Source organism: Marmota flaviventris, chromosome 2, assembly GCF_047511675.1.
Source record: "Marmota flaviventris isolate mMarFla1 chromosome 2, mMarFla1.hap1, whole genome shotgun sequence".
Lineage (NCBI taxonomy): Eukaryota > Metazoa > Chordata > Mammalia > Rodentia > Sciuridae > Marmota > Marmota flaviventris.
The window spans coordinates 193,534,324-193,678,502 of record NC_092499.1 but is presented as its reverse complement, the minus strand read 5'-3'; the positions used below and the strand labels follow the sequence as shown (position 1 = coordinate 193,678,502).

The window sequence follows — 144,179 nt, the reverse complement described above, 5'->3', positions numbered from 1 at the left end:
GCATACCTGTAATCCCAGTGACTTGGGAGGCTGAGGCAGGAGGATTGCAAGTTTGAGGCCAGCCTCAGTAACTCAGTGAGGCACTAAGTAACTTACCAGGATCTGGTCTCAAAGTGAAAAATAAAAAGGGCTGGAAGTGTGGGTCAATGTCAAACACCCCTGAGTTCAATCCCTAGTATCCCAGAAAATTGTCTTTTTATTGCATTGTAAAGAGTTCTTTATAGGTATCTTATGCAAAGTCTTTTGCTTGGCAAGTATTTTTCTCTAGTCCATGGTTTGCCTTTTCATTTTCTTAATAATGCCTTCTTAAAATATTAGAGCTTTCTAGGGGGCTGGGGATGTGGCTCAAGCGGTAGCGTGCTTGCCTGTCATGCATGCGGCCCGGGGTTCGATTCTCAGCACCACATATAAACAAAGATGTTGTGTCTGCTGAGAACTAAAAAATAAATATTAAAATTCTCTCTCTCTCTCTTTAAAAAAAATATTAGGGCTTTCTAGGTATACATAGTAGCTGGGCTCATCCCGACACACTCATGCATGCGTGGAATTTGATTTCAGTTCATGACCCCCTTATTCTTTCCCCTCTCCCATTCTCCCCCCTCCCCTCTCCCTCCTCCCCCTCCCCTCTCCCCTCCTCCCTCCCCTCTCCCCCTCCTCCCTCCCCTCTCCCTCCTCCCCCTCCCCTCTCCCCCTCCTCCCTCCCCTCTCCCCCCTCCTCCCTCCCCTCTCCCTCCTCCTCCCTCCTCTCTCCCTCCTCCTCCCTCCCCTCTCCCTCCTCCTCCCTCCTCTCTCCCTCCTCCTCCCTCCCCTCTCCCATTCTCCTTCCTCTGCTCCACTAGGCTTCCTTTAGCTCATCTATTCATTTGCATTTGATGGTTCTTTCTACCTCTGTGTAAAGGTGAAGCTCCCTGTGGCCTATTTGCAGATGCACAGAACATGATCTTTTAAGAATTCACCCTGCACGGCCGCCCCTTCCCTTCCCTTCACTCTGCCCCTTGATCTCCTCCTTCTACATTGCCCATCTTCCCTGTACGTTATCCAATCCTTCTCTCCACCTTTCCTTTATTTTACTCTAGCCTCTGCATATGAAAGAAAACGTTTGACCTTTGAGTTTCTGAGTTTGGCTTATTTCACTTAGCGCAATAGTCTCCATTTCCATTCATTAACGGGGAAATGCCATAATTTCGTTCTTTTTTATGCCTGAGTGGAACCCCATTGTACATATATACCATAATTTCTTAATCTATTCATCTATTAATGGGCACCTGGGTTGATTGCATAATTTAGCTATTAGAAATTATGCTGCTGTGAACATTGAGGTGACTGTATCGCTGTAGTATTCCAATTTTAAATCTTTGAGGAAAGACCAAGGAGTAGTTTAGCTGGGTCATAAGGTGTCTCCATCTTCATACTGATTTCCAGAGTAGTTGTGCTGGTCTGCAGTCCCACCAACAATGTACAAGTGTTCTTTTCTCTCTGTAACCAGCATTTATTATTATTTGCATTCTTGATCATTGCCACTCTGACTGGAGTGAGATAAAGTCTTAGTGTAGTTTTAATTAACATTTCCCCAATTATGATACAAGTTTGGTTCAAAATACGGAAATCAATAAACATAATAACATCAACAGACTTAAAGACAAGAATCACATGATTAGCTCAATAGATGCAGAAAAAGCATTTGACAAAATACAGCATCTATTTATGTTCAAAACACCAGAAAAACTAGGAATAGTAGGAACATATCTCAACATTGTAAAAGCTATATATGCTAAACCCAAGGTCAACATCATTCTAAATGGAGAAAATTGAAAGCATTCCCTCTAAAAACTGGAACAAGATAGGATGCCCTCTTTCACCACTTCTATTCAACATAGTCCTGGACACTCTAGCCACAGCAATTAGACAGATGAAAAAAATTAAAGTGATATAAATAGGAAAAGAAGCTATCCATTTTTGCCGATGACATGATTCTATTTTAGAAGACCCAAGAAAATTACACCAGAAAACTTCTAGAACTCATAAATGAATTCAGCAAAGTAACAGGATATAAAATTAACACCCATAATTTAATTGTGTTCCTATACATAGTGGTGAATAAACTGAAGAGAAATTAGGAAAACTGTCCAATTCACAATAGCCTCAAAAATAAATAAATAAAATATTTGGAAGTCAATCTATCAAAAGAGGTGAAAAACCTCCACAATGAAAACCACAGAACACTAAAGAAAGAAATTGAAAAAGACTTTAGAAATTGAAAAGATCTCCTGTGTTCTTGGACAGGCAGAATTAATATTGTCAAAATGGCCATACTCCCAAAAGCACTCTACAGATTTAATGCAATTCCTATTAAAAGTCCAGTGATGTCCTTTGTGGAAATAGAAAAAGCAGTCATAGGGGCTGGCACATGTGAGGCACTGGGTTCAATCCTCAGCACCACGTAAAAATAAATAAGCAAAATAAAGGTGTTGTGTCCATTTACAACTAAAAAAAAAAAAAAAGCAGTCATGAAATTCATTTGGAAGAATAAGAGACCCAGAATAGCCAAAGCAATCCTCAGCAAGAAGAGTGAAGCAGGAGGCATCACAATACCCCACCTTAAATTATACTACAGAGCTATAGTAACAAAATGACATGGTATTGGCACCAAAACAGACATGAAGACCAATGGTACAGAATAGAGGACACAAAGACAAACCCACATAAATACAGTTGTCTCAAACGAGACAAAGGCACCAAAAACATACATTAGAGAAAAGATAGACTCTTCAACAAAGGTGCTGGGAAAACTGGAAATCCATATCTAGCAAAATGAGATTAAACCCTACCTCTCATCCTGCACAAAACTACACTCAAAGTGGATAAAGGACCTAGGCATAGATCAGAGACCCTGTGCCTACAAGAAGAAAAAGTAGGACCAACTCTCTGTCGCGTCGGTTTAGGATCTGACTTCCTCAACAGAGTCCTAAAGGGCAAGAAGTAAAATCCAGAATCAATAAATGGGGTGGTGTCAAACTAAAACGCTTCTTCACAACAAAGAAAACAATCAAGAACGAGAACAGAGAGCCTACAGAATGGGAGACAGTCTTTGCCACCAGCACCTCAGAGAGAGCATGAATCTCCAGGCTATACAACCTACTAAAAAAACTGACCACCAACAAAACAAAACAATACAAAACAATTAACAAATGGGCAAAAGAACTGAGCAGATACTTCACACAAGAAGAAATATGGCTGGTCAACATATATACGAAAACATGTTTAACATCTCTAGCCATTAGAGAAATGTAAATTAAAACTCCATGAGATCTCATCTCACTCCAGTTAGAATCGTAACTATCAAGAATGTAAGTAACAATAAATGTTGGTGAGGATGTGAGGGAAAGGTATACTGATAACTGGTGGGAATGCAAACTGGTGCAACTCCTCTGGAAAGCAGGATGGAGATTCCTCAGAAAAATTGGAATGGAACCACCATTTGATTCGTTATCCCACTCTACAGTATATACTCAGAGGACTTAAAATCAGCATACTACAGTGATGCAGCCACATCAATGTTTATAGCACCTTAATTCACAATAGCTAAGCTATGAAACCAACCTAGGTACTCTTCAATGGATGAACAAATCAAGAAAATGTGATACACACACACACATACACAATGGAATATTACGCAGCCATAAAGAAGAATGAAATTACGACATTTGCTGGTAAATGGATGGAATTGAAGACTATGGTGCTAAGTGAAATAAGCTAATCCCCCCAAACCAAAGGCTGAATGTTCTCTCTGATGTGTGGATGCTAACACACAATAAGGGAAGGTGGTAGTTCATTGGGTTAAACAAAGGGGAATGAAGGGAAGGGAGAGGCGATGGGAACTGGAAAGACAATAGAGTGAATGGGACATCACTTCCTATGTTTATATATGAATACACGACCTGTGTAACTCCACATCATGTACGACCACAGGAATGGGTAGTTGTACTCCATGTATGTATAATATGTCAAATTACATTCTACTGTCATGTATAACTAAAAAGAACAAATTAAAAACAAAACATTTCCACAGTTGCTAGAGATGTTGAACACTTTTTCATACATTTGTTGGCCATTGGTGTTTCTTCTTTTGAGAAGTTTCTGTTTAGTTCTTTTCCCCATTTATTGACTGGTTTATTTGTCTTTTTGGTATTAAGTTTTTTTGAGTTCTTTGTATATTCTGGATATTAATTCCCTAGTGGAGGGGTAGGTGGCCAAGATTTTCTCCCATTCTGCAGGCTCTCTTCATGCTCTGAATTATTTCCTTTGCCGTGCAGGAGATTTTTAGTTTGATGACATCCCATTATTGATTCTTGGTTTATTTCTTGTGCTTTGGGGGGTCTTGTTAAAGAAGTGAGTGTAGCACCCTTAATAGTGACATTTGAAGATGATGGGTTCTAATTTTTATGGGGACCAACCTTCCAGTGTTTTATGATTAACAAGAATCTTGTTGTCCTAAGAAATATTTGCCTGATCTAATTTCACAGAGATTTTTCTCCTATGGTTTCTTCTAAGAGTTTTATAAATTTATCTCCCCCATTTAAGCCTGTTAGTGCTATAATACATTTCAGGCTAATGTTGTACTTTAGGGGTTGAGTTTTTTACAGCATCATTTGTTGAAAAGACTCCATTGACCATTTTTTTTTTATTATTAAATTAACTTGGTGCCTTTTTATAAAATCAATGGACTGTATTTGTGTGATTGTATTTCTGGATGTTCCATTGATCTGTGCATCTCTCCTTGTGCCAATGACAGACATTCTTGTCTACTGTAGAATCACACCAAATCTTGAACTCGGGTAGTTAAAAATCTTCTGATTTGGTTCTCCATTCCATGACATTTATGGAATGTATGTATCCAGCTCTGCTCATTTATTCAGTGATTCATTAAGGAAGTATGGAGCATGTCGATGTGCCAGGCTTGGCTCTGGGGGCTGGAAGACACTCTTGGCCCTCCTGAGAGTTTTCCAGAGCTGAAGGGGGAGGGGGGTTGGCTGAAGGGGGAGGGGGTTGGATAATCAGAAATATATATGTATATGTCTGTTTGTCAGATAAGCACTCTGTGTGTGTGGTCAGGTAGTCATCAATGCCATGAAGACAGACCAACAGACAGAAGGGAGGTCAGGCAGGGACATGCCGAGGAGGTGACTGGAGCCTAAGCCCAGGGAAGAGGGCGTGAGCCACGCAGCCCCACAGGGAACGTGTTCCTGCAGCCCAGGAGCTGTTCACTCTGGTTCCTGCCCTGAGGGAGCCCATATTTGTGTGGAAGGAATAAAAAAACCCCACTTAGTTCTCATTTCTGTGGACAAAATAGAGTGGGGAGACAGCCCAGGAGCCCCAAAGGAGGAGACAGGCAGTTACCAAAGCCCAGGCAGCCCTGCCAGGGAGACCACAGGTGGACTGGCTCCAGGGCAGACAGGGCTTGGCCGGCTCAGGGATGAAAGGCCAGTGAGGACAGGAGTCCTCCAGGTGGAGTCCCACAGACGCACTGAGCCCCAGGCCACAGGGCTGGGCTCTGGGGTAAGGGCTGGATTTTATTCAGGGGCAGCGTGCAGCACCGAGGGGCTCAGGAGTGGTCTGTGCTTCTGAGCCGTTGCGTGTTACAGAATCAATTCTCTTATTTAGCTGCTTCCATGTAGCTTAGAGGCCTGGATTTCAGAAACACCTAGAGCCTGGTTGCACCATTTGGAAACTTCCAGTGAGCTCCCAACCTAGGGTGATTCATGACAATGTCAGGAATAGACACACTTCACATTCCGGCTATTGCACTCACCTGGAGGCAGAGAGGACTCTTCACTTTACACCAGAAACAGCGAGCTGCTGAGTCAGGAAGTGCTCGCTGTCTTTCCACATTTCAACCAAGTGGACTTCTGTTTATTGTTTATGCTCTCTGTCCATCCCCAGCTACCAAAAATTTTTTATTTGAAAATAAGACCAAAGTTACCAAAGGAGTCACCAATATGGAAATACTATAGGGAATATCTGCACAGCCTTCCTTACCTGATCTAGTGGCCGTTGGTCGGATCGTGTCTTCTGGAAGCTTTCTGTGTCTTTTATGATGGCGGCAGTTTGGGACAATATAGCTGCTCCCCTTCCCTCCCTCCACCCCGCCGCCCTCCTCACATGGGAGATTTCTTCATTTGGTGTGTGTGTGTGACCTTTCTTTGTGATTAGGTGCAGGCTGTGCATTCTTGGCTGGAAGGCGAGGCATAGACAGTGTTGGATGATTCCCCGTGCAGCACATCTGGAGGCTCCTGATGTCCACCTGTCACTGGTGACAGTACACACCCCCAGGCCTTCACCCAGCGTGGAGATGGAGTATAGGATGGGAGGAAGGGCGTTGCAGGGATAGGAAGACGGGACTGGCAGCAGTGCAAACCCAGAGTGAGGACCAAGCACACGTCACACACACACACACACACACACACACAAAATGCCTCCACAGCGACACACACAAACACCCCCTGCAACACACATACCTGCCCCCCACATGCACACAACACACACAGCACACAGGCTCAGTTCCTCTTTGTAGTTTTCAGTTCTCAACGAGGTCCTGTTTTAGCACAGAGGCAGGTCATTGCAAGAAATATTTTGGAGAGATTTTTCAAATTCTGCGTTTGAACTTTGCATGTGCTTCCTCCCCGCTTCTTGACTTGTTGGGTTTTCCAGGCTTTGCCGCTATGGTTAGGAGGTCTGATTGCCAACGTGCGCCTTGGCATAAAGCAGTGGCATTTGGCCCTAGCAGGCTTTAAATTCTCCTGGGTGTTTGAAACACCCAGTGCTGCGCAGACCCCACCTGGGACCCACTGAACTGGGACTCTGAGGCAGGAGGAGCTGTAAGAGCCCAGGGGTCCCGCTGCGTGAACAGCCGCCCACCAGCGTACTGTGTGACGCCCGTGGACTCCATCTTCGCTCTCTGGCCAAGTCCCGTGGCTGGCTGACATGCACTGAGCACTTGCTGGGGCAGGCCGGTGTCACAGGCATCTGAGGGTTTTGTCTTTGCAGCTTCCATTTTCCCTTTGGGTAAAAGCTTCCTGATTCCTCTTGGGCTGCCACCACCCCCACTTTCAGCTCATGTGGTTTTGGGGGCACGGACCTGCGACCTTGACTTTAGGAGTAGACATGGATCCCAGGCTTGGCAAATTGATCAACTTGTACCCAGGACTTTCACCGAGATGATTGGCAAAATGATGCTCTCTCTTGTTTGGAGCTTCAAACTGAGAGGATATAAATGTAAAATTGCCAGGGGCTACTACAGAGAAGGCACCATCCCAAGGGTGAAACCAAAAAAGAAGACAGCAGGAAAAGAGATGAACCCTGGGGGATATGGATTGAGTCCCTAGATCCATCCATGCCTGAAGCTATCACTCCTGTATCTCTAAATTATAAGCCAATAAATTCCTATTTACTCAAGTCAGTTTGAGTGGAGGTTTTTGTCCATTACAACCAAAAGATTCGCTTCTAAAATATACTTAAAATTAAAAAAAAAATTTACAGTAAGTCTAGGAAGCAGCTCTTACTAGTATATTCATTTTACAGATGTTTTACAGATCTGAGGCTCAGGATGTTAAACTCTCCAGGTGATTATTACGTATCCTTCCATTTGAGATCACTGATATAGGATATAATGGACCGGCTGCTTCTTAAGGATGATATCACTTCACTAGAGAGATTTTTTTCCCCCTCTTTGATATACTTTTAATTTATTTTCTTCTCCTTTAAAAAGTGAGCCAAGAACTAACACAGGCTAGTTAAAGGGGCACTTAGAATTCGGGGTGGGGAGGTCTGCTAGCCCTGCACCTCAGCACATAGAGCTGTCGTCCGTTCTCAGGTGGTTGTGGTCCTTGTAGGAAGAAGTGCCCAACACACTCCTCTGCCCTGGGCCATTCCTCGCCTCTGTTTGGCCAAGGCCTATGTCACCAACAGAAAGAGTTTTAAGCAGGACGAGGCAGCACACTGTACGTTTTTAAACAACGCTGATTCTGCTCCGTGGAGAGCGGACCATGGGCATGAGGGCAGGCAGGGGTGCAGAGGGACCCATCACCCCTATGTGGGCCTTTCAGTAATTAAACCAGCACAGTCCCAGACACCGGGATGAGTCAATCACCCTAAAGCAGAAAGCTGAGAGAGAAGCTCTCCAGCAGGCTTTGACCAGAGAGGTGTGACCAGCACCGACTCAGAACACTGGAGCAGTGATAAGGTGTGACACTCAGTGAAGGTAGTGATAACAGCAGCTACTGCTTTAAGAAGCAGGTAAGACTGCAGCCTGGTGTGACCTTCACGGCAGGTGGGGCTGATGTCATTTTTAGGAGCCTGCATAAAATTTGGTAAGGCCTTTGGGAAGCTGGTGGAGCAGGAGGTAGGAATATTTATAAAGGGAAGCCGTGCCTCCTTTGACCATGGCAGTACCCTCTCTGTTTGGGGCATATGTGAGCAGGACACAGTTGGAGGCCAGGGTTTTACTTGCAAAGTTGCTTTCTACACTCACTGCACCATCTTCCAAGTCCAGCGTAGGCAGGAGACGCGGCCCCTTTGCCTGGTGTTCTCTGCCAGAGCCCTCACCTGCCGCCCTGCTGCCACGTTGGTCTGTCATTGGCAGGTGGGGTCCTTTCAATTTGCAGGGCCATCTGAGAGGTCTGCATGTATTGTAAACATGACGGGGTCCTCTCCCCAGTCCCAAATTAGATTTAAAAGAAGAAAAAAAAACCCAATTCATAACATTTAATTAGACTTTTTGAAATGACTACAACTTGCCATGCTTGCTTATCTTTTCTCCAGGTGTTCTCGTTCTTTCTCGTGAGGAAGGCCAACCCCTTCTGTGCTTAGCCTTAACTGTAACTCGTGGTGGGGTGAGAAATCCTGTGCCGACCAAGCACCCAGTCCAGTGCTCAAACTCCTGGTCCGTCAGCCCAGCACCCCCAGCAGGATGGGATTCCAGGTCACCCTCTCTCAATTTCCAGGGTATCTTATCTAGATACCCATGTTTCTATCTATCTCTCCTCTTTTTAAACTATGTATCTATTTGCCATCTTTCTCTCTCTTTTCTTTCTTTCTACCAAGGTATCTGTTATCTATCTATATCTATGTATCTAATCTACCCATACATGTGTGTATGCTTGTGTCTACCTATTATCTGTCTGGTCAATCTGCCCATCCATGCACCTATCCATCCATGTGTCTATCTATCCACCCACATATGTAGTATGTATGTAGTATGTATCTATCTATACATTGCCTGTCCATCCACTCGTGTCTATCTAGCCATCCACACATCTTTTTTCCCATGCATGCATTTACCTACTATCACCTACCACCCATGTATCTGTCCATCTCTGTCTATCTGTCTGGTTTCCCACGCCTGGCCCTACTACTTTGTCTTTCACCTTTGCCTAAGCTTCCCCAGGCCCCATGTTAGGTTTTCTGTAGGATGACCTTATGACTTTAGTCCCATGGAGGACACAGGACACTGGGTACATGAGGTGTGGTTAACTCAGGCATAGACCAGGGCTGTCTAGATGCTGGGGTATGTGGTGGGGGTGGTTAGGTATGTAGTGGGCCCTGGCAAGAGCACCAAAGAGGTGCCTTGAGTGTGTTTTGCACACGGTCTGGGGAGTGGTGCAGAGAGGCCCTGTAGAGCAAAGTCTTACAACCTCACAGAGAGGAGGTCAAAGGTGAGGGCCAACCCTGTCCTAATGAGTCTGGGGTTCAGTAGTGCAGAACTGCCTCGCGGGGCATCTGAACCAGCATGGTGTTATTCCTTCCTTAAGGAAGGCCCGGTTATTACAGAAAAAGGAAAGCCGGTGCTGTGGTCAGACCCGCTGCCCACTGCCGCACACTACTGCGGGGATTAGCCATAGGCTGGGTTTCTTCTCCAGGGCGCCAGGAGCAGCTCTGGGCACTTTCCACCCAGCAGTCCCTTGGGCATCTTAAGTAGTTAACCTCTATTTAGAAAGGAACTTTTCAATCCGATAAATATGTCCAGTGCACCAAAACACACCCTCAGAACAACCCAGACTCTTAACTTCCCCCGCTACTTAGGAACTACTACTAGCTGCTTGGTACTGAGTTAGCAGCACCCAGGGCGGGAGGGTGCTGCAGGGAGCCGCGCAGGGGAATAGGGCGGGAGGTGAGGGGAAAGGGAGAGAGACAGGGCGCCACCAGTGCTGTGCATCTGGGGAGGGGACAACCCAAGCAAGGTGCCCAACGTCTCGGGCGCCTCCCCCTTGCCAGTCACCACCATTTTGTCGCCAGGCAGAAGTGGAGATGCGAGCCCGTTCGCAGCCCGCGCCAAGAGCCCTTGGTCCCGAGCGTGCTCGGTCCAGCCCGCGAGCGCAGCGGGCTGTCGCGGTGCCCCGGGGCGGAGCGCAGCCCGACCCCTTCCTAAGAGTTCTGCAAAATGGTGTCGTCCTTGTCACCGGCGCCGCCCCGCTGTTGCGCCCCCAGCGCGGCCCTAGGAGCTTCCTGGGGCCTGAGGTTAACTGCACTTCATGGCTCTGGTCCCCAGGTGACCAATATTTTCTGCCACCTACGGTAGCAGCTCACACAAAAAGTGTCCCTGGAAGGAAGAAAGAAAGAAAAAAAAAAAAAAAAAAAAAAAAAACAACAAACCCGAGCGATCGGGTGCACTCCTTGCTGGGAATCTTTGAACGCAGCTGCCCTCTGCTGGGGACACGCGAGGGCCGCGGCTCGCCAGGTCCCAGCCGATCCCGGCATCCTTCCTGGCAGGGGCCCGAGCTGTTTTAGGCCAGGGCTGGGGAGCGTGAAGAAAGAAACCGAAAGTGCTGACAAGTCAGTCTCTTTTGGAGAACAGATAATGGGCTCACCTGGATCTTTTTTTTTCCCCACCTATTATTGAATTGTTGGATTTTATAGGTGGGAATTAGGAAAAAGAGAGGAGGCTGCAGAACACCACCAACTTTTTCATGAAGACAAAGGGCCCTGGGTCTCAGGTTGCTCAATGGTTAGAGACAGTGGGACATACCATGACATTGTGAGAGTGGAAGAGAGCACATGAATGACGACCGCAGGAGTTTCCCCGCCAAATCAGACCATTCAATCCAGCGCTGTACAAAGAGGACTTTCCAGGATAAGAATGTTCTGTGTTGCTCCTGTCTAAGAGGGTAACCACCACCCACAAATAGCTGCTCAGTACTTGAAAAGAGGCTTATGAAATTGAAGAAACAAAATGTTTGCTTCATTTAATTTTTGTTTATCTGAATTTGTATTTAAATAGTTGCACATGTCTAGTGGCTTCATGTTCAGGTGTGGATCAGCAGCACTCAGGCCATAGTGTCTGTAGGAACTGACCAGAAGCCTCAGCCCAATGGTGGAGGCCCCAGACAGAGGCTTGCTGGGAGAGGCCCCAACATCAGCTTGTTGAGCAAATAAAAACTCAACAATCCAAAGTCACTGTGCCCGATTCCACAGTGGTGAGAATTCAGACCCATTCTCAGAGATGAGCAGGAACTTTGAGGAACACAGTTTTACTTGGGGAGTGCCAAGAGCCCAATGACATTTCTTGTGCTCTGTCCAAGGCTGGCCCTGATCTTGAGCAACGGCCCTCACCCGTGGCTCTGCATTGGCAGTAGGAAAGTTCATGTTAACTTACTTCCAGGGCTTTCCTGGTAGCATCCTGAATGGGGGCTGGTTTCACTAGCCACTTCAAAAATTTCTTTAATTGTCTCCTGGTGTTATAGATTTGGCATTTTTGTTTCTAATTATACATTCCTGGGTGATGTCATGAAATCCCCAAACACCCAGAGGGGCTGTACTGAATAGGAAAAGACAATATGCTAACAAGTTATCTGGAGGTGTCAGAAAGAAATGATGAGAAACAGTACACTGGGGGGAAATGTTTTCCAGCCTGCTCTCTGGTTTTAGCAACTGCTCTGGAAGAGATAAGACACACATGGCTCTTATAAGGAGGCACTAGGGTCTCCAGGGGACATGAGGCAGAAGAAAAGAACTGGGCTGAAAACGTGCAGTCGTCGCATATTCACGGAGAAAGAGATTGCAGCGTGGCCAGGGAGCTGCGGCAGGGACCTTTGGGGCAGAGATTCAGTGGGCTCTGGGACAACTTGACTTCAACTAGATGGTATTTGAATAATCTGCTAGAGAGAAAACAGATATGGCACACATTGTCACATTTAGCATTGAAACTCTCGGTTTGACTATGAGTAATGTGCAGCCATGCCCAGAGGTCAGGCTACACTCACTCAAAAACAAGTGGGGAATTGAAGCAATTATTCAGATAATCCATAGACATAGTGCTATGGCTGGTGCTGCATCCTTGATTTAGCCCAGAAACAGTAATGCTATTATAAACTGTTAGTGATTTGTGGAGCTATCTTGAATGTATTAAGGAAAGAAGATTACAGAAAAATCCAGAATGTCAATGGAGATGCATTTAGGTTGAGTCATACAAAGTGGGAAACTGAGGGCCTCCCACTCCCGAAAGGAACATCTTGCTTTCAGCCAAAATGGAAAAATTTAGGTTTGAATGTTGCAGATGGTCACAGACTTGGGGTCTCCAAGCCACTATTTTTGCACCTACAGTTGATAATTTTCACATTGGATTGTATTTGGCCCAACAGACAGAAAATGGTAAAATAGGTCATTAAGAATTGTGAGACACTATGGATAAAAATAATATTATTTACAACTGTCCCTTCATTACTACCTTCCTGCGGTTTTTAATGGGCTAATTAATGGGGAAAAGGTGTTTCTTTTTCCTTCTTCAGTTGTTCAAAGCCATTTACCTGCCTAAAATGGAAAACCCAAATTCAAGCAGCTAAGATTTATTTTTTCTATCCAGTGTGAAATTCAGAGGTAGGTGACTGACAGCATTGTTGTAGTGTGGGTACTAAGGCCAGACTTGTGGCCTTTTCCTGAGTCACACAGCATTTAGATAGCAGGAAGGGAGAGGTACAAATGGGATCACAGGCTGCACTCCTGCACACCTCCACCTTTAAGGAGCTGTTGGAAAGCCCCGCCCAGCGGCTGCTGACATCCCATTGGCCAGAAGTCTGTTAAGGCCATTCCTAGCTGCAAAGGAGGCTGGGAACTGTGGTTTTAAAAACCTCTCACGGAAGTCTGATACTCTGTTAGTAAGAAAGAAGGAAGATTGGATAACAAACATCAAGTAGACCACCATGTCCAAGAACTTTGATACAAAAGGAACAAACAGAAAAACTATACTTTTTACTAAGTTTTATAAAAATAAGCTTAACTCAATAACTCATTTCAGCAACTTTTATTTGTAATTAATTATCAGGGAATGAAACAATTATTATATATAATAATTAAATATGTATATCAAGGACAAGAGTCAAAGGGAGTGTGTGTGTGTGTGTGTGTGTGTGTGTGTATGTGCTAAGGGTATGAGTGGCTTTTTTGGGGGAGGTTTGGTTTAATTTTCTTTATAGAAATTATAGGTATTTAATAGGTTTGTGGTATTAATATCACTGATGATAACATCACTGAAAATTTCAGAGTTATAAATTATAACTTTACAAAAATAAGTCATATATATTAAAAGAATTTGATTTCTGTTAAGATAAACATCTCTGGGCTAATATCATAAGCATCCAGAAATACTTCCTACCCAAACTCAGCCCGTATCTGCAGCATCACAGCATTGCCATTGTGGACATAACCATGGAGTACCACCACCACAGCACCTGCCAGGGACAGCCATACCCTTTGTTATTTAACCAGGTTCCTCAAAACTGTCTTTTCCTTAAATGACACAAAATTTTGTCAGTTGGAACCAAAAGCGTTCTTTCTATCCTTCGTATTTTAATAAGTTCTGAAAAATACCCTTATTTAAAATGTTGTCGGTAGAGCAAAATTTTTCATAATTCCTAATAATATTCTCCAAGGTACGGAACTTGGCAATCATGGTTTCTTGCCTCAGAAGATCAAGATGGTCACGAACGTGGCCCTGTAGTAGCCTCCAGCCCACTTCCAGCCTCAGGTGAGGACGGGATGAGCCTCACCGCATTTCTCTGGGTGGGGGATGGACGAGGTGTGTCTTTACCACAGCAGCTCCTTGGAGTCTGAGCTGAGTGGGATATTCCTGAGCACTAAATAAAGAGCCTCAGCAGTAGATTCTTAAACCTGAAATGCACTGTCTACAGCAAGTTCAACTTCATTAGCAATTTGAGGAGTGATTTATTGAGTCAAAGGAAGACCTCTCTGAATGGAGCATGTCCACCTTGATTAAAGTGGCTCAAGCAGCCGTGGCGTTTGAGTGGTGGTTAGGTTCAGGTCTGAAACAATTTCTTTGTGAGTCAGCTCTTATTAGCGGGGGAAGAAAGGATGGAACAGAAGGAAGGCTGGGAGCAGAGGCTATGCTGGGGCAGAGGGGCCCGATCTCACGGGTCTGAGCTGTGGCCTGGAGCTGGGAGTTGCAACCTCCCTAGGTGACAGGCACGGGTGAGGGAGCAGGGAAGGGGGCAGAATGGCAAGACTGCGAGTCACCTGATTCCCCAGGCCACGGCCACTGCTTGGCTCCTGCCAGATTTTTCAGGTAAAGTCCATTATCTGAACATCCAGAGGGAATCTGATTTGATAAAGTTGGATCAGATTTTATAATGCTGGGTTGAATGCGGATTAAACGTGGCTACATTTGGCAATACTGCTTTGGGGCAACAAGGTGTTCATGAGGTTCTGTGCTGAAGAGGGACATGTACCTCCTCCTCCTGTCCGCCTCCTCTCACGTGAGGCTCCATCTGGCTGCCATGGTGAGGAGGCTTCTAGAAGAAGAGGGCAGCACAGGCAGCTGAGGGCAGCACAGGCAGACTATCAGCTGATGACAGGAAGGCCAGGTAGGATGTCGTGGTGAGTGGATGGGGTTTGGCGAGAACATTGAAGATGGACGGGTGGGCTGATTCTAGGACAGTGTCTCAGGTGGAATCACAGGAGGAGGGTCTGATTGGAAGGACACAAGTGAAGAAAGGAGGATTTGAGGAAAGGGAGTGAGTTGAGTTACAGTCTGGTGTCCTGGCAGCTCAATCTACCCTGCAGGTGTGTTCTGTTGACCACATGGAATTAACACTGCTAATTTTCATCTCTTATGAAACTGTGAGCTGTTACATTCAAATCTAGATTTGCAGTTTCTTTTGAAAAAAAGAAAAAGAAAACCTGAGAGCATTGGGCTTGGATCTCAATAAAGCCATAGCCGCTGGAGCTATGGATGGGGTTGAGCTTGGGCAACCGGGGACAGGTGCGTGGACTCCTGAGTATTTCTTTCACTGTTCTGGCTCCTACAGGTATTTGAGTCTATGACCCCTAAGGGGTCAGGTTGTGCAAGGTGTAGGAATAAATGCAATCACTCAGGCAGAGCAAGAAGTTAGGAATTCCAGGCAACAAGTGCATTTCAGGACAGAGGGAGCAGGGGAAGATGGCAAAGGGGATTTAGAGAAGATAATCTGAGAGAGAAGAAAACCAGGGGGAAGAAGTGGAATTAAAAAAAGAAAAGCTCAGTGCTGCTCAGCAGGTCAGTTGCACAAAGATGGAAATAAGTTGGCTGTGTCATTGTGTGCTGCCACTGAGGAGTGGGTGTCAAAGCGTAGTCACATAAAAGGAAAAGGTACACACTTGGATGGCCTGCAGGTGTAATTGTCTCTCTGCTCCAGAGAGAAATGAAATCCCACAGGAGTGCCCAGAAAGAGGGTGGTAAAGGATGCGCTTTGGTGCATTACTGTTTGTTACAGTGAAGAACTGGAAACAACCTTTTTACCAGCAGACTTATAGGTAAATAAGCCGTGGGTTAATTGTGCTGTGGAGGCCTGAAGAACAGTTAAAAAGATCAGACACACTGGAAAACTTCCAAAGAAAATAAACACTGCATGTACGCCCTGCTCCACTCATCCCAACAGAATGTCCATCTCTCAAACTCTCCGTGTCCTTCTTAAAAGGGGAAAGTTTCCAAGATTGGGAGTAAGAGGCCAGAAGGGACTGTATTCGTCTTTATGTTTAAACTGTTAGTAATTATTTTAACGAGGAGAATGCATTTCTGTATCACTTGTGAAAGTGAACATTAGTCAGAGCATCGAACAATGAATTTGGCATTTTTGCAAGTGCTGTTTCTGCAGAACAGAGGGAGTGCAGAATAGATGACCACACGTTGAGGCGGAACTAGGAGACGAAGAAGCACAAATCTAAGTTAAGGGGACAAGGAACGTAAGACTACAGAAAGGATGGGGTGGGGACCAAGAGAGTCTAGGGGATATCTTTGTTGGTCTGCTTGTAACAGGGATGACCCAAAAGCTCAACTCAAGGTGTTGGCCTCTCCTTGGAGGCTGTTGCTTCTTCAGAAGAGAAATGGACTTTGCTTCAGAGTTGGATCACACTTTACTGTGATTTGCATCCGAACTCTTCTGATGATCTTTGTGCAAGGGTTAAACATTTATATGGATAAAACATTGCCTGATGCAGAATGCATACGATGTCCGCCAGTAGAGGGATGATTAAATGCTACCCGTGGTGGTGTAGACCATTGCTCAGTTATTAAAATCCTGTTTTCCAAGTTTTCTTGTAAACATGGGGAATTTTAACCATTTAGAAAAGAAACCCATGCTACAAAAAAATCGTATGCAGTTGAGTCTAATTGTGCCAAGAAAGAAGTTGATGTGGGAAAAAAGAGGAGAAGCACTGAATGCTCACTGTGGTTCTCCCTGGACGACGGTGATTTTATTTTTTATGCATTTCTGTTGATGCAGCAATTTTCTACCAAAAACATTATTGCTTTTATAATTCCCCAAAGGAACTGTTTTTCAAACTGCAGTTTGAACATCGTTTATGAGGAAAGACAGCCAGGGAAGGGTTCCCGTTTGGCAGGGACTCAGGAGGCAGGCCCTCGGCGCCTGGCTTCCCTTTTGCCCAAATATCAAATGTCAGGCTCCCACATGGTTACAGAGGATCTAGAACGATCCACTTCCCCAAGGCTGGGTGACAAAAGTCAGCTCCTCCCTGTGCCCAATGCCAGTGGCTGTTGTGTGTGTTAAGTTTACAAGAGAAAACAGCCCTCAAGCCAGAAGCAGAACTGTGGCCTGGCTCCTCAGCTGATCCTAAAGGACAGAGAGAAAACGGCTCCTCTCTCTCACACCAAATCCCCCTGTGGCCCCCAAGATGGCGGCAGGCAATGACACCTCATGATTAACTCTGGAATCAGATGTGCCTGTGTGGAATCTTTGCTCTTTTTACCTACCAGCTCTGTGGCTTCTGGAAAATTCTGTAACTTCTTTGAACCTCAGTTTCTCATGTGTAGAAAGGGAATGAAGATACCCCCCTCTTCCCAACCAACACTGGGTTTCTCTGAAGATTGAAGAGGATAAAATGTATGGAGTGGAACATGTAATGATCACTAAACCAGTGTTTCATGCTCAGGATCTCTAATTATATGTCTTCACACTCTATGTTATGTTCAGATCTGCAGATTTTCTGTGAAAGGCCAAGACTTCCAAATGCTAGGTCGTTCTCCATCTGGAGTCAGTGAACGCATCTGTTGACCATGGTTGCCTTCCATGTAGGGGGCTTCCGCCTCCTTCCAGGTAGACGACCAGAGTTCACAAGGATGATAGGATCCTTTCATGATGCACTGAAATAAATCCTGGTAGCAGCCAGTCCCACCACTCCTTGAGCAGTCACACAAACCCAGGTCACTACCTTTTCTTGCTCAGTGATAATGGCCTTCCTATATTTACTCTTCCCACTTGTAGAGAACTTTGGGATCATATCAAGTAGGAGAAAAATAAATTTTTAGAGCTGGGCATTAGGCCCAAGGGTTTGGAGGTAAGGACTAATGATGTCCTGCTCACTAGGTGGCCAGTGACAGAGCTGTTTTTCCCACCCAGGGCTGCCTGGCTCTGGGGATCACTGCTCTGGGAAGTGAGCATAGACATGCAGCTGGCTGACCTGGCCTCTCACAGAGGGAAATACATGGTTCCTCTCTGCTTTCCCAGCTCCACGAGGGAGGGAGAAGCATATCCATCCAACATGTCCTAAGAGTTTGGAGGTTTGCTGCTTTAGAAAAGAACACATAGCTGGAAATATTCAGCTTGTTAAAGCCAATCCTAGAATGAGTTAGGTCTGCTGCGGGTTTTCTTCACTTATCTACTAAGAGTGAATTATTGATGCTTTAGCTATTGTGTACCTCAAAATGCTCAATCTTTTACTGAGCTGTGGTGTAAGAGAACAACTTACACCATGATTGCATGTAACAGTAAAAAGCAAGGTTTCAAAATGAAAATCTGATCACGACGTGATTTCATCATTTTGTGGATTTTGTTTTATTACTTCTTTTGGAAGGAATCCCAGTTTGGTTTAAGCTTTTTTAAGGTTCTCTTAGCAGATAACTTAAAAGGTTTAGCCTAAAATATTTATTTCCATAGTCTACAATTATCTTGGGGAGATTTGTAAAAATTGAAAACAACAATAACAACTACAACAAAAACAACCCACAAGAGGATGCAGAAGTATTCATAGTGGTGTTATCTAATATGGGGTGGTCTACAGTAATTCCTTTTATAACCAAGCAGCCAAAGGGAACGCCTTCTTCAAGGCTTGACATTGACACAAGATACCTGTGGCCATAAACCATAAACATGTAGCTTATGAAAAACACACAAGGGAAATGTACACAATATAATTGTAGATACACAAAGCATAAAACCAACAAATAAAATGGCTTGCCTTCAACTGGGAGTCAGACGGACAGTGAGTACTTTGTTGAGTAAATAAGAGTTGAGAGTCTCCTACACGCTGAGGATGTTTATGACCACCCTGGGAGTCTGGGTGTCAGCTAGCTGGTCCCCTCGCTTTGAGCCCCCATAGGCTGAATCAGTGCATTAGTCAGGGTTGCCGGGCAGAGAGGAGGGCTGAGGGGACTATGGAAAGATAAGATTGTGTCCAAGGGGAAGGATTATGGTGGACCGTGTGCCATTTCCCCCATAAAATTTTGAAACATCTGGTTTAATAATTTTTAAAGAAACTAAAGGAATATCTGAAACAGCAAGGTGATAAAAATTACAAATGTTCATTTGTGCTAACTGCACCTCAGGTGCTGCTCTGAGCAGTTTGTGCCCACATCTGATTTTCTTCTAGGATGACAGTATGGTCAACATCACGGCTCTTTACAGCCAGGAGGTGCATGGAGACAGGACACCTCCTATCAGACAGTATCTTTGAGTCTTTGGGGAGTGGAACTCCGGAAACCACATCCTCAGTTACTCCAAACACATCACCCAAGGGCACCGACAGCATCATGTGCCCAGGTCCCCCTTGGGTGGCCCCTCCCGCAGACTGCAGTGTTCTTTATTTTTCACTTCCGTGAATCCGGACTCACAGTGTGCACTGAATCAGCTGATGAATAAACCCTGTCAATTTCCTTCTCACGAAAGAGACGGGGAGGAGGGTTGGCCACTCATTTGTTCAGAGTGATCTGTGAGCTCCCTGGGAGGTTCCTAGAGTTTTTCTTCCAGACTGATGATGCCAGCTCACAAGACAAGCAAACACTCACACTGGGAAGGCAGTGATAAAAACAGGAAATTAGTTCATCCTGGGAAAATTCCGGAAACCAAGTTTGAATAATCGCTGCATGTTCAGGTGGACATAGGTTCACTCCCAGGCTGACTCACACATGTAAATGCTCCTGGCTACACTCTGACTGCAGTGCACACACACACACACACACACACACACACACACACACACACACCTTGCTGAGCAGTGGCATGAATGAGTCACTCTGGATGTGGGAGCCCTGAGCCCTCCCCCATCAACCCTTGGTTCCTCTTCTGCTCTCCTACTCACATCCAGTCCAACAGCACCTGCCGCCCCTCCCTCTCAGTGTATCCAGAATCTCACCCTCTGCTCACGTTCCAATCATCTTAGAGCTGGAAGACAATTGTCATCTCCAAACCCCTCTCCTGGGTTCCTCCATCAGAAGGTTTGTGCAGATTGTGACATGACACATTTTGGAAGAATCTCTATCCCCTCGCTTTCTAGGTGACTTTATAAGCTACAGTGGGAATGTGAGATCAGCAGGAGCTCTATCTGTCCTCCTCTCTCTGCTATAGCTACAGTCCAGCTCTGGACCACCCCCAGCACACAAAGGGTGCACTCACTGCCTAGTTGTCGAGTGAACACCTGTGAGTTCATTTTCTACTGTTGTGATGACTGCGCAGTCCACACCTTCCACTTGGAACCCTTCTCTGGGCTTCCAGCCTCCCGCCCACGGGCCAGCACAGCAACCTGACATTGCTCATCTAAAGGTTTCTTGAGCTCAGAGAGCATGACCCCTCCCACGTATGTCACTTTTCCAGTCCCTCCTGGTGGGTGCTTCTCCTTCCTGGTGGGGCTAAAGGCACCCACCTCCACCTGGTCAACCAACCACAGATGGGAGCCATGATTTTGGCCCTCTTTCTCTCTCTTTCTTCCCTAACAGCCTATCAGGTGGGGTTAGAAAATTGCCCTCTGAAAATCTTCCTGGAGTCCAGGCAGGCAGAGGGCTCATTTTGGGGGGAGTTCGCTCCTTCTTTGGAAAATAATATTAATGGAAATTTAATTACAGAATGAAAAGCCTGTTGGAAGGGAAGTGACAAATTAATCTCCTCGAAGGAGCAGAAGAAAAACACATCACATAGAACGATGGGACCCTGCCATTTCCCTGTTGAAATGTTCCAGCGCCTTCCTGTCAAAGCCAGGCTCTGTCTAGGTCTTGTCGTGGCTAGGAGGGCTTTGCGGTGCCTGATAGCCCCTCTGGCTTCGTCTCTGGGGCACAAGTCTCTTTCAGATGGGTCCTTTAAGCAATCACAGAGGGCTTCTTTGGTACCTCATCCTTCAGTCTGGTGTGCTTTCCTGCTCACAATTTGCATGATTGACTCCTGACTTCATGAAATGCTGGTCACATGTCACCTTAAAGAAGCCTTCCCTGGTCCCTCTCGTGAGTGCACCTGCCTCTCTCTGTGTTACCTCTGTCCTTCACCGTGCGGTCCTCGTCCTCCTGTCTATCCTTGCTCTAGTCTTTTCTGGTTGCCAGTTTTTCTGCACTGACACAAACTCTTTGAAGGCAGGAACTTTGCTTCGCTTACTTCCTGTTCTAAGAAATTAGTACAGCCGCTTCCAGGCAGCAGAGAGATTCTAAGTTAGTATTGCTTGATTGATTGAATGAATGAATGAGTGGGCGAGTGCATGCAAGGATGGACCGACAGGTGGACAGTGGGGCTTTGGACCAGCAGTGAGAAGCGCTGCATCTCTGCAGGGATGATTCGTGTGTGTTTGTTCTCTTTTTCACAACTTTCTTCTTCCACGTTTTTTTTTTTTTGGTGCATTTTAGTTGTACACATGGCAGGATTCACTGGTACACATTCATACATGCTCACAATATAACAATATAATTTGACCGATATAATTCCCCAGCATGTCCCCCTCCCACCCTTTGGTCCCTTTCCTCTACTGACTCGCTTTGATTTCTGTGAGCTCCCCTCCCATCTTTCTTAGTATGACTTTAATTCTTCCCAGTAGATGCTGAGGAATGGTATGGCTTGGTTCCATGTCTAGTCTTTTGAGGAGCTTCCATACTGATCTCCATAGTGGTTGCACTAATTTACAGTCCCACAAACAGTGTGACAGTGTTCCTTTCTCTCCACATCCTCTCCAGCATCTATGTCATTTTTTATTCTTGATGACTGCCATTTTGACTGGTGCGAGATAAAATATCAGTGTAGTTTCGATTTGCATTTCCTTAATAGTAAATAATGTTGGACATTTTTTTTTCACATATTTGATGACCATTTGTAGTTCTTCTTTTGAGAAGTGTCTAATTCACTTGCCTATTTATTAATTGGGCTATTTGATTTTTTGGTATAAAGTTTTTTTGAGTTCTTTGAATATTCTAGATATTAATACTCTGTCAGAAGAAGAGCTAGCAAAGATTTTCTCTCATTCTGTGGGTTCTCTCTTTGTTTCCTTTGATGTGCAGAAGCTTTTCAACTTGATGCCATCTCATTTATTAACTCCTGCCATTATTTTCTAGGTTTCTTCATATAGAGGGCCACTTGTGCCAGCACCATTTGTTAAAAAGGCTGTCTTTTCTCCAGTGGATGTTTGGCCCCTTTGTCAAAGATCAGGTGACTGCAGATGTGTGGGTTTGTCTCTGTGTCTTCTATTCTGTATCATTTGTGTATGTTTTTAAGCCAGTGCCATGCAGTTTTGTTGCTGTAGCTCTGTAGTATAATTTGAAGTCAGCTATTGTAATGCTTCCAGCATTGCTTTCTTCACTTATAATTTATTTGTATATTCTGGGTCTTTTATTCTTCCAAATGTTTTAGGACTTTTTTTTTGTTCCCTAGTTCTATGAAGAATGTCTTTGGTATGTTGACGGGAATGGCATTGAATCTGTATATTGCTTTTGGTGTTATGGCCATTTTTTGGTGGGGGCGGGGTACCAGGGATTGAACTCAAGGGCACTCAACCAGTGAGCCACATCCCCAGCCTAGTTTTGTATTTTATTAGAGACAGGGTCTCACTGAGTTGCTTAGTGCTTCGTCATTGCTGAGCCTGGCTTTGAACTTGCAATCCTCCTGTCTCAGCCTCCCAAGGTGCTGGAATTACAGGCATGCACCACTGTCCCTGGCTAGTATGGCCATTTTAACAATATTAACTCTGCCAATCCATGAACATGGGAAGCCTTGATATTATCTTTTGTTACTGATTCCTACCTAATTCCACTGTGGTCTGAAAATATGTATGGTTTCATCCTTTGCAGTTTATTGAGACCTGATCCACTACCAGCATGTGACCATTTCTGATAAGTGTGACATGTGTACTTAAGAACATGCACCATGCAGCTGCTGGCTGTTCTGCTTCATAAATGACAGGGGGGTCACCCGTGTGTGTGGTACTGGTCAACGTTTCTTCACCCTTACTGGTTACTGTCTTTGTTTATCAGCTACTGATGGAGGTACAGCCTATCTCTGTATGTGATTTCTTTACTTCTCCTTTTAGATCTGGCCGTTTCTGCTCTTTGCCTGCCGAGGCTGTGTTAGTAGGTACTTGTAGCAGAATTGCTTAATCTTTCTGGTGGGTAACTTTTTGCTGTCATAAAATGTCCCTCTTTGTTTATATTGTTTCTTGCCTTAGAATCTATTTCCCTTGATACTGGAAGAGCTGCACTGGCTTTCCTTTGTTTCCTTTAGTCAGTGTGAGCTTCCGTCTCTTATTTCATCCTTTCTGTGTGTTCATATTTAGAGATACAGTTGTTTTTTTTTTTTTTCTTTTCATTCAGTGTGAAATTTTTTATTGGGCTATTTAGTTCCTTTATATTTAATGTAATTACTAATACATCACTAATATAGGTTATTTTCTGTTTTAATAGTATCATCTGTTGTGAGCCCCCTCTTTCTCCTTTCTGACTTTTTAATTAAGAGAGGTGTTTCTTAGATGTTCTATTTATCCTATCAGCTTGCTATTGCTACATTTTCTTCTTTTATTACCGTATGGGTTATCTTCAACTTCTCAGAGACTAATAAAATAAATTCGACCACAATTCCTCAGACATTACGGGAACTTGGGACATGTTTGTTGGCTTTCTCTGCATGCCTGCCTTTTGTGCTGTTGCTGCCTTGTTCAATTACACAATCTTTTAAACCCCACAAGACATTGTTTTTATCTTAACAGTTGATATTTATTTAGACTTACTGACAATTTATTCTTCTGCTGCTACATTCTTTCCTACATTTTTATTCTCCCACCTGAGATCATTTTATTTCTCCCCAGAGGACTCCTTTTGGAATTTGTGTCTGTGTGTCTGTGTGTGTGTCTGTCTACTGGTAAAGAATTAACTCAGTTATCATTTTCCTTCGAGTATTTATTTCATTTTCAGTTCTGCTGGGCATTTCCTTCTGGATCTAGGGTTATAGGTTGGCAGTTATTTTCTTTCAGCCCCTTAATTCCTTCTTTCTGTTCCTTTCTTTCTTCCTTGTACCTGTTTTATTCTCTGGCTTTCACAAGTTCTGCTGAAAAAAAAAAATCAACTGTTGGTCTCATAGTTGTTTTTCACTGGGGCGGAACATTGCTGCATTGTCCCAGGTACCTTAAAAAAATCGTTTTTTTTTTTTTTTTGGCTACTTTTGGCCATTGTATTCAGTAGTTGAGGTGAATTGAGATAGTCAATGGCTTTGACTTTCCCTGGCTGTCGTTGGAGAGAGCAGGTGGAGAGGGAGGGAATGAGAGGAGATCGGAGGGTGAGAGATAAAGACGGAGGAGTAACTAGACTTATACAGCTGACCCCAGAAGATCAGCAGCAGGTTGGGACCCAAGGAAACAGAGGGACACCCTCCCGACAGAGAAGGCCCAGCACTCCTGCGATAGTGTTATCCAATCCAACATCTGGTATTTCTCTGCTGTGTTCTGCTTCCCTGAAAGCCCTCAGCGAGGAGGCAGCAGTGTTCTCCTCTGGGTCAGCACAGGAGAAGAGTTACAATGGTCATTTCTTGGACAAGGCCCAGTTTTCCAGAGCTGCTATCTTGGGCTGCTTGGCTGCTGAGGGATTAAAGAAAAACTGCCTCCCCCGCCACTCCAGAATTTCCTGTCCCGCCTTGTGTCTTGTGGTCGGCTGAGAACGTTTTCGACTCCCGCCTCCCATTTTCTCACCAGCTCTTCTTCATGGTTAGGGTGGTTAGAAATTTGCAAAGGAAATGATTAAGCAAATCCAGAGATCTTGGCCACGGGGCCTGATTTTTCAAGGCCCTCATTTTTGAGGGCTGAAGAAATCTGTCCGCTGAAGGATTTTGCACATGAGTGTTTTAGCCTCAGCCGGGGTTGGGGCTCTTCCTGTTTTTGTCTTCTCAAAACTGCTAAAGCTACTTGTGAGCAACTGGCCAGCAAGATAGGGAGGGGTAGGGGGTGCAAGAGAGGGCTGTGAGCCCAGCAGGGGGGAGGGGGCGCTCCCCCCAGCGCTGGCAGGACCTCTGTGACAGCAGAAAGATGTTTCTAAGACATCTAGGGGCAGACTATAGCCCTGAAGTGGGGAGAGAAGAAGAAACGAGTTCTAGCAGGAGTGAGAATGGGCTGACAGATGCTCAAAGGGCAGCCGAATCTCAAACTGTTCCTGCAGCGGGAAGGCTTATCAGGCCCTGGTTATGTGGCACAGTGCCACACACCTGATGTGAAAGTGAGGCTTGGAGAAGTCGAGAACTTGCTCAAGGCCACAAGGCTAGTGAGCGCGGAACTGGGATTCCAGCCAAGGCCATTTGGTCCAGAGCTTGTGTTCCTAACCACTCCTCTGTTCTGAAGATGCAGAAGGTGACAGGTCTGTCACCGGGACCGCTGTAACACAATCTTCCTTGATTTAGACCCAGGGTAGGAGCTGGGACCCTAACCATGGCTGCTCCCTGATTTTTTTCCCCTCTGACTGGGCTGGGCATTTGCCTGCATGCTCTCGGGTCTTCTTCCCAACGGCCCTTCAAACTGCAGTTTCCCAGGTTGCATTGCCAAGTGGCTCTGGTTGGGAGAGGCCAGTGGGGTTCCCCCGCTCCCATAGCAGATCCCCGGCTGGCCCAGCTCCCCTGGGCTTCTCAGCATCCTCCCCCCCGCCCCCGCCCCATGCACTTGGCCTTCCACATCCTGGGGTGCTCACGCTCCCTGGATCTAGTACCTTTGCCTCTCCCCTGCCCTCTGTGTCTAAGAGAAGCCCTGGCCTCCGTATTTCTGCCTCTGCTGCCTCCTTGCCTTAGGACTCCTTCGGGCCTCCTCTAGCATGTCTAAGACTCGTGTCGTATTCACTTCCCTCCATCCCCATCCTTGGTAGGGGCTCAGTTTTCCTGAGAGGACCCTAAGTGAGATGCAGACGCTGAGACCAGCACGTGATGCACTTGTTTATTGGGGAGGGGACCCCAGGAAGCACAGAGCAGGGAGGGTGGGGTCAGGAGCACAATGCGACTGTGGGCGGCTGTGTCAGTCCTGCTGAGGACCCTGTGGGAAGGCCCAGAAGAACCTCAAGTGTGTCCCGCTGAGAGATGGGAACCTGATAAATCCTTGGGTCATCTCCCGTTCCTCTTTGGTTAAGGGTTGCCCCACGGGCATAAAATATCAGATGTTTCCAGAAAGCCCTGCAGGTGGACTAAACAAGTGCCCACTGCCGCTGCAAAAAGCCACCAAAAAGGAACGAGAAGGCTGGGGGTGTTGAGCTGGGAAGCCCCTGGGGCTGCTGGGCGCTCAGCGGTGGGCTGAAGAGCCCTCGGGTGGGGCATCCGCGCCTTCTGCTGCCATGGCAACCCGGCTCCTGTTATCAGTAGGTCCAACAAGGAAAGCCAACTACCCTCCGGAGGTTTCTCTCTGCTTCAGCATGGGATGAGCCCTGGGGAAACTGGTGTCTTTCTTGGTCTTCTCTCCTTCCTCCTTTCTCTCTCTGCCAGGCAGCTAAAGACTCGGTGGCTTTTGGGCCCATGAAAGAGAGAACCCGTGTTCTCCCTGGACAGATGTCACCTGCACCCTCAGCAGGAATGCTTCCTGCGCACTTGTCAGCTGCCCGCTCTGGACTCTCCCTAAGAGACTCCCATTTCCTGCCCTCAGCGGCCCGCTCGCTCAGAGAAGTGTCTTTATTATTCCCATTCTAGAGAAGGACAAACTAAGGCTCAGAGAGGCAAAGTTACTTGCTCACGACCTCACTGCCTTGGACCTCGGCTGTGGATCATCTGGGAGGATGGGTGGGCCAAATTCCAAGTCCACACTCAGGACGCTTGGGAATGAACATTTATGTGTCCTTTTAAGAGCTAAAGCCACTTAGATGTTGATCTGAGCATTTGTTACAAACTTAACAGAATCTTAAAAGGAAAATGATTCACTTTATAATCAACATCTGGCAGATAGTTAGGCCACTGGATGAATATTACTTGAATGTCGTTGGGATTGGATCCTACCCACAGTCAAAATACAAACCTGACTTTGCCACTCTCCAGCTCAAGTCTCTTCCTAGGCTCCCTATTACCCTCCGCAGATAGCTTTTCTTCCTTTCTTTTTTCCTTCCTTGTGCTGCTGGGGAGGGAACCCAGGGCCTCCTGCATGCTCAGCATGCCCTGGGCCCCTGAGCGACATCCTGAGCCCCTAGACAGTTTAAACTTCTTACCCTGAACTCCTTCCTACATGTCCAGACGGATCTGGCTGGGCCGCTTCCCGCCTCTCTCCTCCCGCCCTGCTCTGACTTGCTGAGCTACTTGCCATGCTCTCTCTGGACTCTGCTCTAGCCCTTGCTGCTCTTCCGGGGACTCTATCCTTTGTCAGTCTGGCTGTCACCATCTCAGGTGTGCCCTCCAGGTGGTCTTCTGCTGTGCTTTCCTCTGGGTCCCACGATGTCCCGTGGTGTCACACCATAATCCTTTTGCCTGCCTGTCTCTCCCACGGGCACGAAAGTGGGCCTTTAGGACCTTAGGATGGGTTTCCACCTTGGGCAAAGTTGCTTTTTCTCTCTCAGCCTTAGTTTTCTTCATCTGTAAAATGACCAGTAAACAAGATTTGTGGGATGCACGATGCCTGGGACATGGCAAAGTTCAATGCCAGCTTTTATTATCTGTGCATGTTCAGGGCCAATGCTCACTGAAGTGGCAGCTCCTCTGAGACCAGTGGTTTTCAGAGTCTCTCCTACGTTAGAACCACGGGGAGGGCTCCGTAGGACAGAGACCAGGTCCCGCTCCGAGAGCTTTTGATCCTGTGGATCTGGAGTAGGGCTTGTAATCTGTATTCCTAACACTGTCTCAGGTAAGGTGGATCCTGCTGACCTGGAAGCGTACTTAGAGAACCACTGGGCTGGCCACCTGTGGAGGTGGATCTCTGATGAGAATGAGCAGCACTTGGAGCTAAAACATGCTCATACAACAATATAAGGCAACCTGCTTGAAGCAGGAAGTCTCTGTGGAATATTTATTTATCAATTTATCCATGCAGCCAGCACTTATTGAGCATCTACTACTCCAGGCATTGTGCTAGACACAGACCAGAACAGAGCAATCCATGAGATGAGCCAGAAGGCCCCCCATCCCTATACTTTGGAGGGAGGAGCTTCATAATTACCCAAGGCCTATCAATCTGAATTTAAAAGGTGATTGGTTGGGAAATGGCTCACCTTAAAAATGCTGGTATTGAGGACAGCGCGAGTTCACCAAAATGGTTAGTTGACACTGACAATATCGACCCCCCCACTCCCCTTGCCTGGGACAGCAGCCTTCGCTCGGCCACTAGTTTGAGGATGAAGTCAACCCATACAACAAGGCAGAATCTCAGAGAACCAGGGTCAGACTGTGACCTGACACCTGTTGCAGGTAATGTTGTGTCTCCTCATTGTTGCTATCAGCCAGCACAGAGTCTCAGATGGTCAAAGCCAAGGCTGTTACCAATGCCTATATGTGAAATAATCCAGATCTTCATTGTTATTATCGTGATTAGCTAATTTGACTTGGGGCTTTCTGTTAGTTGGCCCTAAAGCACCCTCTAATAGAGGTGCTCTCACTAAATGCTCCTTGCGTGCCCCCCAGTGTGCCTGTCAGCGTGCCCACCTCTGCACCAAGTGGCTGGAACCATCTCCCAGCTCACGACAACGACTCCGCCTGCAGGCCCTGTGGCTGTTCCACTGTCACGTCACTTGCCCACTGGTCAGGTATGGAGGGCGGGAGGCAAGGTGGCTATGTGGGGCCTGATGGACCAGTAAGGGTGACTGAAATGTTTCACAGTCACACAGCCTTGGTCTTGCAGGATGGAGCACATAAGGATGGAGACACACTTGCCTTTGGAGGGTTGGGAATCATAGAAAGCAAATGACTTGCCTGTTTGGCCTTCTCGCCTGGTCGTCCTCATCAAACTTGACTGCTTTCTAGAAGCTGATCTGCAACACACTCCGGATACTGCTTTGGCCCAACTTCCTTGTTAGGCGACCTTGGGAAAAGGCCTAGAGATGGTAGGACCCCAGGTCCTGGAGTGCCCCCGTGTGGCTGGATTTGGGGACAGTCGGCGGGGAAGGAAAGACTTTCCCTGGCAATCATTAGCAGAGGTGCAGCTGGGGGCCATTTTGTCAAGAAGTGCTCATTTGAAAAACAACAACAAAACTCACACAGGCGCCTGCCAGTCACCCCCATGATGAAATGCAACCAAGGAAGCAATTAAATTCAATTAGGGGCATTTGGCTTTAAATTAGATAATGCATTCAGAAAACAGTCTGTAAACTGTAATGTGTTCCCCTTACTCCTGTGAAATTGCCTGGGCTGCTGCTTCTGCCTCTGCCAATTAGAGGCCTGGGGATGGAGAGCAAAGAGGGCAGCAGAGGCTAAAGAGTCACACTCCCCAGAAAAACCAATTTTTGCTAAGGGCTGGACCCTGACTGACGGAGCAGGGCGTTGGGCCTGGGCTGCAGAGCTGCCTTACCCATGTGCAGAATCTGCTGTTCATAATTTCTTTTCTTCCTAACGCAGCCTGTAATTTCCAGGGGGCCAGTGCCTCTTCGTTTTCACTGATAGAACAAACAAAATCTTGACCACGGAGAAGCCTAATTCTACTCACCGTGCAAAATTGCCTTCTTAAAAGGCTTAAAGGGGGCACTTAGAGCATGGTGAAAGCCAAGCCCCCCAGCCGCACGTGGCTGCAAAGCGCCCCTCACCCGCCCCCAGTGTGAGCAAGTTAGACTGGCACATTTCCCTCAGGGCAGTAGGAGAGGTGACGTTGTGTTTTAAGGCTTCAGATGAAGCTGGGACTATCTGACAGAAGAAATGACCCTGTCAAATCCTGGCTGCACAGATCTGTTCTTTTGCTAGCTCTTTGAGAAGGATCCAGAGGGACATGTTCTGGCCTCTTGGAATCTAATTTAATGGGACCCCAGCACATCTGGACTCCTTGCAAACAGTAAGGGCAGGAGAGAGAGAGAGAGAGAGAGAGAGAGAGAGAGAGAGAGAGAGAGAGAGAGAAGGAGAGGGGGAGAGGGAGGGAGCCTGTGTGGGAGAGACAGACAGACTGTGCTTAAATCCCTGACAACATGCTTGAAGAAAAGGGGTACAAACAACCAACTTCCCTGCTCTCTTTTCTCCCCTCCGCTGCAGTTCCTGGCGGGTTGCTTGTTCCCCAAGGTGGTGGATTCAAAGGGGCCTCCTGGGCTGCTGGGAACAGCTGCTTTTTTGAATAATTCTTCTATGGATATCAGTCAAAAGTCACCGTTAGCTGGAACTGGAAAGCAGAGCGAGTGTGTGTGTGTGTGTGTGTGTGCGCGCGCATGTATGTGTTTGTGCATGTGAGAGTGTGCACGTTCCTGTGGGTGTGCGCGCATGGTGGCAGCCATTTCAGGTCACCAGCGCCGTTCCTGGAAAGGCCACATCTTCTTGGCATGGGAGAAGATACACTTCCCTGTGCACCTAAAAATAAACCAGTACAGAAGTCAATGAATCACCCTCATCGAGAGGCACCTTTGCCCTCCCGCGGGCTGTGGCCCTGTTTCCCGGAGGGCAGGCTGCAGTGACAAGCTGTGGCCACTTGGGCTCTGCCTCTGTCCCCTTTGGGGATACAGCTGGGCTGGGCATTGGTGGAATCAGTCCTTCCCTGAATCCTAATCCTTCTGTGTCCTCAGGGTTCCCCCTGAGCTCCCCTGCAGAATTTCTGCCCTTTTGTACCCTAGGAGTGGAGATTAGTGTTGTTGTAAATGCGGCAGGAATGGGGAGGCAACTGAAGACAAGAAGCGAGTGCGGGGAGCCAGAGACCAGGACAGGACACACACAACAGAGTGGAGTGGAAACTCGCTCTTTCCACAACAGCTGGATTTAGGGTCCCCCAGTAAGGCATTTTTTGAGTTCTCCGTGGTTTACATGTTCTTGCCTTAAAAAAAAAATTTTTTTTTCATTAAAAGATTTTTCTTTTCTTTGGCCCTGGAGGAGAGCACACCAGTTATAAAAAACAAAAAACAAAAACATCTGCCATGCTTCATGGAGTCTCATCAAAGAATGCTTTTTTTTTTTTTTCCCCTGTTTTGTTTTGTTTTGTTTCTGGGAGGTATAGAGGGAGGGTCAGTCTGCATCAGTGACCCAGCCTGGCCACTCACTCTTCCCGTCCCCACCTCCTGCTGGGGACATTTCTCATCTAGGCAAAAAGCCTCCTGTGCCCAGCGAGGTGAAACTTGCAAATGATACTGTCACCTTCCTCAATGGACAGCCGCCAGCAGCTCACCAAAGGTCACAGCAGGCGAACCCCCAGGGGCTTGGGGACAAAGGAGCCGTCAGCTGCCTGATTTCCGGGATCCATCCCCTGTTCTCAGATGGCCACAGCAGAGGGACATCTCCCCACAGGCTTCCCCGAGGGGTCCTTCCTGCTTTGTGCAAGCAGCACTGAGACTGGGGTGGCCTGAGAGCTATCAACAGCGTGAAGCGAGGACATCAGTCATCTCCAGGTCTGGTCAGGACCGAAGAAACCAATCCAGCTTGAAGCAGGCGGCCTCTGGTCTCTCCTTGCACCTAGAGTCTCCATAGGCGCTGGCAGGTCCCACAGCAAACCCTCCACTCAAGTTTGGGTGCTGGGAGAGATGTGACTTGGGGACATGTCTCAAGAAGCCAGCTTGCCAAAGGCCGTGGCCCCATGCGGTGGTCCATGTAGGGAGACCGTGTTCAAGGCTCAGTTCTGATCAGTGTGGGGTGGATCTGGAGAGCCAGGGAGTGCCCGTGGGTCTGCGTGCACCGCGTATGCTCCACCCCTACACATTTCTGTTTGTAAACATGAGTGTGCAAGTGTACAGAGGTGGGCATAAATACACTTCTGGACATACATGTGTAACTGCGGTGGACACTGCCCACGCACACAACCTCTGGTTGCTTAGGGTCCCAAGCTCTCAGATGGATGGGAGCAGCTCGCTGACCCTGCCACCTCCCAGGACAGCTGTGGCTCACTTCCAGGGGCCCAGGGCTGGCCTCTTGCCTCAGGCTGGAATGAACCATGTAGTGCAATTCTCAGGCCAACAGAGACCCTCTTTCCCTCTGCCCACTCTCAATATATCACAAGCATTTGAATCCCTGTCTTGAGCTCTGCTCTCAGCATCCTGGCCTAAGACAGCACTGTATTAGCACTGTGCATATGCTAATACCAGGCACACACACGTGTGTGTGCGTGCGTGTGTGCTCTCCATGCGCACCCACACATGAGGAAATCCAGGAGGATCGGAGGGGGAGAGAATTATCTTCCAAAGATTCCAAAAGGATCTTCCAAAGAGGAAGAGCATTGATTTTTTCACTGGGGAAGGTCAAGCCACGTCAAACAGAGTAGGAGCACCTTGCTTTAAAAGTTGAACATCAAAGGATACTTTAGAAATAAAAGAATTTTTTATTAAATCAGAAAAAGAAAGATACAGTATACATGACTGTCAGTCAATCCTATGCTGCTGTGAATTACATTGTAACAGACTCATCACCCTATTTAGTCCTCTCTACAAGGATTAAAAAAAAAAAAAAAACTTCAGGTATTTGAGTAACATTCTGTAAATTTTTATTAACTGGGGTTATGGGGAGGGTTTTATGAGAGCACATCCTGAGAACATTAGGAAATTACAGACAGACTTGAGATAAGCGTCAGACGGAACAGATGAAGCAAGCCCCCCAGCCATCTGAGAGACATTAATAATGTAAGCTTCGCGAGACCAGATCCTTGTTAGGGATGCGGGATGCAGAATAAAAAGGGGGAGACCTTGGCGCCCCCTTGTGTTGCAAGACAAACGTGCAACCTCCTGTATTGTATTTTTGTTCTCTGAAGCTGTGATCCTTTTCCTTGTCCCTGAGCCTAAAGAACAATTGTCCCAAATCGTTTCAAGCCCTCTCCAGTCAATCGTTTCCCTCCTGTCAATAACTCTCAAGGGCCCTATTTGAAAACCTACTCTTATTCATTCCTTTCTCATACCCCACACATTCCATTTCAGGAAATTGGCAACCGCCCAACACAGAGCCCGTGCTCTCCCTCCTTCAAGTGTGAACTTAAACAAACGGATCTTCCCCCCTCCCCTCTTCAAACTTAGAGGAGGAGCATGCATTTGCTACAATGCCTTTTCCCCCGTCGCAGGCAATTTTCTTCTGCAACTTCCTTGTTATCCATCTTTCATAGCTTAACACAAATGCATCCCCCCACCTCCTTCCTCCCTGGCTCAGCAGTCAACTCTCTTGACCTAAGGATTCAATCTGCGGACCCATGCTTACAGTTATTTGCTAGGAAAGACTGGACCAGAGAGATAAATAATACACCTCAATATACAACAGCTCAGGCTTAATTTGTAGGCAAAATTTCATTTGATGGCCATGAGAAGAAAAAAAATATATATACAGAGTGTGTTTAGGGAGGAGATAGAGTGGGGAGAAAACATCCTGGTGGTGGGAGACCCTGGTGGGGACTGTGGTGATGTTTACTTGGATTTGCCAACTGGTCCGATGGATACTGGGTCTGTCTGCACTTGAGCATCTGACATCCGCTTTGGTCCCTGGAAAAAACACAAAGAAGGGGTAGCCCATTGAAGATGGGTAACAGCAACAGCAAAAATCACCTTTTGGTGAGCACTTACTCCATGCTAGGTGCCATGCTAAGTCAATGTATCTTAGTCCTGAGTGTTGGATAGGAGAACGGTCTCCAATCAGATGTCCAGATTCACTGCCCAGCTATATTACCTTCTAGCTTTGCCAGATCTTGGACAAATTACAAATTTATCATTACAAATGATAAAACTATTCCTAGAGGCTTGTTCCCAACACAAAGCGAGTTTATATTTATAATGCAGTTAGAACAGTCCCTGGGGTGTACAATTCAGCTGTCCCTTCGCAATCCCTGTCTTATTTGCTCATAAGCCAACCCGGTTTTATTTTATCAGAAGTGAGCTTCTCATCTGTCTTGTTAGTCTCACACCTGCCTTCTGACAGGGTGCAAGCTCCGTGGATTCTGTCTGCTGTGTCCTCGGTGCTTTGAAAGGACCTGGCACACCGTGGCTGCTCCTGAAGGGTGAAGGCACCTGCCATTGCCACTGTGGTTATTGCTGTTCTATCTGTTCTGTCCAGTAGAACTTATGAAACTAGCCCTTTCTGTCTGTAATTCTATAAGCGTGGACCAACACGTGACCAGGTCACATTAGCACCACCCAAAACAACATATCGCATGGGTTCATTGCCCCCACCCCACCTTGTCCCCTTTACAGTTAAGCCTCCCCAGTCGAGACCGACACCAGACCCTGGCAACCACTGATCTGTTTCCTATTCCAGAGTTGTGCCTCTTCCAGAATGTCATGTCAAGGAACGGTGAAGTATGCAGCCTCTGAACCTGGCTTCTTTCACATGTCGTGATGGGTCTGAGGTTCACACAGGCTGGGCATGGTCAGAGGCACCAGCATTGCTGGTCCAGAGTAGAGCAGTAGGGTTGGTGGAGTATACTGGAGTGCATGAGTGGTCAAGTATGTGGATAATAAGTACAGAATAGTGCAATGTGGCAAAGCATGTATGATATACAGAGGTGGGGGCAGGTAGTGTAATGCTGGGACAGAGCAACATTGGTGGTTGGTATAGGTTATATAGTATATATGGAAGATATTTAGTATGCATGGAATATATACATAGTATAGCCTACTATACTAAACATAATACAGCATAGTATTAGAGCACATTATATGAACTGCAGTATTGCCTTGTATATGTACCATAGGGTAACATACATAGTGCAGGATAATGTTGGTTAGGGTAATAAAATATACATCCTTGGTGCACATGATATAGCCCGTGTGCACAGTGCCATGTGGTATAATGTGGTCTACATGGTATAACAGAGGATCGTATAAGTCATAGTACAGCATATATAATTCTAAGGACACTGTATGCCATCTCATTTCATTTTCATGCTGACCCTATGACGTCAGTACTATTAGCCTCATTAAAGAGGTACCTGACACTCGAGGTGCTGACTTGACCCTGGCTTCACAGCCACTGAGACAGAGAGCTAGGCTCAAACCCAGGAGCCAGCTGCACCCGGTGCACCTCCCTGGTGTCCTGGTGTGCACAGGCTTCTCTGCCAATGCTTCCTCCTTGGGAGTCCCCTGACCTCAGTCCCAATGGGCTAAACACAGCAAACTCAGGTGGCCCAGTGGACTTTGACAAGCAAATGCTCTCTTATTCTAACATTAAATCTGACATTAAAAATCCAGTGCTTTCATATACATGGCTGCTGGTGGCACTCTATTTAAACAGCACTTGCTCTTCAGGTTACGAAGACCCCCCCTCCTTCCCTGGGGCCCACTCCTTCCTGCACGGTCTCTTTTGCCGATTGGGGTCGGACTCTGGAGGTCAGAGTCACGTATGTGTTGCTTTGTGTATCAGGAGTGCGCTTCACAGTTAATAGTGCCCAAACCACTCTCTCTTCTGTCCTTTTACCAGTGTGGTGAGGTGGGCAGCGACCACTAACCCATTTTACAGATGAGGTAAGTGAAGCTCCAAGAAGACCCAGGACTGCACTGTGCCAGATGGTCGGGCCGCCCTGACCTGAAACCTGGGCTCACCCCTCCCCGGCCCCTTCCTGCTCACTCTCCACTCCTTCCAGCCCCCACCCCAAGCTCCTTTCGGTGCAGAGCTGATGGGCGTAAGCCTTAGGCCATGCCCAGTGGGAGACCGTCTTCCCTGGGCAAGTCGCCCGCTGTCCATCTGCTACACCTGCAGATCACAGTGCACACAGTTCCAGAGTTCTGGGGACCTGTGAGTAGGAGAAAGGTGAAGAGGACAGGAAGTTGGGGGGGCTTGGGGGAAGTGGGACCCAATCTCCACCGGCCAGAGTAGCTCACTTTTATCAGGTGTGTGTGTGTGTGAGTGTGCGCGCGCGACCCTTTGCATAAAAAGAAAAGAAAACCCAAGCAGAGGTGCCGTGTGAGCCCCACGGCTTCCTTCCAGGTCCTTCCTGACCTGTCAGCATCAGCCAGGCTGCTCTGGGTGGGAACCCCAGCAGCTGGAGGGGGAAGGAGGAGATGAGGACTGAGAGAGGTGGGTGGCCGCGGAGGGCCTGGCGGACACACGGTCAGAGGCAGGAGCTCATTTCTTGTGGGCGATGGGTGCTGCAAGACACCCTCCTGGTGCCAGTGCTGGCTGCCACCACTACCGTCTCGGGAAGGGGCTGGGCAACCACAGGAATGTGCCAGCTGGAAGTTCCTGGGGGTCCGATCTCTGGAGAGTATCTGAAACCCCTCCCTCCTGCCTCCACCGTGGCTGCAGGTCTCCTGGCAGTGGCCAGAAGCAGGACCTGGGGTCTGGGAGGCAGGAGCTGAGTCCCGCCTCCTTTCTGCCTCTAGATGCCGTGGGATGCCCAGGAGAGGACTCCACTTCTGGCTGACTCATCCAAGATGTGGGAATAAGTACTCCCACCGGGAGGGCTTGCTGCCGTAACTGAGGAGATGATGTCCGTAAAAAGCTGGTCCCAGAGCAGGGACCAGTGACTGCAACTATAATTAGTGTCTTAAACGCATCCACCCCGTCACCTCTATGGGCATCAGGCTAAACCGTCACCAGCCTCCAGGCTCACAAGGACACGTTCTACCAGGGCCTCTATCTCCGTGGTTGCCCTTGACAGCCTCTTCTGGGCCTCGGCTGCGCAGCCTTTACAACGAGGACGGGGTCCCACTCCTCCTGCTCAACACTGTGACTAGCTTCCCAGTTTACCCAGGGCCCTGGCCACGTTCTCTCCCCGCCCAGGGCTCCGGTCTCACCTCCTGTTATCCACTGTGTCCCCAGCCACTCAGGCCTCTGTCTCCTCTTTAAACACCCTGGACTCCCCGAGCTCGACCCCTCCCTGGGGCCTTATGCCATGGCTGCTTCTCCAGGAAGAGCCCTGCTGGTCTGCTGTCTGACGCCTTGGCCCCTCTGCTATCACCTCAGACATTCTCTCTGCAGGGACATTTCTGCATCCAATTCAAAGTAGCAACCCCCCTCCCCACAGCCAGGCAAGCACTCCCACGCACCCTGCTCATTTCCCTCAGTGACCTCACACACTGATTCCTCCTCTTCTTTTTTTGATTGGGGCTTGAACCCAGGGGTGCTCTACCACTGAGCTACATCCCCAACCTTTTTATTTCTTATTTTAGGACAGGGCCTTGCTGAGTTGCTGAGGCTGGCCTTGACCTTGCCATCCTCTTGCTTCAGCCTCCGGAGCCGCTGACATTACAGGTATGTGTCACCACCTGGCTCACACTTACATTCTTGTCCGCTAATTTAGTTTACCAATTTTGTTTGTTAATTTGTAGAACAATGATGGAAGAAGAAAGGAAGGGAGAGAGGGAATATCATCCACATCTAGAGATCTGTGGGCAGGGAGAGAAGGGGGCCAGGGCCCTGGGTAAACCGGGAAGCTAGTCACAGGGAGAAAGAAAGGAAGGAATCTGAATTATCTCAAAAGGTAAATCAGACCATGAAGAATACCTGGCCTCAGTTCTCCATCCAGAAGTGGACACTTTAAAGCATGCAAGTAGAAACCCCTAAGTGCGGCTGAAGTTGAGTACAACATTCCATTAAAGGGTAACAAATTCAAGTAACTTATTTGATTCTTGGGCACAATATTTTAAGATCTATTATATTTTCTTCTTTCTGCTCGTCCCTCTGTTTACTGAGTGTGCGTTGTGTGCGTGGTCCTATTCTGGGTGAGTGGGAACCAGTCATGACCCAAAAAGATGACGCCCTACTGTTGAGATCTGAGGTCCGGTGGTGGAGGGGAGACTTCTATGTTGTGGGGAGATTGAAATAAGCAAATCTAATCTTCTCCCCAGTCCGCCTAAAATTGCAACCAGTACAAGGGAATTCTGTATCTGGCAGCCATTGCTCCCACAGTTGGGGAGACTCAACTTGAGGCTATCTCTTTACTTTAAGTTCTATGTGACAAGCCACAACCTAGCTTACTTCAAGAACAAACCAATAAACCAATACCTACTCAGGAGTGTAATTTATAAATAACAAATACTTGGGTTTCTGGCAATCACAGCTGAGCATGGCCAATTGCAGGCTGCCAGCTAGTCAGACCCCACCCAAGGAAGGCCAGTGCCTCCTCAGGCCATGCTGACCAGGACAAGGCATCCCTGTGGCCAACAGGCCAAAGGCGATGTCCCACTCTGTCCCTAGGTCAGGTCTGTGAGGTCACTGCTCACGCTGCAGGGTGGACCTCTCTGAACCTCTTCTGGTTCTGAATCCTGCCTGATTTGTGGATTGTTCTTTGCTCAAATCAACTCTCTTAAATTTAATTATATAGCTTTTCTATTAACACCCCCACAACGGTACAACGTAAATGGGGTAAGCTGATAATGCATTCATGCCCCATACATTCCTTCAATAAATATGTGCCTAGAGCATCGGCCACCTGCACGACATTGGCCCCTCCAGAGGATGAGCTGGAGGAGGAGGAAGGCTCCAATCTGCAACTTTGCTCATTTGACCCGTTGGTAGTTGGACCATTGGGTTTTGCAGTTCAAAACCCAGCACCATGGACCAAGGAACCCAGAGCGCGGAATTACATTTAGAATGTGGGAAGGGACTGGGCAGATGGCCTGGGGGAGGGAGTGAGCCCACACTGGATGTGGGCTTCAGAGAGCAGGGGGAAGGGAAGGGAGAAGGGATCCCCCTGTGGTGACATCTACTACTGACCTCCTGCTTCGTGCTGGGCACTGGACCCAGTGGTTTAAATAGTCATTCAGTTCCCACAGGAGCATCAAGACCGTGGCTGTAATCATGAGCTCAGTTTTACAGGTGGAGACCTGAGCCTCAGAGGGGGCAGGCAGTTAAACTGAGGTCACACGCAGGACCTAGGAGGAACGGGCTTCAGCTAAGCGGCCAGCACTGACGTCCAGCACAGACTCTCAGCTGGTCCTTCTTCTGTTCACTGTCCTGTGCTATTGGGTCAGAACAGGGCTCCTCCACCTTGGCCCTGTGGACGCTCTGGGCTGGTCACTTCTTTGTTGTGGGGACTGTCCTGTGCCCTGTAGTTCACTTAGCCATACCCCTGTCTCTACTGACATCTCAAGAGGACTTACTCCCAGCTGTGACTGTCAAAAACTTGTTTCTGTACACTGCCAAACGTCCCCCGGAGGACAATATCATTCCTGGTTAAGGACCCTTGGATTAGCTCCCCTCCCCAGAGCCAGGGTAAGGAGAGAGCGCAGATTACATTTTGAATCTTTGGCCAAAGACACCAGGACCCACGGAGAAAGAGAGGAAGCAGGCTGTGGACTCAGAAACACCAGGGCCACCACCCCAGCAGACCATGCTCCACCCAATGCCACAGCACTGTAGTGACCAGTTCCACCAGAACCCTGCACAGAAAAAGGAGACGGTTTGGAAATCACTGAGAAAAGTGGGACTAGGGTTTGCACTTCTCCCTGAGGAGTGGGAGCCCAGAATGGAGACAAACTCTCCAATAGGACCACCCAGGGGCCAGCAATCTGCATGCAGTCCCTTTTTTGACGGATACCCTCTTTTCTTCAAGGGAAGGGCTTTTCTCCTGAGGAGCTGGGGGAGAGCTGGGCTCGCGGCCAGGCCTTCACATTGCCAAGCAGCCTCAAGTGTGAGTTCTTAAAACTGCCTTCAACTGGGGTTCCACATATACACTGGAGGACACAGACGCGGGATAGCAAGACGATGACATTTACCACAGAACCTTAAACTTAGGGCCTGAGATCTGTGTTTCTAACAAGCTCCCCCGAGATGCTGCTGGGAGTCACACGCAGGGCAAGGGAGACAGAGTGCCCACTGACCTCCTCGCCAGAGCTCACTGATGCCCCCTGGTATCTATGGCTGCGCACCTGTGGATATGCTGTGCCTTGGGCTCCCCAGGCCTGCTTTCCAGGCTAAGGTGAGGTCCTGCCTGAGACGGAATCTGCTCTGCAAGGCCTCCCTGTCCTTCCTCTCAAACCCAAGGCCAGACTCAGCCCTATTCAGCCTTCCTTCATGAGCCTCCTTCCCCTCTCCCACCTCCCCCTACACTCAGCACCTGGCGACCCCCTCCATCCAGCACCTGACCATGAACTCAGAAATACCTATGCCCTTGTCTCTTTCCTGCTCCTGAAGCCCAGCCAGCCCCCCCGCCCCCCCCCCCCTTCAGAGGTATGGAAACCACATCCCTTGCCTGAGAGCTCAGAAAGAAGAGGCGAAAAATCCACCTACCAGGCCCTTAAGGAAGCCCCCCAGGGACTGTCGCGGTTTCTCCAGTTTCTTTGGGGACTTGCCCCCGTTCTGCAGCGAGTTCGCGTCCACTGGGACCTGCTCCGTGGACGGGGCGGGTTCTTTGGCCTCCTGCTTGCTGTTCTTCTGCTTGGTGGTCTCGGCTGCGGGCCTCTTGTCCTTGGAGGAGGCCTCTGTGCCCTTCTGGGCCGCCCCCGCGGGCTCGGGCTCTGGTGGCGTGGCCGGCTTCTCCGTGGAGCTGGACGTCTGCGGCAATTTCAAACAAAGCCCATTTTTAGTGACTGCAAGGCAATTGCCAAAGGCAGGTGGGTGAATGTGTGGAAGCAGGGATGTTCAAATGAGGGGTGGCGTCTGCAGGTTCGTAAGTCTTGGGTGAAATGAGAAAAAATTATATGAGGTTACGCATGGCGCGGGACCTTTCTTATCCGTGAATCCTTGAGTTAATTCTATGTTTTTTTCCAGCAAGCGTTCTTTCTCCTTTGTTGGTACCAGAACTTGGACTGTTCTTTGGAAACCAGCCTTTCCCCTTACTTCATGGGGTCTAAGAAAACTAATTCTACCCTTGGGCAAGCACACGTGATGCGGGCCTGGCCAATCAGAACACTGTGTGGTGATTGGGCAGCTGTGATTGGTTCAGGAGAGCCAAATGTGCAAAAGCTGAGCTACTCTCAGAACTTAAGAGGCATGGTCCCTCTCTATAGGATTTGAAGCTGTGAAAAGGTGAGCCTGGGGCTTTCAGAACCAACACCATTTTTAGGGTACACGTGCCTGGAAAGGAAGCCAACACAAGAAAGCAGAGCCGAGACAGGGAGAAAAAGACAAGGTGTTGATGGAATCATGTGAGACCACTTGATCTGGCTGTTCTTGAAGCCCCCTTTGTGCTTAAACCAGCTTAAAATCTACTTATAACCAGATGGACTTTTCCCCTTGGGCATACTCATTCTTTTCTTTGTGATTGGATCTACCTTAATTTTTGATATGAAACTGTCCTTTCACTTCATGAAATGGTGGCAAAAGAAGATGATTGGCTTATTTTGAGTTTCGATGTACATTCTTCTATGCCATGACAAGAAGCTTACGATTGCGGTTGGTTCCTACCATCTAGAGAGCTGAAGCTATGGAGTCTAGAAAATGGTGGCTAAATTCCAGATTTACAGATCAAAAAAAGGGAAAAAATGTTAGGAAATAGAGATACTTTTTCTTGTAATTTTCTTAAACGCAAATGCCTACAAGGGCAAGACAGATAATGTGAATGCACAAAAAAAAAAAAAAAAAAAAAAAAGAAAGAAAGAAAAGAAAAAAGAAAAAGAAAAAGAAAAAAAGAAGCCAGGGGTAAGAATAGCCAGTTGGAGATCTTCTTTCCCCAGCGGTGCAAGCAACACAGGTCAAAGAAGTATTTCTCGAGTGTGAGAAAAACACCAGTTCAAGGAATGCTGGTTTGGTACTGGGGAGATAAGCTGAATTGGGGTCAGAGGGACTGCTCTGAACTGAAAGTCACATGCCCTGGCCAAACAGATCCCAGCTGGGAGGCACCAGGTGGGCGTGCAGACTGCTGCTGTCAGATCGGCTGTATTTTCATTGGAACCTCAAAGCTAAATCTTCTAAAAATGAAAAAAATATGTCAACTTTAAAATACTGACTTCAAAAGTTTTCAAGCCGTGGTCACAACAAACAAGAGGAGCCAGTGAATACATGGTCACAACCTGATCCATTAAGGTATGTGCTGTCCCCAGGAAAGAAGTTCTCTGACAGAGTTGTAACTATGATTGAGAAGGCCACAAGCAAAGAGCGATCATTTTGAACCCAGTGAACCCAACGCACCACTTAGATGAGCCTCTTCAGCCCTGAAGGTGGCCTCAGGTGGCCGCTCTCCAGGGGGCAGAAGGCCTTGGAGAAAAAGCATGAGGGCCAGCACCAGAGAAGCCGAGCTGCGGCTACACACCCTCCACGCCCTGCCCCAGCCCAGCAGCCAAGTTGCAGCAGGTGCTAAGACGTCGATGTCCAAGTACCTTGGACAGCCCGGAGCAGGCCTGGCCTCAGAATGACACAGAAAAGCCCACCTTGGTGCTCCACAGAGAGGTCAGAAGCCTGTGACCCATTTCTGTTGGGTGGAAGAGGTCAAGATCTAGTAAGGGCTAAAGGCTCAGGGTCCAGAGTCACAGGGCTCTGGTTTGGATCTAGTTCCATCACATCCTTGCTATGACCTGGAACAAACGGTTCTGTCTCTTGGTGTCCTTGTCTGTATGAATATGAAAAGACACCTCATGGGGTGGCCAGGATCAGACTAGTCAGGATGGAAGGCCTGCTTGGCACAGCGTCTGGCCCAGGTGAAATGCCGGACACAGGGTGGCCAGTCACCTTTGTCCTAGAACAAGGAGGTTCCAGGATAGGGAACTGACAGCTTTACGACCAGGAGAGTCCCAGGCCAATGGGGACAGGTAGGTTACCCTGACTTAGTATCCCCGGTAGCGACTCCTTAAAAAGAATGTGTGGCTCTTGACTGCATGGTACAGAGGGGACACCAGTAAATAACTGTTGAGCATGACAAGACAGTGGTCCCCGTGCCTCTCCCCACTTGTCGCCTGTCCCTTGCCCCTCTAGTCCCTCTGCTCAGTCACAAGACCTGCTTTCCCCTTGGAACAGGGCTTCACATTTCCTCTAACTTATGTCCAGTGTGCCGCCATGGTTTCCCGCTGAGGCTCAGCTCTGATGGCATCTCCTGGGAGACATAGCCCCTGATCCCCTCTGGAGCACAGCGTTGCTTTCTTTATGCTTACAGGGACTCAGGACTTCTCTGTTCACTCAATAACATTTATATCTGGGGATTGAACACCCGGGGATTTATTCAGGTGCTGGGACAGAGTTGGTCTCCAGTGAAATATGTTGAATGAATGACCAGCAACTTACCCTCCAAATGCTTCCCAAGTCTTTACCTGTCCGAGTCACTGTGGGGCAGGAGGCGGGAAGCGCAAGGAACCAAGAAAGAGCTTTGGAGAGTTGAGGTCCATCCTCCACACGACCGCCCCTTCCTGGCCAGGCTTAGAGCTCCTTTGCAATGACCTAGGTACTAACTTCTGAAGACGGTCATTGACCGTCTCCTTATCTATGGAGTCAGTTGAGAATCAAAACCGTGCAAGGATTGCTCTGTCACTAAACTGAAACCTTTACTTGGGTTTGACTCCATCTCCAAATGTACAAGCATCTTCTCATCTGAGCTCTCGGGAGCAACCTCTCCTGGAACCCAGCAGCTCTGGCAGGAAGAACAAGGCTGTCTCATGCGATTCCAACCCCAGAGGACCAACTAGCAGGAGGGCCTGGGCTTCCATCCCTAGAAGCATCCACTAAGGGTTTTACAACCTTAAAGAGGAGAATTGCAAAGGAGCAGGGAATATCTACTCTTGTCCCCCTAAATTAAATAAGTATTTGTGACCTCCCAGGGAGTAAGCATCTTTCTTGCCTGGATTCAAGGTCCTGGAAAACCAAGTTCTCTGAGGGACTCTCAGGACCCTCACAGGCAAGTCCGAGTAGATTTCCACAGACTGCATTCCATGTCTGCATTTTTGTTTTGCCTTGTTTGGGGATGGGGGTAGAGGCCACACCCTGGGGCACACCAAGCACAAGTTCACCACTGAGCTACACTCCCAACCCCCGTTACAGTTTTAGAACCACCAGAAAAATTGGCATAGCGGTTTCACGGAAGATTCCAGACCAAATACACAATCACATTTAAGTTTTTTTCCCCCCTGCTTTTTGAATTAGGTAAGTTTATCATGTTTGCAATGTGGTAAGCTTGGAAGTTTGGGTTCTAAGACTGTACTTTGGGGGTGGGCGTAGACGTACATGAATAAAGGAAAAAAAAAACCACTTTGAAGTATATGAAGAAGAAAACCCCGATTATTATAGAAATACTAAAAGCGCAATCATGCTGTGAGCACTGCGGGGTGGTAACTCCCAAACAGCAGCCCAGCAGTGAGAGAAGGAAACAGCAACTGCTGAAGACTGAATGTGCGCCCAGGTTCCTGGGCCAAAGCCCCAACTCCAGTGTGACTGTATTTGGATGAAGGAAGTAATTCAGGTTAAAAGAGGTCACAGGGTGGGCTCTGATTCCCAAGGATGAGTTAGGGTCAGAGTAAGAGGGCTCTCCCTCCCGGCCCTGCCCTCTGTCTTTCTGCAGTGTGAGGGCCAGGCTCCAGGGCAGCCACCTGCAAGCCAGGAAGGGAGCACTCAGCAGGGACTGATCCCTGCCCGCACTTTGCCTTGGCCTTTCCAGTTTCCAGTGCTGTCACCTGAGCCCCCAGCCTACAGCATTTTGTTAGGGCAGCTGGGGGTGCCTCATACAGCAGCTAACATTCATGGAAGCTGTTGTGCCAGGAAGGATCTCGGTGCTCCGGGTGCATTGACTCATCTGAGTGTGACACCCTAGGGGGTCTTCTTTTCCTAGCTCCCTCATCAATGAGGAAAGCGAGATGCTGGGAGATTTGGTAATTGGCCAGAAGTCACACTGCTAAAAAGTTGGCTGTGCCAGGATTGGCACCTGGGCAGTCTGAGTCCAAAGACTCAGCCTCTTGAGCATTTCCCTATCTTGCCCAAATTGAAAAAAGAGTATTGATGACATTTTTTTTTCCAGAGGTACATTTTTTAAGCTAAAAGAAGAGTGCAGATTACAAAGTAGGATGGGCATGATCCCATTTTTTTTAAAGAACACCTGAGGTTGTAAAAATGTCATAGCTCTGTTTTCTTAGAACAGAGAAATTATGGAAGCAAACTCTGTGACCCCCATGTCTTTCACTCACACGACGTGCCAAGCACCCTGTGACGTGATGGGAAATAGAAATGAATGCTTCACAGATGTTCCCAGAGGGGTGACAGGGGCAGGTGAGACAGGCAGCTAATAGATGAGTGACTGCAATTCGTGACTGGTGGATGAAGCAAAAACACAAAGCGGGGTGACTGGCGGGCTTGAAAGGCTCTTTGAAGAGGTGACACTTGTGCTGACTTGAAGGACAGGAAGTGAGGAGGGAAGAGTGCCATGGAAGGCCCGGAGCTAACTCCAGCAGGTCTGCAGAGCCCAGCAGGCGCCTAATATGCAGCTGATAACTGCAAATGCAGCTAGGAATTGCACTGCAGACCAGGTGGGAAGAAGAGCACACACTGCCAAGCCCACCACCAAACCAAGCTCAAGGTCACTTACATGGCAGCTGGAGTCTTTCCCGTTTATTTCTTCTGAGGGCGGGATCCCTTCATCCCCTTTCACTGACTAAAATAACAAACAGACAAGGGCCTTTCAGCTCCCATGGTATGCAAACCTGGAAAATGCAAGCAAGTTCTGGAATGATGACCCCTGCCACTCATTATTGAGATTCAGATCAAGACAAATGCAAGGCCCACCGGAAACCTACGAGTCTTGGGATACCTGGATTTCCTTCCACATGTGCAACCAGAGTCTGACGGAATCCGAGCCTTGGCCTCCAAAAAACACAACAGAAGCTCTCAAACCCACGTTAGGTCATTCTGAGACAAGTAAATGGTGACAGTACTATCAGTGCCGCAACCAAACGGTGGTTGAACATGTTGCAAGAATGAATCTCCAAATGGGAAATCCAGCCATGTAACCCTCCGCTGGTACCATTTAGGTGGTGGGTGTAACTAAAGTAGAGATTTAAGTTAGACTGAGCATTCGCTTTCCACCCTGTAGCGCCCCCTATAGCACCCATAACAGGCCTGGCTGAGGCTGAGTTGGTTCCTTAAACCCCATTCTTGGTTCCTTAAACCCCACACTCTGAGCTATTTTTTCTAGAAGTGTGGTTCTAACACCTGCAGCGTCAGCCTCACCTGGAGCTGTGTTAGAAATGCAAACTCCTGACGAGCACTCCAGATCTCCTGAATCAGAAATCCTGGGTCTGGGGCTCAGCCATCTAACCAGCCTCCCAGTGATGCTGACTAGTGCTGGAATTGGAGCACCATCACTTTAAGCTATTTAGCCACAAATGAATTCAGACCAATCCTGGGGGTTGTAGTTTTAACCGTGCATTTAATAATGCCCTATTATTGATGCTCGATAAATCTGATGATGAATCACTCAGTCCATATCAACAATACTGACTCAGGTCTAATCCCTGAATTGGTCAGTGCTTAACATCTCCTCCCAGTTGGCAAGGGAGGGCACAGTGGGGCAAAGAAGACCTCAGATTGCACTCATGTCACCAAGGCTGTGCTCTTAGTGGACAGCAGGAATCCACAACATATGCAAAAACAGTTAACAATGTGGAAGACACTCAGATGCATCGGGGCTGAGGAGCATCATATGCCTCCTCTGAGCTATGGCACTCATGTTTTCACAGGTAATGGCAGGATTACGTTTGGAACCTAACTTTTGGCTGGTGCTAAGCACCAAGACACTGTGCTAAATGAGAGGACAACTTGCATAATTCATTCATCATATTAGAACCTTAAGAAAGAGGAGGAGGCATGATTATTTCCTTCCCTCAATATATGGGCAAAAAAAAAAAAAAAAAGGAGTCTCTGAGACTGGGTCATGAAACTGGCAGGGTAGAGAGACTGAGTGCGTGCTCCATACTGGAAACCTTCCCAATATCACTGTGCACAAGGAGGCACCGCTCAATCAACAATGGTTCCTGAACATCTACTATGAAGTTGGTAACACTAGCTTCAGCCACGTGATTAGGGTTTGGGTGAGAGGGAGGTTGGTAAACCTCACAGAAGGGCATGCGTGGGACCAGCCCTTTCCAAAGGTCAACAGTGCTCTCCTTGGGGTTGCTCTCCAGTTCAGAAGACTTGAACAGGACCGCCAAGGGCATAACAGTGAGTGGGATCCTGAGCCTTGACCCAAAACCCACACTGACAGATCTTGCACAGGGCAAAAGCCTGACATGCACCTCTGATTGGCTGGGATGGATGAAGTGGTGTCTGACAGCTTCCATGTTTTCCCTAGGGACAGCACTGTGGCACTCCCCCAAGGTTTTCATCCCAAAGGCAAATAAGAATCAGCCTGTCCTCCACATAAAATTTGGATCTGTTAACACACAAAGTGGTTTTTCCTTCCTCTGGGTCTCCTGTGTTGTTCTGCTGAGGTCCAACCTTGCTTGAGAAGGTTTAGAAGAAGAATCTGCCTCTGTTGCCTTTGTCCTCAGACTTCCCATCACACGTGAGGGTTAGACCTTGGGGATTTCATTCAGTCTCCTGGATTCAGGCTGCATCCTTAGGGCGCTTCCCACGTGGACACCTTCCGGGTGTCCTTAGGATACGCCTGCATGTCCACATTAGGTGGCATCTGGGAAATTTTGAATGGCAAAAAACAAATGAACACGTAGTCCTTCAAGCCAAAAACAGAATGGACACCAGGAGTCAGGCATGGCCCTTCCCCCTCCTCTGGAAAATAAAGCTCTCTCTTTTGCCCCCAAAGAGGGAGGGGTTTTGAATTTCCTGTCAGTTGCTTCAATTTGGTATTCGTTAGGTACTCTGCCGGTTTTAAGGTTTCAATTTGCTCTCTTCCCCTCCCTTTCTTTGATGGTTCTCGGATGAGAATTGGGGTTGAATCTAAATCATGCTAGGCTGGCAGCAATGCAAACAGACCTTCAGGCTGTCGAGAAGATCACTGCAAAGTTTAGCCTCTTTACGGAAAAAAATAGGAGTGGCTACCTTCAGCATTTCCATGATTTTTCTCTGTTGCTCATTTTGAGGCACAGAAAGCTCAAAGCGCACAAACCCGACTGATGGCAGGGTTGTGACTCAGGGTGTTATTTAGTGCATCTGAGGTCATTAACAGCTCTCCCTCCCACCCCTCCCTCTCCATCCCTCCTTCTTCACTCTTGGTAGAGCCTCCTTCAAAGACAACTCAGGATAACAAGGTTGGGCTCAGCCATTCCAAGGGCCAGAACCACACAAGCTTATTTTTTCCAGCTGTCAAAAATAGCATAGTTACTGTTTAAAGAGACGAAAAGTCCTTCAGAGACCATTTAGCACTTTGAAGAACAATTTGAAAGCTATTAAATCAGTTTCCAAAATTTTCCAATTTGACACTGAGCAACTTTTTTCTCGGGTTACTTTGTCCCTGAGAAGCCAAGGGGAAGCATCTCAGGGCACTTGGCCTGCAGTGTTGAGAGGGAATCTTGTTGTGGCACCCAAGCCTTGCATATTAATGAAGTCACTTTTTATTTCTTTCACTGTGTCCTGAATTCGGCTAGCTTGATAATGCTGAGGAACATCTGAACCATTTCCAATACATGGAGTTAGATATTCAAAATTCTAGCAGAAGCATTCAAAAAGGAATGGAAATGTATTTTGATGTCAACTTAATTCAACAAAAGCTGATATTTAGAAGAAGAAAAATTGGGTTGAAATTTTAATGTGCTATGAGAATATCCGCAATGCTGTTTACTAGATCAACCTCCACTACCACAAATGCAAGGAACTGGGGCTACTGGAAATTTCCAGGTTCCACAAAGGTAATGAGTCCAGACTCCGTGCTTTATCAAGATGCTCGTATAAAACAGATTTGGAATATTTTAGCCCAGTGGGGTAAATTTCCTTTTCATGACAGGCACATGCAGGAAACCTATGTCCGAGCTTCCCTCTTATGCCTTCCTGTACTTGCAGGTAAGAGCAGTATCCCAACACATAAGAAAGATCTTTCCTTAGAAATCACCACTGAAGGACACACCAAAAAATGGAACTGACAGTTGTCCTGCGCCCAGATAGCCTCATCTGCTGCAAAAGACCCAGAAGCAGCAGTGGCACTTGAGAACAAGGGGAACGTTAGGAACAACGAAAATGAGAAGAAAGCGCTGACCTCTGTCAGTGCCTGGTGCCCACGGAGGTGCTAAGCCCTGGGCTCCTCGGGTTTCTACCCTAAAGAGAGAGATGTGGAGCTGGGGTTGTGGCTCAGTGGTAGCACTTTGAAGAACAATTTGAAAGCTATTAAGTCAATTTCCAAAATTTTCCAATGTGAAAGTAAACTTGCCTAGCATGTGTGAGACACTGGGTTTGATTCTCAGCACCACATATAAATAAATAAAGAAAGATCCATCATCAACTAATAAAAATTAAAAAAAAAGAGAGAGATTGTGCAAGCAGCTCCAGCACAGCGCCGCCACGTGGTGGGTGCATGAAGGACAGGACTGTCGCTAGTAATCAAGGAGTGCCCAGCAACCTGCAGTGACCTGCCAGGGTAGACAAACCCTAGTCACTGGTGGAGACTGGAATTGCCCAGTTAGACGCTTCTTTCAGAAACCTGCTTTCAAAGAGCAAATCAGTACCAACATTTTAATACTCAGGGGAAAATCTGAGAGCAAGAACATTGGCTAGAAAACACCTGTTTTTTTGAATTATAGTTACCACTGCAAACCATCTACTTTTCCCCTCCAGATAGTAAATTTCAATAGCTATCAGCTTCTTAGATGAAATGTAATCAACAAAGAGCTCTGATTCCTAGACTATTTTCTCATTTGACCCTTTAATTGGCCTGGTATTAAAGCTCATGGTCTTTCTCTGAGCCTGAGAATGTTAGTTTTTTTCTTATAAAATGAATGGTCCCAAATTAAGAGCCAAGAGGTGGATTAAATGAAATAATGTATGTGAAAATAGTTTGGAGGAGGAACACACTTTTCAAGTGCAAGGTGTTATTATATTGACAAATTATAAATCCCAAATCTATACATTTCTATCTGCCACCTTTGTGGTTTCAAACCTGCCTACCTGGTTTGTGGATACATGAATGCAGCACTCTGCCCACTCATTTTATAAAAATATACTAGCACTTCAGATATTCAATTTCTTGACATACAGCTGAATTAATATGTATAAGAATCTTTTTCTATTTAGGGCATGACAGATGTCTTAGATGTTCCTTGCAATTATTTTGAAATCCTGTAGGAGCTGATAGGATTTTTGCAAAGTGGTACATCTACATGCATTGAATGCAACGTTAGACTTCTATTACTGACTTCTTTTTACTTGAAATACAGTTATTTGGAAAAATGATATTCCATTTTTTATTTTCATGAGAGGTTAATTTCTGGAAAGTAAATGAATTGGGTAATGCCTTATTTTGAAAAAAAAAAATCAACTGAGAGTCAATTTGTTATGGGATACTAAAATATGCTCTCAGAAACTAAAGAGAAGCAGAGTCCAGGAAGTGGAAAATCAATGATCTGATGAATGAAGAAATCGAACACAAAACAGAGGTTTTTGCAACTGAATTTTCTCTTCTATTAAATCTTTTTTTTAAACCGTATCTTGTGCTCACAATATGTAAAATTAGTTTGGAATTTTGAATTATTTGGCTCAAAAACATTCTCCTGGAATCCTTCATAGGACGCCAGATACTGTCTTCATTTTTAAGCCCCTAGAGCAAGATTATTTTTTTTTCTTCTCTCCCTTTGCATAAACCCAAAGACTTTAAATTAATTTGGAAGCCACGAACATGTTGCCAGAAAGCCAACTTCCAGGAATCTACCCAATGGGAATATTAATATGTGTATAAAAGTGAGTGTCTTCCATTCTCAGGGAAGCACTGAAACCCTGTGTGTGAGGTGCTCGGGGCAAGTTCATGGTTGAGAGGATGAGGACAGAGTTAAAAATGTCCATTGTCTTCACTAAGCTTTACTCCCCCTGAAGACAGATGCTGCACCTATTTATGCTCTCCCTTATGTCCCTAGTGCCCAGAAGAGAGTGGACACCGAATAATTCTTTGTCAAACGTCTTTTGTGCATTGAATCAAAATGGCAATAAAATTTTCTAATGAAAACAAAACAGGAAAAAAATGACAATAATTAGGAAGTCTGGGATTCTAGGGGAAGTTCCAACAATCCAAAAATATGCTATTTTTTCCCCCCCTGTAACTCCCAGCTCTATCCAGAAACAGGAAGGCTGATCACCCTCAATATTATGATGCACTATTTGAGGATCTCATTTGTCATGCAGAGGCGCTGCCAGAGACAGACTCAATGTTCTTTTCTTTCTTGGCATAATGTGAAAATCGGTTTAAGAATCTCAAATCTTGATCTTCCTTTTTAGTGCCAAGTTACAGAGCAAATGATCAGCAACAGAGATGGGGTTTCAGCCACACTCATGGATTGTCTACTGTGCATGCTGAGTTTCTTTTTTATTTTCCTCCAGAAGAATCCAGCAGGAAAATAAAATGATTCCTGCCAACAATTTCCAACAGAATTATTTCTAATATGCATCAACTTCCACTGACAAGAGTTTTGTTTTGTTTTATTTTTTTGTGGACCCAAAAGAATTCTTTTAACAGGCTGATCTCATGAAATTAGAGAACTACTTTCTCAAAGGATTAAACTTCCCAATACTCCCCAAAATAAAGGCACACTGTAATGAAATTCTCATTTTTCATTAAAAGAGAATTAAACCAATGACCTTTTACGTGGGTTTTTGATTTTTTTTTTCTCCAACTGATTTGGGTTTTGTTGCATTATGTTATTTAAGTTCCTGACTATTTAGAGATTGAAAGTACGTGATTCTTCATAGGCACCAAAGATATCTGTCTACATTCTTTCCATTCTGTACATAGAGGGAAAAAAAATGACAAATTTACCAGCTAAACTATAAATATACACTATGACAACATCATGCTATCATTTCCCTATTTGAATTCTCTATGTTAGCTTTGTCTAAATTTGAGTCACACACATGTCACCTTCAGAATTCTTGACCCCTCAATGTATAACTTGGACTATTTAGTATTTTATCCACTTAAATGCCTCATGTTCTTGATGTAAATAAATGCATTTTCAAAGGAAACTCTATATTATTACCATGTTGTAAGCATCATTTGCCACCAATAGAAGGAAACTTGAAAAATAAATTAAATCAAATGCAAGCCATAATGTTAACTTTTAGGACGATGCTCATGTTTGCTAGAACTCAGGATCCAAAGCCAGCTCTTCCTTAATAAAAAAGAGAATCAGCCAGCATTAAAGAAGGTCAGCCATTCACGGAGGCTTCCTCCGCGACTGAACCGGAGGAGGAGGGCATTCTCTCACTTGCTGGGCGTTCATATCCCATGCACATCCCCTGCCACCGAGCACTGCCCCTTACTTGAGGCAGCGGAGCTCGGTAGTGCACTGCTGTGCCGGAAGGAATTGGCTTACCATGTGTCTGAGCAATGCCATCAGGGAGGTCCTCCGCGGCTTGCTTGCTTCTCTTTTGAGTTTTACTTCCGTGGGTTCAGGCTTAGCATCTTCTTCTTCAGTGAGATCCACTGTTTGTGAGGCTGAGTCTACTTTCTCAAACTTTGTAATTTCTATTGGTGATTCACACACCACCTGGATAGTTTGCCAGGTATTAAGAAAGTGAAACAAAACAAAACAAAACAACAAAACAAAACATACATTTGCCCACAGCATGTTTTATAAAGGGGCCGGGGCTGTCCCTGTCCACATGGTAGCTATAGATTTGCATCGATGACCATTTGTACCCAGGCACAGCTTCGTGTTGTCCAAAGTGCTTTCCAACAGACAGTTTTTGAATCACTAACACACTGATGTGGACATGGCAAGTTCCCTCCCATGCGTCCACAGGACACAGAGGGATCCCTCTGGGGACCCCTCTTCTATTCCAGTGAGCCCACCTCTTTGGTCTGCTACAATGGCAAATCACACCTGGCCTGTGCAGAAATCAAGAATCGTCACTTCCTCGAGTCCCACCCTAGAGGCAGTGGCTGTGACACCTGCCATTCCACAGCCTTTGTCCCTCGCAACTGTGGGAAAACTGTCCTCCTTGCAGGAAGGCAGAGAAGCCACTTGGTTTACTGGACTCCACCTCCTCATGAACTCATTTCCCACCTCTCCAGTCACTTGCATTGGTACTCGACTGGAGTTGGGACTTCCAGGAGAAAAATGAACTTGACCCCAGAGCTACGGCTGTGTCGGTGATGGCGCCTGCGGAGTGCTCGTGGGCTAACGTCCTCTGACCACCTACTGGGGAGAAGGGTGGCCAGCGGTGGGCTCCCATGAACTCTCCCATGTACTAGCACACGGGCCCCAACTTGTGCTTTTGCACGGTCACATGCCATTTCTGTGGCCCCAGTCACATCTGGGACAGTTTCTGCGACTATAATGGTCCCTGCAGCAGGACGGAGTCCACTGGCCGGGGAGGCATTTTTCCTTTCCTCGGTTTTCCAGGCAAGAGCTGGCAAAGGACCACCCACTCAGCCCTGTGCCTGTTTTACTTGGCCCCTGAGCTAAGGATGGTTTGTACGTGTCTAAAGGGTTGTAAACAACTATTAAAAGATGAAAATATTGGATGCAGACAAAAAATGGCTCACCAATCCTAAAATATTGACTCTCTGGGCCCTTTCATCCCAGGTTTTCCATCCCCTGTCTCCAACAGAAGCACTGCCAAGCCAGGGGCCTCTCTGCGTTTGTCCCTGCGGAGCCAGACACCAGACTGCTCAGAGCCTTGTTCTCAGTGTCGGGGTCGGGGAGGGAGATGGAGTTGTCTCCAAAATACTGAATGCTTATGGACAAGCTACCTCCCCTTCCTTCACGTAGTACACGCCACTGGTTTGCAGTGAGCCAATTTTTCCAAATAGAGAATTTTAATCTTTGTATTATCTCAACCAAGGCAGAGAGCTGCCAATCAATGAATCAACATGCAGAGCTATTGGAATCTGGCAAGGGAATCAGAGTAGTCTGCCCGTGCCTCGCATTTCTTAAAATATCGACATGATTTGTGGTATTTTCCCTTTGGAAAGGAAGGACTAAGCTCAGGTGTTAGGACTCAAAAGTCCTCAGTAGGCAAGGCAGAGGTGTCCCTGTGCATGGACCAGATAGAGAGAAAAGGTGTGGTCAGGACTACAGCCAAGGAATGTCCCATCTGAAGACATTCAAAGATAAAAACACTGGATGTGCTTGGGGGAAGCTGCTGCCACCGGCTGCTGGTTTCTGATCCCAGTATGGCTTTAGACCAACAAGAGTCTGGGATTGGTGTCTGAAGGGGGACGTGGTTTCCGCGTCTAGGCATGTTCCATTCAACTGCATTTCTGGAAAATGAGCATCAGCCACAAAAGCCCATGAGCTGGGCCTGAAACGTATCTGTCCCACAACGTGGGCAGAGAGCAGAGGCTCTGGGCAAACTGCTGGGCAGAACTCTGTCTCTACCCCTAAGTGGGCCTAATCCAAGGTCAGCATTTCATCTTCTCTGTTCTGGGTGGGGACACTGTACTCATCACAAAGCTGTTCTGAGGATTAAATCAGGCAATTCATGTCAGGCCATAATTAATACAGGGGTTGTGATTTGTGTCCGAGTTACACCTATTTATTCCATGAGCACAAATTACCTGGAATCGCCACCACCCGCAAGTCCATTATTGAGGGGTGATTATTTTAATAACTACCTCTCACTGTGCCTGGAGTTGAGAAAGCCATGTTTTATACATAACCTCAGGAAACAGTCACAGAGACAGCCCAGGAAAGATAACGTTATCACCACTCTATAGATGAAGGACATGAATGATTGAATGACTTGGCTAAAGTCACAGTACAGAGGAGAGGACATTTCAAGGAGAAGAGCACTTTCTGCCAGTAATTGAATATATAATAGTGGATTAATTGATAAGGACATGGAAGAAGAAGTTTGAGAGCAAGTCATTCTGGAGCTGGTCCAGCAGCTCTGGGACTTCACTAAGGACTAAGCATCGTCTTATCCTGTGTCTCCACCACTCTTGTCATGCTGCATTTTCATTCTGTTATTTGTTACCTCATGGTCATGAAGTAGCTGTTATAGCTCCAGCATCACATCCTTATCTCAATGTCCTGAGATGGAAGGAAGGTCCCCATAACAGACTTGCTCCGTAAGAGACAACTCCAGACTGAACTTTGGAATGAACTTTGGAATTCGGATCCTTTAGTTCAGGGCACACAAATCTCACTGGTCATAACTAGGTCACTTCCTTATCCCTAGACTAATCATAGGTGAAGAGAATGGGTAAGAGGAAGATTAGCATGGCCCTAAAGTGGGTAATGAGCAGTTTGACTGACTGACCCTCGATTCTGAATTCTATTTGGCCTTTGAAACAGCATGTTCTTTTTTGTGTTCAAGGGCTTGGAAGGAAAGTCACTTCTGTAATAAAATGATAGATTGTATGACAATAACTTTGTAAACCACCCTTATTTGAGTGCCAATGGTTCCCTTGTGGGGTCTTTTCAAATGCTGAGAGGTGTCATCTCATGAATCCTAGGCTGCAAGTCCATTCTCCAAAACACAACAATTTTAGTAGGCAAAACAAATGGGGCTTCTAGAGACTTCCATCAGCTTTGAAGTCAGGCCAAGAAGTTGGCTTTCAGTAGCCAAGGAAAATCCACCAACATCCCGTGTGGGAACCCAGCACAATTTGGACCAAGTAAGGATCCAATTTGCATATACAGACATGAGAATTTAATTTTTACTTGGATACTTCTCTGACTTCCTTTCAGGCTACAGCTTTGAAAAAAGTCATTCCCCATTTAGAATATATTAGTGCATCTGTACATTTTAATTTTAGGTTTTATAGATATAATTAAAATCAGACTTGTGCCATATTTTATTTTTGTGTGAGCTATAGTTTAGAATTGAATCTCCCTTGCTTAACTTCAACAGGGAAGGTGTATACATTGTATAGGATTGGCCAGTATGTTTAACTTGCAAAATATACCTTTCTGTAAAGGGTGTTACATATTACCTCAAATTTTATACCGTACTTATATTTTTTATTTTTAATTTATTGGTACCAGGGATTGAACTCAGGGGCACTCGACCAATGAGTTACATTCCTATCCCTGTTTTGTATTTTATTTAGAGACAGGGTCTCACTGTGTTGCTTAGCACCTTGCCATTGCTGAGGCTGGCTTTGAACTCATGATCCTCCTGTCTCAGCCTCTTGAGCCACTGGGATTACAGGCGTGTGCCTTTTGAAATTTTGTTTATACAGTTTTTCTTTCTTTTTTTTTATTAGAGCTGTGAGTTTTGGGAACTAATTTATAGCAAAACAGATATCCTCCACTTAAAACTTCAGCCACCACATAATAATATTGGTATTTAAGGGTTTTATTTTAGATTCTTTTTTATTGGATTTATAATGTGATTATTTGGTTACAGAGAATTAGAGATTTTCTTTCCTACCCAGTAACTCTTTTTTTTTTTTCTCATCAGTTTATAGCAGCCAGTTTTGTTTTGGGGCAACCATCCTCCCTGACTGATTGAAAAAGTCTCAGCCAACCAACCTGGTCTAGCTCCTTGGAATGTTGGCTTAGGGAAGGCAGCATCGGGTGCGCAGAGTGTGTTATTTTTACAATTATTCACTCCATCTTCTTGGGAAAGAATCACACATCTGTGCCCCTTGCTGGGTGACCTGCTTTAGTGAATGGATACGAGTGGATATGACATAAGCCACATCTGAGCTGAGGCTTTAAGAGCCATTGTGGCTTCTCCATGGCGTTCTTCTCTCCCCACAGGTCCTTGTGGAGGGACCGCTTATTTATGCTAGATCTCACCAGAAAGTGACCACGTGAAATAGCCGTGGTAAATATACAGCTGACTTATGGCATAAGTGGAAAAAAAAAAGAGAGAGAAAGCTGTTGAAAGCCACTAAAATTTGGGATTTGGTTGTTACTGCAACAAAACCTGGCAAAAGCTGACTAACAGAGCACGTGAACACATCTGAGCCAATGAAGGAGACAATTCCAGGACCTGTGGGCTTGGACCTGGAGAGATCTCTCCTTTACTCAGGACTGGGTAATGTGATGTTGGAAAACTGAGAAGGCACCCAGACCAAGAAGGCTGAGCCAAGGGAGAGCCCTGAGGGAACTTGAAATCAATTCTACTTTCCAATGATGACGCTCAATACATTCCTTTTTCTTTCTCATCCAGGTCATGCTTGGGTTTCACTGGTGACTAAAAGTTCTCTTATTAAGAGGGAAACAGCATAAGTGTACTTTGTCTTGGGAAGGAAGTTGTTTTCGTTAGTTAGAACATTAACTCAGTCCATTAACAGCCCAACATTTCCAAATCACCACTGAAAGATTCAATAATTTCTACGGTTTATATAGATATCATTTCTGATAGGATAAAAAGCATACCCCAGGAAAAACAGTAAACTTTTTTTTTTTCTGATTAAATATGAATGGACCTTTCTGGTTGACAGATTGTTTTGGAAAGTTGGGCATAGAGAAATTTAAAAAAATAAACTCAATTCTATTTGACCCAGAAAAAGCCAGGAGTGAGAGCCCTCTTGTGATCTGACCAATCGCATCTGACTGCTCTTCAGCCAGGGTTCCGGGGCCACATATTGTTTTGACCGATGCCATCTCTCCCATTAAGTTTTTCCTTTTTACATATCCCTTCTCTTCATGGGGACGCCCATGTCATTTTACTAGGAAATTTAATCCTCATGACTGGGAAGAACTCAAAGATGACCTGGCAGCCTGGTCACTAACGATTACATTGGGGGTCACCCAGCTTTCTTGCAAAAGGTCCTGCCGCTAGCATGGTCTCCCCAGCTCTGCTGCCCTAACAGCAAAGCAGCCACAGGTGACGTGGTAGGAGTGAGTCTGGCCGTGTCCTAATAAAACATTATCAGCACACACTGAGATTTGAATTATAGTTTCCACACGTCATGAAATGTTATTCTTTCCATTTTTTTCCAAACCATTCAAAAATGTAAAAGCCATTCTTGGTTCACTGGCTGTTCAAAACAGGTACTGGCCTGGACTTGCCCAGGAGCTATAGTTTGCTGATGCCTAAATTTCTGAGTGCTTCCTGAGATTTGGGTAGTGAGGGGATCACAATACATGCCTTATCTCTCCTGATTCTTCCCCAAATCATGAAGTGCTGGTAATGTTCTTATCACCACCTGGAGATGATGGGACCCAGATATGACAACTATTTACTTCACTCCCTCTGGGAGAGGGGCAGTTGATGAAATATTGAGCTTTAAAAATAGAAAAGTAAGTTCTAAGCCTAAGTACATTAAACACTCTTTTTGATGCTTCTTTGTTTTCTTAGGAAACTAATTTGCTTTTTTTCATATCCTGACCAACTTTTGTGCTGTCTTTTGGTATTCAGAATTTATGTTTTAATTCACATTTATATTACCATTTCAAGCTTCCTACTAGAAAATGAAATCAGATCAACTCTGCATTTTAGCATCTGAGCTACTGCAGACATCCAGAGGTGGGCAGCTACACTAAACATCCCCCACAGATGCTTCTCTTCAGAAACTCAGAACCTCAGTGCTAACCAAGGCTCCAAATTCAACCTGAAACTTTAACATTTAAACTTCATGGGGAGAAGACCTGTGGGCTTCCTCATTGCAGGTTCCTGAAGGTCTAGAGACTTTGACTCTCTAGGAAATAGCCAATAAATTCATGAGAACTTTCTGGAATCATGAGAAGCCTGAGCTTTGCTAAGCTCCTCAGTTTGGTTCAAGAAATAAAAGAAGGAAAGGATTGAGAAAGGGAGCGATACACAACAAAAACAAGCAGATTGAAAAGATTTTCTCCTCAAGAGAGTCTTAACAGCCATTCTAATTTCCCTTCCATATCATGGATAGCATTTCTGGAATGTATTTGGATTCTCATCATCTGTTCAGTTCCAGTAACTAGATAAAAATGAAAATGCATACTATTCATGGCAGTGAACAGGAGACACCAGAAGGATCCAAACATCTTTTGCTTTGGCAAAATGAAGATGTTTTGTTTCTACCTTAAGGAGCTGTGGATTCACTTATCCTCACTTATAAGATTATCCAAAGACCGTGCTTCCTTCAGGAATGAGAGCAGCTCTCTTGGGCCTGAAACTCATGAGGCCCATTTATTAATCTCCCTGGAAAATGTTTTTTTTTTTTTTAATACACACACACACACACACACACACACACACACACACACCCCACCACCACCACCGTGGCACTGCATGTGACACCATTTCTTTGGACATGAATGTACTATCTTGAAAATTTTGAGTATCTTTTGAGGCCAGGAGTATCTGACCTTGGTTAAAGGTAGAGCGTCCCTGTCTGTCAGATGCAGACCCACGGAGTCCCCTCTCCAACTGAGACCAGCTTCTACAGCTGCAAGGGGTTCTCCTGCTTGAGGCAACTGCCTGTCCTGGGTACCAACCCAAATTAGTAAGAATCAGGATCACCATGGAGATGAAGGTGAAGGAGCAGTCAAGGCAGAAGCAGAAGATGCAGCGTCATTATCCCTTATGGAAGTGCCAAGCCATTCCTATGTGCTGTAGACTCTTTCACCCCTAAATGATAACAAATGATGAAGCAGCATGCTTTCCTCCTGCAATTATTTTGCATCAATTCAATGGGAGTTACAAAAATTCATCCAGTGTTGTTCCCCTTTGGCCCCTAGTCACAAGACAGGGTGAAAGAGTCCAGAGCGGATGATTATACCTGGAGCATGCCAGAACACAGGATCCCAGGGTTGGAAAAGCCCAATGGTCCAACATGCCCAAGCCGAGAGGGGGATGATTCTGTCATTGAATGCCTCACTTACATTTTCTTCTGCACCTGGGGCGACTGAATCCTCTTTAACTGACTAAAGGAAGATAAAAACAAATGTGAGAATCAAGATGTTACCACTCCCCCCCCCCCAAAAAAAATAAATTACACAAAAGCAAAGGGCTCTTTGGGCTGGCAGTTCTCTGATGTTGAAATGCTCATCTAGACCTTGTTCCCCAAAGAACTTGGAAGACAATGACGAGTGCAAATAGTATAACAAGATAATACAAGTTGTGCATTTTAAAATGCAAACAACTTGCAGACACAGCCAGGCCCAAATGGAACACAGAGAGGGGCTGCCACAAAGCCTTGCCTGGGGGAAAGCCACGCCTTGGCCTTCACGTTTTCTAGTAGCTGATGATAAGAGGGAACCATTATTAAATCTCTCAATCTATAGTCAGTGTTAGGTAAAAACAAACAAGCTGCTTGGGGAATATTCTAGCAGTAGGCTGAGAAGTGCACCCACGATCCTCAGGTTCTCATGACTGTCCTGTCACGAGCAGGTCCTCAGCCTTTTCCTGACCATGGCATTGGAGGCCACTTCTTACATCAGCCCTTGATCTGGGCCAGTGTCATCGTGCTGAAGTTCAAACACTCCCTGGAAGAGCCAGAGGGTGGGGGTCTGACCCATCCAACTCCACAGAGTTGCACTCCCTGGAGTAATTCTGCATCTCCTGTGCTGTCCTAATATCTCAGCTCTATTCTGAAGCTCCAATGTCGATGTCATCTTTGCCTCTTTCCTTGGGTTGTCCTCAAACTTTTTTGGGGGAGAGTGTTAGTGGCTTCAGACCAATTCAATACTCAAATGAGTAGATCTGGACTCTCTTCCCATAAACAAAGTACTTTTTATATAACTGCAGGGTGTTCATAGACCTTCTGCACCTCTCCTCTTTATTCCAGGGCAAGAACTCTTCCTTGCATCTCTGCTGGTACAAGACCCCCCCTGCCCTGTAACAGGTGCAGTGTGAGCCACGCAAGGGAAGCGGTATTTACCGATGTCTTTCACAGTGGCATCTTGCTTCCACTACCCCTCAAAGTGCCTCCAAATAGCAAGTACTGAGGGCCCCTTTGCACAGTACTGCAAGAACAGCACAGAGGGGCAAAGTCACTTGTTCAGGCTAAACAGCTAAAAAAGGGGAAGCAGTGTTTCCAGAAGCTAAGTTTCTCTCTTGCCAACATGACTTTAAGGATGAAAATATGTACTTTTTTGTGTGTGTTTGCCTGGGTAAAAAAGGTGTCCATGAAAGGACTGTAACATTTCTGGAAGCTTCCGACTGTCAGAAAATGATAGCACATGCAGAAGGAATTTGGGAGGAGCTCTGCTTTCTTGGAACTGTACCCTGATTGCGCGCTGTCGAACACGATGCACAGGTAAAGAATCAAATGCTATTTCAAAAGGGGAACCTCCTCAAGCCTGACCCACAGAAGTTTCAGGAATAAATAGACCATCTACGTTAGACTGAGAAAAACCCTCTTACTATCTAAAAATAGACCAGGGAGGGTTTCAACCCTCCTTCCTGTCCTATCCAGTTGTACTGAGACTTCTTTGTGTCTGTGGTTTCCTTGTCTGGAAAGTCCCTGGTTTGATTTCTCACTGTATTCTTGAAGACACTGGGAACCTGGAGCAGGTGACAGATGGGAATAGAAGGAGCTCGATCTGAACACTCAAGTTTCCTTGATCTTCGTTATGTTTTCAGACTGCCAAATCTTTCTGCTGTTTTGAAAACTGGCCTTACAAATATTGCCTGTTCCAAACAAATATTTTTAAAAGTTATACTACCAGCAAAAGTTCCTTATTTTGTGAATTTGTCTGCGTGAGCATCTACCAAGTGCAATAATTTTCATAGCATGTTCTAATCTTTGACTTGTTCTTGTGTCACCAGTTTATTTGATATTTTCTATACATTAACCATAGATTTACTTAAATATATTTGAAAAGAAAGTTTCTTATTATTACAGTAAATGGTATCACATTAATATTACTGTTGCTTCTTGTATAGCTTCTTATTATTACAGTCAATGTGTACCATTGACTGTGATAATAAGAAGCTAAACGGTAACACAAAAGAAATCATAAGAATCATAAGAAACTTTATGTAATCATAAGAAACTTTCTTTTTCAAATGTAATACCATTTACTATAATAATAATATGTATATAATACATATTAAAATAAATACAATGAATGAAGCAAACACTAATAAGGTTTAAGTCTCTGTAAAAAGGGAGCCCAGCAAGTGCTAACACAGTGGTAAATGCTTGTTAATATCAAGAAGGGACATTCTTCTTGACATCACCAGAAGGACAGGAATAGAATGGAAAAAGGAGATAACTGTACTGTGTAGCCAGCGAAATGTTTTCTAGGGCTCCCTCCAAGAACTGCCCCAAATTGTTTTGAACTTTTTGTACATTTGCAAATAGGGCTCCAGGTTCAGGCTGCATGTGAGCAGTGATTGACACGTGCAGTTCATGTAGAGAGAGTCCAGGTTCTGGTCACCGGTTAGCATGTGGCTGGTCTGAGGAAGTATGCTACATGGCGACTGTAGAGTCAGGTCCAAGTTCAGAGTTTCAACTGTGTGACCTGGTTTTAGTAATCACTCCTCTCTGAGCTGATTATTAGCCTGTTAGTGGTCATGCGTTGTTTCAGGAATAAATCCCCAGCTCATTCAGGGGAAAGCCATGCAGAAACAGAGTGAGATGCTGGCTGGGTCCAGCCCACACAGTCCTCCTGGGCCTTACAAGAATACCCCGTTTACATGGGGCTAGAGAGTCTGGAAGTTGTGTTGTACGGGTGGGGACTCGAGTAGTGTCTATAATTAAATGCTTGTTAATATCAGGTTTCTATAGACTCTTCTAGAAACCAGAGTATATGAAGTAGAACAGAAAGAAAAATTTCAAGAAATCAGCCCCAGAAGCAGAATTCACCTGTGGAAATTAGAACTGTAGGTGAAACCATCACCTCCAGGGCCGGGGCAGCTGGTGGCTGGTGGCCACTCAGTCCAGCTCAGCTGCTGTTGAGTTGTCTGGGAAGAGAGGGCCAAGGATGGATCTTCTACATGGTGTCACTCTGGGGCCTGAGTGGCTGCAGGGGGCTTTCCCCAGAGCTGAGTGGGAGCTGGGGTTGTGCTTTCTTCCTGCTACCTTGCAAATGGCAGGTGAACTGCTGGCTGGCTGCTGAGGCCCCACAGGGGTGATGGGGGTGGGGGAGAGTTGTCATGCATCTTTTCCTTGGTGTCTCTGATGGCAGTGGTGTGGCTGGGGGCAGAGACATATGGCAGCCCAGACTGACTCACAGTCATCTGTCTTGGATTCCTGCACAGGATGTGGGGCATGATTTATTTATGAATCCTGAAGACTGCTGGTGTTTGTACATATGAAGCACTTAGCATAGTGAGTGCTTGCACATAGTATGGATTCAACTAATGGTAGCAATTGTTATGAATGCTGGGAAGAAGTGACATCAGCTAGGTTTGTTACACTTCCTTAATACTTTTCTTGATTAATTCTATGTTGTTTTGGAAAGTCCTAAAGTCTGCTCAGGCCAGAAGTATGTTTGCTCCTGGAATCCTCATGAACAGATATTTTTTAACACTGCTTCAGGTTCTAGTTGGCATGGGGTAGGGAAGGATGTGGGTCTCAGTTACAATCTTGGTGACTCACTCTTTATAGTACAATGGCACATTGACCCGTATAAATAAAAAATGCCAGGTCACACTAACCGGAGCCCAATGTGGCAGTGTTTGGAGATCTTTACTGTGTATATTTTGGGCTTGCTTAATGAGCCCACCCAGCTGTAAACTTGAGCAGTGTGTTTTATGACATTGTCCAAATCACTGAAAAAAAGAAAAAAAAAGTCAACAGGATTAAGAGCAGATTCCAGAGAGCTCCGTGCTGCGTTGTTTTCCTCCTTAATGGACCCCCTTCAGGGGCTTGCACCCCTGCACTGGATTAGCATACTTTAGACACCACTGGAGAGAACGAAGGAAGACAGTCTTCTATTAACAAAGGTAATGATGGCAACCCACGCTCTTGGGCTAGGTGTCAATTAACTGTGGGTTCCGTGCTTCCCGTGTGCTCCAGGTCAGCAGTCAAGGTGGATGCAGACTGCCCTTCACCTCCAGGCTCTGTTCCAGCATCTAGAAGCTTTTGCTCCCACCCTAGCATCTTCCTTCCCTGTTGAGGTCTCAGCTGCTTCTCCCGAAAGCTGACTCAGGCACCACTGCACCCCCATGGAGCTGGGTCTCTGAGCCAAGCCTGGATCTCCTGTTCTGCCTCTATTTGTCCCAGAGTGGCTTCCACGTTCAGTCCACGGTAACAAATGAAGGTCTGGGCAACGTCCTCTCCCCTTTCTCTGACAGTTCAGAGGAAGCCTATGGGGTGGGGGAGTCAGGAGAGCAGATTTCTAGTCGTTATTTCCACTGCCAGTGAGCTCATGGAGGTGGGTAACCTCCGAAGAGGAGGAGAGAGGAGAGACGCTGTGCTAAGGAGACTCACTGCGCTAAGTTCTTTATATGTACAAAATAAACTTCAGCAGTCTTCAGGATTCTGCACTATGACTGGGTTTGGAAGGGAACTGCTGAGACAGGAAGAAGAACTGGACGTCAAGGAAGCAGCTCTCTGCAGTGTAAGCGAGAGAACAGAATGATTCCAGGTGAGGTCCAGGCTTTTAGATTGAGGGCATTTTTCAGGTCCTGGACCTCTCGGGGTGGACAAGAAGCACAGTGTAAGACTGATATTCAGGTGTCACAACAGAATCACTGTCAGTCTCCTTCAATGAACTGGTATCTGGCTATTGCCTGGGGAATCTATAGACAGCCCAGCTTCATTAGCAATAATAAAAGTTGCACTGTGCAATCTACAGGATCCTGCTTAGACCCGTATGCTGCTAAGAAAGAGAAGCTAAATGGCGCATAACCTATGACCATGAACTTGAATGACAAGGACTCCTCTTCTTTGAAAGTGCATTCAGTTCTTAAAAGGAAGTTTCTTTAAAATACATTCGCGTGGTGGCACTAAGGTCAGCAGATCCTGCTGCTGGTGGGTCTCCTCTAAGCATCCTTTCCATCATGTGACAGCTGTTCTGGGTCTGCTTGTTTCAAAGTGGGCTTGAGACTCTTCCTATAAAACCCAAAGTGTTCAGCCCTCCACGTAGGTGCTCCTGTGCCTCCCCAGCCACACACCCAGGCTTCCTAACCAGAATCCCCCAGGAAGGTTTACCGGTCTGCTTGAACACCTAGCCCAGGTGACTCAGAGCAGCGCCTGGGATCTCTAAGCTTACTTCAACCTGCACTGACTGCGCCCTTTGCCAGGCCCCAAGCTTTTGTACCCTGTTCACTGCAGTTTACCCTGGACTGCAAACTTCCCTGGGTGGAATGGAGCTATGCTCACAGAATCCCAGTCCCTTGGCCTCCCAGTGATTACGAGAGGTAGCTGACACTGATAGGGTCTGTGGTGGAGGAGTCCGAGGCCCTAGGAGGTCAGCCATCTGCCACTTTCAAGCGGCCAGGGGCCTGGAACTGAGATTCGAAAGTGTATCTGGGTGATTTTAGGACCCACATTACTGTTCCACTCCAGTATTTGCCCCCCAGGAGAAGGCAGGGGAGGGCTATTTTGAAGATATTCCAGATACTAATTACATGTGCAGATGTACACACAAATGTGTGTTTATCATGCTCCTCCAAATACATCGCACGTCTGAGTGACAGAGAGCCATTCATTCCTATGGTCACTATGCACTGAGGGTGGGAAGCCACATGGTCTCAGGTGCTGTGTGTGTACAGTTTCTGGTTTCTTATTACCACATGGCAAGATAAACTAAGTTCTCATTTTACAAATAAGAAAACAGGAGCTCAGGTCAAGTAATTTTTCCCAGGGCTGCACGGTCCATTTTTTTTCTGATTTGCTACATATAAGAGGTTCATAGGCTGGGGCTGTAGCTCATTGGCAGAGTGCTTGCCTAGTATGTGTGAGGCACTGGGTTTGATCCCTAGCACTGCATAAAACACTAAACAAATAAAGGCATGCTGTCCATCTTCAACTATAATTTTTTTTTAAAAAAGAATTTCATGATTATTTATCTCAACCCTTTCATTCAACAGATGAGGAAAAGGAAAGCCAAAAAGTTTAAATAACTTGTAAGACCAGCCAGCTAGTGACAGCTCAGTTGACCCAGAGCAATCATGGGCATATTTAGTCCAGGTCACTGGATATTAAACAGTTTTTTTGAAAGTACAATTTAATTTAAAATTAATTTCATCAAAGGCTATTTTTGTTTTTTTTAAATTTTATATTAAGTACTTCTTCAGCAATCAGGACCACAAAATCATAATGAGTAATACTTTCATCCCTACAGCCTGTTCTGGGGAGAAAAAAAAAATCTATTTCTGAAGTTCATGGCCACAGACTTGGAAACATATTTAAAAGCTTCTCAATTAAAAGCAAGAGAAGGAAGAGGGTAGGGTTGGCTGTTAGTGAAAATGTGCAAGTTGTCTAGAGTTTTCCTTTGTGTTTTTCGAGATCTGCACAAGGCTGATTTTATCATGATGGCATTTCTAATTTAAAGAAGAGAAAGCAAAGGCCCTGGGTCTGATCCCTACAGGAATGGCCCTGTCCCACAGGAACAGGGCTCTGGGAGGGCCAGCGGCTTTTCTCACTGCAACTGTCTTCGCCTCGCCCTCCGTACCAGCTGGCACAAAAGCCCGGGCACAGGGGGGCATCTGAAAGGCTGTAGATAAGTGAAACTTCCCTCTTTTCCTCCCTTACAGAACATTTCCATCTGACTGGGTCAGAGAGGGAAGTCAGGATAGCAGTGATTTGGTTTTAATTCCTCTTAAGTTCACGAGGTTTAATAATCCACTGAATAAAGGTGCCAAAGGCAGCCAGCATGATAAGGTCCTTGGCTGGGAGATGAATTCATGTTGTCCTGAGGATGGCTTCCCGTGGGGAGACTGGTCGAGAAGGTACGCAGAGGGAGCTTAGCGGCTTCCCCGTTGGGCATCACAGGATGGAGCTGTTGGCAGGTGGAGTTTCACCCTCCTGTGACATTGCGACAGGCACAGACAGCGGCTGCCCTTAGCTGCTTCTGTGGCAGGCAGACTTGGGTTTGGCTGCAGCATGTCCTCTCGATTTATTTCTAAGATGTGGGTGCTGCTCTAATTTGCATTTCACAAGTAAGGGAAGCCGGAGAGGTGAACTGGCGCTCAAAGCCAGGTCTGTCCAAACGCATGACTCTTGGTCCTCGGTCCATCACCTGAGGCGTCTGCTGTCCAGCATGTGTGGTCTGTTGCGCCACCAAGTGTGCTGCTCGGGCTCACACGCAGGGACAGCCTTGCCCTGGCACGACTGCAGCCCCCGCTGCTAAAGCCGAGCCGAGTTCCCCTGGTGGCTTCTGTCAGTGACGGAGTACGGTGGCACACTGAGCCATCTGGCTAGGGTGGACTCTCCATGTGGGCAGTGAGACTGTCGGATTCCTTGGTTGGGCCAAGATGCACCACCCTCCGTCCAGCCCTCTCTCTCCTTCCTTCTCATCCACCGCAGGTGTCAGCCCTCACCTGGGCTCAGCGCTCTCCAGCTCCCCTGCACCCTCCGCGAGCCATCACAGGCAATTTCCTTTAAGAAACCTCTAGGATGTTACTTCTGCCTTGGTGTGTGCTTCTTGAAGGGCCAGTACTTAATATAATTGCCATTATTATATAACACTTTCCTTTAATTGGTCCTTTTAAAACTAAATACATTTATTCTCGCCCTGAGCAAAAATGCATGTTAAATCCCAAGTTTAATCTGCTACCTTTATTTCCCCCATACACGTGTGTGTATGTACACATATACACATAGGTACACATGTACACACACAGATATGAATGGATAGATGATAATTATTTAATTAAATGTACAAACATGGGTCACTGAGGTCATCTCTCTCGTCCCTAATATATGCATTTAACACATCAGAAATTGTTCCCTACATTATGTTGCTAGTAAAAGACTTTTAAAAATAAGTAATGGTGATTAGGGAGAAAGAAGGATGGGAACAGAAGGTCAGTTGACCTCTTCCAAGGTTTCCACGAATTATTGGACTCTGTGTTCTGAGAAGAACCTGGAGGGAAGATTTCTGTACAACAGGAAACAGACTGGAAAGACGCTCCAAAGTCCAGCTGGATTCTGGACAATAGGGTGAAACCGACGCCACAGTGACATCTGGATCTGTCATCTGCTCTGCACAGTGTGCCAAGTGGCACAGACGTTTTAACGAAACTGCTAAGTTGGGGTTTCTCGGCTCTATGAATTTCCACCCCCCACCAACTTCTTGCTTATCTTTTGGCCGAATTTAAGCCAGGAAGGAGTGTCCTGGACATGTGTGGCAGCTGGGGCCTGCTGAGCACAGTGAGTCAGGAGTGGCTCTGGGGACTACTCAGCCCCACCCACCACTTCCTGGCAGAGCACATACCTCCCGCACGTTAATTTCAGAAGGGGAAACTATCAGATAGTGGTTTGACTTTTCCTGCCCCAGAAAACAGTCTGCGCTTGCCCTGGTGGTGACCTGGTGGACACACTGGCTTTCTCAAAGGAGAGTGGCTCCTGATGACTGACTCTAGCTGAATGGGAAGGGATGACACGGAGGCCATTTATCCACCAGGACAGGCAGGATAACTCGACATCCCAGAAGGTTCACAAAACCATGGAAGACCACAACCCTTTCTCAGGAAGCCAAGTCATTCAAAGAATGAGAAATTCTACTTGTTCATTTCAGTTTCTTTCCCACGAAACACCTGTTCATAAACACGATAGGCATTTCATTCTTCCTGGGAGTACAGCAGGGTCCTTGGTTCAATGGCAAGTGGAATCGCATTGGAGAGGAAAGCAGAAGGGAGGGGGAGGAGGAGGAGGAGGAGGAGGAGGAGGAGGAGGAGGAGGAGGAGGAGGAAGGTAGGAGAAGGGGAGGAAGAGGGGAGGAGGAGGGGAGGAGGAGGAGGAGAAGCTGCTATACTTGGTTGAGTACAGCAACTGGACCAATAGAAATAGATTCTCAAGTCATCTTAGCCCCAAGGACTCTGCAAACTTTTAAAATCCAACTTACCTTTTTCCAAAACAGTTTGCCCAGAGGCAGAGAGGTGGGTCCTGACTTCTCCTTGCTGCCTTCCTTGGAGGTTTCAGGCCCGGTCACGGACTGCACGGCACCTGAAGGGCTGCAGCCTTTAGGGCTCCTGGCTGTCCCCGGGGTCTCCTGGGGTGTAAAGTTGGTTTTGTCTGACTTGAGGTTGGCCGAAGTGGTGGGTGACTTCTCAGCATCCTGAAGAGTTTTAGAAAAGCGGGTGAGGATTCAAAAATGAAAGATCTCTTCTTTGTACCCCTGGGCTCAGGTGGTACATAATGGTAATATTTTTTTTCTTTATAATTTTCTGTATTTTCCAAATTTCAACTGTGAATATGAATTTTTTAATTCATATTTTTTAATATGAATTAAAAATCTCGAAGAAATTTGAGATATATATATTTTTCTTTTGGAAAACAACCAGAGGATCATTCATGTAGCTTCTGTGAGTGACTCTAGGGGTAGCGGGAAGGGACACTTTGCTGCTAGGATTTTGCGCTGGCTCCAAGTGCTTTTGATCATCTTCTCCTTGGGACACACTTCACACACCCCAGTGCACGCACATTTTTTGAGAAATATTCTATCATCATAAGTGGGTTTACTAATCCAAATGGAAAGTTAAGGAAGGGTGACGATAAATATAATTCAATAGAACCTCTGAAATTCCTTTCCCGCGCTCCACTTTGGAGATCACAATCCAGCTCTGAGGTATAAGGCAGCTGGATTGAGCTTGGTGAAGGGGTTTTGAACTGCATGTGTCCACGAAGGAATTCTCTGCTTTTAGGTCCAGCCCCGTGCTCCACAGTGGAAACATCTTCAATGTCACTCCTTTTGTCCCAACTCCCTCTCTCCCTCCTAACCTCTTCCCCTTCCCCTCATCTCTGGTTCTTTCCCTCCTCCCTCTCTCTCCCTTTCCCTCCTCCCTCCCTCTCCTCCCTCTCTCTCCCCTTTCCTCCTCCCTCTTCCCTCTTCCTCTCTCCTCCCTCCCCTTACTCTCTCCTCCTCCTCCTCCTCCTTTCTCCCACTCTGTCCTCTCTTCTTGCTCATCTTCCTCGCACCCTCCCTATCTCTCTCTTTCTCCCCACATGACTGTGTTAAGGTCTGGTCCTAAGATATCTGATATCTGCAGGGAGGTGCTATTAATTCCTATGCTCTGTCTCCCGTTGAGTCACTGGATAAAGAATGATGGTCACATTTTTTTTTTTCTGGACACGAATGAATACTGGCATTAAAAACTCTAATACCAGGTTGATCTGACCTGACTTCTCCACCCTAAGCAGCTTCACTTTATGATTTTGGATCTGGGGCGATTTGTGACTCAACCCTCTTAAATTCCCAGGGCTGTCGTATCTTCAACTACATTTTCTGACTAAAAGAAAAAATAGTCTGGAGTTGAAAATGGGGTGTGGACAAATACAGGAAGTTTCATAGTATTTTTGGTACTGGACCGAGTCTTAAAGTCCATCTGGCACAGTATTTAAATTTTCAGATAAGGAAAGCAAAGCCCGAGATCCACTGGACCAGGTGTGTAGCCCGGCCTCATGTCTGGACTGCTGACCTTGTCCCTGTGCTCACACACAGCACGTGGGCTCCCTGAAGGGTGTGTTCAGTAACACGAATCCACTATCTGGTGCAGGATGTGACATCTCGCCCAGGTTCTGAGTGGTTTACTGAGCAAACTCTAAGATCAAATCAAGACAAAGGAGTAGAGCGTAGAAATGGTACTAGGATAACCCAGTTCCATTCAAGATATGCAAAGTGCATAATGCTAGAATTTAAAATAAATTCTGCATTTTATAGAGAGTGAACTGGCGATTACGATTCAGCATTAAGAATGCTTCCAATGTGCTTGGGCCCCTGGTACTATTTTAGCCCTAACTGGCCATTAAATTCAAGGGGAAGCACCCACCCATCTCCTAAGCAGCTTGTTTTCTTTTTTCAGAAAAATATTAGGAAATATCATCTATTCATTGACAAACACATTCCGTGCTTTCCACGAGCCATGGCATATGCGGAGTACCAGGGCTACGCATCCTCTTGGAGAGAACAACAGTGAATAAATAATTCCACAGGTATGAAATTTCAAGTGGGAAAAGTGCTGGAGGAGTAGGAGGATCGGTGCCACCCAAAGACAAAAGAAAGCACTTCCAAACACTTAAAGCAAGAATTGCAGCCACATGTGACAACCAGGAGGGCTTTACTCAGGAAGGGATGGTTGCTTTGGCCTGGAGGTGGCTGGAAATCACAGGGAGGATCTGCGCTAGCCCCTCTGTCAAGGGGACCCCTTTTCTTGGGGGTGATCATCAAGATTGGACATTAATAGGGTCTGTGGCCATGCAAAGGGTCCCAGAACATAAGCGGATTCACAGTGTGTCTGTGGTATTAAATTCCACTGGGAGAAATGTGGTGAGGAGAGCTTGTCCAGAAACCTTCACGCAGGAGCTGACGATGGGAGGGTGGCTGAGCAACACGTCTACCCTGAGGGGCTTCCCTGGGAGGTGCCCCTCTCCTCCTGCTGGGTGCACCCAGAGACCATGGGCATGACAGTAACATGATAATTCTTTCTTTTTTTCTTTTTTGGTACCTAGAATTGAATCCAGGGGCTCTTAATCACTGAGCCACATCCCCAGCCCTTTTTAATTTTGAGACAGTGTCTTGCTAAATTGTTAGGGCCTCGCTAAAGTGCTGAGGTTGGCTTTGAACTTGTGATCCTCCTGCCTCAGCCTCCCAAGACACTGTGATTACAGGCGTGCACCACTGTATCCGGTTGTAACATAACGCCTCTAATGCACTTGTGTAACCGTTGGTTGACTCTGCATCTCCCCTGCTAGACTTTGAGCCCCTTGAGGGAGAGAGGGTCTTGATCTCTATGACACCCTAGCTCCACTTGGGACCAAATCCTGGCACCAAACTGATGTTTACTCACTGACTAACTAAATGAAAGAGGCCAGAGTGAGGTACTCACAGGATGCGGCTGTATCCGGCTTCCTGACTCTAATGTCCATTCATCTTTTCATCCCTGCCCACTCATTTCCTTATGTCCCAAAGAAGTTCCTCAAATGGTGTCCATCCAAATGTTCATTAGCCAAATTAATAGTCTTTGTTTGCATTATGGGAAAGGCTACAAAAACTCTAACCATGTTTTCAGAGGCAATCTCATGAATGGGGTTACCAGATTTAAAATGAAAATGAAAATATAGACTGCCCCATTAACTTTGAATTTCAGATCAGCAAAGAAAAAATTTCTAGCTTCAATATGTTCCCAATATCTTGCTGGACATATTTAAATTTATATAAAATGATTTCTTTTTTTTTAATCTGAAATTTGAATTTAATGGGACACTGCATTTTATCTGGTGACTGTACCCAGGAAACTCTAATGGAGCAGATAGGAATATTACACAGAAGTGGCCTTACCTTCTGAGTAGGTTTTCATGTCATTCACACATGGAGTATGGGAGAGAGGAGGTGTTAGGAAAATGGAGACTTTACAAAAACCAATGAGTGAGTGGCAGAGCTGACATCACCTGAGCCTGCTACCTCACTGAGGCGTCCCTGAGAAAGCCCAGGAGAGGGCCAGCGTTTCAGGCAGCACAAGAACATTTTAAAGCACACCTGCCTCGCATGCTTGGAGGACACAAGACGAAGTGCCACTCTGAGGCTTCCTATGCGACAAAGGCAAAAACAAAGACTCCGATTCAGCAAAGGAAAGCTGGTGCTTCGCTTTATTTTGGTTTAAAAGGAAAACCTTTGGTTTATGAATTCCAGCTTCCCCATTTTTTTTAACCAAGAAAATTCTTTTTTTTTTTTAGGAAGGAAAATTGCACTGGAGAAATGAACACAGAAGTCAACCAGATTTCTCACAGCAAAACTAGAAGGTAGCGCTTTCTCCTCTGATGCCTGGATTCCCCTTTTCTGCCTGAGGTCATTATCCCACCGAACCCCAGGGTACCGCTCCTCTGTTAATTATGCAATGGGAGTCATGGATAGGACCCAGTTGGTCATTTAAATAACACCATTTTCTGTGTACAACTGAATAATCAAAAGATGTAAAGAAATAATCTGTCCTAGATAGAGGTAATAGCTGAACTGCTGCATAAATGAGATTTCAGAACATTTGGGAATAGTCCCCTTACTTTATTTCACATTTACATAAAGAACACACTGGAGGTACCTCCAGGAGAGACCTTGAAGTCTGCATGTTTGTATTATGGGATCCATATAAAGGATGTCCTCTACATTTTCCCCAGGGTCCTGAATCCTGTCCTTCTCCCCACTGTACCTCAGGGGCAGGATGCAAGGCCAATGACTTCAGGGAACCCTAGAAATAACAACATTGAACTTGGACAGTCCACATATGGATAGACAGAGATCTATACAGAATGAAGGCAAACAAAGTGCAGATCTGGCGAGGGAGACACACACTTCCTAAGCTTTCCACGAGAGCGCCACATGGCAGCTAAACCAGGTTCCGTGGCATGAAGCCCATGATGTGTTTCACTGGCCGTTACTAAGCTCTCACATGCCCAAGTGGCCCCACCACCCTAATGTTCCCTCCCTCATTGCAATATCTATTGCTCCCTCTCTTTCTTTCTTTACTGAACAAAATAAGCCTGTCTGGAGACTGAAGGGTGGCTTCATAATGTGTTGCTTATGCAAATATAGATTCAGCTACAAGAACTTTCTGTGGGGCTTTTATTTGCATACACAATCCTGGGACTATCATATCCAGCTGGGGAAGTTTTTTAATAAGTTCATTCAACTTGATGGAGAATGGTTGATATTTTAAAGAAATTTCCAAGCTTGAGGACCCAATTCAGAGATCTTTTTAATTGATGGTTTCAGGCACACACTGGCATATTCTTGGACATTAGAAGAGTAACATCTCTAAAACTGGCTTCATATTATCCTGATTCCACCCCACACCACACACATGGAGAAATAACTCGCTCTGCCTTCATTCATTGCTTTTGTTTTTTCTTGCTTGGGCTTTTATGTGAATTTAGTGTAAACTTTGTTAATACTAGAAATGGATGGAACAGACACACAAAGGTAAAATTGTTATCCTCAGGTTAGAAGAGTGTTTCCCAAAATGCAGGCAGCCTACCACTGCAGGGCCAGAGGTAATGTCAGGTTGCATGGAAATACGATATTCAGTAGCATTCAAACAGTAAAATACTTTTCCAACTTTCATATCATCTAATAACAGTCCAGGGAAAGACAGGCTCAGCCTGGTACTGGTGTGGCCTTAATATTCTACACCACTGGCCAGTGGCTTTCTAGTAAAGCTAGCGAGGGCACTGTGCTAGAGCTTCATGCAAATGAGGTAGCATGAAGTCAGGATCCTTTAAGGAACCTTATTAAAGGTTACCCTCCTCTTAGGAGAAGATTCTGGTTCTCATGTATAATGGAAGTCAAAGTTTCTTTTTAAGATACATTTCATTGGACATGGTCAATTTCTATATAAAAATATCAAGTGATTAATATGACCTCCAACAAAAGTGGCCAACACGGTTTGCATGTGACTGGCGTTTGGGAAACACTGGGTGAGAGTAACTGCAGAACCCTGGTCCACTCTCAGAAAAACCCCCGCCTTCGATGTTGAGAGCTATGGCAACTTGAAACCATTCACTGATGTTGAGTCACGTCATTTCCAATCTCCCTTTAATGATCTCAGCCACAGGAGGCTCTGTCTTCACTAAGGCACAGGTGGCGGGCACAGGGCCTGTGTGCCTGGCACGGTGAGGACCAGGGTTCTTCTTTCTGCTAGTTTAACGGGATACAGACCTTATGTCTAAGCAATTTCCTAAAGGCGAGGCCCAGCCGGGGGCTCTCCAGGTGCTTCTTCTTGCTGCCCTTCGCCTGGGTCTCAGATGTCTTCTGACCCACTTGCCCATCGCAGATGCTTTCTGCTTTGGAAGCCTTGCGGGCAACAGCATTCGCGGCTTAGAATTTTGCTTTTAAACAAAATCTAGTTTTCTGTTGTTTTGAGGTGCATGAATACACTGTGACAATTAGCTGCTGGCATGTTACTGCCATCTCCCACCCATACGACACGAGAACATTATCTTTTTAAGATGCTTTGGTAAAGAGCATATTCACAATTTCAGGCACACATTGCTTTTCAACAGAGTGACCTATTTAAATGACCCAGATTAACACATCTCAAAAAAACCCTACAACCAAAACTAAACTACCCACTCCCCACCCTGTCCATATTCGCTAAAGACAGTAGTAGGGTAATTAGACTGTAAAATATCAAATGAAAAGTAAATAATTAAAAAAGATAACATAGTCTATTTAATAGTGTTAAATATCTAAATGCTATTGTCACATGGGAAGGACTAAAATAGTCCTGCTGAGCCACTGGACATGGTTGACTCCAGCTACAAGCAGTGTGAGAGTTTCTGTGAGTACTTAGTGTGCTGAGAATCACCCGGAACCAAATGGGACAAGGTTACACACCTTTCAAAGGCGCAAATTCAAGAACTAGAGTAGAAAAAGATGTCCAAAGGGCAAGGTATGAGAACAGGGTTTTAGGAAAGAGGTCTAACTGTGGGTGTCAAGGACAACCTAGATGAAAGGCCCTCATCTGAGACCCAGGTGAGCAGCAGGGACCCCACAGCCTTCTGGGGAAGACCATAAGATCTGATCAGCCAGGCATGTTTGGTTGGGAGCACATCTGGGTCATGGAAGGGTCTTGGTACAAGAGCAGCTGAAGAGAATGAGTGTCCCAGGTCACTTGGGGAGCCACACAACACACCCACATTCCCGTTTATGGCCACTGTGCTGAACATGTCGCTTCAAACAAAGCAAAACATAGAACCAAAAGAGAAACAATTGACCCAATCATTCATTGAACTTGACCCTAGCTGCCTTGTAGGAAATGAGTAATTTTAAGGAAAATGCATGTCGATGCCTTGGAAATCTACTTTTCAATGGGATAAGGAGGAACTCAATGAGTATAAATCAAAGGTAATCACGCCGTCCAACCTGGCTTGGATGTGACATGGAAGCAGGAGTCACCCACATTTGAATAGAGCTCTGCCCTATCACACCTTCTCTCAGTCCCGGGGGCTGGGAGAAAGTTTTACTGTCCCAGTTTTACATATGTGGAGACTTGATCCAGACAGGTCAGGATCACACCAGTATCTAGTTGCAAAATCTGAGCTCTAAGAGGTCTTCTGAGGCCAGACCTCGCACGCCTTGTCACGGCTTAGCTCCTCGGGATATAAGCAACAGATGTAGCAGGGGGGCTAAGCCATTTATTTCGTCCCAGTATCTTTCAAAGGACACAAGACAGTTATCTGTTACCAAGTTAACCTTCCCTCGAGGTTCCTCATGAAATTTAAACCATGTGCTCCGCCAGAGGTGACCCGTCCTGTCAAGTGCAATGGGAAAACACCTCTAAGAAAATAGTGGCTCAAGTCACATTTATTTTGAGGAGAACTGGTTGAATTTCTAGGGAGAAAGTGGAAACTCCAGCCTCCCCACTCCTACTTACATGGCTTTCCACTTGGCCTATGTCCCGTGGCTACTATATTATTTCAAAATGGTCTTTGCAGTAGAGATTTATTTTTTTTGAAACAAAGAACACATTTTCTTTCTTTCTTTCTTTTTTTTTTTTTTACAAAAAACAAAACTCTGCATCTTTCTCCTACTTTAATGGGGTCTTTTTAAACTATATTCCCTGGGTCTCTATACATAACAAAAAAGACTAAGATGATGGTATAATTTTTAGTATTCGTCTCTTATTCTACATAAGAAATCGGTTATTCCCGCCATTATGTACAACTCTAATGCACCAATAGAAATGTGGAAGAAGAAATAAATTGGTTATTGTGATATTATTTAACAAAAATTGTAATATGATTTAAGTTACTCACTACATTTTCATTATAATACCATTAACCTAAATGATATATTTAAAAGACAATCCAACAGCACTAAGTTGCTAACTATTTATGTCCATATATGTGTCTGTACATATATATAACATATAAAGGACACGCACATCATACAGAAAACAAATAAGCAGACTCCCTCTAAATCCAATTCTGTGCACAAACCCATACTTCAAAGGACCTACCGTATCTTCTGGATCTTTTTTTGTTTCAGCTTTGTTAGGTGACACCTTAAAAGTTTGAGAAAATCAAATGTTAGAAATCATAGCTCTTTGGGGTGATTTTTATTTCATAATTACATCACTGTTTAGAGTGGTCCAGTTTACCACACTGGCAAAGCAAGAAATAAGAAGCACTTTTAATTCAGTAGAAACCCAAGGACCTCTGGATAATAAAAAGCTCACTGAATTATAATTTAATAATGAAATGCATCAGATTATTTTCATTTACCATAAGTTTGACCACTTTCAAAATTGTCTCCTGGAAGGCCCAGTTCCCAACGACTCCATCCACTATTACTCCACAAGCAGGGCAACCCTGTGGTGCTAGGGGCACATTCTGTTGACTTTTTCTTTCATTTTATCTTTTGAAGCTAGTCTTGATATCTGCAGATAGCCCAAACACTTTTGTGGCTGTTCTTTTTTTTGTATGCATCAAGCCATTCAGCTCTTCTTTGAGTGTCTGGCATATGTCAAGCTAGAGGGTTCTGCCCTGGGGTGGTCAGAAACGAGCAAGCAAAGCAAAGACATGGTCCGTGTCCCCATCTAATGAAATCGGGAAAGGTAGATGTCACAAGATGGACAGCAATTTCTACAGCGTTTTACTTGCCATTTGAGTGAGAAAATTACTTTGCTAGGCCAACAGCTCAAGGCAGTATTTCCCAATATTGTTTATGATCAATGACCATAAGATATTAAATTGCAATAGGATTCTATTACAGTACAGCTCATGTCACGTGGTCTGGGCACCTAGTGTCCATGTCATGGCTCCCAACTCCAAGGGCTCTCTCCCTGGAAGCCTGATGAACACGTCCCCACAGGAGGCACTTTCTCTCTGTTCTCTCATGTTCCAGCTGTGCCAGGATGGTAATCCATTCAGGACAGCAGCATTCAACTACTTACAAGTAGCACAACTTCTGGGCAATAGAAATGGGGAAAGAAAGGAAACTACTCACCAGAGTTTTGAAGAAACTCATGATGGAATTGTTACTCTCTGTTGTATTTGTTGCCTGGGAGTCGTCCTTTGCAATCTCCAGTCCTTCTGGGTCCCCAGGGACAGAGTAATTCAAAGTTTCAACCTCTTGTCCTTCTGTTTCCTTGCTGTCAACTAGGTCCTAGGAGCAAAATAGAGTTTTCACAGCTGCGACTTGTTGAATGTGGACTCTCAAAGCAATTCCTTTTCTCCCTTACCCCCAATTCCAGCCATACTTCTTCTGCCCACGGGCGTACAGAACAATCAGGAGCTTATGAGAGTCCCTCTTCCTTCCCTTCCCCCTCTTCCCAACATATTCAGCATTTGCAGTTGGTTGGAGGGACACTGTTTGGTGCCAGAGGGTAATGAACACAGCAGTGTATGGTGCATTCCAACAAAACCCCTTCACTCCCAGTTCTGCAAAGAGACTGTGTAAGATGCTAATGTTTTCCACCTTCCTTGTCACCTTGACTAATGATTTGTACATCAGCCCCAGAGATGGCTCTGTCTGACTTCCCACAACCTTTGCAGTAATGAATCATATCAACCAAAGGAAAGAAAAAAACAACCAACCCTGGTGTTTCAAAATAATTGTTCTGCTTTGCAGATCTGGGAGTTTATCGGGGCCAGGGATGTGACATGCAAATAAATTCTCTCCTCTGACTTGCTAGGGAGGAAGGATGCATTCTGAACCTGACTTCCTTGCCCCTTTGCACCTCCCCAACCCTGGGCAAGACCTGTCATCTCTCTGCCTTATGATTGCCAAGGCCCCCAGCCCTGTCTGCTTGGGCTCTGAGTGCCCTCAATCCATTCTACACATCCCAGGCCCCATCCTCCAGTCCTTCCCTGCTCCAGTGGCCTCCCCTGGCCTGGGAGTTGGCCCATACTCTGACACAGCCTCTCGGGCGTCTTAAGGTATGGCGCACATCAGAGACCACCCCCCCTCACTAGTTGCTGCTTTTCCCTCTCCATTTATTTTGAATGAATTCTCTTGGAGTTTCTTAAACATACTTGTCATGGTTAAGTTGAATTGTCAACTTGATTGGATTAAGAGATGCTGAAGATTAAGAGGCTTCTGGGCGTGTCGATGGAGGGTGTGTCTAGGAATGATTGGCATGTGGGATAGCAAACCAAAGTGGAGATCCTCCCTAAGTGTGGGCAGCACTGTCCAATAGGAAGGTGGCTTGGATGGAAAAAAAAGTTGGAAGAACAAGGAAGCAGCAGCAGATGCAAGCTCAATTTTTCTTGAACAGGTTCTTGATTGCTCCTGTCAACATTTGAGGACATCAGACTTGCTCCTTCACTCTTCCAAAGCGGACTCTGCCAGGGATTTTCTAGAAGTCTTCAGTCTAGGACTAGGATAGCACTGTTGATTCTTCTTGTCTGAGACTTTAGCCTCTTGGACTGCACCGCTTCTAGTTCCTCCCTGTCTCCGGCCTGCAGATGGCCATTGTGGACTCTCCAGCTTCTGGACTGTAGGCCAATCTAATAAATTATTTTTATAATCATACTTCCTGTTAATTCTGTTCCTCTAGAGAACCCTGACTAACACAATACTGCAAGCAATTTCCAACTTCACGGCTCTTTGTCTGGAACATTCTGTCCCTCTGTGTGCCTGTCAGTAATTCGCATTCATCCTTCAAGTCTTAAGTGTCTCCTTTTTCTGGGAGTCCACTCCTAAAGAGCCGTCTTAAGCTCTCCTTTGCTCACTGTCTTCTGCCTTCTCCACCTTTGCTGTTGGCATCATTGCTTACAAGATCAGCACCGCCCCATCCACCATATCATGCCAGAAGGGAGGTGCAACAGAGACAGGGATTTCTCAGGTATTGAAGACAGCAGGGCCCAGAGAAGTCATTTTATTAATATGTACTATTTGACTTCTGAATAAACAAATGGAAGAAATGGAAATTTTGCATAAATGAGAGGGGCTCTCATATCAACTTGCTTGTGTAATAACAGAACAGAGGGTATTGCATCCTTTCTTTCTTTCTTTTTTCTTCTTCTTCTTTTTTTTTTTTTGTGTGTGTGGTGCTGGGGATTGAACCCATGGCCTTGTGCATGTGAGGCAAGCACTCTACTAACTGAGCTATAGCCCCAGCCCCCATCGCCTCCTTCCTGTGCGCCTCCTGTGGTTTTCATTCCCTGGTTTGGTTGCACGGTAGCCTTATTGCTGGGCATTTTCAGGATTCACAGTTTCACATCTGGAGTATCAGAGGCTGCTACTATCGGCATCTTTCACTTTTAGTTTTAATCCCTCCTGTGTATCTTTTCTTTGAACAAATGGCCCAAAGTAAATTTCTGCATCCAGAGGCATGCAAATTTTATAACTTGATAAATACTCTTGTAAAAAATATCGTAAGATTTCACTAGGAAGATTTCCTACTTGTATGTGTCTGCATCTGATTATCTGTCTGGTGCACTAGTAGGGGTGGCAGTGATACCTCAAACATGTCCAGGGCAGGCGGGGCCACCCTGGGGGCTGTGGTCTGGCAGTGGAGCTTGGTCAGCAGGTGGGTGGAGTGAGGGAGGCCAACTCCATTCTTACCTGGCCTGAGCATCCTCTCCCTTCCACCCCTGTGCAGTCCTGTCCTTCATCCCAAGGCCTTGAGTTTCTGGCCTCCCCAAGCCATGCCACGCCCCCATTGCTGTTGGTTCCCTAATTTCCAGGAGAATGGAAGGGAAGCCCTTTGTTTCTACGTGGGGACTTCTAACAGTGCTCAGCGTGTGAGGTGAAAAGCCCATGGAAGACCTGACATCTCTGTCTATGTTGACTACTTCCTCCAATGGTGGAGAGCGGAGTGGGGCAGCTCTGCCCAGTATCCCAGTGTTATACTTCCTGGAAGATTCTGGAAACTCCGTGTAAGCTGATATGGTTGACTATCCAACCAGCAAAAACAATTAAATTCAAAGCAATTTCAAATTATGAAGCACTGCATGTGTCCTCTAGTTTCTGAGCTAATACGATTCAAATATGATTATCTAATCTTAATATATTATTATATGTTATAGAATGATATGTATTGTCAAATATTTTGCATTCACAACACCCACTGTACAAAATGCAAGCCACTGTACAAAAAATGCATTAAACACAAGTTATTTAAACTTTACAACTATTTTCTGAGATAAATGTTACAATTTACAGTTTTTCCAACAATGACGTGAAGCTCAGAGAGGTTCGACAACTTGTCTGAGAGGAGAATGTGGGAATTCTGACTCAGGACTGCTGGAACTGGACGTCTGAAATATTACCATCCATCTTCCCCTGCATGCAAAATTTAAGTAGCAAAGCAGTCATCTTCAATGTCATGCTGGGAAACTGAGATCCTCATAAAGAGTGTATATAAGTATATACTAAATCCATAAATTCTCAGAAGACCTTTCAAAGCTTAAGTCTCCCAAGCACTTAGAATTGTGTACACCCCATTGCCTGTATTTCTTGAACAGTGCTTCTTTATGAAGCATTCTAGAGTCTTAGTTATCAGGTGCCTTCTGGAATCTGCTACGTCCTTTAATCTCTGCAGAGACTGTGAAGAGCATTTCACAGATGAGGAAACTTGGGTCCAAACAGGAGTAACAGCATGTCCAAGGCCACACTCTTAGCAGGTACAATTGGTGGGTGACTGTGGTCCTGCCTGTCCAGCACTCTTTACCCCTTGTGACTACAGGACCCTGCTCATCCCTAGGGAGCGGTCCCCATTCATCCCCGTCCACACCTTTGCTGACCTGTGTTCTTCCCTGGTCACTCTAGTGAGATGGCCTCAGCCTTCTCGCAGCTCTTCAAACACTACAAACAGGCTCCTGCCTCAGTGCCTTTGCATCTGAGCTTCCGCCTGCCCTGCATCTGAGCACTCCACCTCACGTCCTTCAAGTCCTTCCCAAATGTCACGTTTTTCTTGAGGACTCTCCTCACCTTCTACCTTAAATTAGCCACAGCTCCTTCCCAGAATGCCCTGTTGGTGCTCACTGTCTTATTTTTATTCTCCTGGCAAAGTTCACTTCTAATGGGTCACTGGTTCCCCTCCTCCAGGGGACATGTGGCAGTGTTGGAGATGTTGGTTGTCACAGCTGGAGGGTGCAGTGGCTGTACTGTATAAAATATTCACCTGCTTATTTTGGTTTTGGGTTTTTTTTCCAGAGTAGAAAAACAATGAAGGTGGGAGTTTTGTTCCTTTTCTCCCCTGTATTTCTCCTGCACCTGGCAGATGCTCAGTAATTAGAAATGGACGAATGATGCTAATGAAACTAGCAACCTTCAGCTTTTGTCATTACATCTTCAGATATCCTGTCGTCTCCTTTCCCCTCTCCTTCAGGGACTCCAAGTGCGCACATTCTCGTCTCCGTGGAGTCACTGTCCAGCTAATTGATGTCTCTTTCTTCTTGGAATTCTTCTCCCCTGTTTGCTTGTGGACAGCGCCCACAGCTGCGTCTCTAACTCCTCTAATCTGCGTTCTCCCCTCTGCTGTGAGTCTCATCCATGGATTTCCACACTCTGTAGCTTTCATCTCTAGACGTCTGATTTTGTTTTTTAAAATATATCTTCTGTGCCTCTACTCAACGTTTTTAAACACAAAGAATCCATTTATCCTTTTTTTCCAGTTCTAACACCTGAGCCAGTTCTTGGCTGGTTTCCACTGACTTTTTCTCACATCACAAGACATTTTCCTGCTTCCCTGATATTTTTTGGCGGGTTCCAGACAATGAGCATCTCCCCTGACCAGGCTCTGAATGTTGTTGGTATTTCTATAAACATCTTGGGCTTTGTGCTAGATATAATTAAAATACTTGAAAAGAGCTGATTCTTTCAGTCCTTGCATTTCAGATCTGTCAGGCAGGACCAACGCCCCATGAGGTGTAGAGAGGGCATTTCCCCGGGTGAGGATGGGTTGCCCTGAGGACTCTGACCCAGGCCTGGTAAGGAACGCGGCTCCCTGGCCTGGCCCTGCACAGGAGCGGAGAGTGGACTTCCACTTGGGGCCTTTGCACCTGTTTTAGCTTCCTCATGTGAGCGTCATCCCAGGAACTATCAAGAGCTTGGTCTCAGGGGCTGGGCTCCTCTGGCAGTGAGTAGGGGTGGTCATGGCACACGTCTCTGGTTCCCCGTTTCCCAGAGATCACTGGCACCTGTTGCCTGATATCCAATGTCTTGGAAGCTGTCGTTAGATTCCGGTTTCATCTGTTTCAGGCAGGAGGGTGAGTCCAGTTCCTGTCACTCCACCTTGGCCAATAGCTTCTGCTCTGCTGTTGTTAATAGTGACCCAGCTACTGACATTATTTATAAATGGATGAATGAAAACTGCCAATGATCAGTGCTTTGCTTTTTTCCCCAGGGACTGGGGTTGATCAAGTCATTTTGGAAACGAGAGTGCTGCCCCACGACCCCTCAGCATGTTACTACCACATGTTCTGGCCATTTCCCTCTCATCAGTAGCCAGCATGCTGAGCCACAGTTATCCATTTGTGAGCACTCCCGGCTGGACTGGGAGCTCTCTGAGGACAGGTACCATGTCTGAGCTCTTCACAGCAGGACCAAGAAGTTCACAGAAGCATCAGTACCCGGGTGGACTCATCACCTGGCCCCACTTCCTGCAAGTTGAGAGACCTCACGCAGCCAGAGTCTCAGCCTCTCTGGGACACAGTCTCCTTATCTCACATGGGACTGATAATAAATCCTACCTCATTTAATTTGTTCTGAGTTTTCATGAGAAATAACGCATGTAAACTCCTTCCCATAATGCTCAGCCTAGAAGTATTGGATAAAAGCTAAAATGTCAACATGAAAACGCCATGTAATTTGTAAAGTTCCTGACACAAAACAGATCTGTGAGAAACCCTGTGGCTGGAGGCAAGGCGTTCCCTAGCCTTCCAACACCATGCTTCTCCACCAGCTTCCCTGGCTCCCCACGCCTGGGCCCTGGGAGTGCATCCATCCTTTAGCCACGGCTCCGGCTCCCTCCCACTGAAGCCCTGTGGGTAGAGCTGCCCATAGCGATCTGTCTCCCTTCTGAATTGCCATCCACTGTCCCCCTCTGCGCCCATGTGGCACTCAGCTACCTACCTAGACCAGCCTGTTGCCGTCCACTGTCTCCCTCTGCGTTACAAAGAGGGCTTCAGAAGGATGGTACATAAAGCACATTTCTTTCTGTGAATATTTTTAAGGTGATCATGGTGTGTCTATTTCACACAGGCTCCATCCAGCTCCGAGATGTGTCCTAAATGGAGACGGACTTCTTACTTCTTGTGAAATGCCTCATAAAGAGTTGGAGCGCCGTAAAACTACGGCCTTGACAGTCTCATTAAATTTTCTGGTTAATTCCACGCAAGAAGCTTTTTGCTTTCGGGGAGAGGTGCTTTTACAAAACAGGTTCTAATAGGAGTTAGACTTTTTACAATTACAAGCCATAATTAGGACCCAACTTGTTGGACGGTTGATCAGGAGGATGTTGAAACCTCTGTTAAGGGTTGTTGAGGGCCGGTGTGCCTCGTTTTATTTTGGTGGTACATGTACACATGAGGTTACTCTTCAAATGCATGCTGTGGACTGGAAGTTTGCGTCGCTTTAAACTTTGCATGTTGAAATCCTAACCCCCACTGTGATGGCATTAGGAGGTGGGGTTTTTGGATGATGATCCATATTAAGAAATAGAGCCCTCATGAATAAGATTAGGGTCCTTACACCCCAGAGACCTCTCTGCTTCTCTTTCTGCCTCTCAAGGATATGAGGAGAGTTCGGCAGTCTGCAAGCTGAGGGAGGGCCTCACCAGAGCCCGACCGTGCTGCACCCTGCTCTCAGACCTCCAGCCTGCAGGGTGGCAGAAATCCGTTTCTATTATTCATAAGGTATGGTACTTTGATGGCAGCCTGCACTAAGACAATGGGCATGAGAAAAATATTTGTAACCTCAGACCTCTGGTAGTATGAATGTGTTTGCCTAAGTCAAGCTGAGTTAAGGTAAATTTTAAATAAAAATATCATGTATAATTAAACAGGTGTTTTGAAAATGAGCCATTATGAAAAGTGGGACAAGAAATAAATCTGGACTGAGAAACTCCCCACTGGGCCTAATTAGGGTGTCTCCTGGGAACGACGCCTCTTTTCCACCCATTCCTTTATGCATCCTCATTCATCACCTGTGTAGGACACTGACCCTGTATGAGCTGTGCAGAGGATACACAGCCTCAGCAGGGACCTGTGGTCCAGCTGGCCCGGACTTGACTCCTGGCTCCTGTGCGCTCCTGGCAAGTGTCCTGACACGTGTCTCCTTTGCTCATTTGTAAAAGTGGGGAAATGAGTAGCACCTGACTGTCAAGAGCGCTGGTCTCATAAATGGGATAATCCACATCAAGGACTTAGAACAATGGGTGGCATACAGTAGGCACTCAATAGATGTTAGCTATTATGATTTTTTTAATCACCAGCACTGTTTGGAGCTCTGTGGGATTTACAGAGATGAGTCTGACGTTCCTCCCTTTTAGGTGCCTACAGTTCCTCCTCTTTATTAGCCCTTCCTCCCATCTCTTTGACCCTTACCTACAACCCCCAGGCCCCCGGGGGTGGGAAGTCCCCCTGTGAATTTATCTCCCACTTCTATTCTTGGCCAAGAATAAAAGTCTCCCTCATTGCCTAATCGCTGCTCTGTTTTGCTCTTGGTTCCAAGAGGGAAAAAGGAGCCAGGCTTTGGAGTCAACAACGAGAAGCATGTCAGTGTGCGCACCAAGCCTGGGAAGGACTGAACCAGACAGACGGACTAGGGAAAGCTTGAAGGTGGCACACCCTCCTGGGCCTTGGAGTGCCCTCCTGGGTCGTGCAGGGGTGGGTGGGGTACAGATGGGGCAGAGAGAAAGGCGTGAGGCAAAGGTGGGAAATACAGGCAGGCAGGGCTCGGGGGCCGGGGGGCTTCAGGGCAGGTTCTTCGGGGCAGCTGAGCTTCGGGGTGTGAAGGCAAGGTGGCTGGAAGGACAACTGGGAGTCGGACTGAGCAAGCGCTGGGTGCCTGCTTGGGGGGGAGTCTGGGCCCAGAAGTGTGTGGCACAGGGCAGTTTGAGTGGGAGCACCTGTGCCCCAGAGACCCCACGCGGGTGAGCACCACAGAGCAAGGCCCAACAGCTAGGGGAGAGCATGGGCAAGGCAGGAAGACGTGGGCCTCCTCCCTCATCCATCTTCCCGGAGCCCCCAGGCCTGAGGGACAGGAGGGAAAGGGCAAGGACCTCCCTCCATGGGTCAGACCAGGGCTTGGTTCCAGAAGGAACTGGGAGGCATGTCAATATGTATGCAAGGGTGACATTTTGACATGGACGGGGTGGACTTTGGAATCACAGCAAGCGGATCTGTGATGGTACCAGGAAGGAGAAAAGGAGCTGTTTATGCAATATTGGCCCCGTTGGTCTAGGCACTGGGACAGGGGGTGACACAGGCTCCTGTGCTCAGGAGCTGAAATTCTAGTAAGGGAGGAAACCAAACCAGATTGAAATACAGATAAACCAGTAAGTGCAGCAGCGGCCCAGGTGGGAGGCCTGCTCAGGGAAAACCGAGGCAAAGGGACGGAGTAACCTTGGGCTACTCGTGACAGTGGTGAGGACCTCCAGGAAGCTGAGGCTCATCTACAGCTCTGAGCCACTCTGCCCAGCTTCCCGGGCTCCCCACTGCCCGTCACTGAGAATGGTAGGGGCTCATATGGGCTCCTCCCAGCTCCTGCCCAGACCCAGACCTTTCTAAGGATCCCAGAAGCAGGGATTCTTCTCTGTGATCCCAGGGCGGGGCACATGGGGATAGTCACCAAACCTCCTGGGAGTAAAATGGGATGCTGTGAAGCTGACCAGAGGGGAATGACCAAAAGGGAATGGGCTGCGAGGCTGCCAGGCTCTGCATGGATGTAGACAGCCATCGGGAGGAAACTGCAGTGAGGGGCGCGCAGTGAGGGGCGCCGTCTGCACAGGGGGACAATGTGAATCCCTCTTCACCCAGGTAGAGATCCCTGACTGGAGACGACGCGGTGGACAGAGGCCCCAGCTTCATGTCTGCCCTGTGCCATCTTCTGCAGACCCCTCTAAAGGTGTCCACGGCGCTTCCCTGATGCCCACCCACAGCCCTGGCTCACGGCTTGGACAGCAGCAGAGGACTTGCTGCAGTGCCAGCAGCTGCTCCGCCTTGGGATTTTCCTGGGTGAGAGTTTTGGGGCCTTTCAAATAGAAATTCTCAGCTTGAGCCCTTATTTTGCAGTAGTTTTTCCTGGACTTCCAGACTTGCACTGATGCCTTCTGGTGGAGGATAGCCGCTTTCTCTTGCTCCTCCCACAAGGGACAATAAAAGATGCTAGAAATTATATAAAAAACAAACAGAAGAACTCTGAAAGGTGTGGAGGAGAAGGCTGGCCAGCTGGGGACCTGAGGAGCAGCACAGGGGTGAGTCCCTGGGTCCCCTTTTGTCTTTATATATCCTGGACTTGGGGTGGAAGAAGCTGGCAACCTAGAAACACCAATGGGTGCTGGCTCCTCCAAATCCTCCCCCAGACCTGTTCTCTCTAAATAGAGGTCAGGGGTGCTCTAGTAAGAGAAAACACCCAGCACTTAGAGCAATCCCGCAGAACAGAGAACCCAGGAGGAGACCCACACAAGTACGCCCAGCTGATTTTTGACAGCATCATAAAATCAACAAGGAAAGACTCTTCTCCACAGATGGTGCTAGAGTCACCCACGGAGGGAAAGGAAGAACCTAAACCCGGTTCACACCTGTGCAAAAACTAGCTCAAAACGGACCACTGACTTCCATGAACAATGACAAATACACAACTTTAGGAAAAAATAGGATTTCTGGGATTCTGTGGTCAGGCAAAGAGGTTTTAGATATTCTTCTGAAAGCACAACCCTTTTAAAAAAAAAGGGAAATTCATGAGTTGGATTTCATCAAAAATAAGATTCTGTGCTGTGAAATATCCTGTTAAACAAAGGAAAAGACAATCTGGAGAGTGGAAGGGAATATTTGCAAACCATCTCTCTGGCAAGGCACTCGCACATGGAGTATGTAAAGAACTCTTAAAACTCAACAGCAGAACAAGAGACAAAAATCTAGTTAGAAAACAGGCAAGTGACAGGACATCACGGCAGGGGATGTATACAGATGGCAAACAAGTGCCTGGGACATGCTTTCCAGCTTCACTAGGGAAATGCAAAATAAAACCAAAACCAGAGGTCACTGCACTCTTTTAGAATGACTAAAGTAAAGAATAACAGCAATACTGAAGGCTGATAATCATGCAGAGAAACTAGATTACCTGTAGATTGTTGGTAGAAAAGAGTGATACAGCCAGGACAGAAGTGATTTCAACAGTCTCTCTCTCTCTCTCTCTCTCTCTCTCTCTCTCTCTCTCTCTCTCTTTTTTAAAGCTAACCATGCAACAACAAGAAAACCAGCAATTGCCCTCTGGGCATTTCTCCTAGAAAAATGGAAAGTTATATTCACACGAAACCACTAATGTTTATAACAGCTCTGTCTGCAATAGGCCCCACATGGGAACAACCAAATGCTTCTCAGTGGATGAAAGGTTATACTAACTGGCCGTCCTAGCATGGAATACCACTCAGCAATAGAACAGGAAGGAGGGAACAATATCTACTGATGAACTCAATGACCTGCACCAGTCCCAGAGAATTATGCTGACGGAAAAAAAAATGCCTCTTGAAGGAGTACGTTCTATTTATACACCTCCATGGAAGAGCGGGACTCTGGGAATGGGGGACATGTGTGCTGGGGGTTGCTGGGGCTCAGGAAGAGGACGGAGGTTGGGGGGAGTGGGTGTGCGTACAGCAGGCCTGCAGAAGCCCTAGTGGTGTTGGCAGTGAGTGTCCACCTCAACGAGCTGGTCAGGATGCAGCACCACGGGTCTGCAGGATGTTACCACTGGGCGGCCGTGGACTAAGGGCTCTCTCTGCCCTCCTCACAAGGGCATGGGAATCTACAATAATGCTGAGATGACAGAGTTAAAAAGACCCTTCCCGGGACAGTGCTGGAGGAGTGACAGCTCCAGGAGTCTGGGTCTGGAGCGGTTGATGATTTAGCATGAGATGTCAATATGTAAAATCAACCTGCAACCATGTGATGGGCCAGCTACGACTCGTTTGAAGAATGTGAAATGAGAGGGGAAAATGTCCAATAAAAACGACCAAACTATCTTTATGTTGGGCTCAACGCTAAGCGAGGTAAAAAGGATCCCATTCAGTATTTAGTTTTTTGTTTGTTTTGGGGTACTGGGATTGAACCCAGGAGTGCTTTACCATTGAGCCACATCCCCAACTCTTCTTATTTTCTATTTAGAGACAGGGTCTCACTGAGTTGCTTACAGCCAAGTTGCTGAGGTTGGCGTAGAACTTTCAATCCTCTTGCCTCAGTCTCCTGAAGTTGCTGAGGTTACAGGCATGCACCACACCACCGTGACTGGCCCCCATTTAGTTCTTCTTCTTCTTTTTTTTTGGTACCAGGGATTGAACCCACTGAGCCACATCCCCAGCCCTTTTTTATATTTTATTTAGAGACAGGGACTCATTGAGTTGCTTAGGGCTTTGCTAATCACTGAGGCTGGCTTTGAATTCGAAATCCTCCTGTCTCAGCCTCCTGAGCTACTGAGATTATAGGCGTGTGCCACTCTGTCTGGCCCCATTTAGCTCTTGATGAGTGAAAAGAATAACTTCTCGCCTGGGGTTGTAGAGCAGAGCTGCGATGAGAGCCCAGGCTCAGAGGTAAGAAGCTGGTGAGACCTGATCTGTGCTGAGCTCATTTCCCTTCTCTCCGGTACTTATTTGCCCATTATCTTCTTGCCAGGGGCTTTCCTACATTAAATTCCTGGCTTCCGTCCCTTTTCCCTGTTATATACTTTTCCACGTTGTTACCATGAACCTCGCAACCTATGTTACCCAGAATCACATGGGGATTTAGTAAGCAATAGAGATGGCACCTCGAAAGCTTCGAATGGAAGGACTTCTTAATCAAAATGTAGGGACAGCAGAGCAGCCGTCTGGGGGAAAAAATTAACTTGGTGTCACCAAGTTACACCAGGACAAAATCCAAACGAATGAAAATACTACAAGAAAACATGGGGAGTGTCTTATAATTTTGAATTGAGAAGGTTTTTGTAGCTATGACTCAGAATCTAAAAGTCATGAGAAGAAAGATGGAAAAGTCAAAAAGATCAAATGTTTACACAGAGATGCATTGGGCATTGGGCAGGTGGGGTGAAGAACACGCTGGGTACAGTGCTCTGTACAGATTAATTCAGTCCTGATGGAAGGCAGCTTGTCATTGCCTGCCAAATTTTTAAAGAGGATGCGTTCTTCTACCCAGCAATCCCACTGCTAAGAGTTGATTCTAAACCTAAATTCACATGTGTGAGATATCAGATGTCACAAATGAGGAAGTTCTTTATGTGCCGATATAGAAAGATTGTTAACTGGAAAAAAAAAAGCATAGACGAGAATGGAGTGCATATTATATTATCATTTGTGTAAAAAGAAGAAATAAGAATTGGTGGTTTATTTCCTTATTTATGCTCAGAGAAATCCTAGAAAGACACATTTAAAAAAATATAAACTGATAATCTATTGGAGAAGTGTTCATGGACAAGGATCGTGCTTTCTAGCTTCTTGTTTTGATCCAAGTGAATGTTCTACCTACTAAAATTAAAATCAAGACAGAATGTGCATGACTAGTTTAAAAATCTAAGAACATCCAGAGGCCCAAGCTAAACACAATTGGAAGGAGGACCCAGCCTTCCGGCTGCCAATCCAAGGCGGCACTTTGACAGTGTTATTTGTCCTTGATGGCAAATAATTTGTCTTTGCTACTCTCTTCCGTCCTCAGATAATCATTCTCAGCAAACAAAACTCACATGAAGCGGAAACGCTCTTAAAGAAACACCTAGAAGCTCCTTTTAAGAAGGCAGGAGTTGTGGTGTCGATTTGTATTTCTTCTCTAAGAATCTCATGTGTTTTCTTTTTCTTTCTGTTGGTTTCAAAGAGCAGACAGACAGGAACACCGGTTAAGTGATCACAACTTGTCATATTGAAAGATAACGCTGCCTTATCATAAGTTGATGGCTCTAATGAAGCCCTTAGGAACTCGAGCTGTGCATTGTCCACTGCACCTAGCTAGGTAGGCCGGACCTTGGCCAGCACAGTGCAAACCCAGGGCAAGGCTGGATCCGGGCTGAAGCTCCTGTTTGGAGCGCTGTGGAGGCACCTCATTGGATTTCTGCTCTGCACCGATTTGCTTGGAACCTTCACCGAGGGCAATGCCTCGAGCAGACCAAGACGGGACCCAAAAGCAGAAGTGGGTCCCATCCCATCCTCGCTTCACTCCTTCCCATCTGTTGGAAATTCGAGCCACATGCTGCCTGGGATGAAAGGAAAGAGGGATCTGTTTCCTCCCTCCCCGTCGGATGTCTAGGGTTGAACCTGCCAGGCGTCCAGCGGTCACTAAGGCTACACTTTACTCCTCCCCAGAGCACTGTCACAGACACAGCAAGAAAAAAATGGCCTGGTCAATTCTCCAAGCTAGAATTCCTCCTCCAGCTTATCTTCAAAGGAAGGTAGATTAGCAAGCAGGAGGGACACTAGGACCGCAGGCTAAAAGCGTTTTGCAGAATCTGAACATTTCCTAAACAGACTGAAGTTTCTCTCTCTCTCTCTCTCTCTCCCTCCCCCCCCCTCTCTCTCCTCTCAGCCACCTAAGGAGCGTCAATAAACGCATACCAAGATAGGAAGTGCTTACTTTTATTTTCCCCACTGTGCCTATCCAAGTCACATCAACTGATAAAAGTGCATCTGCATCTTTCAAGCCCATGGCGACAACAGGGACAAAACACAAATGGTGCCACCGTAGGAAATGCCGACTATGAAGGTGATTCCCCAGCTGCCCATTTGGCACAAAATCTCTCTCCGAGTTTCCTCTGGAGGTGGCTTCACATCGGCCATAAGCGTATTTTAAGAGGCAGTGTTATTCGTGAACAAGGACTTGCCACGCACAGTCCACACCGATTGCTCTGGGTGTTCGTGAGCGAAAAACAAGCTCCCTTTGGAGCCACTGTGACCAGGACCCCGCCCCCCAGCCCCCCACTCCCGCACAGTTTCTGGAGCTCCGGGATTTTTCGGCCTCACAGCGCCGCCTAGTGGAGGAGACGGGGAATTACCTAGACTGGAGCATTTTTCCTTTGCTTAACAGGGTTCACTACGCTACCCCTTTTACAGTAAAGAGACAATATTGATAAATAAAAAGTGGGAAAGAATATCCCTCATGCCATTATGGAAAAAATAAGTGCTATTATCAGTTTGCAAATTTTCATTCCACACTCCCCTTAGGTGAAGGCATGGACATAAATGTGGGCAGGCAGGTGGAAGTGGTTTCTACCCCAAAGAGGTCATTCTATTCTGTTCTGTGTGACTGCATCCACGGGTCAACCTCTGCCTCTTGGCCTGCCTTGTTTATGGGGTCGGACGCATGGTGCACCGTAACCCTCAGGAAAGCTCTCCTTGAGGGTCTTTCAGGCTTCTCAACTTTTCTTTTACAAATAATACTGGAGGGTGTTTTATTTTTTTTGTCTTGTGCATAACACTTTGCTCAACTTTTCAGTCACTTCCTTAGTGTAGACTGTCTCAGTGCAGTAGCATTTTTGCTTTAAAACTTAAAAATTTTGTATTGCTGAAGTATATGGTTGAAATGAGAGTCCTAGAATGATCCAGGTATTAACTGGGAAATTATCAGAGACTTTGGGGAAAATTAAAATAAAAACATTCAAGTATAAAACCTAGATTTTCATTGCCTTCTGCGATGTTTTCTAAGAAGGGGATTTAAGCCTAGTACACGGGGTTTAAAAATTTCCATTTACCCATTTTTCTTCCTCTTTTGGGGGAAGAGAGACATTACATTGTTAATTTTAGCCTCTTACTAACTGAACCAAGACAGGCTGAAGGATCCAGAGAGACTCTTCATTGTAGATCACATCACTGCTGTTCCCCACTGGGTGGGTATCATTCAGCGCCCTGAAACTCGTTCCTTAGAGCACTCATCTAGCATGTGCAAGGCCCTGGGTTCAAACCCTTGTACCACAAAACAAAACAAAACATCAACCTCATCTCATATCTTCTCAACAGAAGTCCAATACAGGGCTTTTACATGAACCCACAGCTGTTCTCACACAGATAGGTTCTATTTGTAGGATGAAATAAACCAGATGCTTGCGTGGGCATAGGGGGAGGACAGACAGTTACCTAAGAAAGCAATTTGTACTCCTTATAAACGAGACTTTCCATTTTCTCTCTCAGCATCTCCTATTTGAGGGGCAAGTGACTTTTGTCAGCTAGACTTCCATGGGCCTGACTTACAACCACTTGAGAAAGTGGGTAGAGAACTTAGCCATGCAGTGTCCCTCTTGTACTCCTATTTCGGCAGCAGCCATTACTTTGGGGGAATATTCCTTTGATATGTGAGTCAGCACACGCTTAAACACAGTCCATTTAGGTATAATTTGAAATAGAAAAATACATTCGCTGCCGGCCAGGGGTGGGCCGAGAGTGATTCCTAGGATGGGCTACACTGGAGAAATGGGTTTGTAGGAGGTGCCTGTTTTCCAACAGGTGCGGCCTCTATACTGACGACGGCACTGCACCTTTATTAGAGGAAAAATACCCAACTTCAAAAAAGCTGCCTCAAAATGCAGAAGCTGATAGCCCATAGCTAGAACAGGTTTCCCGTCTCTTCACCCAACACTTCCCAGTAGTGAGATAGCGGGTTTGAATGCTGCCTGAAGCCAGCTGCAGACGACCTTATAATTGTTTGGCATCATACAAAAGGAGAAAAAAATTTACCTGCACCTTTAGGTAATCTCTTTCCTGACTCTGCTCCACCAAATTTAGCTGACATTCTCCTCTTTTCTCCATGTCCGATTTCAAAACTTTCTTTATTTTACTCACATTCTTTTTCCTATCTTGGAATGGTTTGCTTGTTTCTTTTCTTTTTCTTTTTTTTTTAATTGTTGATCTTTCCACTAGGATGAAAGTGTCCATGGTGTGCTCTGTTCTACTCATGTTGGAATCTGGAATTCATATTTCTGACACAAAGAAGGCACTCGTGTGTGTTGAGTGACTAAGTGAAAGTACTCCCCCTCCTGTTTATTGTTGAACATCTGCTGACTGATGGATGCTCAGGCTGGAATGGCAGACTAGTAAGCAGACACCCCCTAGGCAGCTTCAGCTTGAAGTCAGTGGTATGGGGAAATAGTTTGGGATGGATGTATTTTACTTGACCCTCAACTCTACCACATATGAGTGCTGTAATGAAAGACAGCTCAGTGGCTGCACTGTTAGGGGGCACTAGGGAGGGGTGGGGACTTGGGCGAGGTGGTGAGTAAATACGCCATTTCAAGAGACTGTCACCCCTCACTTTCCAGCCGGCTCTGAAAGCCTGGCTGGTGTTTGCTGGTACGGCTCCTCTGAAGGTCTGCTCTACTTGTCAGATGGCTCAGAGCCTAATTAAGTCTGAAAACACTTGGTGAAGGTTAAACAGATATACTTGCTGCAGGACTTCTCAGGACCTTTAGAAGGCTGGTGTCTGCTGAGTTTTCAGGAGGAAAGCAAATAGTATTTTCTGAAATGTTTTGGTGGTGGAGCCCTATTTCTTGGCCCATCTCGTTGGACAGATGTTCGGGGGAATCTAGACTTCAGAAAATTTAAAAGATATACGATATTTCAAGTTTCAAGGCATTTCCTCATTTTTGAACTTCCAAACACAGTGGTTAAGCATGTGGGGCCTGTAACGAACTCCAGCTCTGCCACTTGCTACCCAAATGATCTCCCTCAAGGCATTTCACCTTTCTGTGACTTCGTGGACTCTCTATTAGCTATTATTACAGGCTTTGAAGGAATGAGCTAGACAGGCTAACCCTGGAGGGAAAGATGAGTCAATTCACTAGATTTCAATTTGATCAACACCATAACAGGCTAAAGATCAAACAAAGAGTTCCAATGGGTGACGGCAGTTTATCCCAGGGAAAGCGTGCATACCACACATGCATTTTGAAATCACTTTCTATTTAAAGTTTTGTGAGGCAAGACAGATAATATTCCCAACAGCACATCCTAATGGTCTCAAAAGGTAGTAATTTGAGGTGTACCATCTTGGCCATTTTCAGGTTCGCCAAAAGAGCACCTCTGCAGCCAGTGTGCATAGCCACCGGGAGCGCCAGCTGCACAAGGGACCATCACACCCCTTAAGATCACCATGCGGATATGTGCAAAGGGTCACTGTGATAGAACGGCATTCTTTAAACTCTATTTTTTTACCATTAGTGGACTGGAAAACGATTTGGTGAGTCAAAACCAGCATTATAAACCCAAACAGACTAAAATAGAAAAATTAGAAAATACTAGCCTGTGTCACATGCTATAAAAGTGGAATTACTTTGTGACCTTCAGTTTGTGCATGTGCATGTGTATTAGGTGAAGAATTGGCACCTGCTTCTTACTGTGGGGCCATGGTCAAGTTGGAAGCTAGTCTAGGGAGTGAACTGGAGTCATTCCTGGAGGGGGTGCCTAGCAGCCTCCAGCTGCTCCACACACTAAAGGTACAAAGTTGGCACTGAATGTCTACCTTGCATTGTTATAAGGCTCAAAGCAAAATGTTTACTGCTGCAATGAAATCTCATATCTAATGTTTCCTGGTGCTACCATGGAAAGTCGGTATGGAGGTTCCTCAAAAGACTAGGCATGGGACCATCATGTGACCCAGCTATACCACCCCTCGGTACTCATCCTAAGTCACCTTACTACAGTGAGACAGGCACACCCACGTTTACAGCAGCACAATTCACAACAGCCAAACTATGGAACCAGCCTAGGTGTCCATCGATAGAAGAATGGATTACAAAAATGTGTGACATATACACAATGGAGTTTTATTCAACCATAAAGAAAAATGAAATTTTCACTAAGTTGCTGAGGCCAGTTTGAGGCTGGCCTCAGCAACTTAGTGAGATCCTGCCTCAAAATTAAAATGAAACGGGCTGAGGATGTGGCTCAGTGTGAAGCATCCCTGGGTTCAATTCTGGTATTTGAGTATATATACATGAAATTTTGTCATTTTCAGGAAAATGGATAGAACTTGAGACCATTATGTTAAGTAAAATAAGCCAAACTTAGAAGGTCAAGGGTCAAATGTTTTCTGTCTAATGTGGAAGTTAGAGAGGAAAAAGGAAAAGAAAGGGGGTGGATCTCTTGAAGATCAAAGGGAGATTTGTAGAGGAAAGGAACTGGGGGAAGGGAGGAGGAGATGGAGAAGGAGAGAGGGGAGGTGCTGGCTAAATTATACTTTTATAATGTGTGCATGTGCGAATATGTAATAACAAATCCCACCAGTATGTACAGCTATAACGCACCAATGAAACTATGGGAAAAATGCTCCTTGATGCTAAATTCATCACAATTATAGAGTTATGCAGAAGGCCCTGCCTGCTCCTAACATGCCTAATTGAAGACGGACTTTTCCTTTTTCACTAATGAAGGCTTTAGGAGAGTAGTTCCCTTTACTCATCCAAATGTCACACCTGGTGGCCATAAGGTAAAAAGCAAAACAAATTAAAAAAAACCACAGTGACTAACTCACTTGGCCTTCTGATGTGGGAACTTGGTGACTCATTTTTTAATCTTTAAATTTGGGATTAACCTGGCATTTCCAATTTTGCATATATTAACTTTTTGAATCACACTTCCTCAAGTTAAATATTATTCAATTTTGTATAAGTTGCAGCCTTATTGCACAAATTTCACAAATAATTAGTAAAAATATTAGTGTTGAGTGTTTAAGAACACAGATTTTTGCAAAGGCAGGAGGATTGCAAGTTTGAGGCTGGCCTCAGCAGGATGTGGCTCAGTGGTGAAGCATCCCTGGGTTCAATTCTGGAATGTGAGTACATGTATACATGTATATAAGTATATGTAAAGGAAGAAAGAAAAAAAGAAGACAGACTTTGGACCTGGATGATTCTAGTTTTGCTTTAGCTGTGTGCCTTGGACTGAGTGACTTTGTTTCTCTGAATTTTTGATTTCTTCATCTGTAAAAAGGTGAAAATGAAGAAATTTTCTTGTAAGTTTTGAAGGGGGTTCATGAGATGATCCCTTCAAAGTGATTTCATCACAGAGTCTGACTTAACACATAGAAGAAAGAAAGACAGTTGAGGACTTCATATTGTCAGAAACCACCTGGGAATGGGGGCATCTTGTCACTTCATGAAGAACTTGACACTTGAAGCTGAAGTTAATTTTTGATTAACAAGAAAAGAGAGAGAAAGGTAGAGAGAATCCTGGGAAGCAGATGGCCACCACCCAAGTCATACGTTGGCCACAGTGACTGGAGAAATTCAAGAGGCCAGGGGAAAATACAGTTGGGGGAATGGGCACGGGAAAGGTTGTGGAAACACCTGACTGTCAGACTAAGGAATTGGGCCTGTGAGTACGGGCTTTAAGTCCCTAAATAACTGCACAACTTGTGCATCTTTCGCCAAGTTAGCCTCGTGCATTTCGTAACAGCTCTCAGATTAGATCCAATTGTGCTATCTCTGAGAGTTTGGGTTGAGAACTGCAGAAATGAAAGGTAGCAAGAATAAAATATGGAGTAGTCGGCGGGGAGGAAATCCATGATGCTAATAATAGCTAGCGTTTCTCCTTTTCAAAATGTAATTTCTCAGTGCTAAATATATAACTTATCTCATTTAATGTTCACAAGTGTGAATCGTGAAAATGTGCTAAATACTATCATGATCCCCACTTTACCAATTAAAAAAAAACCAAAAAACCCTGAGGCTCAGAAAGGTTAAGTAGCTTGCCCAAGGTTGCAAAGCCAGGAGGTGACACAGGCAGAGAGAAAGCCCAGACGATTTGACTTCAGTGTCTACATTTTAATTCAGTGCTAAATACCATGTGGAAAAGGACCCTGGGAACCTTGGCTCTTTGGTTCCAGGGATCAGTGGCAGGAGGCAGCTGCCATTGACTGAGACGAGCAAGGCTGCGGACCATGCCGAAGGCAAGCTGCTCTGGGTGGTGAATGAAGAGTTCAGCTGGGGACACGCTGTGGCGGAGGTGTGTGGTGAATATTCACAGGGAGGTGCGGAAATTCAAGCAGACCTGCAAACAGGAAGCTGGACACTGAGGTCCGACTTCAGGGGTAGATCTTGTCAGCAGGTCACTACATTCAAACATGAGGGACCTGGGGGATTTTCAAACAAGTACGTGTATTTAGAGAAGACACCCAAGAACAGGACCATGGGGAGCTCTGACAATTGGGTGATAAGATGTGCAAGGACACCAGGAGCAGTGGCCAGGGAGGTGGAGGACCTGGAAACCAAATGAGGAGGATGCTTCAAGAAGGAAGGTGTGGCCTGCCGCATAGATTCAACTGAGATCAGATCCTCTGGGATAAGTGCTGAGACTTTTGGTATTTGGCAGCTGTGGGGAGGGCAGGGGGCAGGCACAGCATCATGGCAGCCTTAACCAAAGGTTGAATGGAGTGTGTTCAAGGGAGAAAAAAACAAAAAACAGGAAGCAGGAACATTGAGCATTGTACTTAATATCCATAGCCTGAGCAAATTTGAGGTTCAATGTACTTATCATGATATCACTATAAAGATCATTTTTCTTATTAGGTTATATGCTCCTCAAAGAACTAGAAATGTGATTTATCTTTCATGCTTTGCACAAGGTAGGTGTTTAAATAATAATGGCAGAATTTAACTAAAATTTTAAAAGAAACATTCTCTTTGTCCCACAGTACATGAAACACTTTATGCACCCCCCACCTGGCACTTCCCGGCACAGACACCTCTGGGGAGGACCATGTGGAAAAGAAGAAACTTAGTGTGTTTTTCTTTTTTTTAAAAAACCAATAAAGGTCAAATTTCCATTGCATGATCACTTTGTGCATGCGTGATGAATCTCTTAAATGCTTATCTTAGAACTTGGGTTCAGGAGGGGGAAGAGGGGAAAAACCTCAGCCCTGCCAACACGTTGGTTTGTGTGAATCACAGCTCAGTGGAACCTTTCAGGCATATAATTTATCTTTTCTTTGGCCTGTGTAGTAAAGGCTTCATTTGTTCGTGAATTCTTGCCTTGTTTTAATGATGTGATGCTCTGAATGTAGTTTTATGAGGCACAAAAATAAGATTGTCATTCTGAAAACACAGAAGATTTGTGTGCTTCCCCCAGAATGAAATGGTGGCATCTCTTTCCCAATTCACAGTTCTGTGGCTTTGTGGCTGGAATTCCAATCTACTGAGGAGCAAGTGGTGAAAGTTGGGGGGGGGGGTTGGGGGAGGGGGAGGGGGACAGCTGATGAGCCCAGAGCATAATTTACCCTAAGAATTCTGAATCAATACATTGCATCCTGTCTATGCATAGGACATTTTCTGGTGGTGTCCCCACCCAGAAGTTTTATTCTGGGAAGTTTTATTCTTACTTTCTGAGGGCTGTGTTCTCTCATGGCACTTACAGAACAATTGGTCCCCCCTCTAAATACAGGACTGTGTAGCCAGGGATCTGCTGAGAAACCTTAACAAATCAGAAGCCCATTTTGGGAGTTAAAAATTCTTCAAGTCGTGTGCATTTGAAAATCACACAAGTTCCCAGGTTGACGAAGAAATGCCTATTTCTTCACTTTTTTTCATGTTTTATGTGTACATCATGCAGATTGAGCACTGAATATTTCAAATTACCACCAACCCAAGATGGAAATTCGCAGCATATTGTAACAAAATCTGATGTAGATTTCATTGGTAAATTGGAGGGCACTAGCTCACTTACCCAGAAAGGAAAGCAGGTTATAGTTTTTGGGTAACCTGAGAGATTACTGTAATTTCACAATATCACTCCTGGGTTTGCTGTGCTAGATAACTCCCAGGGTTCCAACACAAGCCCCCACCTTTGGGCTCAGATCTCACCTTGAACTCCATTCTACAAATAGAGTTGCCATCCCTGAGAGGGTTTTTTCAATAAAGGAAGCTGAGATAATAAAGCACAACTCTGAGCCAGGTGTGGTGGTGGCACACATCTGTAATCCCAGCAACTCAGGAGGCTGAGTTGAACTTTCATAAGTTCAAGGTCAGCCTCAGCAACTTAGCACGATCCTGTCTAAAAATAAACTAAAAAGAGTTGGGAATGTAGTCAGTGGTAAAGTGCCCCTGGATTCAATCCCCAGTATTGCAAAGCAAAAACAAACAAACAAACAAACAAAATGAAACAAGAAAGAAAACAAAACCCAGAACTTTTCTTAGATGAACAGTGAGTTGAAAGGGCTGGAGTTTTATGGTCACATACATTCAGGATCAGATGCAGAACTGGTTTACTAAGATGGGGATTTGGATGAGTCACCAGGCAATCGGGCAAAGATGGGTAAAATAGCCCTTCATTCCTATCCCAAATAACTCAGTCTTTTCCTGACTCAGGCAATGGATGGGCTTTGATGCCTACACTCCAGAAATACCCGACTATCAAAAAAATGGCAACCTCAGAATAGCTTTGGAAGCCACGGCCAAATGACAACTCCACAGTGCTTCTCTGCTCAGGCAAAGGAAGCAAGCAGTCTCTCTAATGCTCATGAGAACCAAACAGCAGTTGACAGCCCCAGACCAGGGGCTCTTAGGCTCCTGGTGTGTCCGTCTGATCCACTGCTCCCTGGCTTGGGGGGTGGATCCTCCTGAGTCTGGCCACCCCCCAGCATTGCTTCCTCAGCACAGCACGGAGCACCCTGCACAGCACTGAGCACCCTGGACAGCCATCACAGGTTTATTTATTCGTGTTTTCTTACTGGACACCGAACTCCTTAGAGTAAACACCCTAACCCTGTCCACCACAGTAGCTCTGTGCCTCAGGCTGCTCCTGGGCACATCTGAAGACTCACTTTTTATTAATACAAAAGCTATTCAATTGACTCCTTGAACTGGTACAGCTTGGGAAGTGGGCATTTCAAGGGACTTTTTTTTTTTAACTTCTGAAAAAAAATTTGAAAATACTTTCAGTCAAAATTTATAGGACTGGGCATGGGGGTGCATGCCTGACACCCCAGGCAGGAGGCTGAGGCAGAAGGATTGCAAGTTTGAGACCAGTCTCAGCAACTAAGGCTCCAAGTAACTTAGAGAGATCCTGTCTCAAAATAAAAAATAAAAAGGGATGGGGATGTTGCTCAGTGGTTAAGGGTCCTGGGTTCAATCCACAATACCACGCCCCTCCCTGCAAATTTATAGGGACAGCAGAATACTGCTGGTAAAAGTCTTGACATGTGAGCCTTACTATGTTTTCCCAATTTCAAATGTCCAGAATATTTGGCTGGTGTCTAATAGTCTCAATATGATGCTTTACAGCACCCCAGATGCATTAAAACCATTGATTAATGTGATACTCATTTTCTTTAAGAAAAACAATATATGCACAGTGCTTAGAACACAGCCTTGAATATTATAAGGACTCAAAAGATGAAAGCTAGTGTTATTAGCATCTTAGCCGTACATCATTACGTTGTCATTAAGACAAATATATTGACAGTGGTGATATTTAACCATGTCATAAAACCTGAGCCCATCTGATTTTTTCTTTGTTCTATATTTAACTAGAAGCTCGAACTTTATGCCTACGTTTTGAAAAAATATTGTTATTGAAAATGTCTGTTAACCAAGAAAAGGAGTGCTTCAAAAATACCATGTATTGACTTCTATTTCCTTCCACATTCAAGGAGTTATTTTCCTGCCCAGAATACAAACAAACTCTTTCAAGGTTAAATGCTCTCTTTACTGTCAAAAGAGCTTGGCTTTCTTTGCTCAAGATTCAGGATATTACCTTAAAAAAAATCTATATTTTTACAAAAGTATTAATTTAGCTTGTTGGAAAGTAACCAATACATAAAGTAGTCTGTGGAGCTGTAAACGACACCTTCCTGCAAGAGATAGTTAAAGATCAATCCAGGTTCTTCTGAGCAAAGCATGAAATGTGTCCCAGCTAATGCCTAAAACCACACCGTATGTCAAACACGCTGCTGAGACCAGGCAGGGGATTTAAGTCTTTTAGGAACCATTTTTATTCCACTAATGCCTTTCTGTCCGGACTCCAGTGATCACAAATGCGACCTGTCTGCCTCGCCTCTGATAAATGGAAGGACGGGTTCATCTGCATGTAACTCACCTTCTCTTTTCTTTTACATAAAACAGATGTCCCGGCTGTTATTGTTCTCCAAACAGATGTTTCTGCCCAAAGAAACAACCCTCTGCTATTTGTCCTAGAGGGGTGCACGGCTTGACCCCTGTCTAGGACCCCGAGTGACTGTAGGGTGATGCACGTGCCCCTGTCTTGGGTCTTGGCCCATCAGCGCCTGCAGCGCACCCTGGGCGCCCCGGGTCCTGGCACGCGCTCTTACCTTCCCTGCAGGGACCGCATCGCCCTGCCCCGGGCCTCTGGGGGCCTCCTCCGCCTGGTCCTCGCTCTCTGCCCTCCTGGCCTCCTCCTGGATGTCAACTGCTGCCTTGTCCCGTCCTTTGTCCAGTTTGAATAATTTGTCAAAAAAGCTGGTGTCCTTGGCGGGGGCCGCCCCTGACTGGGGTGCCCCGGGGGCAGAGAGGGCCTGGTCCGGGGCAGGGGTCCGCCCCGGGGTTTTATCCGTGGCCCTGCCCGGTGCAGCTGCGCCCGGAAGCGCGGGCTCCTCACTCGGGTCTTTGTTCCCCGGAGCGTTATTGGAGCTGACATCAAGCTTCGCGGGTCCGCTGGATGAATCCGTGCCTTGGTCTCCGGTACGTCCTGGTACAGGCCGAGAGAGAGTCAAGAAAAAACGAGATTTAGCAGCTGGTGCCTCGGGTTTGGCCTCTTTCCCAAGATTCTTTCCGTTGGCATCGGCCACAGCGCCCATCTCCATTGTCTTGGGGGAAGAAGTGGTCACATTATCCTCCTGCATGCTTATTCCCAGATCCACTGTAAACACAAACATAAACAGAGGTCATTCAACGAGCCAGGAAATTCCAGGATGAATAATGGACTCCAAACTGTTGATACACAAAGGCCGCGATGCAAACGGGGACCTTGCTTTCTCCAGCTGCTCCGCAAAGCAGAAGTTAGCCATCCAGATGTCTAGTGACCTGCTTTTCCCAGGAGGGGCGCGGCAGGTTGGCCGGAGGGCAATCCCTAGGGGCCAGGCACTGCCTGAGTGACACCCAGCCACAGTTGTCTTCTATCTCCACAGGAAGATGGGAGAAGCATTTATCGGACAGTGGTTAGGAGCCTGGATCTCCGGAAATAGATTAAGGTCTTTGGAACTCCCCAGTGTTAACTTTTGGGATCAATCATTCTTTATTATGGAGATCTCTGGCCTGGTACTATTGGGTGGATGCTAGTAGCATTCCCTTCTTGTGACCACCAAACACATCTCCAGATTTTGCCCAATGTCCCCCAAGGAGACACTCATGTTTAAGAACCACTGAGTTAGACTCTATTTGAATCCAAGTTATTTATTTTTTCTCTGCTTCAATTTTCTAGCAAAATAAGGCAAATAATAGAATCTGCCTCATAATTTTGTTAGGAAGATTACACGAGTTGATATTGTTAAAGTACAAAGGAGGGGGTCAGTACTATACTAAGTGCTCCACAAATGTAGTGAATCTTAGCCAATACCATTACTCAGGAGTGAGAAGCTGATATCCAGAGAGGTTGATCTACCTTCTCAGGGCTGCCCAGCAAGCTGGGAGGTAGCTGAGCCTGGCACAGGTAGAACCCAACTCTTAACTTCATTGCTTTCTCATGTTAGCATGAACGGTTAAAAGTGTTGCAGATTGCTGGGCGCTGTGGTGCATACCTGTGATCCTAGCATCTTGGGATGCTGAGGCAGGAGGATCACGAGTTCAAAGCCAGCTTCAGCAAAGGTGAGGGTCTAAGCAACTCAGCAAGACCCTGTCTTTAAATAAAATATAAAATAGGGCTGGGGAGGTGGTTCAGTGGTTGAGTGCCCCCGAGTTCAATCCCTGGCACCGCCCCCATCACCACCAAGAAAAAGTTTTGCAGATTGATACAAGTAATACTGGCAAAGTTTGCACTTTGAAGACCAGCTAAGCAGATGTCTGCCCAGGAAGGCTAGTTGGACCTCAGACCCCAGTAGAACTAGACCTCTTCCCTGGAGGAGCACTTTCCCAACATCCGCCTGTTTGTGCTTTGCCCTCTGCCTCAACTTAATTGAGCTGCTTTTCCCTTTAAGCAGTGTGTTTTGGGGAAGTGGGGTGGCGGAGGATAGCAAGAATTTGGGAATCACCATTAAAGATCTTCTGGACCCTCCCCTGATGAACCGTGTGGTCTTGAGCAAGTCTCTAAAATTCTCAGCATTTCCTCATTTGTAAAACGGGAACATTTGCGGCTTCCTCGCAGGCTTGTCATGACTGACGCACAAAGGACTTGGCACAATGCCTTTACCACGGCGTGCACCTCATAAAGTGACAGGCCCCTGGTTACTTTTAAGACTCCTCCCCTGCCTTTGATAACACGGCCTTGTGTTTGATACACTTGGTCAGGAGATGCTTCTTAATATGTTGGTAGGAAGACAGACAAGGATAAAGGGAAAGGGAAGGCTCCCTTGCTTATGTTGTACATTAATATATGGCAATCACCCTCCCCCCCCTCTCTCTCATTGGTGATTGTTTTTGCCAAACTCTAGTATCTCATAGTGTCTAAAGTCAGGAGCAAACACACAGGAGAGAGGGAGCTGGATTCTTGCTTAGCAGGCAGCCTCCTCCATCAACACGGAGGGGCAGGGAAGTGGTAGAAGACCAGGCCAGAGGCTGGTGAGTGCTGGGGTTCCTCCTACACCCCGACCTCAAGGCCCCTGGCTCTGGCTGCTGGCTGTTCTCCACCTTTTACCTGTGGCCCAGGAATTGGTACTGGAGGTAGGTGCTGCAGGAGAGAGAAGGACAGAGGGAGAAGTGACAGATGGAGCAGGGCACCTGGTGAGCCCAGGAGGCAGCTCTGACACATTCAGAGAGGATATAAATGACTTGTGGGCATGGGCCACACCAGGAGCAGAGGAAACAGTTGACAAAAAGGGAGAGGCTGGGGGCAGAACAAGGAAGGGACTTTCAAAATGCCAAGAGCATCAACTGGCTCCTTTCAGTCTGCTTTCTCTGCTCCTCACCCCCTGGCTGGGAACCACAGAACTGGCTGTGAGAGTGTCAATGCCAGAGACATTTCTTTCTATGGAAAAGAAGCCCAACGTCCCATGGATAGACTTTTTTAAAAAGTACCAGAATTTTGCTTTGCTAAAGGGCGAATCCCATGTATATTAACAGATGTAAACAATAGCTCTTGGTTTTCTTCAATATAAGGAGGTTGATTCATAGTAGGGTAGGAGGGGGAGCATGGGAGGAATAGATGAACTCTAGAGAGGGCAGAGGGTTGGGAGGGGAAGGGAGGGGACTTGGGGTTAGAAATGATGGTGGAATGTGATGATCATTATTATCCAAAGTACATGTATGGAGACACGAATTGGTGTGAATATACTTTGTATACAACCAGAGATATGAAAAATTGTGCTGTATATGTATAATAAGAATTGTAATGCATTTTGCTGTCATAAATAAATAAATAAATAAATAAATAAATAAATAAAACAATAGCTCTTGGTATCGAGAATCAGCAAGGTGTTTTCAATGACTTAATAAGAACTCAGTGTCCTTAGATGGTACATTCCATGACCACTGAAGCTCCAACTCCAACCCCCGGTCGATCACCTGGGTTTCCATTTTCCTTGCTAAGATGCTCAAGTCCCAGGTGGGCACATGATCTAAGCTTAATTAATAAAAAATAAGTCCTGGGTCTTTTGCTAAACCCACCAGAAGAGAATTGTGCCCTTTGTGCTGGGGTTGGCAATCCACCAGGTCATACATCTAGAGGTGGTGCTGGCGTTGGCTACAACATTGGGGTAGTGACCAACAGATGAAGGCAGAGCCAGGAAATCCAGAATGTAGACTCCCAATGATATCATTTGGACATCTGGATCCAGCTGTGCCTGAAATTGGATTTTAGTGTCACATGAGCCAATATTACCTCCTCGCCTCCTTGCTAGTTTAAATTGAGCACATACTCAGTGATTCCAGAGAGAATTTCTGGGAATTGGCCAGTATCTGTTTCTCTTGTTATTTAGTAGGAATCAACTCTCCCCTAAGGGAGCGGTCTCTAAGCTCTTCAAATGTGTCCAAAGAACCAGTGAGCTCTGGGAAGTTGGGGGTACATGAAATGCATTCTCTAACATTTCATCTTAACAAAAAGGGAGAAAATCCATAAGGGAAAGAGAGATTACAGTCATCTGAGACCTTGGATACCAACTCTTAAAACAGATAAAATATGTTCTAAAACACACACACACACACACACTCACACAACAACAAATCTGTGTGAATTGAGTTGGGAGAAATGCCGTTGGAGTTACAAGTTTTGTCCTCTTGCAAAGATAGGGCATATTTACATGCTTCTCCACATTATCATGGAAGAAGTACGTTCCTTCTAGAAGACTGGAACTGAGCTTTCAGTTCCTATGAAAAATCTTGGGGGAAACCCATCTTGAATCTGGTTTCAATGAAAAAATGTTCTTGGAAAGCAGACTGATGACATAGCAGAGATTTTACTTTTCATGGAAGAGAAAAAAAGTCTATTAGAGTTTAAAGAAGATAAAAGGAAATCAAGTAAGAATATTTGCAAATGGCAGCTCCCAAATACTTAGAAGGTGAAGCCGAAAAGTTTGACCTCTTTCATGCAGAAAAGGTAGTTTATACTGTGCATGTGTTCTTTTAAAGGAAGTGGTTTTATCTAGATGTGTGATTGGAAACAATCCCAGGAACATCTGCGGGTAACTGTAAAGAACTTAGATTGTGGATCAGAGGGACCCAGTTTTGACTTGCAATCTCTCAGTCACTAATTGGGTGGCTGGTAAGTTACATGGAATCTTTGTGCCTCAGTTTTCTTATAAAATGGGCACGAAAGTAACAGAGCCTTCCTCAAAGGCCAATTGTGAGGATTAATCGAATTATTCCCTATAAAGTGCCTGACACACGCTGGTGGGTGGGTGATGTTCAGGAATCAGTAGTTAGTTGTCTTTGTTCTATTTTTATCCTATTACTATGATTATTTTTTTCTATTTTTAAATCTAGGCCAGAAGGGGAGGAATGATTCAAGTGGCTTTACCTGCAAACTCGAGTGCTCTGGAAAGGCTTTTAAGAGCAAGAAGCCAGGGGCTTCTAGAATATCCTCATCATCTGCCAAGCACCAGGTCTTCTTAGTCTAAACAGGGGGCTTCATCAGAGTTCTGAGGGTGCATGTACACCTGTGTTGGTATTGCAGTATTCAGAACTTCCAAGGAAGGCTTATCTGCTGTTGCTGCTGTTTTTCAAGTGTCAGAGCTGAAATTTTCACTTGGTGCAACACTCCCACGTTCTGGGAGTGTTCCAGGAGCCAGGCAGCCGGGAGTATGTGCCGTGTGAAGAGGTGATTCATGAAGGCACCTTGACATCGCCACAGGCTGGGTGCTGTGGCACCCCCACTGTACAGGTGGGGAAACTGAGGTCGGAGGAGAGGAGTTTCTAACACTGTCCAACTCATAAGGGGTGGAGTCAGGGTTAGACCCATGTTTGCCCGATTCCAACGTTCCAACTCATAATGACATAGGGTAACAGGAAAGGAAGGAGAACGGGAAAGGAGGGGAGAAGAATGGGTTAATAGCATGGACGGATCTCCAAGAAAAACTACACACAGATGCGGGGGGTGGGGGGGGTGGTATACATTCTCACATCTAGGAAACACTGGGATATGATTTTTGTTTTAAACAGAAATTAGGTGATGTCATTTTCCTGAAAAAAAAAAAAAAACAAAACATACAAAGAAGGCCTCACCCTGACTAAAATCCAGTCCCGACACGACCCTGGGTCCCAGCCCCTAGAACCCCAGGTCACACTGTGCTCTTCCTCACACACTCAGTGTACGAACCGTTCCCACCTGAAGCTGTTCATGTGCTACCTGTTCTTTCCAGCTGTGAACGTTTCCCTCCAAGATCTTCCCATGGCTCCCTCCGAATCGCTCAGGCCCCAAGTTGGTGGAGGCTTCCTTGACCACCCTATCTGAGGGAAGTCCACCTGCTCACCCTCCTTCACTCTCTGGAGTACATACAGCATCTGCTGCTCTCTGGATTGATTTCAGAGCAGTAGTTCCCTCATGTCTGTAATTTTGATTATCGTGGTTTCAGGAACTTGTGGTCAACTGCAGTCCCAAAACACGATTACAGCATAGTGCGATGAGAAATTAAAATAGTCTGGGAGAGACCACACTGACATAACTTTTATGATAGTACAGCATGCTGTTATTCTTGTTTTATTAGTTATTGTTACTCTCTTACTGTGCCTGGTTACAAATTAAACTTCATCAGAGGTATGCATGTATCGGAAACAACCTAGTCTTGATAGGTTTGGTGCTATGGGAGGTTTCAGGCACCCGCTGGTGAAGGAGCACGTCCCGGGGCTACTGGAATTCCTCCTTTTCTGCTTCCTCCCCACTAGCATGGACGCCCCAAGTGAACAAAGCCTGGGTGCCTCCTGATTACAGCCCAGTGCCTCCGGCAGTGCTTGGCAGTAGGGTGAAGTCAGGTAAGGTAGTGAGGCAGCAAGCAGAGAGCCTAGGGAGTAGGAAGGCACCTGGCCACGGACCACAGTGGTGACAGAGGCAGAAACAGCCACCTTTGTAACCGGATGGCTGCTGGAAACGGATTTCTTTTTGTCTGAGAACTTATTGTCCAAATCCTCCTGGTTCTGAAGGTAAAAGAGGATAGCAGACACTGATAATTTTATTTGCAAAAAAAGGTGTCTACTTATGAAAAGTATTTCCCAAATGTCCTCTTCTATGCTATGCTGTCCTGTGTGTCACTATACATGGATGGATCAGGATAAAGGATCGAGTGGCCCTACAATGCAACACTCACTGCAAGGGGAAATTGTAAATCTTGCAAAAGACACAGGAGTTTGTGGAATCATGTGAATTCGCATTGGCGAGCTGCTGGGATCAAATATGGAACTGTTGTTGGGCAAGATCTGGCAATGTGAGCGGTCTGTCCAAGACCAGGGGAAAGTCATGATGAACTCTTCAAAAGAGAATTCTATTTGAATTTGATATTTGAATATCAAAGGATTCTGATAGGTCCTTGGGGAGACTGATGAAGACCTCAAAGGGTTTGCAAACTGACCCTTCTGCGGTCATGTTGCAAGAGTCAAATGACACTTCAGACAGCTGTGGCTTTCTGTGTTGTGCAAATGCATCTGCTGTTTTAAGTCTTCAACTCAGGACTCAAGTGGGAGATGAGTCGCTTGGAGGAAGGCGTTAGATTTGAACGTTTCATTGAATGATCACATTTCATGCTTTTCATCTCAGTATTAAAAAGCCAGGTTGTCTTTGCCAAGAAATTCTAGCATAAATAAAAGAAGGGAATTGGTTTGGGGCATGGAGGAAGAATTCCTGACTATCAGCTTGATCCAACATGTCTGGATACTCAGGGACGAAAACGCTGAATCCAAATAGAACGTGAGTGAAAGATAACCACTAACCCACTGTGTCCAGAGAGACCCTCTGAGGTGGCAGATTATCAGCCACTGTGGGGGCAAGAATGTGAAAGCAACATGCATGGACCCCACTCTCCTCTTGGCTTGAGCATCAAGCCACTATCATTCATGTGGCTACAGAATCTGGAATGTACAAAGCTAATGCAAAACCAGCCTCTGCTCCAGCACAAGCAGAGATTGTCAAAGACACAGTAGATGTTTGAATTGGTCTTGTGGGTTTTCCTTTTAATAAATTGGAGGATAATACACATGTAACATGTGCTTACTGCGGGAAGTGATTAATTTCTCTTAACCTTTTCCTTCCCTGCCTCTACCTTCCGCTCTTCTTTCAATAACAAACATCAGCAACCTGAAGTGCCTCATCAAACTTTGATGTGCAAACACATATAAGGGTCTGAGATATTCATCTATGGTGGTTGTATTTGTCATTGTGCGTTTTTATAAAAATTGGATCATGTTAGAAATATATTCAATTGCTTTTTTTCACATCATAGTTTCTCCTCATGGCCAACATACCAAATCCATCTTTCTTTTTTAAGAGCTGCATAATATTCCTGATCTACCAGAAGACATTTAGATCATCGCCTAATCCGTGGATACTCTGTTCTTTACACGGTTCCTTCCATGTTTACTATAAACAGTGCTGGACTGAGCTTCCATGTTCATAAATCCTAAACTGGTATTTTCCTCCTATAAACTAGAGGCACAAATATAGAATTGCTATAGCAATGAGCAGATAATTAAAAGCAAACAAACAAAAACAGCCAGATTTAATCTCATGAAAGGGTCCAGAGATTCCCATTTCCAGAGGGTGTGACAGTGTATCTTTCCCCATTGATACAGTATGAAGCACCCTCAGATGGTAAGCAGTTCAGTATTAGAGCCCCCAGCTGCAGACAAAGGCAGGCTTTGATGATGGGGGGCCTGGTGAAGATGGAGTCATGACACAAGAAGACAGACTCTGGGAACATGAGCCAGGAGACAGAACCAGCAAGGGCTCTGGGGAGAAGGGAGCAGAAGTAGCCATATCAGGATGGCCTTGCTCTCCCACAGAAAAAGGACAAAACAGCCAATGGACACATAGAAAGGGGCCTAGCAGTGTCAGAGAAAACCACCACGGAGTGCCAGGTCACATCCACGAGGCTGGGCCAAACCAAACAGGCAGACAGCCACCTGGAGAAACTGCACCTCCACACAGTGCCCGTGGGAACGTGAAGGGCTCAGTCGCTCTGATCCTCAGAAAGTTAAACACAGAGGCACCGCGGGAGCCAGCATTTCCACTCTTAGGCACAGCCCAGAGAATGAAGACGCATGCTCATGGAAAACGGCGCCCGAATGTTCAGTGTAGAATTATTCGTGACAGCTCATGGAAACCACCCCCATCTCCATCCCCTTGTGAATGAGTAAGCAAAACGAGGCCCGCTGAATAGAGGAGTATTTACCCATCAAGGGCGTGAAGCCCTGGCACAGGCTGCCACGTGGATGAATCTCCCAAGCGCTGCCCTCCGTATGAGAAGCCAGACAGGCTAAGTAAGCAAGGGCATGTCGGGGGAGGCTGGGGGCGTCGGAGCTGGAGTCCGTGGTGCAGAGTGTTCACTGTGCCTGTGCCCCACTGCATCTCATGGCATGAAACAATGTCCCAATAATGTAAAGAAAAAAAGTAACAGGAAAGATTTCCAGAAAAGACAGAGGGGGATCCAAAGCAGAGGGAAGGATCGGTTGACTCATCTCCTGTTTTTCGAGGTGGGCTTGCAACAGCGGCCACTCTTAGTAATCTCTCATCCGGGGTCTCCAGGCCATGTGGGCCTTGCATTCTAGAGTGAGAGCAATAGCCATGGGGACATCTCCATATTCTGGTGTCTAATCTCTTGCTTGGAAAATTCAGAAATTTGAACGGTTTAAGTTGCTTGGAGCAATGCACACCCCGCCCCCCCAGGCCATTTTAAAAAGGCTGACACATGAGCCCTGCAGGCAGCTTATTGGTATAGGATGAGACCACAGTGCTATGAGGTGAAGGGCCCCTGGCAGTGTCCACCACCGTCCCTCTCCGTGGAAACATTGATGGGGAGCACACACAATGGGCAGGATGACAAGTGAGCCCAGCAACCAAGCCAGCCCACTTGGAGTTGGCTCTGGGACTTCAGGGCTTAGTTCCTTCCAGATGGGAATGATATTTTTTTAAAGCTGTCTTTGTTGACAGGTATAAAGTAGGGGGAGGATCAAGACAACACAAGAGGTGGCCAACTATGAGATCTGCTTACGTCAGAGCACCGTGTGTGGCCAGCACAGTGTGGAGGTTTCTCAGAATTGGGGAATTTCAAGTCAACTCTTAAAATCAGGCTGTCACTGAAAAGCCCCGTTATCTGTGAAGGGATCCCCACAGAGAGCTACCCCTGAAGCTGAGTGGAGACAGGGAGCATCTCCGGTTCCCTGCAATCTCCACGATGGGCAGAGGTAAGCCTTCCTTGCTGCTCTTCAGTACCCGTGAGAGCAACGGAATCTCCTGGGGATTCCAGGAAACAGAGCCATCCAAAGCCCTGGTATATCTGATACCCTTTGCTAAGTTCTGTGTCCACTACAACAAAAGGTTGCAAGCACTGCTTTTATTTGAGTTGTGGAAACAGTTTTTGTGTGTGTGTGTGTGTGTGTGTGTGTTTTAAAGAGCAGCCAGGCATGGTGGCACACGCCTGTAATCCCAGTTACTAGGGAGGCTGCAGCAGGAGTATACCTAGTCCAAGACGAGCATCTTCAGCATAGAGAGGCTCCATCTCAACAACAGCAAGGACAGGAGACCAATTAGGGGAAACAGCAGATACTGAGAGAGCACATATATTTGTACCCATCCAGGCCAGGGACGCTGCCCCCTAGTTTTCTCTATCTAGGTAGCTATGATTTATGATGTTTGGTCTCCCATGACACTTTTCTCAAATGGTAATTGCGTCTATTCTCCCTCCCTGCTTATTATATCATAAGCAGGAGCACTTTGCTCAAGTAAGAATTTTCAATTAAAAAATCTCCGTATATGTACGTATGTATGTATGTATATATATATACGTACATGCACATATTTATGTATATATATATATGTAATCTTTAAAAGCAAATTTAGGGGGTTCTTTTCAGAAACAATTGACTGTGAACAAAAGGGAAGATTTTAATTTAGAGGCTCCTTATCCAAGTGAAACAGAGACATTCTTCTGCTTCTGAAAAACGATGTGTCCTGGCAGATAAATGGCACGTTCCTCCCTGCCATCCATTAGCAATGAGGACCGGGCAATTTTTTTTTTTTTTTTTTTTAAAGAGGGGACTAATGTGATGGGCTTGCTAGAAAAGAACCAGAGAAAGAGAAAACGGAGGCATTTTCATTTTCGTAAAGATCTGTGAAGTTTTAGGCATCAATGCTCCGGTGGGGAATCTGGCTGGTGATAAGCCGGGGACTTCGGAGCAGAGGGCGGGTGTGACGGCAGACTGCTTGCAGTGGCCCTGACTCCTTTATGTCGTCACCATGGCCCTGTGCAGCTGCTGTCCTCAGAGCTCCCTTATGAGGTCAGTGTCATGATTCCCATTTCCAGATGGCTGTCGATGGTATTAAACACCTTGCCCGGGTTACATAGGTAGTGAGTGGCAGAGCCAGGACCTGTGCCCGGGTCTGGGAGACTCCAGGACTTCCGTGTGCTGCTGTATCTTCCCACAGATGTTGTGCCTTACAGATAAGTTACCCCACAGTTCTGAAGGTCATGAGTAAGAGATGCGTCAGCTTCTAGAAACTCAAGGCAAAAGCCTGCCTCCTGTCTTTCCCAGCCTCCGAGGCCACCTGCGTTCCCTGGCCTGGCGTCCCCTCCTCCACCTTCAAGGCCAGCCCTTCAGCATCTCGAAGTCCCTGTGTGACATCTGCTCCTTTACTACACCTTCTCCTACTACGTCCCTCCTGCTTCACTCCTTGTAAGACCCCAGTGAGGACATTGGGCCCCACCAGGTAACCCAGGTTCATCCCCATCTCAAGATCCTTAATCCCTTCTGCAAAGTCCGCTTTTACTATGTAAGGTGACACAGTCACAGGTTCTGCAGCTCAGATGTGGTCATCTGAGAGGAGTGGCATTGCTGTAGGTCCCTCCCTTATCTATCACATTCTGAGGCCTCATAAATTCAGAAATTATACAAATAAACTGCGTTCCCTAGTGTATGTACTCAGCCGGGGGCTGGTGATCCCAAGGGGGCCAAAACTGGTTCTGCCGTGAGAATGGAGGGTTGTATTCTTCCTGTGTGCAGAGCGCAGGTGCCGGGCGAGCAGGTACATGGCACACGTGCGCCCCCTCACTGTGGCCAGCCGGGTTCTCTGGGCTCTCAAATGCTGCAGGCCTCCTGTGAGGGCCACAGTCCTTCCCATCTGATCCCCTCTGCCCTGCTGCCCATGCCTCAGGTCCTCCTGAGGGAGAAGGTGACTCCAGTTCTCTCAATTGGCCATTTTTTGTTGCTGAAAACGTTGGCTTTATCTGCTCACTCAGAGTTGGATTTGATGCTAATCCTTGCCATACTGCTCTTTGGGGGGGGGGTGCACGGCAACTTTTGTAAAAACATAAGTTGGAGAACAATTATCTTCCAGAAGGTTGAAGCCTGTTGGGGCATTTCCTCCCTGGAACATCCAGGCTTGGTCTTTATCTCTTCCTTTTAGCTTTAGGTAAGTAGCTGTCATCTCAGACGGGGCCAGGAAATGATTGCTGAATGTCACCAGGGGCTGTGGCATCTCCCGCTCATGGCTTTCTAAATGGAACACTGTGTTCTCTTTGTAGGATGATTAATCGGGTCTGGTCTGGAGGAGGGGGAAGAGATGGCATATTTCGTGGCTTCTAACTCTGGGATTTCTGGGCCGTCAGAGATTTTGCTTTTCCTTCGGAGTTCCCAGAGTCCGCAGGTGAGCACACCCGGGGAGCCCGGCATCGGGGCAGCGGGGGAGGTGGGTCCCCTCCAAGATGGTCTGAGTGACCGAGATGCAATAGCTTCTCGTGTCATACGTGTGAAATGACATGTTCCATGTCACACATTTGGAGCGGGGATCCTGACCGAGGGCTTCTGATCCAAAGTCAAACCCCTCTGCTGCCTTATCTACTGTAATCCTGGTCTCTCCCGGCTTTCAGTCACATCTCCTCAGAAGAGATGAGGAAGGTTCTGGGTTGAATTGTACCCCCCACCCTCAAAGATATGGCAGTCCTAACCCTGTGAAAGTGACCTTATTTGGAAACAGCATCTTTGCAGATGGTCAAGTTAAGATCAGGCCAATCAGGGTGGGTCCTGGTCTAATGACTCTTTCCTTATTAAAAAGGGAAATTTAGACACAGAGACAGAAGTGTTCAAAGGGAGGGAGGGTGCGGTGAAGGTGCAGGGAGAAGATGTATCCACAAGCCCAGGGGACAGGCCTGGGACAGCCCCCACCCCGCCCTTGGAAGGAGCCCATCCTGCCAGTGTCTCAGTTCTAACTTCTGGCCTGTGCACGGTGAGACAATACATTTCTGTTGTGTGTGGCAATTTGTTATAGCAGCTCCAGGAAACGAATTTGGGTGAACTTTCCAAGGAGTTTGGAAAGTTTGCTATGAACAGGAATGAGATGGACCAGAGAGCAGCAGCCCGCCCAGCATGGTACTGACCTTCATCGTAGTGCTGAACAGTATGGGTGGATATCATCACTGGGATCCCATTCTGATCACACACGCTGTTGGATGCCTGAAACACAACAGGTGGCTGTTACTGGGCAAGTCTTCAGGGAAAATTGGAAGAACTCCGGGAATATCCTGAAGATCACTTCACAGAATTAAACTTCATTTACAGGCTGTTTCTAGTCACTCCTGAGCTTTCTATCATGCCTCAGAGTAATGAAATAACCTCTTCAGGGCCTGGATTCTGCCCCCCCCCCCCCCCAATGCACTCTCTGGTTTATGCCTGTCTTAGTGAGTGTCACAGTCAGACAGGCACCTGCCCTGGGGCACTGAGGCTCCTGGGCTCTTTCCTAATCAGGATGGAGCAAAAATTTAACATGCTGATTCCCAAACCTGGGGGTTAGCTCACTCCACCACCTGGCACACACCAACACAACCATCAGCCAGGATGCTGGTCAACAAGCCTGTCAGATACAGGAGGTGCAGTGTTGTGTGCATGTGTTGTGTGCGTGTGTTTTGTGTACTCTTCTTCATACTCCCTCTCTTTATCTTCATTGTTGTAAACACTTTATAATTTCAGGGCACTGCCCTGATTATTTTCCTCTTCTGTTACTTAGTATAGATACTTTCAAAGATTATAAAGACACATATACACACAAACGTTCATACTCACATGGGAAGAAAAACAGTTGCACAAGAGTATGTCATGTGATCCAATAATCTAATTATACTCCTAATCATATATCAATCGAATCTAAATTATGTTAAGTATTTAACATACTGTCTTGTTTTGATACTGCTATTAATAGTAAGAACATGTACTAATAAATACAGAAGATAAAAAACTAAAGGCCAGCTCCTAAAGGTGGGACTCTCCTCCTGTGGAGGGAGGAGAGAGAAGGCTTCCCTTTGTGTTTTGTAATGGTCATAATTGTTTAAAATAAGTCTGTGTTCTCAAATCTACAAACACCATACCAAGAAAACATCAGACCACATGGCTCAGACGATGCTACCAGCTCTCCCGGGGGTCAATATTTATATAAATTTGATGTATTGAGTAAATAGACTATCTTAAATATTTCAGAATCAATTGCCTTTTTTAAAAAAAAATCGGGGGCTGGAGATGTGACTCAAGCGGTAGCGCGCTCGCCTGGCATGCATGGGGCGCTAGGTTCGATCCTCAGCACCACATAAAAATAAAATAAAGATGTTGTGTCCACCGAAAACTGAAAAATAAATATTAAAAAATTCTCTCTCTTAAAAAAAAAAATCGGCAGATTTCATTAACACTGTCTACTAATTCCTAACGAACAACAAGAATCTGAGAATGCCAGCCATCCTGGTGAGTGCGTTGGCGGGGGCTAGGGCCCTCCTGGTGGTGCGAGTTGGCTGGGCCCACAGATGGGCTGCTGGCCTCCAGTTCTCTGCCTGCATTGCCTGGCTCCTGGAGGCCTGAGCTAAGCAGGGTTATCTGGACTTGGAACCATCTGGGGATTTGGGAAACCTGCAGTGCCCACCCCACGACCAGAGGTTATGATTTTAGGAGGTCTCAGGTGGGGCCTGGCATCGGGAGTTTCCAGAGCATCCCAGGTCATGCTAATATACACGCAGGTTGAGGCCCACGCTGTGAGCATTCTCCTTCCCAGGCTTTCTTCAAACCCAGTCTTCTGTTCTGAGTAGGAAGCCCCTCTCCTCTGTGATCAACTTGCACGCATAGGTGTTTTTCCTGTCCGGATTTCCTCATTTAGCAAGGCTCCCAGCGTTAGGCTGAATTGATATAAAAGTACTGATGGTAGAAATTTAGTTTGCTTCTGGAAGTAAGAAGGTCCAAGAAGAAACAAGAGTGTCCCTGGCCTCAGCTCTTGAATCAGCATGGGAGAGGGACCCCTCGTTAGCAAGACTGCATACTCCAACAGCAGGGAGCTTTGAAAACCCCCAGCCTGCTCAGCTCCCCCACAGTTTCTGGCTGAACTGGTGTAGAGGGCAACGCAGGCATTGCCAGACAGTGGTGTCTAAAGTGCAGCTGAGATCTGGAACCACGGATGCAAACCTGGGTTCTCACCCTCAGCCCTGTGCACATGTTGGGGCAGATAATGGTTTGTTATGGAGTGGGACCACCTGTGTATTACAGCATATGCAGCAGCAGCCCTGGTCTCTGTGCCTTAGACACCAGAAACACCCCTCCTGGGATGTGACTATCAAAAATATCCCCAGACATTGATAGGTGTCCCTGCAAGGATCGGCTGACAAGATGCTACAGTTGAGAGCCCATCTAGGAGTAGGTGACGAACTGGCTTCCTAGGGACCAACCACCTGTGTTCCAGAGGTGCCCATCTCTGCAATTTCTCATTGAGACTGAAGCAGAGCCCCAGAACCTGCATTTTTAACCAGCTCCTTGATGGACCCCAGAGGTCTGAGAAGCCAAACAGCAACGAGGACAGGAGTCCTTCTCCAGCATGGCTGTGACGAGCACTGGGCAGCCATTGCAGCTTCTGTCTGTGACCACTACCAGTAGCCAGTTCCCTGTGTCTGCAGTGGCCCTACCTTGTAAGCCTCCGTTTCTGATTCTTTCTCTTGGTCTTCAACTCTTTGTGGAACACTCATTTGGTTGCCCATTGTTCCTGCATTAGACAAAGAAAGAGTCAGGGGGAGAGAAAGGAATTAAACCCAAGCCAAACCAAAGTCTTCAATTGACACTTGCAGCCAAGGAGCAGACCCCGGACGGTGGCTCTCGGATGTTATCACAGGCCCAGGTTAGAACAGGGTGCTTATATTCGCTTTGGGGGATGAGGGGGAGATTTTGGATCCTCACCCACTACAGTCAAATGGCGGCTTTCAGTAGCATTTCATTGCTGGGGAAAAATATTTATCAACGTGAAAAGGGTATTGAGGGCAAAAGATGTTTTCTTCCACTTTTAGTGGGATTCCCAGCTATTGTATCAAGGAGACCTTAGAATAAGAGTAATTGGAATAATACTTAGGATTTTACTTTCTTCTGATCCTCAGTAAATTAATCCCATTAAAGCCTCTCATAATGCTGGCATCTCTTTTTTACATTACATGATAGAGGACAGGGTGGCAGCGTGGGTAGGAGGGTTCTGGGTGACCACTGACATGGTCACTGTCCCAGACTTGGAGTGTCCCCAGGCCAGGGCCGAGTCTGCCTTCTCCAGCATTTACCTCCTATTTCTAGTAGTGTGTCTGCATTTATTAGGAGCTTAGGGGTTATGTGTGAGTTGACTGGAGGGAAGAACCATTAGTAACTGTCTCCTGTGTCAGACCCTGACCCAGGCAATGCCACACCATCTCTTCTCTCAGAGCCTTGGTGTGTCATAGTGATGATGTGACCCATTGGCCCGATAGGGACTCCAACCATGGTTTCCAGGCACTTGGCCCACATGGACTCATTCCTCCCTGCAGTGCCTCAGAGCTCTGGCAGGCAGACGGACAAGCACATAGAAAATGAGGCCAATAAATACCTGCAAAACAGGTATTACTGCCATCTCATTCTTGACATGAGGAAGTTGAAGCCCAAGGAGGTTAAAATGCTTCTCACAGTTAATGGGGTAGAGGCAAGAGATGGGCACTGTCTGCTCCAGAATGTTCTGCATATTATTACCTCCCCTTGGAAAGAAGGGAATCGAGGCTCCAAAGGTCACCAAGGACACAGCCACAACATGGCACAGTGGGGGCTGGATGCCGAGTATGTCTGATCCTAGAACTAGAGCCCTTTCCCCCACTCCAAAGACCCGCCGTCTCACTACCCCACATTCTTTTTCCAGTTAGCCCTTCTCCAAAGTCAGGCCACTGGTTCATGTGCTCCAGTGGCTTTCAGAATAAAAACTAGGAGTTTTGGTTTCTGGCTGACAGCAGTCAATGTGTCTGCAAGGATTCCTGTGGGCTTCTCACCCTGGATGTGAGTTTTTAATTCCCAGTAAAAGATACGTGGAGAAATCAGAATTTAGGGAGGCTAAGAAAGGGCCATGGCTCCCACCACCTGCTCTCTCAGGGGAATTTGGTACCTAATCACATCCGGGGACTTTGTGTGTCTTCTGATCACACGGTGTCACAAAGCTGAGCACTATTGAAACCCACAGCACACTTGTTATTCTGCAACATTTCATGATGTGCATGCTTATAATGGGCCATCACTTCCATCTATAAATGGGACATTATGAATATAATGCAAGATTCTCAAGTCCAGGTCAGTAAATGAAGCTGTGGCCAAATTCAGCTCACGGCCTGTTCCAGTACCGCCCTTGAGCTAAGGATGGGCTTCATATTTATAAACAGTTGAAAGAATTCAGATAAAGAATCATGAGGTGCGATACATGAGCATCATATGAAGGTCAAATTTCAGCATCCCTGGTTGGAGTTTCATTGGAAGACAGCCCTGCCCATTTACTGATACATTGTCTAGAATGCTTTTATGCTACAATGTCAGAGTCGAGAGTTGTGACAGAAAACATGGTCTCTACAGCTTAAGATAGTTACTATTGGGCCCTCTCCAAAAAGGTCACTGACCCCGCTCAGGATCGACCTTGGGGAATGAGGCATCTGAGAGATTAAATGCTGCCCCTGGTAAGACTGGCCAGGATTGCAACGTACTGTACATAAAAGTGATACGAAAACTCTAGTAAGCACAGTCATGATAAAGCAATAATAGTAACATCATTTAGTTAGAGCGCTCCATGTGTCAAGATGAGGTTCTAAGAGCTTCACTTGTTGTGAAGCTAATTTACTCCTTGTAACACATCAGCAAGGCAGTGGAATTATCGTTCTAGATTTTCAGACGAGGAAAATGAGGTATATAGGTTAAATGTTTTGGCCAAGGTCATACATAAACAAGAGCATACGTATATACACATGCAAGAATATATTTACTCACCAAATTTATCCATCTATATTTAGCTTTTAACAGATTTAACATTATTATTTAATGATGGGCCTACAAACATTATAAGTATTCATTTGAATTTGATCCTTTTGGGGAGCTACTTTCAATAAGTGCTTAAGGTTATGATGTATCTGGGGCTGGGAGGTGGGGGATATCTGCAGGTAGAAGAGAACTTCTCCCCCCACGGAGCTGGGGTTACATGATCCTGATCACTGTGCATTTTAAGTGGCCTCTTGGCAGCTTCAGGGCCAAGGGGACTGAAAGGAGAATCCAGCCACACATCTTCTGCAGGGATCACCTGGAATCAGGTAACACCCCTTCTCACCAGCTGTTTGAGCTTGTGAAACTGCTCCTGCCTGCCTGACCTTCAGTTTGTAGAGTAGGATTTATATGGGACAAAAGCAAAAGGCTGCTGCTGCCACCTACTGGCGGATACATGAATTTACCCCACCTGCAGGCTAGGTCAGAGTGAGTGGGTGGGGAAGGTTTGATGATTGGCAGTTACTCCTCTGCTAACCCTTGGCAAGAGGACTGCAAGTCCTCCGATGCCAAAAGGTAATTTAACTAATAAAGTAGTAATGATCACCACAGCTGAGGGGCATGGGGAGCCCCACCACGGGCTAGCCCTGTGTCCACCACCCTGGATATAGCACAGTGTGACTCAAAGATAGAGATCTGGGCTCTGGCGTTTGGGACCCCTACTGACCACATGCTGAAGGAGTGATGTGGGTGCGTTTCTGAGCCTCCCTGGGCCTCAGTTTCCTCCTCTGTAAACTGAGATAGCAATAGGCCTCATCTCAAGGGGTTGTTATAATAATTAAGCCCCAAACAGGGCCTGTAAGTGCTGGTCATGAATAGCATTATTGTTGTTATTATCACTGCTGTTCACAGTCAGATTGCCCCGAAGTTCCCTGATAGAACCCACTGAGGAATTTGGCAGCATCTCTGATTCCCAAGACCCTCTCACCCAAGTCAGGTTGGGGTCCTGGAAGCTGTACTTGTAGCAATTGCTGCAGTGATTCTTGTTATCAGTTACCTATAGAAAATACTAGAATGGTGACTGTATTCGAGGTTGTCCCAGGAAGGAGGACCTTCTGGGATTGCAGGACTTTCATGTTAGAGCCACAAAGTCCTGGGAAACCAGAATGACTTGGGGACCACATGAGCCGCTCAGGACTCTGAGGCAGGGACCCTTTATGCCTGTAAGTAGACGCGAGGCAGCTCAGACAGTGATCCTATCTGTGATGAAGTTCTCTCCAGTCGTCCCCAACATGAGAAAAATCAACCAGATAGGGAGTTTTCCCCGATAAACTAATTCAATCAGAAGAGCTGGCTTTGTTTTGAAGAGAGAGAGTGGGGCGGGGGGAGAGTAAATTAAGTGTAGGTGTGGTGTTTAAACACCCTTTCTTCATGAAGCATTGATACTCTTTGTTTTGCTTTTACAGTCTGATTCAACATTAAGCCCTGTAAGCTACCTGAGGGCAGGATTTTGTTTTTGAAACTGGGTCCATGTTTGAGGCCCCACCACTTGGCAAGTGTGGGTTGGGGCTACTGTTGGGGTTCAGGGGAAAATGCTTCTTTGCTTCCCCCTCCTGCCTCAGGTCTTGGGACCGGTCCTCAGACTGGGTAGTGCATAGTATTCCCTGCATATGGCATTTTGAGGCCTCTGTGCCCAGGCCTCAGCCAGGCTGAGTGCAGGGATTCTTAGCTGGGGTTCCACACCATGAGCTTCAAGCTTTCCAGTTGGGTGTCTGGGGTTGACCACCGCTGCTGTGGACATGTTGGGGGTAAGCAGGCAATCATCCTCCTGGGCTAGAACTCTTTCCTGAATGCTGCCTATCCTGACATAGAAAGCCAGGCTCAGGGATTCTCAAGTGGAAAATAATGACCTTGACCTTCAAGGGCAACAAATTGTGGCTGGCCTGGGCTTCTTCAAACATCCACTACCTTCTAGTGTACTGTGTTGCTAGCTACGGTCTTGTCAGCCTATAAACCCAGAGGAACATCCTGCCTCCGCTTTCCTCCACCCAGGGTGTGTGTGTGTGTGTGTGTGTGTGTGTGTGTGTGTGTGGTCATGCCTGCTGCTAAGCCTCTTCCCTTCCAGATGGAGGTGCAGAAGTGGGGACAGGCCCTGTGAAAGGAAGTGAGGCTGCCTGAGTCCAGCAACTGTGCTCTGCTCCTTCACCAGGGGAGAATGAATGCAGTGAGACAGGCCTCTCTAATGTCCCTAGATCATGAGCTCTAGCAGAGCACCTGATCCTTCTGACCACATCTTCCTTGTGGAAAATGGCAGTGACAGTAGTAGCATCTGTGGACTTTTCTGTGTGCATGCAGTTCTGATTGCCAGGTTTGGCTTCTCTTGGTTCTCCAGGTAACCTTCTGTGTTACTTTATTTTACCAATTTTCTGATGAGAAACTGAGGCAGGAAAGGTACTTACTGTACTGTCTTCAGACATCATGGTATTTTAGGGAGGGTTAGATGAGACAGGCATGTGCCTAACCCCCATGCATTTGGAGAGAGAGCCTATAACCAATCAATCAAGGTTAAATGACGTTATAAGGGTGGGGCCCCCCTCCAACAGGATTAGTGTCCCTAGGAGATGAGACACCAAAAGACTCCCTTTCACTTACTCTTTGACATGAGAATGCGTAGCTAGAAGGTAGCTATCCCAAGTCAGGAAGGGGCCTCTGTCCAGAACCTATTGACCCAAGCTTTGATCTTGGATTCCTAGCCTCCAGGACTTTGGGAAAGTAAATGTCTATAGTTCAAACCACCCCTTGTCCATCCCCGACCTATGGTATTTTTGTTATTGCAGCCCAAGTAGACTAACACTGACCATCTGCTATTAAGTGGGAGAATCAAGACCTAAATTTTGGAACAGGGTCCCAGACTTTTAGCTTTCACTGTCATACTTTCTCCTATCTCTCCTGCATGCAAATTATGCTATAATAATGTTAAATACTTACATGTAATATGGTAGAACATAGAATATAAAGTGTTTATAGCATTTCCATTTTTTGTGATAAGAAAATTATAACTAATCAAGGAGCATGGTATGATCTAAAGTGAGGAATGCGAAATGAAAAGTTCCCTGGTAATCACAATGTTGAACACAGGGCTTGGCAGGAGACAGATGTGTGAACGTTAGCTACCACTAACATTTACTTATTTCTCTTGGTAGCCTTATGATCAGATCTTGGTGTCCCGATTCATGAGTCAACCTGCCGCTCTGGAAGTCACCTGGAGCCCCGTCTTCCACACCAGTCGGGGTGCCTCTGACCCCTCAGGTACAGATTGGCAACGAGCCCTCCTGGGAGCAGGCCAACCCCAGCACCATTCAAGCCAGTGGAGAAAGACGTTTCTGAGGCTCCTCACCAGTGAGTGGTGTTGAGCGACTGTGGAGTGGAAGGCGAGGTCCCTGAAGGGTGGAATGGTGACAGAATGAGTCACCGAGTAAACAGGAAACACCTCCCATCAACTCGATGGAATGTAGGCACACGGTGGGCCCTCCCAGCTGAGCCTAGGCCAACATGGTGAGGCTGGCACACCCCGCAGATCAGCTGTGGCCCCAGCCCCCAACCCCAGGGCAAGGTCAATATGTGAATGAGTAAAGAGAACAGATCCACCCTGCCAGGTCCTACATCCTGCATCTGTGGCCCTCCGAGCCCCAACATAAAGCCAGGAATGCGGTGGCGATTATCAAGCGTGCCTTGTACAGAGGTGCAGGCTGCTTTCTGCTCCCTGGGGTGCAGAGGACTAAAATGCAGCCCTCAGTGGGCCTCCCAACCCAGAGCCCTGGGGTGGGATGTCCTGAGCCCAGGGAAAGGGGTACTTTCATTGGAGTCTGCTGAGCGCTCCGGAATGCTTGCTGATGAATTTGTTGCTCGATTGTGTTTGCGTAAGTGGTAGATGATCCTAGGAGGCACAGCGCTCTCCGTCTGATTCTTAGTATTGCACCAAACATCTTTAAGCTAATAATAACAGAGGGGCACTAATTGAAGGCTTGCTATGTGCCTGGCAGGGCCAGGTTTGGTGAGCAGAATGCCAAGTGCAAGATCCCTCTCAGGCGGGGAAGGAGCAGAATCAGCCCTGAAGAGTGAGTGCCTCTCTGCATCTTCCCTGGCTTCACCCTTGTCCTGGCCCTGGTGCCAGGCATGCCCGTGCTGGGTCTCCTTTTCCCTTACAGAAGCCCATTAGCCCCCATTCCCTAGATGGAGAAACTGAGGCCCTGAGGGCAGTGCCTTGCCTGTGCACAGGAGTCAAGCCCCATTTGTTGGTTCAGTGGATAAAGAAGAAGAACAGGCAGAAAGCTACGGAGACTTAGTGCCACGGGACTTGGGCACTGATCCTTAACACCCCACAGCACAGCAGTCGGCTGAGACAAGAGAAGCTGCCGTCACTGAGATCATCGTCACACACTGACAAGCAGAGGACAGGGGAGCCCAAACAGGGAGTCGGCCTTCCAAAAGCCTGTGCCTCCCTCTCACAGTGCATCTTGTCATACATCAGCCAGGAAGGAAGGGTGCACAGGCCCACTCTTTTTTTGCAAAGCACAGACCCTTTTTCTAAAAAGAAAATGATCCTGGGGTCTCAGAACTCTTTGGAAAAAATAATCCTCTGTGATTTAGGACATTTGTCCATCTCTCCCACTCTTTCTTAAATTGGAAAGCACTCTAGGATGTGCCTCTCTTGTCTTTTATCTAGGGGGAAGGTGGGGTATACATACGCACCAGGGCTTTCAGCCAGCTGGGGCACAGCATGCTGGGATTGGGTGAGGCCCTGAAGGAGTGCGCCGAGCCTCAGTTATCAAGAAGGGTGCTATTTTAACACAGTTGTTGCAAACCAAAATTAATGTTGTCACTGATCTTATTTTTGCTGAGTGGGTGAAGGTTTTGTTCATCACGGCTAGCTTGACATTAACGTTTACCTTTTTAGATTTGTCGTAGAATTGATCTTGATGGCTGGGTTTCTCGGTGGCCCTTCAGTTTGGCCCACTCACTTCCTCTTTCCCACCAGCCTTGACTGGATCCCACAGCTTCCTGTCTGGGAGACCCGGGGAACAGTCCCTCCCCGCCCCAGCAAACTTGCTTCTTTGGACTGTAAGATGGAGCCGAGGGGTGGGGCAGGAGCCAAAGCGGCAGCTGGAGTTACTAGGGCAGAGGTGTCTGGGCATTAGTCCTCTCAGTCCTTTGATGTCAGTGCGGTTACATCCATTGTACGGATGAGGAAACTGAGCCCCAGAGGGCTGAAGAAGTTTGCCTCAGGCACCTGGCCAGCTGTGGTGGGTCTGAGCTTGGCATCCTGAGGTCTGCCTCCAGGGCACCCGGGTTCTCCTCCCTCTGGCTTTTCCAGGCAGGAAAGTGGCTCAGAGGCTGATGCAAACACCCATGGTCACGCAGCCAGGGTTGGAATCCAGCTCCTGCCTCATAGAGTGATCCTGAAGGCAACTACGATAATTTGCAGGAAGAACCAGATTGACAGAAGACACTGAGTCCTTTTTCATCTCCTCTGGCTCTTAGATAGGTGCAGACTCAAAATCTGCTTCCTTCCAGGGAATGCTTACCCTGACAGAGGCCCCCAAATTACACAGCATGCCCTTCTGATGGCCGCCCTGCTCTGTGTCCTGCAATGACCCTCAGTGGTTCCATGCAAATAGGAGCAGTTTCCGCAGCCATGGGCCCGACTCTGCTCACACAGCCGCTAAGTCCTTGTAAAACTAAAACGTTTAGGAAGTGCTATTTTTGAATCCATTTCACAGAGGGCCAAACAGAGGCTCTCAGACGCATACTCAAGATGCACAGTAGATAAGCAACAGAGCAGGGGTCAGCCCTGCAGCCTGCACCTCTCCATTCCACCACCAACCACAACCGGGTCCCCGGCTCTGAAATGGTTACCTGTGGGATCCCCGGTGGGAGTAGCTTTGGTCTCTGGGAGTCCCCTGCCGCTTCTCCTGCTCTGGGTTCTGAGTCTCCGGCTAGTGCTGCCCAATACCAGGCTAGCAGTTGAGCCCTCTGCTTCCTGGTCTGCTGGGGCCTGCTGCTGAATACACAGCGCAGGGCAAACACAAGCCTGGGTGGAGTCGTGCCCTCCCCTCGGGTCCTATAGAAGCAGGTGCTCTTCCTGGACTCGGCTTCCTTCACCTCTCCAAGAACAACAAGGCACCTGAATTCTCACACACTGACGCCTCCCTGGCGCTCCAAACATCTTGTCCAGAGCCCCTTGCCCGCCGGATGCCAAGGTGGCCTTGGGCAGCCAGTCCCCTTCCCTAGTAGCTATGGGTCCTGGTCAGAGCAGGGAAAACGAGGACCGTGAGCTCTGGCAGTTCTGCCCGCCTCCCACCCTCCTGTCTCCCAGGCCTGACCCCCAAGTGGAAGGAAATCACGTCCTGCTGAACACCAGGCCTGGAATCCTTGTCCCTAGAGGGCTTTGGACGTGTGAGGCAGGTGACCTAAAGGGTGGCCTTCTGAAGGCAGAACATAACATTGGAAAAGGTGTTCTTTTCCTCTGCAGGCCAGAAATTGAAGACAGGTTACTTAATTAATTTTATCTCAGTAAGGATGTTTATTCAAGGCTCTTGTGAGAACATACGGAACACATTAGGAGAACATAAATTAAAACACAGAAAGAGAAACCGGGGTGCAGTGGCGAATGCCTGTAATCCCAGCTGTTCAGAAGGCCGAGGCAGGAGGATCGCGAATGTGAGGCCAGTCTGGATGACTTAGTGAGACCCTGCCTCAAAATAAAAAATAAAAAGTGCTGGGGGTGTAGCTCAGTGGTAAAGCACTAGCATTCATAGGACCCTAGGAGTCCCCCTACCAACCACATTCAAGGCAAAAAAAAAAAAAAAAATAGAGACGCAAGTTGGGGACATCAAATGGGAACAGGATCAAAAATAAACTGCATGTTGAATCACAGTCTTTCTCTGGAGGGTACACAAGCGCGACTTGAGCTTCCTAGTAGCCAAAGCAAAAGGAAAACATGCTCAGTTACACTGCTCAGGGCTCTTGAGGAAACACTGGGGAGAGACGCAACTAGTAATTATGGTGGCTTCACGCCACACTGTGCTCGGGCCAGCACTCATCCCGAGGACACCAGGCTACAGATAGGCCAGGGCTGAGAGAAGTGAATCAGGGAGGCCCTGTGGCCACCCTCCCTGGGCTCATTGTCATAGAACGTGAAGGTAGAATCACAAAGCACTGTCCTCATGGTGAAGGAAGAGCCCCGTGGTCCAGGTGCACACAGAGGGAGCCGGGAGGGTGTTTCAGAAGCCGATTTTAAGGGGTAAAACACTAGTTCCATGATGGGACCCGTCAGGACCAGGCGCCATAATTAGGGCAACAAATGTGAATCTAGCTCAGCGCTGTGCACTCAAAGCTGGGACATAACAAACCCAATTATTAGGCAGCTGCTGTGTACACACAATGTGCCAGCGTAAGCCCCGGAGGCAGCCTGGCCTGGCCCTGGGCTCGGATCCTGATTCTGTAGACCAGCTGTGTGGTTCTGAGCAGGTCGCATTAACTCCCAGCTCTCCGGCAGCCCCGGGGCTGTGAGTTCCCTCGTGTTTGTTCTGCACCTGTTTTTGTGTCTCCCACTCACTATAAACCGAACATGGTGACCTGTCTGTGGTGGAGCAGGTCTCTGCCCCACTGGCTGTTCACTCTCAAGTTACACATGACAAGAGCTACCACGTGGGTGGCCTGTTACTCTTTGCAAAGATTTGGAATCCATCCGTCCATCTATCCATCCATCCATCCATTCATCTCATTTATGTGTAGATCAGATTGGGATTTTCTTGCATCCATTTTATAGAATATGAGGTTCAGGGCTTTAATGATTAGGTAGTGAAAGAAAACCATCCAGCAGGGCCTGAGCCGTGTGTCAGGCAGACGGCAGACCGTCCCAGGTGCTGCCCACAGGAGTCAGAGCAGTGGCGGACGCTGGCCAGGCTACTCAATCTGTATGACCCAGTGCAAAATCAAAACAACACGCCCCTTCTTCTGAACGCAGGGGAAGGTACTACTAACAGATTTAAAACGGTTTTCTCCTTTATTCCACGTTCTTGCCCTCTGTACTTTTCACATATCTGCTATTCTAAGTCATTCCAAGTAAAGAAAAAGTAAAAACTTACAACTATCACTATGAAATTTCTCGTTTGCCTTTAGGTTGTGCAGGGCTGCTTTGAAACGCCCTGAACTCCCGTGCAGAATCGCCACAGTCACACGGGGGCCTCCAGCTGGTGCACACAGGCGTATTTCGCTCTTACAAAACAGTGTAAGCGCTGCACAAATCCACCCGGCTGTTCCTACCTCCCTTCTCCCCGTCCTGCCTTCCACCGACACGGCCACCCTGGGCTTCCTGATGAGTGAGGGGGCTGGATGGAAGCAGCCTCCGGGTTTCTGGTCTCTTTCTTTCAAAGTCACAGTGGTCAGCAGAAGTGGGCAGCGTGACAAAGGAAGGATGAGCCAGCTCCTGGGGGACATTGCCCTCATCCAGGCTGGGGACAATTTCTGATTTGAAGGGAAAGTGTGGGTTCCCAGGACTGTTGGTGCCCAACACACTCATTTGTTAATGTCACACTTGTACCTTTCACCTGCCTTCGGGCTTGCTCACACCCCACGTGGAGAGCCCCTGGAATTGTGTCTTGGTGGCATCATGACTGCTGAGTGTGGACGGTGGCAAGGATCAGCAGGCCTGTGTGCTGTGTGCCTCTGTGCCCTGGTCTATTGTCGGTCAGATGTTCTTGTATCACCCAAGTTCAAAGAGAGAGCACTATTAAGAATTTCAAGATGGCGGCCACAGAGTGGTAGGCCGCGACCAGGGCCCTTGGAGAGTGCAGACGTGGTGGGAGACTTGCCTCCTGGTATGGACTTGGCAGTGGGGTCTCAGTGGAGCTCCCTCGAACACCTGCTTCATGTGCTCACCCTCACGCCCTGACTTGGTTCACCTCCTAATCGTCTTGCCTTACCATCTCCACCCCTCTTCAAATATTGACAAGCTCATGAAGTTGTCAGCTGCTGTTATCAAACTGCTTTCCCCAGCATCTGGTTGGGGCTGTTTGTTGAGTGGAAGGAGTCGTGGAATTCTGAAGTCTCCCCGGTGGGCCTTTCCAGGCCAGGCCCTGGGCAGCTCTGCTTATGATCCAATCTCCTCCACCTAGACCTTGCTCACTGAGCTAACCTCAACCATGTTTTCCATCAGGGAGCCCAAGGGGCACCACTCAGAGGTTAAAGGTGGTCATGCACACGTGGCCTGTGGATGATAGTCTGGAAGCCCACCCTGCTCCAGCTGAGAGAGTAAACCTGACATGAACCTTTGTCTTTTTGTGTCTGTTCATCCTTGGCATTTTTCAGATTACTTTCCTGCACTTTATCTGATGTACTCATTATTATTATCCTATGACTTTAGTGTCCATTTGAGTGAAGAGGAAACAAAAGTTCAAAGAAGATCAATGACTTATTCATTTTAAACCATGGGCTTGAATCAGACATCTCAAGGAGAAACCCAGGGCTCACTCTTGGGTAGAAACCCAAATCTACAGTCACTCAGCCCAAGAAAGAATTCTGGCCTCGATGCAGATTAGTTATGTGACCTTGGGCAGATTGCTTGCCCTCTCTGTGCTTTGGTTTTATCATATATAAAATGGGAATACTGGCAGAAGTGAAACCACAAAGTTGCTGTGGCAGTTAAATGAGAAAACGCTTGATGTGGTGCCGGGGTCACAGCCTGAGTGGTTAGCCACAGCCACGAAGGGATGGAGCTGTGATTTAAACATGTGCCATCGGCTTCAGAACTGATGCTCTTTACAACAAAGCTTTCAGTATGCACATACAAAAATACAAAGGATATAGACACACATGAGCAGATAAACACACCAGTAAACAGTTAAAGGAGGATGAAAAGTGGAACCCGCACTTGGACCTCCGAGTGTCGGTGACTTGATTGTGCTTATCTGTTTGAAATCTCTGAGCTTTGCGCTGTATTTTTAACTTAATATTTCAGGAACTACCTTGATGCGCCTGCACACCCCATGGTGTGCAGCTCACACTGGGCTGTGAGAACACTGTGCAAGGACAGGTCAGAGATACTTCTGTTGAGAGCAGCCTCCCCCAGCACTGGAGAGGGGGGTCTGCTGCCGTAACTTCCCCTCCTCCTGCACCATGCTGTCCAACACCGATGCTGCCTAGGAAGGCAGGGTAGCAAGAGGGTGCAGAGCAGGGCCTGGAACCAGAGGCCTCTATACAGCCTCATTTACCTTTGGGCTGTGGAGCTGAGTGACAACCGTGGTCACACAATGTTAAACACGGACTTAACTTTAAGTCCCCATGTGGACTTAAAAGCCATTGAAGTGGTAAATTTTATGTTATGCCTATTTTATTACAATGCAAGATGCCTCATTGTTGGGTTCCTCGAGACAAAAAACACTCAGGGTCACTCCAGGGGAACTGGGCTGCATGAAATGACCACACAAGTGACAGAGATACCTTTTTCTTTGGGAGTCCTGGACTCTGACCTTAAGGGTCCGCAGAAAGAGAGCAAGCGAGCGCATACTGAACCCTTTTATTGAGGAGAAGCCATTCAAATGAGGCAAGGGGTCAGGTTTCGGGGGGTTGAGTCTAACTTTGTGATGTCTGCTGTCAGCAGGTTGACTGTCATCTAGAAGGCCACACCCAAAGGCAGAGCAAGAGAAGGGGACACACAAAGGGCGTTTCCATGGAACACTCTATTCCAAACAGGGCAAAGGTGTAATATCACAAAGGAAGAGGTAAGTGTAACTCAATCCATGGGGCCACACGCCTATGTCTGAAGACATATTCTGCTACTTCAAGGATCGGGGCAATATCCAGGTCACTACGAAAGTGACCCACAGAGCCTCTCTGATCACGGGAAGGAGTATGTGAAATCATTCAGACTGGCTGCTCACACCTCATTAAATTTGAATACCTGATAAAATAATGATTACTTTTTTCCATGATTCCAAATTCTGCATCAGAACAGCCTGAGTGTATCCCAGGCACTGTTTCAGATAAGGTAGTTTTAATAAGGCAGGTGGTGATTCTAAAGTGTCAGGGTAAAGAGTCGCTCATTTAAGCAAATCACGATTCTTTTCTTGGAGCAAACTCATGGCTGAAGGAACAAGTCCAGGTTCTTTTAGCATGGACAGTGGGAAATGGCTGATGGTGACCAACATTGTCTGCCCTGTGGACAACTCACCTAGATGGCCATTCATTCATCCCTAGATGTTCTCAGAGCACCTGCTATTAGCCAGGCCTTGGGTGAAGCCTTCGGGCTCAGCTTGTGCATGGGCTCTGTCTTCAAAGAGGGGGGGGCGTGGACAGGTTAGCAGGTGACCAAGCTATCCAGAGAAGGAGGGAAATTAAACTTAAAAGAAGGGGGTTGGGGGAAAAGGAGTAGCAGAACGATGCTTTGGAAAGAGAACAGAGAAGGTGTGCTCACTGGAAAGAGAGGAGCACACCGTGAGATTTCTTTTCTTTTCTTTTTTTTAGTTATAGATGGACACAGATTTCTTTTCTTTTTTTATTTTTGGTACCAGGGAACCCAGGGATGCTTAACCACTGAGCCAGATCCCCAGCCCTTTTTATTTTTTTATTTGGAGACAGGGTCTTGGTAAGTTGCTTAGGGCTTTGCTATGTTGTTGAGACTGACCTTGAACTTGGGATCCTTCTGCCTCAGCCTCCTGAGCTGCTGGGATTACAGACATGTGCCACAGCACCCAGCATCTTATGAGATTTCTAACTTGGAAGCCTGATGGCCAGGAAAAATGCAGCCGCCTTCTCCTATAAAATGGGGCATGTCATAGAATTGCCTCACATCGCTGTCGTGATGGTTAAATTAGTTCACATATGCAAAGCGCTTAAGTCAGTCTTAATAAATAAATAAATAAAGTTTGATGTATGTATTGGGCTGGCTGCTTTTACATATCTGACACTATTTGATTTAGAATCCCTATCATTTTTGGGTTTTGGGTTGGAAAAGAAGGGACCTCATGAGTTTTAACTGTCAGAGAAAGATCTTGACCTCCTGGGTCCCAGCCTAGATTTGGGGACACTAAATTTTTCAAGCTTGGACAGGGTAAGGGAACTCTCCTAAGTGAATACACTTGAGTTTGCAAGGCCAGCTCCACCGCCAGCTTCAAGGGAAAGTCTGTCGCGCTGTCTTTATACAGAATATGGAGGGAGAGAAGCTCACAGCAGTGACCGCTCAGCCCTCGCTGAGCAGGGATGAGTAAGGGAATCTATTTTCTGCCATTTTCCTTGCTGGTCCTAAGACTTCATTTTGGAGAACATAGGGTAAAATAAACCTGCATAAATACTGCAATGTGGTCCATGTTCTCTGCTCCAGGGAGACTCATCAGAAAGCTGTTTTACATTAGAAGCATCTGCAAATACTTCTTCAAATGCAATTGGAAATACAGTCCGATGAGGTGCTAATAACTTTTGCTCATCTTGTGAATCCTCATCATGTTTTTATTCTGGGATGAATAGAATAAGAGAGAAAATACAAACTCCAGGGATGACAAGGGTTTGTTCCATTTTCCTTTCCTGTTTGTAGGAAGTTGAACAGAGACCGCTGACCAGTTCTTCCCCCAGATGTGAGCACACACTGGGCACAGATGCCTTTTGGAGAGTTCTGCATGTGGAAGTAAAGGTTATCGCGTCAGAGAGATGGGACAGCCTCTGCATTCACAGTGGGCCCTGTGGGTGTAAGAGACCTTGTGCCCCCATTTTGTATGATGGCTGTGGGCATTTTGAAGTCAAATGCATCACTTTTTCACATTAGCTTCAAATCTAAGATGCTTTTCCAAAGCACCATTTCTGTAGTCCCTTCCCCTTCTGGGTCACTTGGCTTGTTCTCCTTCCACTTTCTCAGGACACAGCCCAGAGAACACAGAGTGAATTGCTGTGAGCAGTGGTGGTCTTTGCAATATCGAGTGGCTGTTCTCAGCCAGAGGAACAGGGACAAGGCTTGGCTGTCTTCACGTGGGGCTGAAGTGTGCCCACATAGGCCTGATCCAGTGTGATTGCCTGCACAGTGCCCCTATGAACAGAGGTGGCATCAATGACAAGAGCCATCAAAAAGTGTCTTCTTGGAGGCTTCAGGGCCAGAGGGACGAGGCTCCAGTCCCAGCTCCTGCATTGATTAGCCCGTGACTGCTGGGGTGCTAGGGTGCCACCAGTCAGCCCCCCTGGATGGAGTGCTCAGTCCCTGCTTTCAGAAGTGTTGTTTGTGGACAGCCTCTCTCCCCAAACTTGGCCCTAGCCTGGAGCCTTCTCCCAAGTTCAAGTCCCTTCCCAACATCTGATGACTAATAAAACAGAGAGAAGGGGCCCGGTCCCTGCTGCGGTGGGTATGACTCTGAAGGTGGATGACTCTAGAGCTCCCTGTGGGACTGGCAGAGGCCTTGGTGGTGGTGACCACAGCCATCCTGTCCCTCTGCCCTGGTTGCTTGCTCCACTTTTCACACTGCTGGTTTCCTAGATGAACCCCCAACAGGTAAATCTCCTTCTTCGAGTCCTACCCTCATGGAACCAGTCTACCATGGTCCTAGGAAAAGCTTTCCATTTTTTTCAATTAAAATGCATGTGGGATGATATGAAATAGACAACTGAAAGGTCATCCAAACAAAACGCACCAAGAATTATGGAGCCCCCACTTCATCTCTCCTAGGCTACATCCCCCGAGTGCCATGCTTTCTTTTTCTTCTTCAAATTGGAACATTATAATCATACATAGTAGTGGGATTCATGATGTCATCTTCATATATGCACATGACTTAATCTGACTGGTCTCCTTCCCCAGAACCTGCCCTTTGCTTTCCCATCCACCTGCTCTGTCCTGCTCATTTCCCTTCTGTTGTTGGGATTTTAATGAGTGCATTAGGATTGTATTTAAAAGTGGGATAGTTTGGTAGATTTCATTTCCCAGTAGCTCTCCATGTCCTCCCCTCCTGCCTCCTTCTACTCTATTGGTATCCTTCAATTTTCCTGAGATTCTTTTTTTTTTTTGGTCTTTCTCTCTCTTGAGCTTCCACATAGGAGACAGAACATTCAACCCCTGGACTTTCTGAGCCTGGCTTATTTTACTTATCATGATGTTCTCCAGTTCCATCCATTTATCAGCAAATGCCACAATTTCATTCTTCTTCATGCCTGAGTAGCACTCCATTGTGTCTATATGCCACACCTTCTTTATCCATTTGTCTGTTGACAGACACTAGGCTGCTCTATAACATGGCTCTCGTGAACTGTGCTGCTACAAACCTTGGTCTGCATGTGTCACTATGATTTTTAGATCTTTGGGATAAATACCAAGGAGTAGGGTGCTGCAGTCCGGCTGCAGCAAAATAACCAGGGGGTGACGAGCAACTTGTGTACATTGATACAGCAGGAGTGGGAGCCGTTTATTGTAGGACCGGAGGGGTATATATACATTACACACAGCTTATCTTAATTAACATAAACTAGATACAGCAGTCAACCAATAAGGAATCTCCACACTTAATGGCTCGCTGGCGTTACTTCACAAACCACTCCCTCTGGCAAAATGCCAGGCGCCATCTTGACTTGTTTACAGACTCTAACAGTAGGGCAGCTGGGTCATAAGGTGGTTCCATTCCTAGTCTTTTGAGACCGATTTCCAAAGTGGTTGTGCTAATTTACAGTGCCACCAATGATATATAAGTGTACATTTTCCCCAACATCCTTAACTACGTTTATTGTTATTTGTATTCTTGATAGTTGCTGTTCTGATTGATGTGAAATGAAATCTCAGCGTAGCTTTGATCTGCATTTCCCTGATCGACAGCTCCATATTTGCTTGTGAATAGTTTAAGACAGACATGCTCAAAGAGTGGTCCAGAGGTCCCTGGATGTCCTTGACCTTTTAGGGGGCTCATGGGTGCATCAATCTTTGCTGTCACCCTCTGGTGTTACCTGCCCTTTCCAGGCTCTGCTGGGATTTCAGATTCCACATGGCAGCTGACTACAAGGATATTGCTTGTCAAATTTCCATGTAGTGTCAGGAAAACTACCCACAGTTATATGAAAAGGCCATTAAAACACTTCTCCCCTTTCCAACTACGCACCTGTCTGAACCTGCTGCATCTTCTTCATGTGCTTTACCAGCACACTACATGACAACAGGGAGGAGAGTCCAGCTGTCCTCCGATAAGGCCGTCATTCAGGAGATTCGCAAAGATGCAAATCTGGGCCCATATTTTGGCCTCCCCCCATTTTTCCTGTTTTAGGGACAAAACAAATAGTTGTATTGGAAAACCATTGGAAAAATAGTTATGTTTCATAAAATATTATTTCTGCTAACAAGATATGGATTCTTATTCTTTGGGAGTGAATTTAATTTGTAAATATGAATTAAAAATTCTTGTTGTAATTTCCCACATGGTGAATATCTATAGCTCTACTCTATATAAGCAAAAGCTCTCTAGGTCCTCAGTAACTTATAATGGTATAACTAAAGGTCTCCAGAGGGAAAAAAAAATCTAACTACTTTTTTATCCCTTGTTACAGAAGGAATAGGTGTTCATTATAAAATGTACAGAGAGGCAGAAATTATGAGAAGAATGATAATCCATAACCCTGTAATGGAGAAAAACTCTCTTTAATATTTCTTTCCTTCTGCGTCAAAATAAGACACAATTACTCATACCAAAATACTGTTTTAAGACAAGAACATCTTTTTTCTTCTGTTATGTATGTGCCAAATATGTCCTTTGTAATAGGGGTTGGGAGCTCCTTTAAGCTCCCCGGATGAACTAGCTACCTAGCTCTGTGGGACTTCTGCTTGACATGCTCTGAATTTTTATCTGAAGTTCCACAATCACGTCAGAGACCAGCACCCTTGCAGCAATGTTTTGGAAGTCATTTCCTGGCCTCTTTCTCTGGGAAGATGTTACTGTGTTGGGCCAAAGAGGAGGAGTGCTTTAGAAGCATTGGGTGCATGTGGCCAAATTCTGATAGAGTCTGTAAACAAGTCAAGATGGCGCCTGGCATTTTGCAGAGGGAGTGGTTTGTGAAGTAACGCCAGCGAGCCGTTAAGTGTGGAGATTCCTTATTGGTTGACTGTTGTATCGAGTTTATGTTAATTAAGATAAGCTGTGTGTAATGTATATATACCACTCCTGTCCTACAATAAAGGGCTCCCACTCCTGCTGGTATCAATCTACACAAGTTGTTCATCACCCCCCGGTTATTTTGCTGCAGCCGGACTGCGGCAAAATTCCTCTCCTTCTGATTGGCTTCCACAAGGTCAGAGGCTGGGTCTCTGTTACGCTTATGTTCTGTGCTTCCATGAATAGCTGATGGATGGACGGACGGATGGATGAATGTGTGTTTCTTTCTTCTCAAGTTAACATTGAGTAGTAGTAAAAAAATTGTTTTTCATTTGCTTAATTTAAAAAAGGTCTCCCATTGAGATTCCTGTAGTCATTTATATTTCTTTGGTGACCAGGAGGTTGAAAATGTCATCACGTGTTTATTGGTTATTTATCTCTATTTGGGTGTCAATTGCCAAAGCAACGGAGTCTTGACACCCAAACCCTGTTCTCTCAGACCTCGGCCTCTTTACTGATCAGTTTTCATTACTGGGCTAAACCAAAGATAAACATAGGGCAGAAAGGGCCAGATGTCTGTGACTAATCTTTTATGATGTTGCTTAGGGAAAGAGTGTTCTTTCAAGGACGGATTAATGGCCAATATTTAGTAATTAGGACACCTCATATAAAAAGTCAGAGTTCTAACTCCTCATTAAGAAGGAAAAGGGTTTGGCAATATTATCCCACCACAGTCAACTGGAACTGGGAACTGGCTTATCCTTAAGGGACACTGTTTCCCAGTTCACCTTGGCCCCCTGGCCCTCCCTGCCGTATCAAGTCCCCTTATCAGTTATCCTTTGGCCTCATCATTTTGCTATCAACTTTTTAGGGGTAAATTTATAAGCAGCATCTTCAATGACTTCTTATCAAAAGTATGAAAGCTTCTATCAAATGTATAAAAAAAAGGTTCCATGTCTCTGCGAAGATACAAAAGTGTCCTCGTAGCTGGGTGCAGTCAGTGGTGCATGCATGTAATAGCAGTGGCTCAAGCGGCTGAGGCAGAAGGATTTTGAGTTCAAAGTCAGCCTTAGCAACTCAACTGAGACCCTTCCCCTAAATTAAAAAAAAGGGCTGGGGAAGCCTCTCAGTGTTTGAGTGCCGTGGGTTCAATCTTCAGTACCAAAAAAAAAAAGTGTTCTCGGAAAACTACATCTATTATACACGCTACATATTGAATACAATACAATAATTATACTCTTTAATATAAAGGTAGTTGTATATATTTGGAATTCAATACAGGAAGCATGGCTTTTTCATCCAATACATTTCTATTATTATGATTTTAAAATAAATTTTAAAAACATGCCTAGGGAGCCAGGTCTTTTGGTTGGAAAGTCAGAGCTGAGGTCTCCTTCATGTGCCCTGCACCTTCCTGATCCCTAGACAGACGTATGAGTTTGTGAGTCCTGACAAGGCTGCCCACCCACATCCAATCATCCTCCTGGAGTCCTTGCGTCTGAGTTTTAGGCTGGCTTTGCAGTGTGCTTGCTTCCCGTGGGAGAAGGAGATGCTCCTGTTTGGGTGCCTGGGTTATCTTAGCCTCTCTCTCGAGAGCTGTAGCGGAGAAGGCAAAGGATCAGAAATAACCCACGCTGCTCCCACAGACTGGAACTTGGACAGACTGGAACTTGGTGGATTTGAACATCATCAACATCCTGGTCCCTGTATTTTGTGGAGATCTCCTGGTATCTCTCACCGCAGCTGCCCAAACTTCACTTCTTGGCTTATCCTCTTAGCACGCCCCCTGCCGCTCAGGCCATGACTTTCCGCAACTCGGCTCACAATTCTACTTTGTGTATTTTAAGAATTGGATGCGACTTCCATAGACGGAAAACTGGTATTCTTTCCCACAGATAAAAAGTGATATTAAAATACAAACCTGCCGAGGAGGCAGAGGGAAGCTCTCACACTCCTGCTAGATTCTGCTGCCTGCCCAAGAGCCAGAGGCCAGCTCACTCCAGTACACGATGTTCAAGGAATTCTGGCATCAAACTAAGAATTCGTCTTAAACACAGTCAGAAACATGGGTTGACAACTGAAAGGAACTGGCAGAGGGATGCACGATCCCCCTTTCGCTGGGTGATTCACTGTCATTCCTAGTCATTCTACGGACCATGCGGAATCTTCTCCATGGCTGTTGGAAAATATCTCAGGACACGTGAAATGCCATCCTCGAGTGCTGCTGAGCTTTGTTGACTGAATTGAAAATATCTGCATCACCACTTGGTTATTCCACCAAGCAGGGGCTGTGCCAGTCTCTCATTGATGGAGAAATGACTACATGGTGCTATTTTTCTTGCACCTCAACATAACTTTTTGAGCTATTCCAACTATTTTCAGTTATCCTTCTCTCCATTTTATAAATGAAGAAATCAAGGCTTATAGAAGTTCTCAAAAGACTTAGCTAAGTTTCCACAACTAGTAACTGATAGATTTAAAACTCAAGCCAAGATGTGACCTTATTTGTAATAGCTCAACCTCACTGAGGTCTTGCCCCTCCGGCCCTAGCCCCCAGAGCTTAAGAAACAGTTGGGGCTTCGGTGCTTTCTCCTGGCAGAGAACTAGCATAGGATTTCTTTTTCCCTAGCAATCAGGGGAGGTGTGGTTCCAGATTCAGTATCAACCACAGATGGGATGTGCTCGGAACTACAGAGGAATTTGGTTCATTAGCAACAGGACTATCTTGATGAGAACAAGATGCCCGAAATACGACAACTTGCATTCTGAATAAGGAGAAGTGTGGTTCAGGCCTTATTCTACAACAATGGATTTACAGACTTATGTGGATCAGTGATAGGTGGCGAAGCCTGGGTTTCTTTGAATTTCAGAATATGGACGCTCCTGTCACCTTTTCAACTGCCTCCTAGAAGCATCTCTCTATCTGTCCATCAATCCATTTGACCATCCACTCAACCATCCATTCATCTACCTACCAATCCACCCATTCAGGTACCCAACAACCCAGTCACCCACCTACCCACTCATTCTTTCATCCATCCATCCATCCACCCAATCACTCATCCATACACCCACCCACCCACTCATCCACACACCCACTCACCCCTCCACTCATCCATACACCTGCCCACTCACTGCTCCACTTATCCATACACCCACCCACCCACTGCTCCACTCATCCATATACCCATCCACCCGCCCACCCATCCACCCATCATCCATCCATCCATCCACCCACTCTTCCATCCATCCACCCATCCTCCCTTCTTTCCCCCAACACTTGGTACCAGGTACCAAGTGTTAAAAGTACAAAAGGAAACAATGATAAAAAGAGTTCATTTCCTGTCTGGCTTTTTACAGGGAGAAAGACTGTGTAAAACTGAAAAGACAAAAGTTCTAATAGCAGGAAACCAAGAGGGGATCCGAGGCTGGGGAGAAGATGGCCTACTGCGCCGGTGGGGAGAAAGGTCCTTGAGGAAGCATCCTATAAAGTTAGTAAAGGAAACAGTGACCTTTGGTCAGGGGAGGCCCCAGGTCTGGCAGGGAGGAGGGGCTGCTGCAGAGGCCCGGTCATACAGCACTTTGGGTGGCACCGTGTCCCCCGTCGCAGGTTCCGAGGGGACTGGCTGGCCCTGATCAATCCCCTGGAAGTTCCGATTCTCCCTGGAGCTTCCTCCCTGCCCGAGGAGCTGGATTTTCCTTTGTGTTTGCACTCTGATGTTGGCTGATGCTTGGTCAATATTATCCTGGTTTGTTTGGCACCAGGATTAAATGCCATGGTCTTACTCAGAGCAATCAACCTCTAGTATTCAGCCAGCGTGTCCACCCACAGGTGAACAGGGCCTGGGTTTTCCTCCGGCTGCTTTCTCCTGGCCCAGGGCCATCTGCTGGTAGATTCTGGTGCACAGTGACTTTGCCTGTAGACAAATGGTTGGAGGCTCTCGAGGAAGCCCGAGGTGAACCAGCCCAGTTTGCTTTTCCATCTTCATCCCCTCTGAGCTCATTAGCCATCCCCATTTTTTTCTGGCAAGGATGAGGGTTGAAAACCATTATCTGTTTCCTTCAACCCTGCAAAGTCACAACTCTGCAGTGTGACGGTACTTAACATTTCCATCAACGACTGCAGGCAATTCAGAAAGTGTTGCTTTCAAAATGCCATAGTCTCCGACATTGGTTTTGTTGGTAAACCTAAGAAAGTGCGAATTTGGGTTTGGGCAAGTTACTTAACATCTCTGGGCCTCTACCTGTAACATTGGACATGATATAGTAGTCACATCCTGGAAGGTTTCAAAGCATACAAGTTAATATTTGAAGTATTTAGAACACGTTTTGTCATAGAGTAAGCATAGAAATATTTATTAAATATAATGACAATAAGGAAGGGGTATATGGCAGTGCTTAAGAACAAATGTGTAGGAGCCAGGCACACTTGGGGTCTAACGTGAATTCTGCCATCTCTTTGCTGTGAGCCTTGGGCATGTTACTTAACATCTCTGATATTCCATTTATTCTCTGCTAAAGTGGGGATCCGGATAGTTCATCCCCTTAGGGATGTCATGGAGTTGGCATAAAACTAATGGCAGTGGGTTTGGTCACAGTTATTGTTATTCCTCAACTTGTGCCCCAACCTGGTGGCCAAAACAAAGAATCACAACATCAGATGTGCAAAAGCAGGGAGGCCCTGCACTTCCGCAGGCCCAACCCTCGCGCACACAAAGCACCACTGAGGGTGGGGCTGTGTGCGGGCAGCAGCTCCTCTGCTCACCTGGGCAAGCCCTGGAACACAGGTAAGAGCAGCTTCGTTCCATCAGCGTGGAGGCTGAGTGAGGACCTGCCCTGGGTGGCCCAGAACTAGGTGACAAAGAGCATCTGCATGCCCACCCCTGGTCCAGCTGACAGTCTTGCTTTTGAGTCCCTGCTTTGTTACCCAATGGCTGGGTGATGGGTCCTGAGTCACCTCAGCCCTGTCAGCCTCACGTTTCTCCTCTGCACAGTGGGAGCGAGGACAGCGGTGCCTAGGGCTCCTGCGAAGGTCAAGCCAGGCGAAGGCGATTGGTGCCCTACTGGACCCCAGGGAGTGGGGCATTGAGCTTTGCCAGCAGGCCCCCAGTGTTTGGGGGAGTCAGGGGGTTCTCAGCGCCCCCCCAGGTTTCCAGAGCAGGCGTTTGGAGAGCCAGGACCTGCCTCTCCCCACCCTCCTCGCCCTCCGGGATGGCACGTTTATGGGTTTCCAGTGAATCAGGCGTCAACTGTCTCAAGAGGACTCTGCCCTGTTGGGAAGCTGGGGGCAGCTGTATGGGTCAGAAGCCTGGCGAGGAGCTTCTCAGCCGCACGCCCTTGGCGCCAGGTTGTTTTTGAAGGGTGGCTTTGGACTCTTGGTGACACCTACTACTGAAGAGGGCTTGTCAGTTCCTGGGTCGTCCCCTGGCCTTTTCTCTGCCTGTGGCATTGGTGGTGCAGGTGAGCAAGGAATCCAGGAAGCCATCCAGCAGCGTCTCAGTGAGGGTCGAAGGGAAGTGAATGGCACATTCGAATGTGCAGGTGATTCAAGGAAGATCTGCTTCTTGAGAGGCTGATCGCCAAGGTGAGCGGCCGCACAGGTGGCAGGAGACCCCAGGGCAGCCATGCACCAGGAGAGAGTGGGATGAGGCTGGTTGCTTTTGTTGAAGGATGTGCCAACCTGAGGACCCTCAGCCACAGCCCTTCCTCTGATTTCCTGCCTGGGGTCCCCATTGGCCAATCACAGTGGGAAGCCCAAGGTCACAGCATTGCATCCTGTGTTGGTGCCGTCCATTCGGGTTGGCCTCAGCAAGAGAGGGATGGAGAACGGACCCTGCTGGGCAAATGGAGGAAAGGCAGCCAGAGAGCAGAGGCCAATGAGCTGCCTGCACTGGATGGCCCTGGAGAAGCTGGTCCTGCGAGACCAATTGTACTGTTGATTGACTATTGAGCTAGCCATTCCAGGTGCCAATTAAAACTAAGCAAATCTTCTAAAACTAGAATACCAGGCTGCATTGCAATCCAAGAAACACCATTTCTGCAAGGACGTGTATTGCAAAGCCCAGATAATAGAATTATTGTCTAAGGCAAAATGGACCTTTCATTCTTTTCTCCCTACAGGGTCACGGGAGGCACATCTCTTCTGTTCCCTCTGCAAACATGTGGCTCTTGTCTGGGCACACGCCTGCAGCCTATGCCAAGGACCCCAGCAGCCAGCAGCACCTGGGGTGGGGATTCCACCCTGTGGGTGCTCTTCCTTCCCCTGCTGAATCTTGTCTTCTTAACAGGACTCAGTTGTCTCTTCTGCCTGCAGCACTTGTTGGTGATCTTTGAAATAAATAATTGAGCAAACTCTAAGGACCAAAATAAAGAAAGATGTCGCATCAGGGAACATTCAGTTAAGTTGCTTTGGGGGAATGAAGCTCAGCAAAGGCCACCCATTAAAAAATAACTGCTGTCAAATTAGTTGTGAACGTGTGTTAGGGTCTGTAAACAAGTCAAGATGGCGCCTGGCATTTTGCCAGGGGGAGTGGTTTGTGAAGTAATGCCAGCGAGCCATTAAGTGTGGAGATTCCTTATTGGTTGACTGATGTATCTAGTTTATGTTAATTAAGATAAGCTGTGTGTAATGTATATATACCCCTCCGGTCCTACAATAAACGGCTCCCACTCCAGCTGTATCAATCTACACAAGTTGCTCATCACCCCCCGGTTAGTTTGCCCAGCCAGCCGGGCTGCGGCAAACGTGGCAACTGTTAAGTGGGGAATCGTGGGCTCTGGAAGGTTCTGTTTATAATGTGTGGCCATCAGCCCCACAGTCCCCTGTACCCTCTCTCTAGCCAGTGCTGGCTTTCCATGTTGTCCAGGGTTATCCAAGGTTTCCTTCTCTCTTGGGGCTTTAAAGATAGGCTGCAGCTTCTATTCAGGGTGGGTGTTGAAACAGCAGAGAACCCCAGCTCTGCTCGTCTCCCAGGGACTTCCACACACCTTTCCTTTCAGCCCAAGACGTATTCCCCTTTCCCTCTTGCACCTCAAGGAAGCCAGGGAAATCTCTACCTTCGTCTGTTAATGATACCAAGGGTGGGACACGTCCTTCCTGCCTCACCAGGTCTTCCATACTTAAAATTCCCTGAGGAATTCAATGGGAACTTTGAGAAAGCCTTCCCTCCTCTGCTCACCTGGACATTTCTCCACTTGCTGTGAGATTTGAGATGATTTCCTCCCATGCCCGTTTCTCTGCCAGACAGCCAGGTCCTTGGGGACCAGGAGCACATCATTGTCCGGCGTCCTCTGCTGCGTTCTGTGCAGCCAAAAAATACTGTACAAATCTCTGCAGTTTCTAGAGTGTCTCAGAGAGGCAATAGCATGTTATCCAAAGTCTTTAAGCTTTGAAGGAGGCTGGGGATCTAGGCTTGTTGAGGGTCAGGCTTTAAATGAATAAATAATCAAAGGCAGAAAAGACCAGAACACTAGGTCAAGGACAATGGCACCCTGAAGTTTGTTCCATTTTTCCTTTCTAATGATTTATTTCTCCACTTTGCCCGAAAAATTTATGTATCTGTAGGGAATTCTCTTGGCTGCAAGTAGCAGAGTGCTCCCTTCCACCAAAGAAATAGTCAATTAAACCTTAAATCCACTTATCTATTTCTGAAGAAGTCTACAGATTAGCAGTCCCGGGACGATAATGATGTCTTAGTGATATCACTCAGGAAGGAACGCCTTTCTGCTTTTCCAAGGAACTGAGCTCAGAGCATGTGTTCTTGTCCTTATTTAATGGTGGCCACTGATCTAATGTTGTTTCCTGACAGTATCTAAAGCAGGAAGGAGATCCTTTGGGACCTCCCTCGTGTGACTCTCTCTGATGCAGGAAAAGAGTCTTTCTAAGAAACCAAACAGGGTTTCCTTCTCTTGATGGTCACACCTGGACTTCCTGCATTCCTGGCCCACCTGCAGACAAGTCAGTGACAACT

The 144,179-nt window shown here is 46.5% G+C and overlaps 1 protein-coding gene across 6 annotated transcripts; it reads right to left on the bottom strand.

Moving 5' to 3' along the window:
• Nucleotides 1-33,174: 33,174 nt before the first annotated feature.
• Bcas1 (brain enriched myelin associated protein 1) lies at nt 33,175-117,840 on the bottom strand. 6 transcript variants are annotated; one of them, XM_027946470.2, is made up of 13 exons: nt 117,769-117,840; nt 116,974-116,991; nt 115,216-115,267; nt 102,364-102,911; nt 77,915-78,073; nt 76,926-76,970; nt 74,624-74,758; nt 68,822-69,034; nt 59,741-59,782; nt 52,349-52,522; nt 45,412-45,477; nt 40,203-40,466; nt 33,175-33,520 (listed from the first exon to the last, which is right to left on the bottom strand). In XM_027946470.2, the coding sequence occupies exons 1-13, from the start codon at nt 117,838-117,840 to the stop codon at nt 33,446-33,448; spliced, it is 1,863 nt and encodes a 620-aa protein (XP_027802271.2). In that variant the 3' UTR covers nt 33,175-33,445. The 6 variants fall into 6 exon arrangements, with proteins under 6 accessions (XP_027802271.2, XP_027802272.2, XP_027802274.2 ...); XM_027946471.2 differs by lacking the exon at nt 74,624-74,758; XM_027946473.2 differs by lacking the exons at nt 45,412-45,477; nt 74,624-74,758.
• Nucleotides 117,841-144,179: the final 26,339 nt, after the last annotated feature.

Excerpts from the sequence above, each read along its gene's own strand:
- Bcas1 (XM_027946470.2), bottom strand. The coding sequence starts at position 117,840 with ATGGGCAACCAAATGAGTGTTCCACAAAGAGTTGAAGACCAAGAGAAA. Across the intron at positions 40,467-45,411 it reads GGAAAGACTCCAGCTGCCAT|ACGTCCAGCTCCACGGAGAA; the intron begins GTAAGTGACCTT and ends AAATTGCCGCAG. Across the intron at positions 33,521-40,202 it reads GGGGCTTCCTTAAGGGCCTG|GGACCAAAGCGGATGTCAGA; the intron begins GTAGGTGGATTT and ends TGTTTTTTCCAG.